The sequence below is a fragment of the Tachypleus tridentatus genome, chromosome 7, assembly GCF_004210375.1.
Source record: "Tachypleus tridentatus isolate NWPU-2018 chromosome 7, ASM421037v1, whole genome shotgun sequence".
NCBI lineage: Eukaryota > Metazoa > Arthropoda > Merostomata > Xiphosura > Limulidae > Tachypleus > Tachypleus tridentatus.
This window is the reverse complement of record NC_134831.1, coordinates 173714815-173854939: the sequence shown is the minus strand read 5'-3', so window position 1 is coordinate 173854939 and position 140125 is coordinate 173714815. Positions and strand designations below refer to the sequence as shown.

At 32.1% G+C, this 140125-nt stretch overlaps 5 protein-coding genes, 1 long non-coding RNA gene and 1 pseudogene across 10 annotated transcripts; 3 read left to right on the top strand and 4 right to left on the bottom strand.

Moving 5' to 3' along the window:
• Nucleotides 1–6190: 6190 nt before the first annotated feature.
• On the bottom strand, nucleotides 6191–19796 carry LOC143257275 (3-oxoacyl-[acyl-carrier-protein] reductase FabG-like). Of its 2 annotated transcripts, XM_076515712.1 has the most exons (10): nucleotides 19416–19796; nucleotides 19013–19092; nucleotides 17585–17724; nucleotides 13833–13925; nucleotides 12919–13004; nucleotides 11098–11191; nucleotides 10794–10863; nucleotides 9790–9826; nucleotides 7494–7548; nucleotides 6191–6522 (listed from the first exon to the last, which is right to left on the bottom strand). In XM_076515712.1, the coding sequence occupies exons 2-10, from the start codon at nucleotides 19068–19070 to the stop codon at nucleotides 6367–6369; spliced, it is 789 nt and encodes a 262-aa protein (XP_076371827.1). In that variant the 5' UTR covers nucleotides 19071–19092; nucleotides 19416–19796; the 3' UTR covers nucleotides 6191–6366. The 2 variants fall into 2 exon arrangements, with proteins under 2 accessions (XP_076371827.1, XP_076371828.1); XM_076515713.1 differs by lacking the exon at nucleotides 19416–19796 and having other exon boundaries at nucleotides 19013–19159.
• A 19018-nt stretch (nucleotides 19797–38814) lies between these two features.
• Nucleotides 38815–48628, bottom strand: LOC143257874 (3-oxoacyl-[acyl-carrier-protein] reductase FabG-like; annotated as a pseudogene). The gene is made up of 9 exons (XR_013032009.1): nucleotides 48619–48628; nucleotides 47891–48030; nucleotides 47267–47359; nucleotides 45663–45749; nucleotides 43892–43985; nucleotides 43456–43525; nucleotides 42443–42479; nucleotides 40122–40203; nucleotides 38815–39185 (listed from the first exon to the last, which is right to left on the bottom strand). The product of XR_013032009.1 is annotated as a 3-oxoacyl-[acyl-carrier-protein] reductase FabG-like (transcript).
• A 12177-nt stretch (nucleotides 48629–60805) lies between these two features.
• On the top strand, nucleotides 60806–66706 carry LOC143257273 (uncharacterized). Its single transcript, XR_013031759.1, has 3 exons — nucleotides 60806–60961; nucleotides 65817–65885; nucleotides 66059–66706. It is a non-coding gene; the product is annotated as an uncharacterized LOC143257273 (long non-coding RNA).
• A 4241-nt stretch (nucleotides 66707–70947) lies between these two features.
• Nucleotides 70948–84055, top strand: LOC143257268 (3-oxoacyl-[acyl-carrier-protein] reductase FabG-like). Its single transcript, XM_076515705.1, has 10 exons — nucleotides 70948–71221; nucleotides 71532–71611; nucleotides 72866–73005; nucleotides 74642–74734; nucleotides 75351–75436; nucleotides 79897–79990; nucleotides 80222–80291; nucleotides 81272–81308; nucleotides 82639–82693; nucleotides 83849–84055. The coding sequence occupies exons 2-10, from the start codon at nucleotides 71554–71556 to the stop codon at nucleotides 83999–84001; spliced, it is 786 nt and encodes a 261-aa protein (XP_076371820.1). The 5' UTR covers nucleotides 70948–71221; nucleotides 71532–71553; the 3' UTR covers nucleotides 84002–84055.
• A 5302-nt stretch (nucleotides 84056–89357) lies between these two features.
• On the bottom strand, nucleotides 89358–101873 carry LOC143257269 (putative oxidoreductase TM_0325). Of its 2 annotated transcripts, none has more exons than XM_076515706.1 (7): nucleotides 101550–101873; nucleotides 101152–101231; nucleotides 99811–99950; nucleotides 98379–98471; nucleotides 97479–97564; nucleotides 93912–93966; nucleotides 89358–92925 (listed from the first exon to the last, which is right to left on the bottom strand). In XM_076515706.1, exons 2-7 carry the CDS (start codon nucleotides 101207–101209, stop codon nucleotides 92770–92772), a joined length of 588 nt encoding a protein of 195 aa, XP_076371821.1. In that variant the 5' UTR covers nucleotides 101210–101231; nucleotides 101550–101873; the 3' UTR covers nucleotides 89358–92769. The 2 variants fall into 2 exon arrangements, with proteins under 2 accessions (XP_076371821.1, XP_076371822.1); XM_076515707.1 differs by lacking the exon at nucleotides 101550–101873 and adding an exon at nucleotides 101443–101545.
• A 9189-nt stretch (nucleotides 101874–111062) lies between these two features.
• On the bottom strand, nucleotides 111063–130610 carry LOC143257270 (putative oxidoreductase Lin0452). Of its 2 annotated transcripts, none has more exons than XM_076515708.1 (4): nucleotides 130388–130604; nucleotides 129995–130074; nucleotides 128254–128393; nucleotides 111063–111599 (listed from the first exon to the last, which is right to left on the bottom strand). In XM_076515708.1, the coding sequence occupies exons 2-4, from the start codon at nucleotides 130050–130052 to the stop codon at nucleotides 111510–111512; spliced, it is 288 nt and encodes a 95-aa protein (XP_076371823.1). In that variant the 5' UTR covers nucleotides 130053–130074; nucleotides 130388–130604; the 3' UTR covers nucleotides 111063–111509. The 2 variants fall into 2 exon arrangements, with proteins under 2 accessions (XP_076371823.1, XP_076371824.1); XM_076515709.1 differs by lacking the exon at nucleotides 111063–111599 and adding an exon at nucleotides 126357–126873 and having other exon boundaries at nucleotides 130388–130610.
• Nucleotides 130611–133826: 3216 nt separating this feature from the next.
• Nucleotides 133827–134426, top strand: LOC143257873 (zinc finger BED domain-containing protein 5-like). Its single transcript, XM_076516900.1, has one exon. The coding sequence runs from the start codon at nucleotides 133827–133829 to the stop codon at nucleotides 134424–134426; it is 600 nt and encodes a 199-aa protein (XP_076373015.1).
• Nucleotides 134427–140125: the final 5699 nt, after the last annotated feature.

Genomic DNA, 140125 nt, shown 5'->3' with positions numbered 1-140125 from the left:
TCACCGAAGTTTTCTTTCAAATACATTTATATATCACATTACTTCGTGTAGAATAATAGACTTACCAGGAATTAATGGGCATCTGAACGTTTGTAGATCTCTTTCTCTTAACAATCAGACAAACTGCTGTTTGCTGATTCGTTAATCAGGCAAGCTTCTAGTTACTGATTGGTTGGTTAGGTCTATCCTAGAATGTGTGTCTTTTTTTGTAACTTTCTGTTCAATTTGCAACCTTTACAAAGTACGTGAATGATAAAAGATTACTTTAAACTTTTTTATTATGGAATATAAACTGCACAATAGTTACAATTACAGCGTTTTTGCCAGATTAACCTGGCACCCTAAGATATAACAACTGTATGTAGTTAGCTGGTGATCAAGTTAACACGAAAAGCTGGCGAATAGATACATTAGTGTCAAATAATAAGTTTAAAGATCAACTTGCAAAAATTAACTAAAGCATTTTCAAACACTTCAAAACAGTCATTGCTTTTTGTAAATGGTAGATGTATGTGACGAGAAAGCTGGTGTATTTTTATACGATCAAATATTTGTTATTAACTTCAATAATCAATCTTTATATATTATTACTTAAAAATACGATATTATGCTCACAAATTAAAATATTTATTTTAATAGTACTTTTTTAAATACGGGATTTATAGAATAAAAGAAAATAATTTTTATCATACATTTATAAGTCAATTTGTTTTAGGCCTAAAATTAATTAAACCTTTTTCAATTTGTTTACGTTTTCTGCTATTTTTTTCATACTTAATACTACCAATAAATAAATTTATAATATTTTTTAAAACTGAAATACAGACTTTCTAAAAATTTCCTAAGCTTTCAACATGTTGTTCTACCAAATGTTATCATAATTAAATTTACATCTACCTGTTGTGTACGTGTATGTGTATTTTCAATTCAGATAAAAACTGAGTATTATTATGATATATAATGTAATTAAAAATATGTGAATTACGTTAAATATCCTTTGAAAATTGTTAATAACAAATCTTTAAATAATTCTATTTAAAAATACACGTTCTTATGTATATATAGGTGATGTTTATCTAACTGTTTAAAAAAAATGAAATCATGTACTCTTTAAAAACAATGCATCAATGACAGATCTTGAGAACGAACAAGTGGCACCGGTATGGCCAGGTTGTTAGGTCGTTTGAGTCGTAATCAGAGGATCGCAGGTTCGAGTCCCCGTCATACTAAACATGATCGCAGTGTGACATTATGATGTGATAGTCAATCTTACTATTCGTTATTAAAAAGTGTAGACCACGACTTAGCGATGGATGGTGATGACTAGCTGCTTTTCTTCTTGTCTTACACTTTACATTAGGGGCAGCTGGCGCAGATAGCCCACATGTAGCTTTGCGCGGAATTCAAAACAACCAAAGAAATAAATAAGCGATCCCCTTGAACCTGTATAGCGATGCTGAAGATCTCGCAAGCTGAAATAGTAACGGTGTGTTAGTGAATAACAGTAACTATGATTTTGTAACGTCATCATTGTGTATCTAAATGTTTCAGATGAAGTTATGTGATTTTTATTAGCAGATAAGTTATATGGCAACAAAAACTGTCTGTCACAGATAAGGTGGATTTGTTTTAGGGACTACATGTAAATATATTACTAGATCTTCCAATGTATATATTTAATATTAAGTTATCGGACTTAAACTTCTACAATAGATGCCTCTCAATAATTATTATTAATCGATATTTATTTATACATGCACTCAAAATTAATTGTAATCTTTATTCTATCAATTCAGAGTTAGTTTGTCCGTTAATTCTGAAAGTAGCAATGGTCATTAAAAATAATAAGGCTGGGAGGGTATCTGAACCTGTAATATAGAGAGTAAGGGTCACGATTATGATTACGTAACATAACTTACAACAAAATTATCAGAATTCTAGATTTCAGTTTTTAAACAAATAAAACAGAAACCAGTTTTGTGTTGTTAGCTCCTTCTCATGACTGTATAAGGCTATAAGCAATTACATTTCATTAATACAAGATTCAAAAGTGACACTTAGTGTTTTATTTCGGTATTGTTTCCATAAAGAAAAAACAATCAGGACATCTGCTGATGTACCTGAGCACGTGTGCCAAGTTTAGTCACTCTGGCATTTCAATGAGGTACGAACTTGGCGTTCTCGGATTCTGAAGGGTACAAGCAACATAGAATGTGATACCATATTCAAGCTCAACGACCCTTAAAACCTACTCGAAGACAGACATCGTATCTGATTCACTTCCTGAGGTCGTCTTACTGCCCCGATGACAATCCCCACCTCGCACGGATAAGGACGCCACGTACCAAAATTGTTCGTGCAGGTTCTTGAGCTGTCACCCACACAAAGGACGCAATAAGCTTTTAAACTCACAATGTTAAAATGAAGGGTTTAATTCCATCTGTGGCCAAAAGACAAATAGTTTATTGTGTAGTTTTTGCGGTTAAAAGATTATCAAAAAAGAAACAACAATAAAAACCTCACAACCAATTTGGAACTACGAGGGAAAAGTTAAACGTAATGTGCTGCTCTCTAGTGGCATTCAAATGAAACATTTATTGGAATTACTTATCACTATTCTTAAAGCTATTTCCAATAACTTATTAACTATATTGTCTGGACCGTATTCAATGTGGATGCTACCATCTTTATCTTTGGGCGCTTAATCACATTCTAAGAATGAGGTATTATGATGGGTTGGAACGTTTCCCACTACAGAACTTCACAAGATCGTATATGCTTTAACAGTTATTTACTATTAAAATCCAGTTATTATTTTTTTCATATTACATTTGCACTATTTTAATTTTGACATGTAACTTTGTTTCAACAAATAACAGTAGAACCAAGTACTGAAACGGAGGGAAAAAGTATAATAAACATTGATGGACACTGATGGTTTAGCGATAAGTGTGAAGTCTGATAACAAAACGGACACAATACAGAGAGTTCATTTTGTACCTTTAGGTTTAATAACAAATTAACAAGCTAAACAAATTTCTCATATACACCCAATTTTTACATTAGTTTATTTCTTATTTAATAATTGTATTATTTTTTACTTTAAGTTTTAGTCTATTCTTCCAATAATGAGTTAAAATTAAAGTTATTTTGATTCGATTTAAAGGTACTTGGATTTCACTTTCTAATTTGTCAACAAAGTCTAGCTGTATAAAGATATCATTATATTAACTGACATATTAATAATGTTATTTTCTCTTCCTTCCCACTTCAAGTTTTTCATGTTTGTCAAAATGGCCGAATGTAAAGTGTGTACTGTCCAACCAGCAGATCCTAACGTGTGATTATGAAAATTCTGTTGACTGTAAGTCTTCTCCTCTCTTCTTCTATAAGAACAAAGACCTTGTGAAAGTACATTTTGAAAATCCTTATACAGATAATCCAATAATTTATCCATTCCAACCAAAACTCCCTGACTGCCGTTTTCCGCCAAAACATCCCAAGTATCCAATCCTCGCCAGAACATTCTGGCTATCCAAGGTATTCCTTATGGGACCCATAAGGTGTCAGCAGCAACGTATCCTACATGGGATCAAGGTCATGTCACCTAGAGACAATAATTATGGTTTCCCATAGAGGATCTTAAACATGCAAGCAACAGATAAGGTATCCCAATTGGAACCCAGGGCATTTCAGCAGCATATCCCATATGGAATCAAAGGTATGTCATCAACATACATCAAGGAATGTCTGGTTGTTAGTATCCAATCATAAATTGATGGTAAAAAGAGATAACTTTAGGTATCGTAAGTCTTATCGATGATCACTTAAACTAAGTTTGGTGTGGTTGTCGTTATACGTCAAGTCACACAATGGACTATCGGCACCAGGCCTATAGCGAAAATCAAACAGATTTATTGATGAGTTACCAGGGTAAAACGTACTTTAGTAATTGATCAAATATTAAAATAGGTCAAATGTCCCATCAACATGGGGTCCAGAATTTCATTGTAGCTGGTGTTTTGTATTACACCTGGCCAGACCAGATGAATCATGGAAAATGCAGGTTAACAGGTTAGTTAGACAGAATGTACTTTAGATACTAGTGGTTAATATTGTAAATACAATTGCATTATCTAAGAAACAGTGTTCTAATTACAATTGTAGTATCTGTACTATGGTGTTTAAATACAATTGTAGTTTTTGTACTATATCATTGAGAGGAATCACTAAATATGTGGATGCCCCAGATTATTAATTGTAGCAATAAACAGAAAAAAATGCCGTACAAATAAATATGTTTTTCAAAGTAATGATGTTTGGAAAGTTACAACATTTGAGGGAAACATATCGAGAAATGTGTTGCTCTGTGAATAATTTGAAAGTGCAGTACAAGCGAACATTTGTTTTTAAAGTACAATGATTATTGACACAACAACGATATTTTAAGTAAACTGACTACACCAATGGTCAAATAAATACAGAAGCATCGCTTAGGACATTACTTCAGGGAAACACACCGAAGGATTTCAGTTTTGTGTTTAAACTGAACAAATAGATGCTCTCAGAGAAAATCGAGAAAATGTCTTATGAATGTTGAACTAAATCAGCAGATGTCAGCGAACCTGTAAGGAGATATAGAAACTTAGATGTTGAACCTGAAGACCTTGATTAATGAGACAATGCTATAATCGGACCATTGTTCTCGGCTGGAGGAGAAAATACTTCACATGTTTTGAGAAGAGGTCATGTGGTCAGTTAAATTCCACGTCCGTGTTGAAAAGAGAATTAATAATTACCTGGAGGACGTAGGAGTTCGTAAACAAAATTTAACAGTTTAATGGTGTGTCGGTAAGAGTTTTTTCACGAAAGAAACTTAGAGTAAGAGTAAACAGTAAACAAATAGTAAAAAATAGTAAACTGTTTCTTTGAGTGAGCCGATAATCACCCTTTTACTGATATAAAAGGGCTGGTAAAATAAGACCAGTGAGACAGTTAGCTACTCATCTAAGTACTCCCAACAGCTGAGTATCTCAATCAGAATCTCAATGGAAGAAAAATATGTCTTCATACCCAAGCTCTAGGTTAGTGTTATTAATGTTATTATTCTTTAACACCAGTCACCATGGTAATAGAAGTAACTAACGATCTATAATTAACCTTAGTATATTAAACTGTATATGTGTGTGCAGTGTAAAATGTTTGAAAGTATAAATAAAGTGTTTTTATTGAACGTACTGGATTCGAGTCTCTTTTGTTTGAACGGTAAACACTTGAGTTAGTGCCTATGAGTTCCATTCGTCATGACATCCTAACTTAAAAACAAATTTTGCACCCGACAGCGGGTAGTATTAGTTGAAGCTCCAACGGCGAAAAAGATTCAACCCACTCATTCTGCCAGCAGGTCATTCGGTTACCCCGTCACGTGACAATTGTAAATACAGTTGTAGAGTCTGTATTAAAAAATTTCAAGTACAATTATAGTGCTGTAATATGGAGTTTCTATTCTATAGAACTATAAGTAAGATTCAAGTGTCTCCAATACAGAGTTCCAAGTACAATTATAGTGTCAATTCTATAAATCCATAATTACGATTGAAGTCTGTAATATGAATTTGTAAATACGATTGTAGTGTTTGTATTATAGGGCTACAAATACGATTAAAGTGTATGTAGCATTGAGTTCCAAGTACAATTACAGTACCGTTCTATAGAACTATAAACGCGATCCAAATGTCTGTAATATAAGGTTGTAAATACAAATATATTGTCTTTTCTCCAGAACTATAAATACACTACAGTTGTATCGAAAGGTAACGTTCCATATATTGTGAACGCAGTCAAATGACACTGTTGAACTAGAGTTATCTAGATATACAGGCCAGCATTTGATTGTTCACTCGCGTGGAAATTGTTCAGAATATAACTGTTTCAAACACGTTCAAGTTTTTCAAATGATCCATAAAACTATTGACTCCCCATTAGACACGCTGCAATGAATGTAAAATTTCTGTGTCAGAAAAAACTGTTTTAGTAAGCGAGCATTTGTGACTGAAATTGATATAGAATTGATGTCATCTAGCTGATGTAGAATTTAATACAAAAACTATGTAAACAATATTATGTTTGGTTTCTTTTGTTCTTAACGACCATTTTATTCAAAATTAATAAGTAGAGTCTGAACGGAATAAATTAGTAATGTTTTATTTAAAGCAATAAAATGTATTACACCAAAAAGAAAGATCAGAACAGTCAACCAATAGACTTAGATCAGTTAAATCACCACCTTAACTACCATCACAGAAATAAATAACATACGGAATAAATTAGTGACTCAGGTTTTACTGTTGTAGAAGAAAAACAAACTTATTTATAAGAGACAGTTTTAGCGCCATCTATCACAAGGGTTTCTCCTGTTATGTACGAAGCTTCGTAAGAAGCGAGAAAAGCGATTGCATTGGCGACCTCTTGCGGTTGTCCTATGCGACCAAGCGGATATGACTCGGCTGCTTCTTTCTTAACCTGTAACATACAGATTTAAAAATATTTAGTTGCATTTGACGTTAAAGTTCAGTGTTAAAAAGAGAAAAATAAGTGTATATATATAAATTGTACTTACATTTACATTTATAAGTTATTCGACTAAACCGAATGGATGAGAGAAACCTCTGGCATAGAGTTCAAAATTATGGTAAGTGTGTATTCGGTGTAAGGTTTAAAAAATATCCCCAGTTAGTCTTTATTCTGGTTTGATTTTCGGTATTTCAATGATTGCAGGTTTTACGAATTCATTAAAATTTATTACTTAAACAAAACTACTTTTGCCATATAATATTCAGTATTAAATTCTTAAATGTATTATAAACCAGTATGATTGTTATCAGTATGATAGAAACACACACACTATCTAACAGGGCTCTGAGATTAGATAAACAAACAAATAAACTTGAAACTGAACAATTAATTACTGTAAATAAATAAAAACGACATTTCCAGCACCTTATAATGACCATGAAAAAATAAATTAGTTTTATGATATGTGTTTATCATAACCCCACATGTACCGACACGATCAACATTAACAAGCACATCCTTCTATACTGTTCATATAAAAAGCAGTCCCACGGTGGCGCAGTGGTAAGACTTCGCATTCAAAACCCAAAAACCATCAGTTTGATTTCTCTTGATGAAGACTGAAAATAGCCAGATGTGACATTGTTGTAATAAAACACACACATGAACCGAATAGCTTACAAATCCATTACTTTGTTGGTCAGGACGTTCCTATTAACATTTGGGTTACAAACAATAGTAAACAGAAATAACGCCAATATTCCAAAAAATACCAACAGTTTATGCTGGATTTCACACTATATAACTACATTTAATTAACAAGAGTGACCAGTATTTTCTATAAATCTACTGACTTTTTCTAACTTTAAATAACTCGTATTATAGTTATATATCAACAAACTGATACACTTTTCACATACTTCCTTTATGTCTGATCCAATAGTTGAGAATATATTTGTTTCAATAAATCCGGGACTGCAAAATAAAAATAAGCACAGAGCATTAGCATGTAAAATATTTAAAACATTTTTTTTTACAAACTTTAACTGCTGAGTGACACCAACCAAATTATTCTATTCTTTCTAAATTCTCACAGATTTGAAACATTATACGTTCGACGTGTTAGAAATACGAAGAAAATTAAATAATAAATAAATAAATATAAAAACTAATAACAGAAATCAAACTAAATAGAAATATAGATATTCTATTAAAAATCATTTATAAATAGAGTGAGAAATACATGTATAGTCTTAAGTGTGACACCGGGAATAGCCTGTGTCAAACAAGAATTGCCAGAGGATTGACAGAAGGTGCTGTTAACGTGTTATCTACCTGTCCTCCTTCAACTCCAGTCTGTAACTACAAATATAGAGACGTTGATCTAAGAAAACCTGTTGTGTGTCCTTACGTTAAATTCCCAAGAAACTTCTCTATTGCTTGAAAATTTCATTCTCCAAACTTCCTATAATTCTATTTCTAAAATAACAAAGTGTGTTTCAACAGGGAGGTGGAACTCAGAACCTGAATGGTATCTTATGCAACAGGTCAAGCTAAATAGCCAGGTATAACACTAACAGTGCTGAACTACTGGCAATAGAAAGTCACATAACCATCAGCACACGTTAACACAAAAGCTTTGTTGAATCTTAGATATATAAAACGGAATTTACTGCTGCTATGTCACTCTGACAGTGCAGAATGTGTTGAACAACATTACGTCTGGAACCTTAGAACTTCCCGAAAGCAAATAACAGAAGAACTTATAACTCAAACAATACAGATTATCTGATATCCTGTCTCATCGATAATTGTAATTTTGTTCAGTTGTGATTAAGGTATACCAGAATTTCCACTTTTTAAAACTTAACAGGAGATAGGGAACTTCTCAAAATAATTGATCTTTTACAGTTCTGAAAAACCTCAAAATTCTCTCTTGTCAACTGTCTTGAGATGATAAAAAATAGATAAAAACTGGATAACTGTATTTTCTACAAGTTTAGCGTAAAACTACAGAAACAGCTACCTCCATTAACCGTACTTAATTTTGAGTTGATAAACAAATTATGAGCACCCACTGCCAACTTTGGCTAAATATTGTAGGATCATCCATGAGTGTGAACCCTAATCCTTGAGGTCAGAGATGGGGAGTATAAGAGACTTGGGAAGGCTTAGCTTCCACATGTTTTGCTTCAAAAAATATTATACAGTATAAAAGACGTACTCGTCCTAGGCGTCCGGCGCAGCGAAGTGGCTAAGGCACTCGACTCAAAATCTAAAGGTCACGCGTTCGAATCTCTATTACACCAAACGTGCTCGCCCTTTTAGGCGTGGGTGCGTTATATTCCACTATTCCTTGGTAAGAGTGGCCCAAAAGTTGACGGTGGGTAATGATGCCTTTCCCCCTATTCCAAAACTTACGCGTTATGCCTTCGCGTAGCTTTGCGTGAAATTCAAAAACCAAACCAAACTCATCCCCAATGACGGAAAGAGTTTATGTCAGTCTAACAATTTAAATTATTTCATGAACTTTAGTAAAGTTAATTGTGTTAATTCTTGGTTTCACTCAGAGTCAAAGCTCTACCATCCACCACAAAATTTAATTCCTGAGTATTTCATTCATGTTTGGCCTGGCATGGCCGAGCGCGTAAGGCGTGCGACACGTAATCCGCGCTAAACATGCTCGCCCTCCCAGCCGTGGGGGCGTTATAATGTGACGGTCAATCCCACTATTCGCTGGTAAAAGAGTAGCCCAAGAGTTGGCGATGGGTGGTGATGACTAGCTGCCTTCCCTCTAGTCTTACACTGCTAAATTAGGGACGGCTAGCACAGATAGCCCTCGAGTAGCTTTGTGCGAAATTCCAAAACAAACAAACAAATTCATTCATGTTTAGAGTCTCTCAACAATAACATACAATAAATAAATCAACATTTATATTATTTAAATAACGTTTAGTTTTGAATTATATGTATATTTATATGATAAATAAAATCACATGTATGTATATATATATATATATATCAAAACGTGACGTGACAGGCACCATGTATCGCAATATGTATGTGATATGTGACAGGAGAGGAAAACCAAAACAAAATACTCGCCAAATTAATGTATCCACCACAGGAGGTTAACTGATAAAACAAAATAAAAATTAATATGTATCTAAAACATATTTCTGAATATAGGTTATGAACACATAAAAACACACTTACTTTACTGAGTTCACTCTGATTTCTTTGGGAGCAAGATCTGGCAAAATAAGAAATTTTTAAAGACAGTCAAACCGGTGATGAATATCTATTTCTCTGGTTTACGTTTCATTGCTTTTGATATAAACACTGGTACCAGCTTTTAATTTTTTTAAAACGATCATCGAAAAACGTTTTCTACAGGTGTGAAATTATATTAAGACAAAAACAGATCAAAAAGTAATAAATAATCGATATTATTTTAAAGAATATTCACTCTCATTTCAGTTAATCATAAATAACCTAGGTAACGTGTATAGTGATTATACAGTGTATTGACAGAACACCAGTAAATTCTATTTAGAATAATCTGTTACACTTTTAAATCGATGTAGTAATATTACACTTGCATATTAACATTGGAGGACGGTTACTATTGCTCAATGGGCAAAACAGAATTTTTATGAACTCTTTAAACTAATACTGAAAGAAAGACTTAGTTAAGTTTGACATTTCTCAGTCAGTTACCAAGCTAATACTAACAAGAACCTTAAAGATTGAAGTTAGAATTTACGTATTTTATAATAAAACTAAATATAAAATACAAATAAAAATCATCTTAAGAAAATACATATTGAATTGTGTGTTATTCTATAAAAATTAGTTATTTTATTTTTAAGCTTAAAGTTATGCCATAGAAACTAGTCGTGTTGTTAACTCCTTCTGACGAACGTTTTAGTAATTATATTTGATTAATCTAGGATTCAAAAGTGTCACTATGGGTTTAAATTCGGTATACTTCTATCAGTAACCATTTCTAGGAGGAAACCTACTGGTCAAAAGTGATGATGAAACAGAGGTGGCTGTAAATAACTTAATCACTCACACAAGAGAATTTGCTGTTTACGATGTGCAAATAAACAAAACCTTACTTCAAAAAACATAACTTATAATTGATAAACAGTCCCAATTGTTTTACATAAAATTGTGTTTGTTCTTCAAAATGTATGTGCTTGTTAAAAACTTACCTAATGCCACACTTCTGGTAAATTGATCTAAAGCGCCTTTCGAAATGGTATAGGAGAGAGCTCCTACATACTAGAAAAAAAAATATTAAATAATTTGATTAGAAATCAGATCTAGACAACGAAATAATTACTGTTATTATCGAAAACTATAAGTAAATCATAGGATAAAAATTAACGTGATATTAGAGGTAAAACTAGATAAATTACAAACTGAGAATTAATAAAAAATTTCGTTTCATTATTAAATTTTAATCAAATCAAATTTTACAATTTTTCACTGGCTCTTCCATATTAGACTACTTACTCCCTTTTGGCCGAGAACGCTTGAAACGTTGACAATTGAACCTTTACTTTCAATCAGGTGAGGAACAGCTAGCATCGTCAAATGGTATACAGCACTTGGAAGTCACAGAAGAAAAATATTTTGAATGTTTTTAAACTAACGATCACAGCAATAGATGGAGAGACTATCAAAACTAAACTGGTTTCGGTTGCACATCTTTAGTGAATATATATTTATATTTTAAATTTATTTCCCAACTGTTTCAGAACGATCATGTAGAGTTTTCCGGCGCTTCCCATGAATGAAAATTGTCTCTATATGAATATAAATTACAAGTTACTAGAATTTCATTTGCAAATGCGTTTTATTTCTAACGTACTTCACAATTACTCGATATTTCATATCCACTAATTCTCCATTTTACTTTAAAAAGATTTAATAGCAAATTATAACGTAACGTAGAATTTTTTTTATTTTAATATCAAAAACAATATTCTAATGTATGAATCCAATAAACTAGAGCTTGAAACTTTAAGAATCTAGACTTACAACATTTTCCTTATATCTGTATTCAACATATGTATAAAGTTCTTTTATTGTGTACATTTGAAATTCAAAATGTTTGCGTTTGTTTGTTGCTTGCTTTTTGTTTCTCCGTTGCGTTCTAAACGCAAGTCACACTTCTCACACGCGAATGTGCGCAAAAATACAGTTTTAAGTTGATATACACGTTTATCGTCTGCGACACAAACAGGTCATTTTCTACCGTTAACATATATACAGCATGAATAATTTCTCTGCAGACTTACCATTTCCTCTAAGTTTTGCTTAACATTTAATTACAGGCTTATTTATTTACTAATGACTATCTATACATTCAACTTATACAGAGAAGAAATATATGCAGAATTAGAATGTCGTGAGGGAAAAAGAAAACAACAGGCCTAATGCATAAAGTAAAATAGCGTTGTCTACCATAAAATACATTATGCAAAAATAAAAAGGTTTACATTATTATACTTGTTATGTAAATTGAGATTAAAATCATGGGAACCAATGTATTTTATTCTATTTTTCGTCCTCTGGATAGCTTGATCATAAAGTGAGTACTGTATCAAACTCATAGACACATATTAAATTTATATTAAAGGAAATTGAACATACCATTAAATACATATTTTTGTTTAAAATTTTAATATTCGTAGAAGGATGACGGGAAATGAGAGAAACAGAAGTAGGCTTATCCTGTTCACAAGAACGGGTACTAACACGTGTACCAGATAATCTAAATATTCTCCACAAGGGCCTGTTTATTCTTGCCAGTGAAGAAAAACCAAAAAAATTCTTCATAAGAAAGCTCTGATTTAAAACAGTTTCGTAGTTTACTTTCAAAAATCAAACCTAAAGTTTTGTTTTCATAAGTTCACAAAAAATATTTTTCTACCTTTTGAAATATGGAACGGGGAAACAGAGAGAGTGAGTGTTGTTGTTTTCAGAAAGCTCGGTAACACCGAGTAACACAACTGGTTTTTGTATAAATCTATTACGTGTCTAAATTATTTTCCTTATTCTTCCTATATAACTATTATGTACGTCCCAGTGACATAGCGGTATTTCTACGGACTTACAGCCTTAGAAACCGGGTTTCGATACCCCTGATGGCCAGAAAACAGATAGCCTTTTGTACTTAATTAGAAACAAATACTACTATATATATACAGTATTGATTACAGATTGTATACCCACACAGTCCTCTTGATTGTCTACATATATACATGTGTGTGTATTATGTGTATATTTTAATTACTTCTCCACGAAACTACTAGTTGCTAGCTTCGTTACCGAACATTGGTTTTCCAAACCAAATCTAGTGTTGCCAAAGAACCATCTTCAGCTGAGTCCAGTACTACTATTCCAGCGTTGTTAACCTGAAGAAAAAACAAAACATTTCTAATGTTCCTACTTTCCTCTTATATTCCTATCAATTTCAATCTTTTCGATTCAAAAAATAAAAGGTGTGTGATATGTTAACTGTTATCACGGAATTTTAGACATTTGGCCTCTAGTGCTTGGTCAGCTGTTAGGGTTAGGATCGAAACTTCTGATGCTGATTGAGTTTCTTATCAGGCAACAGGCGCTGTGATAATCTCTTTATTTTGAGGTAATTTCTCTTTTCTCCCTACCTCTTACTTTTAATGAGTACAGATTGTGATTATATATCGTGATCTGTGACCACATCCAGGTTGGAATATCTGATCCTTCTATGTCACTTCAATTAAAGAGCAGTGTTTTACAAGTACAGATTAATTCTAAGGAAGACTACATCACAAAATGTGTCCTAGGTGATTAAAATACGAAAAGCGTTTCATCTCTCCAAAGAACGATTTTCTTCTTAGTATTTAACTGTATTGTTAAACCTAATTAAGACTTGAGTACAGTAGTATGACACTGGCTGTTCTAGGATGATTTGTAATTTACTCGAACATAAATTTAATACACAAAAATGTAACCATAGGCTAAATAAAATACTTTCGTTAAATTTTTTTCCAGTTTACTTACTCAGGTTCTTTACTTGGAGTGCTAAGACTTTTATGTTCCTTTTAAAAGGGGGGCCTGTCAGGTTAAACTTTGGCCACAAATAATAATGAAATATTAGCCTTCAAATGTTTAAAAATTAGACTCAAAACGAAAGAAAAATTAATTATGTTATAGAAGTAATATGATAAATCTATATTTTTTGTAATAAATAAACTCACTAAAATATCCAGTCTTCCGTAGGTATCAATTGTTGACTTCATAATCCGTTCTATATCTGATTCTATGGTTAAATCACCGACGATACACAAAGGCTGAAATACAAAAGAAAGTGAACATTTTAAGTTAAAAAACAGGAATCAAAATACTGAGTTATGTGTATCACAGTAAACTGTTGTATGATGTTATTTGTTACTACAGCGTGTGTTGTATTAAAATGTAGTAAGTTATAGAAAGAGAAACATATTAAAATATTTCAAATAAAACAGATTTGTTTTGAAGCTAGGTATTAACTACAGGTATTAGAAATATCTGTATACATTAGGCTATATTACTAAAGGGTTAATAAAATACAATAAAACTCTGATAATAAATGAATGTTTAAGGAATAAAAAAAATATGGTGAGTTTCAAGATTATTTATCAACAAAATACTAAAGAAATCAAAATATTTTAACTTTTGAAACCATTGTGACTTTAAAGAAACATTGTTGACATGACGTTTTGTTAAAGTTAAAATAAATGTTTGAAATATAAAAACTTCACGAACGTGACAAAGCCACCCCAGTTATCTCAAAGATAATGCCCGAGAGTTTATAACATGATTAATCGAGTTTCGATACCATTGTGTAATTTTATTTTTAACAACAAAAAACATTAGGTGGATGGATAGCATCTGCTATTTGCATCGGCCATGACACACCATATATGGTAATAGTAATGAAAATTCTTTCACGCACGTACAAATCTACAACTTTCTGTTTTTCTTTTTTTTTTTTGCATTATAAGTAAGCTTAACAACACCAACAGAATTTGGAAACTGTTCACATAAAATAAACATCTGATAAACTCCTCTGTAGAAATATGTTCCTTGTGTTTTCAAGCTCAGTACAGTGTATTTTGTTGTTAGTATAATTATGATTTCAATATAACTTATCACATTCCAATTACATTTGATTACGTTCCAATCATAATTAATTGATTTAATTGTGATGTATCACGATTAACATATGATTTATTATATATTACTTATCATCTATTAACTTTTAATTGCAATCTGTTACATTATGGTTATAATTGAGCATTTTAATTATTATGTATTACGTATTAATTTTAATCTATTACGTTTTAATTACTATGAAACTAGTTAACTAACCACGTTTCACTAGAGGTGGCCGTTTGTGAATCAAATATTTGGAACTTTCAGTTATTTCATTTCTCTGTTCACAAGTATTTGTTTGTGTGTTGGTAAACATATATTCTGTGTTGAAACAAGTTAAGTATATTTACAAGAATACATTATAGAACCACGATGTGAGAATACTTCCATGTGTTTTCTTCACAGACTCAGAACAATACCAGAGTTGTAACAACTACATATTTCTTATTTATTTCTTTTTCTTCAAAACTAAAGGTCAAAATGTGTCAGTATTTCTCATTAGTAGAAGAAAAAACGACATTTACTCTCCTAATACCTCTAAAGATTTTAAAAATTTAATCAATGTTTCGCCTGTGTGGCTTCATCAGGTTTAATATGTTCGAATATTAAACGTTGGATAAAATGAATATAAATATATATCTGGAGAATGAACATAGTTTTTTTCTGATTTTTATCTAAGCATTTCTTTTGTATTCAATACTTTTATGTTATATCATGTTTCGTCAAACCTTTAGATAATAAGGTGAAATTGTTTCACACTTTTTAGCAGATTTTGCCAAATTTTCTTGGTTTCTTCCAGTCAAAGCTAGCTTCGCTCCTAGGCGTGAGAACAACACGGCAGTGGCTCTACCTATCCCTGAACTAGAACCTAATTTTAGATATCCACTTAAGTATCTCAATTTGTAGTTGAAGAAAACGTTTATAGCTTTAAACAAACATGTAAAGAATGAACACTTAGTTTATCAGTATTAATATGAATGTTGTTTATTTTAATTTATACTCATCAAAAAAAGAAACGCAAAAAGATATTTTTGTTATTTTAAAGAAAAATATATGTAATAATGTTATAAGCTCAGAGTATGTGATGTTACACGTGTTAAGGCACTGATTGTCAGACCAAAATGACAATAAAAGTTGTGCACTTTGAAAAACATCGGATCTTTCGCCAAAACGCATTCGTGTCCAATAAATTTGTTTGAGAGATCTGCATGTTCTGCAAGTGCAACATGTGCAAAATCCCTATAAAAGTGACGGGTTATCGGTTTCCATAGCTCAGTGTTAAGCCACCGACACGCAATACAGTTACGCCAAGACTGACTAAAGCACAACGCAACAACACTATTGGTCGTTTGGAAGCAGGCGAATCTCGATCAGATGTTGCCAGAGCTGTGAATGTTCACCCAAGCACCATCACAAGGCTATGGAATCGTCATCAACAACATGGATCAACTTGTGACCGTCCACGATCTAGCAGCCCTCGTGTGACCACGCCCGCACAAGATCGCTACATCCGGTTACGTCACCTTCGGGACAAAACCACCACTGCGACGTCTATTGCCTTAACCATACCAGGGCTGCGTAGGATTTCCGATCAGACCGGACGCAACCGTCGACGAGATTCTTAGGCCCCATGTGCAACCCATCATGGTGAACGTCAACGACTTTTTTCAACATGACAACGACCGTCCTCACACAGCCCGATTCACCACTGTCTTATTGAGACACCACAACATCAACGTTCTTCCACGGCCCTCCAGATCACCAGATGTAAACCCCATCGAACATCTTTGGGACGAGTTGGACCGACGTCTGCGACGGCGACAACCTCAACCGCAGACTCTACCTCAGCTTGCAGCAGCTTTGCAGGCTGAGTGGACAGCCATTCCACAGGATGTGATTTGTCATCTCATTGCTTCTATGGGCAGGAGATGCCAAGCAGTTATTGATGCTCACGGGGGGCATACTCGTTATTGACGTTGAGTGACAATAAACTTCAAATAGTGAGCGTGGACTTCACCTTTGCAGACTTTGGATGTTCACCAGTGAATGTGCAAAGTTTCACACATGTCATACAGAACTACCGGAATAAACTTCTTAACAATATGTCTCAAATTGTGCCTTTTGCGTTTGTTTTTTTGAAGAGTATATTTTATTAAACGTTTATTTTATTACTTGTGTACAGCCCCTCACAAACGACAAGATAGGTAAAACCACCCCAACCCCACAGGTAACCTTAACATCACTTGTCATATCTTACTGAAATAAATACATTTTGTGAATCAAATAATTGAAACTTTTTGTTATTTGATTTCATTGTTTGCTGGTATTTGTTTATGTGTTGGTAAACAAATATTCTGGGTTGAAACAAGTAAAGTATATTTGAAATAATACATTATAGAACCATGATGTGAGAATACTTCCATGTGTTTTCTTCACAAACCAAGAACAATACCAACCAGAGTTGTAACAATTATATATTTCTTATTTATTTCTTTTGTTTCTTAATTAAAGGTAAAAATGTGTCAAAATTTCTCATTGGTGGAAGAAAAAACGATATTTACACTCCTAATAACTCTATAGGTTTTAAAAATTTAACCAATGTTTCGCCAGTGTGGCTTCAGCATGTTTATTATGTTCGAATATTAAAAGTTGGATAAAATGAGCATAAATATATATCTGGAGTGTAAACATAATTTTTTTCTAATTTTTTATTTAAACATTTCTTATGTGTTAAAAACTTCTATATTACATCGTATTCTGTCTAAATTAAGTTTTTGTACTAAACACTTCTATGATATGTTATGTTTCGTCAAACCTTTAGATTATAAGGTGAAACTGCTTCACATTCTTCAGCAGATTTTGTCAAATTTTCTTGGTTCCTTCCAGTCAAAGCTAGCCTCGCTCCCAGGCGTGAGAACAACACAGCAGTGGCTCTACCTATCCCTGAACTAGCACCTAAATATTTAGATATCCACTTGAGTATCTTAATTTGCAGAAGAAGAAAGAGTTTATAGCTTTTAAACAAACATGTAAAGAATGGAAACTTAATTCATCAATATTAATAAAAATGTCGTTTATTTTAATTTATTGTATTAAACATTTATTTTATTACTAGTGCACAGCCCGTGACAAACGACGAGGTAGGTAAGACCACTTCAACCCCACAGTTTGCCTTTACCTTACATTTCATAAGTTACTGAAATAAATACATTTTGTGAAATATACCTTGGCCAATAAAGAGCTAGTAAAGTGTAATCGATGCAGTGAAACGTTAGTAAATACAGTTATGAGCCAATCAGAATTAAGATAATTTATGAAACGAATTCGTAACGTATTCATTAATAATAAAGCAAAATCTATAAACAACAAAAATGGAAAAATATTTCTTAATTTAAAATTTCTAGGCTTGGTGATCCAGACTACATCATCACTTTAAGCTTAACGCTCACTATACTTAAATGGTTTCACGACACCATCACCCTCTCATAGACCTCTTGCATCCACGTCACTAAAATCATAAAAAGCACCCCATAATTGAACTATTCTATTTGAATAAATGCATTTTAGGTTTTATGAATTCTTTTATTTCAAGAACTCATGGGAGAGTTGACATTACACACACACACACTGGTTTTTGTATGAGTTAAATGACGAACAGTAAAATTTGATTATATTAATAAATCTGTGATTAACGTAACCTGCTGGTCCAGCTTTTGCTCAAAAACTTCGTGAAGTGGTCATTGATCAAATCAGCTACAACATTAGCTGATTTGTAGCCATTAAAATGTAATGAAACATTCGTTTCTTATACAACACAAATTAATAAAATAACCTGATAAAACACTAAATATAGTAAAAACACATTAGTATGGAGGTGCCCGGGTCGTTTACCAGGAACACGTTTATTCAGACTAAAACTGTCCAAATGTAACGTTTTCATAAACCATACGTATATACCAGTTACCATTTTATCATAACGACAATTTAAATTTATATTTCCAGTTACAAATATTTGTGTACAAAATGTGTAACGTTTAGATATTGTTTGTTATACATGAAGGGAAATATTTTTTTACAGTATTTCACAAATACAACAATGTGAAATAAAAACATATTTAATACGCTTATTATAAAATAGTTTTGATTGTTTGATAATGGATAGAGAAATAGGTATCAGATGTACAGTTCGAAAGGTAACGGTAAGAGGATATACAACATGTTTTTATTGTATAATTTTACATACCTGTGATTATCGCCACCTTCTGGTGAAGTTTCTTATCTGTAGATATAGAGGTTGCCATCCTATATGTTTATACAAGTAATCTGGAAACAAACAGCAACATACAATTTATTCTCAGGCCCCAACAACGTATTGCTACGTTTTAAAAATGTTAGTTTGAGAAAATAAAACAACAACAAAAACACCACACAGCTTTAATTATATTGTGCTAAATATAAATAACCTTCAAACAATAACACAAGTCTAATGCCTCTGGCGAGAGAGAAAAACACAATAAACAAATTATATATTCTTACATATATATACAATATTTTAACAAAAAAATTAAACTTTGTTCATTTCACTGAAGTTTTTTTTCCAAATACATTTATATATCACATTACTTCATGCAGAATAATAGACTTACCAGGAATTAGTTGACTTCAGACTGTTTGAAGATCTCTTTCCTTTACTGTCAGACAAACTGTTGATTGCTGATTCGTTAATTAGGCAAGCTTCGAGTTACTGATTGGTTGGTTAGGTTCGTCCTGCAATGCAACGGAAACTTTCCGTTCAATATACAACATTCACAAACCACGTGACTGATAAAAGATGACTTTAAACGTTTTTATCATGGAATATAAACTGTACAATAGTTACAATTATAAAGTTTTTACCAGATTAACCTGGCACCCTGAGACACAACAACTATATGTAATTAGCTGGTGATAGAAATAACACGAAATACTGGCGGGTGGATCCATTAGTATTCAATAATAAATAATTTTTAAGTTTATATAGCGGGGTACTTCTTTTAATTATTTAAAGTTTGTACATTACATTAACAGGATATTATGCAAGGGCTTGATTCTGCTCTGGGAGATCGACATGCAAGATTTAATTGAAAAAAATTCAACATTTCTACTCAGTCAGTGGTTATATATGACAGTCTTCTCGTCTACCAGAAAAGTTAGCTTTCACTAATCACTTGACTTATTTCCAGTACATAAGTAGGTCAACCTGAAAAAATTAACTAAAACATTTCAAACACTTCTACACAGTCAGTGGTTGTTGTATATGGTAGCTTTCTGGTCACATACAACTACCAGCAAAGCTTGGTTACCGTACTTAACTTCAGTTTAATAACTAAACATCTGCTACAGATACTATAAAAATACATCAGATGCATCTTATTAATTTTAATAATCAACTTTTATATATTATTACTTTAAAAATACTACATTATGCTCTCAAGTTAATATATTTATTGGAATTGTACTTTTTTAAATACGGGATTTCTAGAATAATACAAAAGAATTCTAATCGCACACACTGAAATTTCTAAGTCAATTTATTTTAGGCCTAACATAAAATACGCCTTTATCAATCTGTGTACGTTTTCTGCCCTAGTTTAATTAGGGCTAATCGTTCGTAATACTTGTGATAAATAAATTGATTATGTTAGTTTAAAACGGAAAGATAGAGTTTAAAGAAACAATTGATAAGCTGTTGTGTGTGCGCATGCGTATTTTCAATTCAAATAAAAACTGAGTATTATTATGATAGATTATATAATTTAATTGAAAATATTGAATTACGTTAAACATCCTTTAAAATTTTTGATAACAAACATTCAAATAATTCTATTTAAAATACACGTTGTTATATATTTATAAGTGATGTTCATGTAACTATTAAATAAATGAAATCATATGCTCATTAATAAGAATGCATCAGTAACAGATCGTGAGAGCGAACCAACTATTCAGCCATGGCCAGGTACTTGGTACGTTCGCTCGTAATTGGAGAGTCGCGGGTTTGAGCATCCGCCATACGAAACATGATCGCCGTGTTGGCGTTATAATGTGATAGTCGATTTCACTATTCGTTGGTAAAAGAGTAGATCAGAAGTTGGTGGTTGGTGATGATGACTTATTGCTTTCCCTCAAGTCTCACTGTAAATTAGGGACAACTAGCGTAGATGGCCCTAGTGTTTACAGAAAATGAAGTATTGGAATTTAACATACTATGGTTGAAGTAAAATCGTTTTAATAATTGGAACATTTAGAAACATAATATATATGTATTATTTCTGTAGAATAACTTGTTAGTCAGATATTGCATATGAACATTAATATACTAACAAAAAACAAATAATACTATTGTCTATCGAGTGTACTTAACTTCACAGAACTTTAAATATAGTCGTCACTTTCAGCTTCATATGAACGTACCTTATATTTACAAAACATATACAAAATTATTGTATAACGGAGATTCCTAAGAGGAGAGACATGTTAAAAAACGTTCCTGTTTATACTAATCACAAGAAACGCTCTCAAGGTCATAATAAGAGTTACTAAAACGTCTTTAGAGAGACCGAATTCAGATTGTTAACGACAGACTGACGTCATCACAGCATAAGAGAAACTTCGGCGAATGTTTACATTATCATGTACAAAACTGCCAAGATAAAAAAAGTTGGGACATTGATGTAGTATCTGTTTCAAAAGTGTGAGTATGGATACAAGTGAGAAGGCTGCTAATTTGCCGACTTTATCTGCAACCAATGAGCCACTGGTTTTGTTTCTGTACTTTAGTGTTGCCAAACAATCAAAAAAATGACCAATTAAGTGTCAGAACTACTTGCAGGTAAATGTGTTTACTATTTGGAACATTATAATAATACCAGGAAGTGTTTTTTTTTAAATTTTTCTTTGAAGATCGAAAATCAGTTGTCACGACCTCAAAGCCAGTTCTTGATGAGCTCGAAGATCGTTCTTCCTGAGCTTAAATGAGTCACAACCATCACTAGATGAATCTCTGAATCTCTTTGTAAGTAACATATTGCCATGGTTGTTAATATCAGATAACATAGTTGAGTTATACAGTGTAATGAATAAGGGATGTTATGGAAAGTATTCTTAATGAACGTTTTGCTATTTATACTAAATGAATTTAGAGTTAATTAGTTTAATCAAGGTATTCAGATATTGATTGTAACATATAATATTTTGACAGAATATGAAAAAGTGCTTTATGTGAAATTTAGTCATGGTGTCAGATTCTTTACTGTAACAGTAAATTCCTTAAGTTAGTGCTTGTGTGCTCTACTCATCACTGCATTCCTCAATTAAATTAAAGTGTGTCTTGTGGAATTAGTTAAAACTCCAATGGCTAAGCCTTCCCGGTTGGCCTGTCTGTTATATTGTGGTGTTTTAAAGTCATTTTCAGTTTACAGTTTATTAACCTAAACTAATTTGTGTATGTAAATTATGGTTATTATTAAGAATTTATCAATTTTAATAATTAACAACTTAATTATTATGTTACAAATCTCCTTTTCACCAAATGTAAAATTGAAATTATAATCTGTAGCATTAGGAACAAACGTATTTCATGGTTCATCGCACCCTTAAAATATTTTTTTCTTTTATACTTTGTGTCTACAATCTTTCTATGGTGTGATGTCACTTGTTATCTAATAATTTAAATTTGGCTCCATAAAACATTTCCTGGCGATACTTCGGTTATTCTGAAATTCTGACACTGTTACACTGAGGGAAGTCAATGAACTTCATATCACTGCAGTATTATATAAAAGACGTCAAAGTTGTATTCAGCAAATTATGTTATTGAATAGTCAATGTATATTTAAAGCATCATTTGGTATATGGTAACCATTGTGGAATATCAATAATAAAGTACTGCAGAGATATATCATATAACTGTTTGAGTTCTGAAACAAAATAAAACAATAGATAATGTAAACCTATAACAATTACAGTTAAGTAGATGAAAGTGTTATTCTTCCTCAGTTCCATGTGTAGAACAGACAACAGTTAATCTGAGATACACTTTTCACGTTCTTCCTTTGTTTCTAATCCAACAGTTGAATAGATGTTGGTTTCTATAGTTGCAGGACTGTAAAATAAAAATCAGTTGAAAATAGAAAGACATATTTACAGGTAACATATTTAAAGTATTATTTACGGATAATATTTTATCACAAGTTACATCTTTTACGGTACGTAAGAATATTTTTAGAACAGGTGTGACTATACACAAGTGTAATAGCTGTAATTTTTAATAAAGTAAACTTGTATCAAAACTAGTATTTACTAAACGTAACTGTTGGTGACATCAGTTTGGATGGCTGTTTTTTTTGAATTAATGAGCTATCTGTGCTGTACTCACCATGGGCATCGAAACCCGGTTTTTAACGGTGTGAGCCCCCAGACACGTCACAGTGTTACTGGGGAGCAGATGACATCAACCAAAGTATTCGATTCTATTCAAATTCACACACGTTTCAAACGACACTTCATATTAAAAACAATTATTACCACAATGAATAAAATTTGCAACTAATGCTTCTGGTTAAAGTGAAAATAGATTTGGATATCCAATTGGTTTGTGCTTTATAGAAAAGTTAAGAGATTAATGTATATTTTATATAAGGGACCGGTAGCAGTCTAAGATAGTTTGTCCAGAGAGTAAATTTTGGGGCCTTGGATGTGCTTTAAGTGTGACAGTCAAATTCAAGTATTCGGTCACACAAGACTTACCATATTATTGATAGTGGACGCTGTTAAAAACATCTCATTAGTGTATGAACGGAAATGCACAGACTTGACTGAAAGTATATAATAGCAAACGTCACCACCAAGGCTATTCTCGAACCTGTGACCTGTAAAAAGGCATCGACTGCTACTATATAACGTGCCCATAGCTGATAGTGTAGAATGTGTTAAAAAGCACAGTCTCGAACCTTAGACCTACCCAAAAGTAAGTAATAAGGTAACCAATAATCCACTAACGACCATCAATTCATATTCATTGAAACAATACAGATTAACCAATATCTTATCTCGTTGATAATCATAGTTTGTTCAATTATCGATAATATAGATTAATTTTACTTTTTGTTGGTTCAACAAGAAATAGGTAACTAATCAAAACAAGTGTTCTTTTCCTGTTCTAAAAGATTCTGGAAATAGCTCAAAATTCTTACTGATTAACTAATATACGATCACTAACTCTTGCGTGATCAAATTTTCACTGATCATCTCTCTTCAGATAAAAAAATCAAAACTTCGTTACATTGTTTTACAATTTTAGCGGAAAACTACACAAGCAGGAAATAGTAAACAGAACCCTCCGCCTACTCTTGTGATTGTACCATCACTACAACTGTGAATTTAAGATTCACCAACAGAGTAGGCTAAACATTAGGCTACGGCCAGCCTTAAATAAAAACATATCAAAATATCACATGCACCAAAAACGTTCCTACGAATATCGATTATACAGAAGGAAAGAAAGAACAACCTTACTTTACGGAGTTTACTCTGACATGCTTGGGACCAGCAAGGTCTGAAAACGATAAAAAGATAAAAATTGAAAATAGAGAGAGGATTTTATTGTAACAGTACCAATGTTTAAAAAAAAACAAACTGTAAATTTGTTTTATTTAATGTTTACATTAAACCCTCTATCAACAATAAGTTACTTTCTCGGATTATTAATAAATAAATAAAAATCATTGTGTGTGTGTGTGCGTGTAGTTACACCAAGACAAAATAGTTCAGAAAGGAATACATAGTAATTATTTTAAAGAATACTTACTGTTACGATTTAGTAAAGATGACTGACATAACCTTGTTAATAATAGAACTATATTTTTTGTAACGGAGGTATAGAGTAAGCTGTAGTTTCACTTACAATACAATATAGTGAAATTACGCAAGAATGTTTACTGTAGTGGAGGGTTACTGCAGTGAATCGGAAAAATTCTATGTTTTGAAACTGTGTTCACTGATACATTCAATTACTAATTAACTAACTAACTCTCTCTCACTTTTTTTAAAGACAATTCGTTTCACTGTGCGTCACATGTCATCACGACGTTATGCCCAAAACTCCCTCCAGACTACATTTTGGATTACTTCACCTAAAGATAAAGAATAATCTATTCAACATCAGAAGTATTTACCATTCCATGATATAAAACGTCAGTTGTTGATATTTTCCATCCTCATCTCTCTGGGATGTAAAACGATAAAAGATCAAAGACATAAGAATAAAATGTAAAAATAATTATGTTTATATTTTTATTAGTTTTTAATTAATATATTTTGAGATAAAAAATTTATTAAAATATATTAGCATTATTACAAATATATTTGTATTATCATGTCGTTTGTCACTAAATGGTGTTAACATACGATAAAAGATTAGTTTTATACTCCAAACACAAACACAAATAGTCTTAATATCATAACATGCCTGTAGTGACATTCCTGTTTGAGAAACTGGTTTATTTTTTGAAGCAAGACTATTCTTTTAAAATAAGTACAATCTAAAACAAAAATGTTTATATTTGAATAAGAATATAAAATTTAAAAGTGAAAATTCATTATAGCAATCTCGAAATTAATCTATAATATTTTTAATAAAGTTCTATGCATACAAAGATGTAGTGAATGTAAAATATTTTCATTGGAAGAGATTAACAATTTTATGTTGTATGACATGAATTTACAAATATAATTATCTGAAACTATTTATGTTTTTATTAAGTATCAAATAAAAAACATTTTCATGATATACAATAAAAGTATTAGTTAAGACTATAAAAATATTTGATCGTTAACCACGTGTCCACTCAGTTTTAATGTTGTCGAACAAAACTTTGAATCTCTTATTAACACTTGTTTGTCTTTTTTATTTCTCTATGTACATGTATTTGCTTTTTTTTTATTAAACATTTTTTTCGAGTTGAAACCAGTTACGTATATATCAAACAATGGGCAAATCTTGGAAATAGAACAAGGTATCTACCTATTTATTCTCTCTCATAATATCTATTAAATGTCAAACTAGGACACACCCACAAGTGCCCTTCTCAATAACATCTCCATCCTGGTTACAACAGTTCCAATTTATTTGAACATAATTTACTTCAGTTAAAAACCAATATGGCATAATTTAAAAATTAGTACATATCAGTAACTTTTATTTAAACATTTCTTATGTGTTAGATATTTTTATGTTATATAATGTTTGGTCAAACCTTTAGATTATGTATTAAATACTTCTACGCTATATAATGTTTGGGCAAACCTTTATATTATGTATTAAATACTTTTATGTTATATAATTTTTGGTCAAACCTTTAGATTATGTGTTAAACACTTCTGTGTTATATAATGTTTGGTCAAACCTTTAGATTATGTATTAAATACTTTTATGTTATATAATGTTTGGTCAAACATTTAGAATATCAGGTGAAAGTGCTTCACATTCTAAAGCACATTTTTTCAAATTTTTCTAGTTTCTTCCAGTCAAAGCAAACCTCGCTCCCGGGAGTGAAAACACCACGGCAGTGACTATACCTGTCCCTAAACTTGAACCTAAATTATTAGATATCCATTAATATATGTAAACTTATAGAAGAAGAAATTATATCACAGTTATAATAAATGAAGAAATATAAATAAGATGTTGTTTATTTTACTTTAAATTTATCGTATCAGAGGTTTATATTGTTAAAACAAATAATCAAAACTAATAACATTTCACCGACCTGTGATTAACGCCACCTTCTGGTACAGTTTTTCTCTTGATATCGTGAAGTAGCCATCGATGAAATTATCTGCATCAAGAAGCTATATTTAATGTCTCTTCTTTTTATTTTCTAAAGTTAGTAAACTACAATATAAACAGGTGTGTTATGTAACACATACAAAGTACAACTAAACCAATATTTATTGTTGAAAACTTTCGACACCGACATTCAAGATTTGCTGATGTGTTTTAGATTACTGGGAATTTTATTGATACATTGATTTAAAATCAAGATAGAAAACTGTACAAAAAACTACCGTTATCTTCTGCATATGTAAAGTAGCAAAATATATGTCTATTTATCACACACTGTATCTTGTGGGGATAAAATTATATATTAAAATGCCTTATTTTCACGAAGATGTTACAAGAGTGTTATTTATTTTTTAATTCTTAAAAGTTCATATCGATATAAACATCAATTTGTAGGTTTTTAATCAATCTGATAAAACCTGAGAAGGAATTCACGAAAGAAGCGAGACTTTCTCCTTTGACTGACTGTAAGAAATATTTCGAAAATAGGGAAATAAAAGGTAAAAACATATAAAGAAAGAAATCTTACTTAGTACAGTTTTACAGTTTCTGTACAACTACATTACTGTGTAAAACTATTGGGACAACAGAATGTATTATCATTTTAATGTGATTAATTATTCCATACCATTACAGAATGTAAATTTCAACATTATAGTAACGCTTCACTGACCCGTGTTAACAACTGAATGAGACAGAGTGAGAAAACTTATTATTTATTAGAATTCCCATATACTTGTACCAAGGATATGTCATAAGAGTTCTGCTTGAATGACCATACTAATGAAATTTAAGGTCTGGAATAACTTTCATGGTACCTTATCCAGTGTCTTAACTACATACAAAGAAGCTAGCAAGGAACGTATGGTAAATGTAGATACTAGAAAAAATCAGTTTAATAGCACTCCACAAATAAGTTAAAAACAATCTTTAACAAAATATTTTAAGTTTTCTAGTGACGCCACGTTCCACAAAATGTAGATAATTGTCACCACAGACCAAGAAATTGTCACTAGAGCTAAGATTCCTTTTAAAAGCTATACATGATGCAGGTTGGACATTCTGACAAATTTCTGTAGACTTGAAATGTTCCCCAAACACTGTCAAGTGTAACCTAGATCGTGAGACCAAGACAGGTAAATATGAAAATATAAAAGGAAGAGACAGAACACCTAAACTCAATGATACTGATGTTAAATATCTTCTTCATTGAACTATCTGGACAAAACGGAAACTGTCACTGATTTCAAGCATGAGATAAACAACATTGTAGTAAAAGACAGAAACGTGTCCAGATCTACAGTATCAAGAAGACTTAATAAGAATGAAATATTTGGTTATGCAGCAACTGAAAACCTTCACTTATATCTCCAAATATGAACTGAAATTTGCTGAAAAGTCTCAAACGTGGACTGTTGATGTTTGAAAAAGACTGTTATGAATAGATGATAAATGAAGCGTTATTTCTGAAGAAACTTTATAGTAACACATTAGAGACACTTCAAGTGAAATCACAAAAAACACTTTGATTAAATATGTTACAACAATACCTGAAAGACAGTTTACAGTTATTAAAGCAAAAGTAGGCAACACAAATATTAACTGTTTGCTCAACTAAACAACTTCCATTAAGTTTCTGTTGTACTAATTATAAAGATTAATATAATTTTTGATGTTTCATCTGTGATAAAGACTCATGTCCTTCAGTTCATCATTTAAAATATACTTCTAACCCTATCAGTGAAAAATACAGTAAGGAGCATTATAAAGTGCTTAAATTTATTATTCATTTCACGTAGTTGTGTGAAGTTTATTATATTTTAAGTGCACTATTGATACACTTCACTTTTTTACTGAAAGAATTATGTGATTTAGTTTCACATACAAAGAAAATAACCTATAAGCTTATGAGAAGGTTCTTCCATTGTTCTTTGAAAAAAGACTGAAATGGAATTATTGACTTTGTCCTGACACTTTTGTACAATATTGTAAAGGAACATTTTTTTATGAAAGGAAACTGCGTGCATATTTTTTGAAACACTAAAATTACTTCGTACTTCACACTGAGACCTTTGACCTTTGTTTCCTGGATGTGATGCGAGAAGGCTACTGCCCTAATTCAAAGATTATAATATCAAGTTTCAACATATTTGTTGTATTATTTAAAACAAATATTCAATTATTAAATTATTTTAAAACATAGCACGATGTAACATAATGTTGTCCCATTTTTTAGATTTGTAAAATCTAAATATTTCTACATAAATGGTTGTCCCCTGCTTGTACAGTGATAAAATTAGAGGTTCGATCCCCATCGGTGGACTCAGCAGAAAGGCCGATGTGGCTTTGGTAAAGGAAACACACACACAAACATAAATGGTTTAAAATAACGAGACGGTCACAAACACACACAAACACAAAACGTTTTCCACACTGAAACAAAAAGATATATAAGCTGGATCACAATTTGTTAATGTTTCATCTTTTAATTATTAAATTACGTTTAGGAAACATATAGTGACATGACACGTTCACTGACGCAAATAAACTGAAAACTTATTTTGGTTCAATTTCCACGTGTAAGAACAGAGGGAGTCAACTATTCATATCCACTCTCCGCCAACTCTTGGGCTGTTCTTTTACCAGCCTTCACGGCTGGACGGGCGAGCACATTTGGCGTGACTGAAATTCTAATCAGTAACTCTCAGATTACAAGTTGAGCGCCCTAACCACCAGACGGTGACGGTCCTTTTTGTATATCATGATAAGATCCGTGATAGTAATATACACAATAATATTTTCATTTGGTGAAACACATATACAATATCTACTCATTCTTTCATTGTGTCTCGCGCCAAACATGCTCGCTCTTTCATCCCACTATTCGTTGGTAAAAGAGTAGCCCAAGATTTGGCTTTGGGTGGTGATGACTAGCTGCCTTCCCTCTAGTCTTACACTGCTAAATTAGGGACGGCTAGCACAGATAGCCCTCGAGTAGCTTTGTGCGAAATTCCAAAACACACCAAAAGAAAATCATTGTGTCTTGTTAAGATAAAGATTTAAGTGTATACGTTTCCAAACTTTATATACCTATTGTATACATAAAGAAAACAATAACACGATGCAATAATCAACAAATTATCTAAACAGTTTATTTTACCAGTAGTGTTATACATCATTACATGTGAACCAGGATATTTAAAACAACAAGAATAGTACACTATAAATATTTCATACATATATATATGTTATAGTGTCAGGGCTAATTACTTTAAGACACAGAAAATTGTCGAAAACACATATTGTAACATACACCAAAGGTACGCATCTTGAACTAGATTTCCCAAATAAACATAATATCAGTATGATCTCTATTGTACGAATTCATACACAAAGATGATACATAACTACTTTTAATCTGTTGAAATACTTCTCCAAAAATGTATGAAGGACTGTTGTCTGCATGACAATCAATCAGTATAACACCAAGGAGGAGATACTAATTGGTAGTGATAAACACCAAGAGCCAGTGATAAACAGGAACCACTTGATTTTAGACCCTCTCTCCAAGAAAAACATAAAGCAGTTGAATTACTAAATACATTAGACAGAGTTTATCATTATGATCAGTTAAACAGATTAATCTTGTAAGACCTAGAAAGTAAAATAAATAAAGATTACCCAACCATAAGTGAACAGGGTTTTGAATGTATGGATAACTAGTGACATTAAGGGTAAATAAATAAGAATTTGTAAAAGCAGAAAGCGACAAGCCTATCTTCAAATGTATAAAGATGAAATACTAAAAGAAATATCTCTTTTGTGTCTGATACAAAACATAGTGATGCAATATTGTTTAATCAATATAAAGACTTTCCAAATGGAAAGAAAAAGATTCGGACAGTAATAAAATATGAGTGTTCAAAGTTTTACAGTCACAAATGAGAAATTTTTAAAGCAGAATGACGCTTGAAATTCAGGATAAGTTTGTCTTTATAAAGCTAAAACCTGCAAAATTATGTTTAAATAGTGACTGATTTCTGATCAATATTCCAGGCATTTGTTTAACTTGTTATATAAACAACATCAGACAATCGTTTACCTTGTCACTTAAATAATATCGGACACTCGTAATGCACGCATTACGGATATTAGTTCGATTTCTTATACAAGCCATATCGGAAATTGGTTCAAATAGTTATACAAACCACGACAAGCGTTGGTTCAACTTGTTTTATTAAGCATATCAACTTATACAAACAACATGATATATTGATTCAATTTCTTATATAAACCACGTAAGACATTGGTTTAACAGGTTATATAAACCACGCCAGGCATTGGTTCAACTTGTTATATAACCCTCGTCAGACAATGGTTCAAATTATTATATAAACAACATCAAACGTTGGTTCAACATATACAAACTACATAAGACATTGATTACCTTGGTATATAAACCACAACGTGCATTGGTTGAACGTGGTTTATAAACTACACCACGAATTGGTTCAACTCTTCATATAAGCTATGTCGGATATTGGTTCAAATTCTCATATAAAACACACCAGAACTGGTTCCACCTATAAAACAAACTACATAAGACACTGGCTCAACATAAAAATCAACGTCTAAGCTTGTCATCTGGTAAAACACCAAAACAATTAAATGATGTAACTGTAACCGTCACACTTTTAGTACGTTATATTTTAAATTAATAATTAAAAACAAACAAATATTATTTTCTAGGTATCAGCGAAATTACTTGAATGTGTACAACTGTGAAATTATGTTTTCACTTAATAACTTATAAAATTGTAAATATTCATCCAACACCAAGAAAGATGTAGTTATGTGTTTTATCCAGTGTCTTAGGGCTGCTGGCATGTCTAACAACACAGAAAATGACCTAAAAATGTTTAATATACAGCTTCAGTGATTATTATTTAATTAGGATATATCTGTATGTAATCGTGTTATTTATGAGATAACAGCCTATCAATGTGAAAAAGTTCAGATGTTAATGTCTCGCATCGTGAACGACACATCAGCAACTAGTGATAAACTTTTAATCACATTTTTATAAAGCCAAAGAAGTCAACGTTTTAACTCTAAAAACTATGGTTAGATCATCCAGACTCCAAGTAATTAATTTTAATGAATCAAAGTATTGCTTAAGAAAAACTATTATTCTATTCAAACATTTCTTTTACCTATGATAATACAAATAAATATAAATACTATAAAAATTTTAACTAATCAGGTTTTTTTAGAAAAATATATCTTTGATGGGTCATCCTGTTGGTCAATTTGTGTTTTAATGCATAATGAAACGTTTTAATATTATCTGTAACTGTCGAATTGAAAAGTGTATCGTCCGAAACAACTGTGTAAGTTTCCTAACCTTAAACCATCTTGTTGTTTTATCGCGTGTGACAAGACATACGTGTTGAACAGGATTGTATCAAACTATTGTGACTTAACTTATTATGTGACCTGTCGTAATAACCTTTTGCTGCAACTGGTGTGTTGTATTTGAAAAATAGTTATTACTAGTTTCTCTTCTATTCTCACGGTGAATAAATACACCAAAGAAAACAATGCTGATTCATCATTCTTGTGTTTTGCCTTCCCTCGTTTTTCTCGTGTTATATTGGGTTGTTATGACACATATTTATGACTTATTTACAAACGCTCTCAAAAACACCACCTCCCTTTGTGGGCTTGACAGAAAACGATAAAACTACACAGTTTCAAACTTCTTGGGTAAAACGAAACCTTGAACTTGTCCGGTTTCAACAAGAGGGAGAGTAAAACAGGTTACTATACTATTAATCTCCCACTTTGGTAAAGTTAGGGTTTTTGTGATATTAAAAGTATTTTCCCCAGAAACCACCAGGTCCGCCCTTACTTCTTTTATCCTCTCTTTGTGTTAGATATTCTATTTAAAATATCTTCTCAAAATGGCACCTCAACATTTTCGAGACGTAAAAACAGAATCACACCGCGTGTTCCAAGTCGTGAGTGAGGTCGTTTTAAGTTATGATAAATTATATTTAATTAATGCAGTGTTTGAGTAATAAATAGCAGCAAATTAAAAATTATTCCTTGTAAATTCATGTTTTAATTTTTTTTAACTGACCAAATAAAGGTAATTACTAAATAAATCTACCAGTCTTTTAGACATCCCTACACCCAACATTTTCGAATATATTCCTCTGCCTCAACAACATTTATTAAGTTATGGAAGCAAAAAGAGATGAGAGACAATGGTAACTAACGAGATACTGTTGTTAGTTTGAAGTGTACTACACACGATACAGTGCTAATAGTTCAACTCTGTATCTTAGATAGTGGACCACTCGCCTAACGATAACGAATCCGAGCCGAAGAAATAATAATAAAAAAACTTAAATTACCAAAAGATAAACTGAAGTCAAACTAGTATTCATTCTGAACTCTACAATCACGCATTAGGGTCGGCCTCGTGTCTAAGAAGAGGAATTATATGGTACTTTGGGTTATCACAAAGTACCTTACTAGCAGGTCTTAACTGACTGTAAACTGAGCGCAACTAATTAATCAGCATATTCTCTGCTAACTCTCCAGTTTTGAAGGCCCGGCATGGCCAGGTGGTTAATGTACTTGACTCACAATCGGAGTGTCGCGGGTTCGAATCCCCGCGGCTCACCGAGTCTGTTCGCCCTTGCAGCCGTCGGAGAGTTGTTATATGCCAGTCAATACTCGTACTCCTCCCATCTACCCAAAAAGTAGGCTTAAAACGGCTCTCGAGAAGTGGGAACCTTTTCACGTGATGAACTGAAGTATTTTTGGAACATGAATAAAGAGACTGTGTTTTCATCCGATCCTTTAACAATTGGCAGCATTTCACTCTTGATATGTATTTAATTAATTGTCCACGTCTGGTCGTGAGATATTATAATACAAGTAAGAAAACAATAAAGAAATTAGAAATAATTAAAATGTTCTTAACAATTATAAAATAAAACGTAAAGCAATAAAGTGTTCTTTATGTTGTATATACAAACTTTAAACGATTGTTGTTTTCGATACAGTAGAACTGAAGGTAATAAATGAGTGGAATAGAATTATGAGATAAGATACTTAGTTAATACTTACTGTAAGTAACTAGTGAAAAATGTCGGAGACTAATTTAACTGTTTCTTAGTACAGACCACAGAGATCAGTAGTAACTATGTCTCATGGCTCTCAGTAGAGATGGGTGATAGTGACCCTGCATTTTGAAAGTGTTCAAGAAATACAGCTGACACAAAACAAAAGAAGACGGGGTCTTTCCCATAATCCAGGTATGATTAAGTTAATACACTTTGTAACTTAGCGCCTTATATCTTCGGTTCCTGGGTCCTCAGTTCGGCAAGTATTGTGTTCAGAACAGCTTTTCGCAATTAGATCACCACAAAACACCCCATATTGCACCAAACTTGTAAGGACAAGCTCTCAGAGCGTTAAAGAAATATATTATACATATCAGGAACTGTAAAATAACGTATGGCTATTCAAATACTCGACACCATTAGAGTACGTTTACTGTCTGTCACCCAGTCCACCTATATGAAATAGAATATCATATCTGACACATTCCTTCTTTTGGTATTCACTACAAGTTGTTCTGTTTATTTCTTTTAACTCAGACCGTTTTTGTACTAATTGTGTGCTAACATAAGTTATTCCATACCATGCACGTCATGGAAACATATCCCACTTTTTAACCTTTATTTAAAAATTATGCAAACGTTCACAGTAGTATCTTAATAATTTACTTCATGTTATGTTATAAGAACTTACAAGACATTTCTTCATTATTATAAGATATATGAGGCTATAAATAATTTTGTTAGTTATCTGATACATTTTTTAGGTCGAGTATTTAACTGAATAGACGGCAACTGCCTGTTGTAGATATTTTAACACGCCTATACATCAAATGTTTTAAGACTAAGCCTAATAATAATATTGTTCATTAAACTAACTATAGATTTGTGTGATAATAGAAATAAGAACTAGTGATATAATAAAGCAAATAGCTTAGATGTTTAACAGATAAAGTTACAAACAACAATGAAATATTAAAATAAAACTGACTGTACAAGTATGTAAATAAGGCCTAAAGCAGGATATAGGAGACTGAACTGTAGAACAACTTTGTTAATTTACCACCATTTTAAAATTAAATCACTAGTTTAGAAATAATTATATTCTTAGCGAACCACCAAATGGATAGCATTTTATGTCAATTACCAGAAAATTAAAGTTTCAGTTTCGGCTTTTCCTTCTTGTTATTTTTTCAGTGTAAAGCTATACAATAGGCTATCTGAGCATCGTCTACTGACTTCATGGTTACGTAATTTAGCGTATTTCACAGGTAAAAAAGACGACACTGACACGTTACGACGCTTTGCAATGTTCATTTTGATAATTACAGAGTATGTAATGTAATTTCGCTTTTTTTACTTGAGTTATATAAATGCTCATCTAAAGTAATATTTTATTTTTAAGAAGAGTTACATAACTTTTCTTAATAAAAAATTGATGAAACGTATCTAATGATTTTTTAAAATATGTTATAGGATTATTATCTGTTTTCAGTAAAAGCTGGGTGTATCAAAACATTTCTTTGTTTACTTTCATGGCTTTGGACTTGTGTAACTTTAAAAATGATAAAATATATGTAATCATTTTTCTATTCGAAGCAAAAGCTAAAATCATATTTTAATAGTGCAAGAATAATATTTTATTAGCCATTCACTTATTTATAAGTATAAAACACAGAAGAAGAAATGTATTTTTTTCGGAAGTAGAAAAACAAAAACAACAATACTCTACTTTTCTTCATCATGTTTTTACCTGAGTGTTTTAAAACAAACAAATGATACAAAATAATTTTGTTAACAGACAATTTGTTTCTTTGAAATTCGCGCAAAGATACACGAGGGCTATATACACTAGCCGTCCGTAATTTAGCAGTGTAAGACTAGAGGGAAGGCAATTTGTCATAATCACCCACCGCCAACTTTTGAAATACTCTTTTACTGACGAATAATAGGATATACCATCCATTATAACGTCCCCATGTCTGAAAGGGCGAGCATGTTCGGTGTGTTTGGGATTGGAACCCGCGATTTTTAGATTACGAATCGACCACCTTAATCTACCTGGTCATGCCGGCCTAACAAACAGTAACTGTGCCAGTGTTGAAATTTTCGACCTATAGTCGTGTATTTATTTTTAATGTTGCAGTTAAATATAAGTCGGGATAATAGTAAATGTTAAATTTTTGCTTATTCCACAAAATTGTTTTGTGAGCAGAAAAGCCAAATATATAACCATGCTAAAAATTAGCCGTTTAATAATACTGATATAAATAATAATATAGGATTTTTATTTTTTAAAGAAGTTCCTTAGACAACTGATGGAATACGGACAGTATTTAATAAATGCAGTTTTCATCTGTGTCTTTTATTTTAGGTCAAGCGATGGGATTACGAAGATGTAATCTCAGGTGGTAGTGGTAGGCAACGTGAAAGTTCGCAAACAGTTTGGCAAAATGGTGGTGAATGGAAGCACGGGAGGGCAAAATTTTCAAAAATAAGCTTCAAGTGCTCCCACCAGCTTTACATGCCTGGTTACTGATGTAGAAATTCATTGCAAGATAAATCTACAGAAATTATTAATAAAATTGAATATGATGTAAACAATCACAGACTTTGTTATTAAGTAAAAAGTTACACAATGAGCTAACTGTGCTCTGTCCACTAAGGGTATTGTAATCCCAGTTTTAGTATTATAATCTATTACATTTAGAGCTGGGCCACTGGGAGCATCGCTTATGTAATCTTAATTTTAAACAATAAAAATTCACACAATTTAATTCAAACCGTCAGTAATAATTCGTTCTGTCAATTTCAAACCGTCGATTATTACCGATAGTGTTGAAACTCTCAAAAAACCTTGAACTGTATCAGAATTTTGATTGTTTTAGGAGTGAATAAATTTTATGTTAAAAATCATTCTATTTGTACCTGAAGTATTTCTGAAAAGCTTCACGAGAGCATTTTGCCTGACAAAGCAAAGTTTAAGTTTCTAAGCTACTAAGGGTAAGAGAAAGTTTCACGTAAGGATGTCTTTAATTTCGTAATACGACTCAAAGCAAACACACCGTTATTATTTGTATCCTTCAATCACTCCTATAGATAACCTCTGAAGAAGTGGTGTTGTTTCCATAAAGAAAAACAATAAGGACACCTGATGAGGTACCGGAGCACATGATCGAAATTTAGTACCTCTGGCGTTTGAGTGATGTACGGAAATGGCGTTCTCGGATCCTGAAGGGTACACGCAACATTAAAAGAGATACCATATTCTAGGACAATGATCCTTAAAACCTACTCGTAGACATACATCATGTCTGGTTGACCTTCTGGGATCGTCTTAATGCACCATGACACTCCTCCCCACATCACATAGATAACGACGTTCCAAAATTGTTCGTGCAGGTTCTAGAGCTGTTCCCAACACAGTGAGAGCAATAACATTCTAGACTCACATCGTAAAAATTAAGGGAACTTCGGGGGAAGTTAGACTTAAACTCCTGACTTCTAGTGAGAGCGAAATGAAACTGTTTGTGAAATATTTCAACAAAGACATGAAAAATATGTTATATTGTTAAACTTTCTCACTTTGGTTCTGAATTGTTTTACGTTTCAAGACACTGGTTTATATTTTGTGATCTAGTTTCCTTGCAGGGGTGTTTATTTACAAAGTACGAAAGGAGAAGTAAATTAACTGTTCACAGAAAAACCCCATAAAAACATATAACGAAAAAATATTTAAAACAACAAGATAGAAACAGAGAGATAAAACTTTGTTTGGTTTATTTTCTAGCTCTACAACAACAGAATGGTTGTATATTTTTCAGCGGGAATCTGCTGATGTGGCTGTCTGTACTGTTGTCACCATAGGAATCGAGTCCTGGATTTTACTGTTATAACACTTCAGACTGAACCTTCATTAACATGGTCATAAAACTATTGAAGTGAATATTTGTTAGAAATTAAGAAAAATTATAGTTCCTTATATTCTAAATATAAGAACGATTTACTTGTAATACTTTAACATTTGGAATAACGAAATTGCTGAATGTAGAGGGCAGCAAAGTATCAGAAGCATAGTGTGAGTATCACAGATTTGATATGTTAAACAAAAGAAGGGATGTGTGGTTGTTGGTTTTCAATCATAAATTAATGGTAAAAGGAGATAACTTTAAGTTCCGTATGTCTTATTTCCTATCACTTAAGATAACACAGCATTACATTCACCACTATACTGGTACAGATGTGTAGATGGATTCATATGTACAGAACAAACACTTCATTTTTTCAATTACATTAACTCTATACACCCCTACATTAACATTACATGTGAACAGGAAGAAAACAATCAAATATCATTTCTTAACCTCAAAATTACAAGAACTGATGCACAATTTAAAATAAATTGACTGAAAAATCACTCATACTGGACTATACATTCCTTGGGACTCAGCAAATGAAACAAAACAAAAACGCAACATACAAAGAAATCAAATAAACACAGCCATAAAACTATGCTCACCAGATAAAATTAACGACGAATTAGACAAAATAAAACAATACTTCATCAACATCAATAACTTTCCTCCACAAACCATAGAAAACACCATACGCACGCACCTAAACAAAAAGCAACTAACAAAAGTAAATATATCTCACGAATTAAAAAATCACGAAACCATATGCTGCTGCATACCATATATTCCCGACATCAACAGACAAATAACCAGCATTTGGCAAAAACTAGCGACAAAATATGACATTCCAGTTAATAGTAAATTTATTCAAAAACCAGGCAGAAAACTAAGGTCTATACTATGTAAAAACTACACTCGCAAACACAACACCAACATTATTTCGATGTCAGAAAAAACTGTTTTCGTAAGCAAGTATTTGTGACTGAAATTGGTCTAGAATATAATACTTTGGTTGACGCTATCGAGCCGATTTACCATTTAATATAAAAATTATATAAACAATATTATATTTGGTTTCTTTTGTTCTTAATGACCATTTTATTCAAATTTAATCGCTAGAGGCTGAATGGAATGAATTAGTAATGTTTTATTTAAAGCAAAAAAATGTATTACTTCAAAAATAAAAACTATTGTTAGAAAGATCAGAACAGTCAACCAATAGACTTAGATCAGTTAAATCACCACCTTAACTACCATCACACAAATAAAGAACAAACGGAATAAATTAGTAACTTAGGTTTTATTGTTGTAGAAGAAAAACAAAAAACAAACTTATTCGTAACAGACAGTTTTAGCGCCATCTATCACAAGGGTTTCTCCGGTTATAAACGACGCTTCGTTTGAAGCGAGAAAAGCGATTGCAATGGCGACCTCTTGTGGTTGTCCTATGCGATCAAGCGGATATGACTGGGCTGCTTTTTCCATTGTCTGTAATATATAGATTTAAAGATATTTATTTGTATGTAACGTTAAGTTTCAATGTTATCAATGAAATGTAAGTGTATATATAAATCCTACTTACATATACATTTATAACTTATTCAACTAAACCAAACACATCAGAGACTTCAGCCATAGAGTTTAAAATTATGTTAAGAGTTTATCTGGTGTAAGGTCTAAAATAAATATTCCCGGTCAGTTTTTATTCTGGTTTGATTTTCGGAACTTCAATGACTGTTGTAGGTTTTACGAATTCATGAAAATGTAATACTCCAACAAATATATTTATATCATGTTATATGCAATATTAATATTTTAAATGAATTATAAACCAGTATGATTGTTATCAGTATGGTAGAAACTCGCCTGCTATCTAACAGGGCTCTGAGATCAGGAAAAACTTGAAACTGAACAATTAATTCTTGTAAGTAAATAAAAACATTTTTAATACCTTTGGATAACCATGCTGAAATAATATAGGATTATGAAATGTATTGTGTTTATTGTAACCCCACATATACGGTCACGATTAACAGTAAAATGTACATTTTTGTACACTGTTTATGGATGAAACAGCCTCACGGTAGGACAGTGGTAAGTCTTCGGATTTACAGCCCAAAAACCATCGGCTCGATTCCTTTTGATGAAGACTGAAGATAGCACAGATGTGCCATAATTGTAAGAAAACGCACTCATGAACCGAACAGCTGACGGATCAATAACTTTGTTGGTTAGGAGGTTCTTAAAAACATTTGGGTTCCAAAGAGTAGTAAACAGAAATAATACGAATGTTCTAACAAATACCAATAATTTATGTTGGACATCAAACTATATCTTTGATTTTAATTAACAAGAGTGACCAGTATTTTCTATAAATCTAGTGACGTTTTCTAACTTTAAATAAATCGTATTATAGTTATATACCAACAAACTGATACACTTTCCACATACTTCATCTGTGTCTAATCCAATAGTTGACAATATATTTCTTTCAATAAATCCAGGACTGCAAAAGAAAAATAAATAGAGAGCATTAGTAAGCAAAATATTTGAAATATTACTTGCAAAATTTAACTGAGTGAAAAAAAAACCAAACTATTCTATTCTTTATAAATTCTCACACATTAAGAACATTTTACGTTCAACTTGTTAGAAATACGAAGAATAAAAATAAAACTAACAAGAAAAACTAAACTGAATAAAAATATAAATATTAAATTATCGTTTATAAATAGAGTAAGAAATACATGTAAAGTCTTGAGTGTGACACCGGGAATCGCCCATGTCACACATTAATTACCAGAGGATTGAAAGAGGGCGCTGTTAATGTGTTACTTAGCTGTCCTCTTTCAAGTCCATTCTTTTACTACAAATATAGAGAGGATCATGCTCAGAAACCCTTTCATGTGTGTTTACTTGAAATTCCTTAGAAATCTGTATAAGAATTGAGAATTTCATTCTGCGAACTTCCTATATTTCTCTCATTTGACGACCGTTTCCAAAAATATAAAGTGTATTTTTTATAAAGAAGTGGAACTCACAACCTCAAGGCCCGGCATGGCCTAGCGCGTAAGGCGTGCGACTCGTAATCCGAGGGTCGCGGGTTCGTGCCCGCGTCGCGCTAAACATGCTCGCCCTCCCAGCCGTGGGGGTGTATAATGTGACGATCAATCCCACTATTCGTTGGTAAAAGAGTAGCCCAAGAGTTGGCGGTGGGTGGTGATGACTAGTTGCCTTCCCTCTAGTCTTACACTGCTAAATTAGGGACGGCTAGCACAGATAGCCCTCGAGTAGCTTTGTGCGAAATTCCCAAACAAACAAACAAACAAACAAACAACCTCAATGGTATCTTCTGCATCAGATCAGCCTAACTGGCCAGATAAAACACTTCTAGTGTTGACCTACTGGCTAATAGAAAGTCACATAGCAAGTAGTACACATCATCCCAAGGACTTAATAGAATCTTTGATTTGTAAAACGGGTTGAGTGCTACATCGTCACGGGTCCATAGCTGATAGTGCAGAACGTGTTAACCAGCATCACATCTCGAACGTTAGATCTTTCCGACAGTAATTAACAGGGTAACTAATAATTCATACAATACAGATAACTAATATCTTATCTTGTTTGTAATTAATCGTACTTTTGTTCAGTTGGGATTACAGTACTACAGAATTTGTGAAGCATTCATAAAATACGTTAATTTAAACTTTTGTTAATTTATCAGGAGATGGGTATCTCCTCAAAATTATTGTATCGTTTTCGGATCTGGAAACAGATCAAAATTCTCACTGATCAACTGTCTTCAGATAATAAACACATAGATCAAAACTGGATGACTATTTTTTTACAAATTTAGCATCAAACTAAACTTACAGCTCTACAAAACTTCATTAGCTATACATAATTTTGAACTCGTAAACTGATCAACAACGCCCACCGCCAACACTTGGGTAACTATAGTAGGATCATCTATGACTGCCAATCATAAACACTGAGGTCAGTGATGGCAAGTGCAAGAGACTTGAGAAGGCACAGCTTCCCCAAATAGGAGAAGAAAGATATGTCTTTCCTGAATGCCCAAAGAGCACTTCCCCTTCTTACTGTGTATAAACAAAGAGCTCTTAAAACTCAAACATTCTTTATGGAGCACAATTTTAAACAATCAAAAATATTATACAGTGAAATAAAATGTACCCTTTTCAAGTGATGGGAATAGTTTAATTCAGTCTAACAATTTAAATTATTTCATGAACTTTTGAAAAGTTAGTTGTGTTACATTCTTGGTAACATTCAGAGTCAAAGCTCTAAGCTACGTATACCATCCACCACAAAAAGCAATTTCTGAGTATTTCATTCATGTTAAGAGTCACTCAACAATAACATACAGTAAATCTACATTTATATTATTTAAGTAACGTAAAGTTTTGAAATGTAAATGACAGTGTGATTAGTTTCTGTTCTCCAGTTATTATAAAAGTGAATGTTGAGGTTTGCCTACGTGCACAGCTATTCAAATAGAACACAGAAGATCGCTGTGATAAATACCATCGTTCGCAACATGTATATGATATCTGACATAATAGGATACCAAAACAAAATACTCACCGCCTATACCGCAGATTCACAGTGCGAATACGACAAACAATAATTGAGCCTAGTTTTAAATGAATCAAAATAAAAATTAATATATATTCAAAACACTTTTCTGAATATAGGTTATGAACACATAAAAACACACTTACTTTACTGAGTTCACTCTGATTTGTTCGGGAGCAAGGTCTGGAAAAATAAGAAAATTTCTAAAGACAAATCCAACGGGTAATAAATATCTGTTTCTCTGGTTTACGTTACCCTGCCTTTAACATAAACACTGGTACCAGCTTTTTAAACTTTTATGTGAAACGAACATCGAGAAAAGTTTTCAAAGGGTGTAATTATATTTAGACCAAAAAATAGCTCAAAAAGTAATAAATAATCGATATTATTTCAAGGAATATTCACTCTTATTTTAGCAAATAATAAATAACGTAGATAACGTTTATAGTGATTACACAGTGTATTGACAATACACCAGTAAATTCTATTTAGAATAATCTGTTACACTTAAATCGATGAAGTAATATTTGACACGTATATTGATGTTAGAAGACAGTTACTATCGCTCAATGGGCAAAACAGAATTTTTGCGAACGCTTTAAACTGATACTGAAAGAAAGCATTAGTTGAGTTTGACATTTCTTCAGTCAGTCGTCAGGCTTACACTAACAACAACCTAAAAGACTGAAGATAGAATTCACGTATTCTGTAATAAAATTGAAAATAAAGTTCCAATAAAAATTATCTTCAGAAAATGTAAACTGAAATGTGTGTTATTCCATATAATCAATTCGTTTATATTACACTTAAGATTTTAATTAATTGAATGTGCTATTGAAACTAGTGGTATTGTTAACTCCTTTTAACGAACGTTTAACGGATTATACTTCATTAATCGAAGATTCAAAACTGTTACTTAGGGTTAATTTCGGTAAACTTGTATAAATAATAATTTGCACGTGGAAATATAATGATCAATATTCACGATGAAATATAAGTTAATCACTCAGATGAATAAATCCATATCTTACGATGTAAATGAACAAATAAACAAAACCTTACTTTAAAATATAAAACTTAAAATTTATGAACAGTCCCAGATGTTTTTATATAAAACTATGTTCGTTTCTCAATATTTATGATTTCTTAACAAACTCACCTAATGCCACACTTCTGGTAAACTGATCTAAAGCGCCTTTTGACATGGAATTGGACAGGGTTCTTGCACACTACAAAAATTGATAAAATTGTTATAATATGAAAACTACAAATATGCCATGTTTTGCTTTAGAAACTACAATAGAGTTAACTAAATCTGTCAAGCAATTTTAATTAAGTTTAACATCATTCATGTTTATATAGGATTACGACCAAACTTGTCGCTAACATTGAAAGTTCAAAAATATTTTATGATTAAAAACTCGCCATAAAAAGGACTGTGATAAAAATTACGGGATAAATTAACATGACATTAGAAAGTGAAACAAAACAAATTACACCCTGAAAAGTAATAAAAAATATATCATTTCGTACCACGTTACAATCAAACCAAAATCTGTAATTTTTCACTGGCTCTTCCATATTAGACTACTTACTCCCCTTTTGCTGAGAACGCTTGAAACGTTGACAATTGAACCTTTACTTTCAATCAGGTGAGGGACAGCTAGCATCGTCATATGGTACACAAAACTTGGTAAACATAGAAAAAAAATACTTAGAATGTTTTTAAACTAATCATTAAAGCAACAGATGACGTCACTATCAAAACCAATATGGCGTTAGGTTGCATATCTCTACAGAATATTTTTATTACCAAACTATTTTACAACGGTCCTGGAAAATTTCGAAGCGTTTCTCCTTATCGAAAATTGCTTATAAATTACTAATTACTATCCATATCCACTAATTCTACAGTTTATTTTAGGTAGATTTAATGTCGAATTATAACGTAAGATACACATTGCTTTATTTTAACAGAAAAAAACAATATTCAAATACATGAAAAGTAACGAAATTTGTTCACAACAAACTAGAGGTTGAATATTTTAAAATTCAGCCTTACAATATTTTTCTTATCTCTACATATAATATATGTATAAAGTTCTTTCATTATGTACATATAATACTCCAAGTCTCTGTGTTTACTTGTTTGATTCATTGTTCTTTTCATGTATTTTCTGAGCATGTTACATTTCTCACATGTGATGGTGCGCAAACAACAATTTTATGTTGATATAAGCATCTATCGTCTGCTACCCGAAGCAGTAATTTTATCGTTAACATATATATAACACGAATAAATTCTTTGCTGACTTGGACTTTTTTGGTAAGTTTGAGTTAATATTTAATTACAGGCCAATTTAGTTAAATCTATTAACTATACAGCTACTAATGCAACATATAATTAATTCAAACACAGAAGAGATATTTACAGAATAAGTATGTTTGGGAAAAACAAACAGTGAAGCTAACTTATGTAATTAATAATGTCTGCCATAAAACATACCATATGAAAGAGAAAAATGTTTACATAATAATAAGTATTATGTAAAATGAGATTAAAATCAAGTCAACTAATATATATTATTTTATATTTTTTCTTCCGGATTTTGTTCTTGATACATTATAAAGTAAATATTTCATTTTGTTTATAGCATATTTCATTCATTAATTTCAAAATGTGAATGTGGGATTGCATTCATAAACATATATCAAATTAACATTAAAGCAAATTGAACATAATATTAAATAAATATTTACGTTTGAAATTTTAGTATTTCTGGAGGGATGAGAGGGGATGGGGGAATAAAACTAGGCTTATCCTGTTTACTAAAACAGACACTCATACGTGTACAATATAATCAAAATATTATCCATAAGAGTCTATTTATCTTTACTAGTAAAGAAAAAATGAAAATCATCGTCTGTGAGGTAGCCATGATTTAAAACAGGTTCATGGTTTATTTTCATAATCAACGCTAAGTTTTTCATAAATAAACAAAATATTTTTCTACCTATCGAAATATGGAACGGGAAAACAGACAAAGTAAGGTGTTTTTTTGTTTCCGAAAACTCTGCAACACTGAGTAACACAGCTAGTTTTTATTTAATGTACAATGTGCTTAAATTATTTTCTTTGTTTTTTTATACAAGTACAATATACCGTTTAGTGGCATAGAAGTGTGCCTACAGAATTACAACACTAGAAACTGGGGTTTTAAACCTGGGATGATTAGAAAACATATCGTTTTTGTGCTTAACTACAAACAAATTCTACTATTTGCATACAGTATTGAATACAAGTAGTAAATACACACAGTCCTCTACTTATTTCTGAATATAACTACTAGATGTTAGCTTCGTTACCGAACATTGGTTTTCCACACCAAATCTAGTGTCCCTAAAGAACCATTTTGAGCTGAGTTCCAGTGCTACTATTCCAGCATTATTAACCTAATACAAAAACAACACACTTTAATGTTCAAACTTTCCTCTTAAATTCCTATTATTTTGACCTTTACGAATTAAAAAGTAAAGACATGTAAAATGCTAACTGTGTCACACAACTTTAGACATTTTGGTTTCTAATGCTTTGCTAGCTATTAGGGTTATAACTGAAACTTCTGAAGCTGATTAAGTTTGTTACTAGGCAACACGCTCTGTGATGATCTCTTCACATGAGGTAATTTCTATTTTCTCCCAACCTCTCACTTTTAGCGAGTACAGATCGTTATTATATATCTATATCTAAGTACCAATTACCATCATCTCTAATAACTAAGGAAGGAATGTCAGATCCATCTGTGTCACTTCAATTAAAAAGAAGTGATTTACAAGTACAGATGAATTTCAGGGAATATTACATTACAGAATGTGTCCTTATTCCTGTTTAATATATTAAATTATGAAAAGATTTTCATCTCTTCAAAGAACGGACTTTTTTCACATTTAACTGTATCGGTAAACAAAAGATGCTTAGAGTACAGTTGTAAAACACTGGCTATTCTAGAACGATTTACGATTTACACTTTGTGTGACAGAGGAAACCCAAGAACGTCTTGGTACTTTGAACGTTAAGTAGGAATCCACCTTTAAACTCAGAAAAGTAACAGGAAGGTTCTACAAAACATAACCAAAGTGAAGGAAAAGCAGTTGGTATTGTGTCATAGAATTAGGCCGTCACATTGGACAATGTATGTGTTCAGTGAAGAAACTCTAACGAAACTTACGTGATGGTTATTATTTATAAATAAAACTACCAACTTTACATATAATACAATATATAATTAGAAAAGTAGGACATTAACTCGTACTTAAATATAACACATAAAAAAACTGGTAAACAAAGACTAAGTATAAATACTTTATTTGAAAACTGTACTACTTTTGTAAAATAATGGGTCCGACAGGCTTAAACTTTGACTTTAATAGTAACACCATGTCACACAATTTTTTTATTTTTTATTTCTGGGCAGAAACTGTTATTTCCCAATTATTTATGCTTAAAGTAGATGGAAAAAATCTATTTTTCTCTTCAAACTTTATTTTTGTGACCTAGGAGCATGATTGGATACTATATTTGGGGCTGATACGTGAAAGTGATTTAAATTAAAGTCGCAAATCTCAATAAAACTACTTACTTCTAAACACTTTTGTTCATTTTTGTATAACTTTAGTATAAATACATGTAAATCTTGAATCATACGTTGTTTTACATATAAAATAGGTTAATTTCTAAATTTCATTATCCAGGTCACAAAAGCAAAGTTTGAAGGAAATAATGGCCATTTTCTGTACTTTTACAACACAAGTAATTACGAAATAACACATACTATCCAGGAACAAAATTTGTGTTACATTGTGCAATGGAACGCTTGCCTTCAAATTTGTAAGTGTAGTACTAAAAAGGAAAGAAAAATCGTTATAGACGTAATGTGTTAATCTATATTTTTTCTAATAACTAAACTCACCAGAATATCCAGTCTTCCGTAGGTGTCAATTGTTGGCTTCATAATTTGTTCAATATCTGATCCTATAGTTAAATCACCGACGATACACAAAGGCTGAAATACAAAAGAAAGTAAACATTTTAAGTTAGAAAAGATTAAAAGTAATACTGAGCTTTGTGTTTCAAAATAAATTGTTGTCTTAAATTTCTGTATGATGTGACTTGTGTGACTGAGGAAACCCAAGGACATTATTTCGTACTGAAATTATATATAACAGAGCTATATAATAGCAATAGAATTTTACCGCTTGTGTTGTCATATTAAAATGCAGTAAGTTATGAAAACTAAATCAGGAATTAAAAGTATTTCAAATAAATCCGATTTGTTTTGAAGCTAAGAATAAACTTACACAATGGTTGTCGTTTTTTTCTGGTATTTTATGAAAACATTTCTAATGTTTTGAAAACTTCTATGCTATATCAGGTTTGGTCAAACCTTTAGATTATGTGTTAAATACTTCTATGGTATCTTGTGTTTGATCAAACATTTATATTATGCATTAAATACTTCTATGTTATATAATGTTTAGTCAAACCATTAGATTATGTATTAAATACTTCTATGTTATGTCAGGTTTGGTCAAACAATTAGATTATAAGGTGAAACTGTTTCACATTCTAAAGCAGATTTTGCCAAATTTTCTTGGTTCCTTCCAGTCAACGCTAGTTTAGCTCCTTGGCGTGAGAACAGTACGGCAGTGGCTCTACCTATCCCTGAACTAGCACCTAAATGTTTAGATATCCACTTAAGTATCTTAATTTCTAGTTGTAGAAAAAATACATAGCTTTTAAACAAACAGGTAAACAATGAACGCTTTGTTTATCAACATTACAGAAATAGGTATCATATGTACAGTTAGAGTGGTAACGGTAAGAGGACACACAACATGTTTTTATTATATAATTTTACATACCTGTGATTATCGCCACCTTCTGGTCAAGTTTTTATCTGTAGATGTAGAGGTTGCCATCCTATATATTTATACAAGTAATCTGGAAACAAACAGCAACATACAATTTTATTCTCAGGCCTCAACAACTTATGGCTCCGTTTTAAAAATGTTAGTTTGAGAAAATAAAACAACAACAAAAACAACACACAGCTTTAATTATATTGTGTTAAATATGAATAACCTTCAAACAATAACACAAGTCTAATACCTTAAGCGAGAGAGAAAAACACAATAAACAAATTATATATTCTTACATAAATAGAATATTTTTATGAGAAATTTAAACTTTGTTCATTTCACCGAAAATTTCTTTCAAATACATTTATATATCACATTACTTCATGCAGAATAATAGACTTACCAGGAATCATTTGACTCCCAACTGTTTGTAGATCACCTTTTCAGTCAGACAAACAACTGGTTGCTGATTCGTTAATCAGGAAAGCTTCTAGTTACTGATTGGTTGGTTAGGTTCATCCTAGAATGTTAGTCTGTTTTTGTTACTTTCTTTTCTACCTGCAACATTCACAAACCACGTGACTAATAAGAGATGACTTTACACTATTTTATTATGGAATATAAAGTGTAGAATAGTTACAATTGCTGTGTTTTAACCAAGTTAAGCTGGCACCCTAAGATATATGTACTTAGCTGGTGATCGAAAATAACATGAAAAACTGGCAAAGGATACATTCGTATAAAATAATAAATAATTTTTAAATTTTACGTAACAGGGTACTTTTTTTAATTATATAACTGTTTTAATATTAATTATTAATGGTTCAATAATGTGATTTTAGTTAACTCTGTAAATTAATATTTCTTTTTCACCAGTGTAAACTAATCAGGTGTCGATAGTTTGTAAGTTACACCAGCAGGATATTATGCATCTTCACCTAAAGTGAACTCGGGCATGATTCTGATCTGAGAGCTAGACACGCAAGATTTAATTGAAAAAAAAAGTTCAATACTTCTACACAGTCTGTGGTAACATGTGACAGTTTTCTGGTCTACCAATAAAGTTTGCCTTCCGTAATCACGTGATTTGTTTCCAGGTGTAGAACAAAAAATAACAGTACATAGATAGATCAACCTGCAAAAATTAACTGAAAGATTTTCAAACACTTCTACACAGTCAATGGTTGTTGTACATAGTAGGCTTTCTTGTTAAATACATCTACCAGCAAAGCTAGGTTATGATAATAATACGCAACTTTAGTTTAATAAATAAACAACTTGTACAGGAAGCTGGCTATGATTCTATGAAAATACATGAGGTACTTATTACTTTCAATGATCAATATTATATATTATTACATAAAAATACTACATTATGCTTTTAAGTTAATATATTTATTGCAATAGTACTTCTTTAAATACGGGATTTCTAGAATAATACAAAAGAATTCTACTCGCATACACCGAAATTTACAGGTCAATTTGTTTTAGGACTTACATTAATTAAGCCTTTATCAATCTATGTACATTTTTGCGCTTGTTTAACTAGGGCTAAACTCTATCGTACGTAATACTACCAATAAATTAATTGTTTATGTTATTTTAACGCCGAAAGACATTCTTTCTAAAAAATTAATGAGCTTTTAACATGTTGTTCTACCAAATGTCTATGAAAAGTAAATTTACGTGTATATTTTCAGTTCAGATAAAAACTGAGTATTATTATAATAGATTATATAATTTAATTAAAAATACTAAATTATGTTAAATATCCTTTAAAAATTATTGATAACGAACCTTTGAATAATTCTATTTAAAAATACACGTTTTATATATAGATAAGTGATGTTCATGTAACTATTTTAAAAAATGAAATCATATAATCTTTAGTAACAATGCATCAGCGTCAGATCTTGAGAGCGAACCAACGATTCAGGCTTGGCCAAGTGGTTAGGGCTTTTGAGTCGTAAGTGGAGGGTCGCGAGTTCAAGCCTTCGCCATACTAAACATGACCGCCGTGTTTGCGTTATGATGTGATGGTCAATCTCATTATTCGTTGGTATAAAGAGTAGACCAGGAGTTTGCGGTTGGTGGTGATACTTGTTGGCCAATGTTTACATAATCATGTACAAAACTGCGAAAAAAGAAAGTAAGTCGGATCTTTGATGTGGAGTCTATTTCAAAAGTGTGAGTATGAATACAAGTGAGAAGGCTGCCAATTTACTGCTTTACCCCTACTCTTTGCTAAATTCGGGACGATTAACGCAGATAGCTCTAGTGTATTTTTGCGTGAAATTCAAAAATCAAACCAAACCAAACCTATCCCCAGTGAGGAGAAGAAAGATCTGGAAAAATAAGAAATTTTTAAAGACAATCCAACCGGTGATAAATATCTATTTCTCTGGTTTACGTTATACTACTTTTAATATAAAAATTGTATACAACTTATTCATTTTTTATATGAAACGATCATCATAAAACGTTTTCTTACGGTTTATAATTATATTAAGACAAAAATTAGGTAAAAATTAATAAATAATCGAGATCATTTTGAGAAATATTCACTCCTATTTTCTAAATAATAAATAAACTAGATAACATTTACAATGATTATACAGTGTATTGATAATACACTAAAAAATACCATTTAGAATAATCTGTTACACTTAAATCGATGTATATTAACGTTGGTGAACGGTTACTATCGCTCAATGAGGAAGACAGATTTTTTACGAACTCTTTAAACTAATACTGAAAGAAAGCATTAGTTGAGTTTGACATTGTTTCAGTCAGTTATCAAGCTTACACTAACAAGAATCTTAAAGATTGAAGTTAAAATTCACGTATTATGTAATAAAATTAAATATAAAGTACTAATAAAAATCATCTTGAGAAAATGCAGACTAAAGTGTGTCTCATTGTATAAAATTAGTTAATGTATTTTTAGGCTTAAGGTTATGGTATAGAAACTAGTGGTGTTGTTAACTCCGTCTGACGAACGTTTAAAAAATTATATTTGATTAATCTAGGATTCAAAAGTGTCACTTTTAATGTTTCTAAGCTGACGATTACAGAAATAGATGAAGGGACTATCAAAACTAAAGTTGTTTCGGTTGCACATCTCTAGATAATATATATTTATATTTTAATTTATTTCCGAACTATTTCACAACGATCCTGTAGAGTTTCCCAGCGCTTCCCATCGACGAAAATAGTCTCTAGATGTATGCAAATTACAAGCGAATATAATTTTATTTTCAAATGCGTTTTATTTTTGAATTACTTCAAAACTACTCGATATTTCATATCCACTAATTCTACATTTTACATTAAAAAGATTTAATAGCAAATTATAACGTAACGTAAACATTTCTTTATTTTAATATCAAAAACAATATTCCAAATTTAATAACAATAAACTAGAGCTTCAAACTTCCAGAAGCTAGTCTTACAACATTTTCCTTATATCTATATTTAATTAATGTATAAAGTTCATTTATTGGGTACATTTGAAACTCAAAAATTTGCGTTTGTTTGTTGCTTGCTTTTTGTTTCTCCGCTGTGTTCTATACGCAAGTCACAATTCTCACAGGCAAAAGTGCGCAAAAACACAATTTCAAGTTGATGTGCACGTCTATCGTCTGCTACCCGTAAAGGTAATTTTTTTACCATTAACATATATACGGCATGAATAATTTCTATGCAGAGTTGTCACTCTTTGTAAGTTTTTTAATTACAGACCAATTTATTTACAAATGATTATATATACATTCAACTCATACAGAGAAGAAATATATGCAGAATTAGAATGTCGTGAAGGAAGAAGGAAACAATAGGCTTAATGTATAAAATAAAATAGAGGTGTCTACCATAAAATACATTATGTAAAAATAAGAATGTTTACATTATCATACTTTTATGATAAAATTAAGTGAACCAATGTATTTTTTCTAATTTTTTTCCTCTGGATGGTTAGATACTGGAAGTTGATTTTTCTTATGATATATTAAAGTGAAATATCACACTTTCTTTGTTGTGTGTTTCATACATGAATATCATAAAGTGAGTACGGTAATACATTCATATAAACATATTAAATTTACATTAAAGCAAATTGAACATACTGTTAAATAAATATATACGTGTAAAAGTTTAGTATTCGTGGAAGGATGAGGGGGAATAGGAGAAACAGATGTAGGCTTATCCTGTTCTCCAGAACGGGTACTCACATGCGTGCAACATTATTCATAAGAAAGCCCCGATTTAAAACAGGTTCATTGTTTATATTCAAAAATGAAACCTAAAGTTTTGTTTTCATTAGTTCACAAATTATTTTTCGAAATATGGAACGGGGAAACAGAGAGCAAATGTTGTTGATTTTTCTCAAAAAGCTCGGTAACACCAAGCAACACAGCTAGTTTTTGTATAAATCTATTATGTATGTAAATTATTTTCCTTTTTCTTTCAGTTTTATTACGATGTTTCTTCATGTGACATAGCGGTATTTCTATGGAGTTACAACGGTATAAACCAGGTTTCAGTACCCGTGATGGCCAGAAAACAGATAACCTTTTGTACTAAATCAGAAACAAATACTACTATGTTTGTGTAGTATTGATTACAAATTGTATATACACACAGTCCTCTCCTTGTTTGTCTACCTATATATATGTGTATTGTGTGTATATTTTAATTACTTCTCTACATAACTACTAGATGTCAGCATCGTTACCGAACATTAGTTTTACACACCAAATCTAATGTCGCCGAAGAACCATCTTTAGCTGAGTCCCGTGCTGTTATTCCGGCATTGTTAACCTGACGAAGAACAAAACATTTTTAATGTTCCTACTTTCCTCTTATATTCCTATTAATCTGAATCATTTCGATTCAAAAATAAAAGGCGTGTAAAATGTTAAATGTATCACGAATTTTAGGCATTTTGATTTCTAGTGCTTTGCCAGCTGTTAGGGTTAGGACCGAAACTACTGATGCTGATTGAGTTTGTTACTAGACAACACACGCTGTGATGATCTATTCATTTGAAGTAATTTCTCTTTTCTTTGTGCCTCTTACTTTTAGTAAGTACAGATTATGATTATATATCGTGATCTGTAACCACATTCAGGTTGGAATCTCTGATCGTTCTGTGTCACTTCTATTAAAGAGCAGTTATTTACAAGTATAGATTAATTTTAAGAAAAACTACATTACAAAATGTGTCCCAGATGATTAAACTACAAAAAGCGTTTTATCTTTCCAGAGAACGATTTTTTTTACAGTATTTAACTTGATAGTTAAAGCTGAAGAAGGCTTGAATACAATTGTAAACACTGGCTATTGTTCGTGATATGTAATTTACTGGGACGTAAATATAATAAAGAAAAAAATGTAATCATAGGCTAAGTAAAATAGTTTGGTTAAAAATTTTACCAGTTCACTTACTTTACTAGGAGTGCTAAGCCTTTTATGTTCCTGTTAAACGATGGGTCTGCCAGGTTGAAACGTTGACCAGAAATAATAATGGAACATTAGCCTTCAAATGTTTAAGAATTGGACTAAAAATAAAAGAAAAATTAATTATGGTATAGACGTAATGTGTTACTCTGTACATTTTGTAATAACTAAACTCACTAAAATATCCAATCTTCCGTAGGTATCAATTGTTGACTTTATAATCCGTTCAATATCTGATTCTATGGTAAAATCACCGACGATACATAAAGACTGAAATACAAAATAAAGTGAACGTTTCAAGTTAAAAAACAGGAATTACGTTCTATTTATAATTAATTGATTTAATTTTAATGTATCACGATTAACATATGAATTATTATATATTACTTATCATTTATCAACTTTTAATTGTTACATTTTAGTTATAATTGAGTATTTTAATTATTATGTATCACTTATTAATTATAATTTATCAAGTTTTATTTACTATGAAACTTGTTTACTAACCACGTTTTTCTGGAGTTAGACGTTTGTGAATCAAGTATTTGGAACTTTTAGTTATTTGATTTCTCTGTTTGCACGTATTTCTTTGTGCATTCATGAACAATTATTATCAGTTGAGAAAAGTATCTTTCAGAGAATACATAATACAACGGAGATGTAAGGATACTTCAATGTATTTTCTTCACAGACCCACAACAGTACCAAAACAATTTATGTATGAACATATTTTAGTTCGATGAAAAACTAATATGTCGTCTTTCGTAAAAAAAAATTATATTTACAGTATTTGTTACTTAAGCATTTCCTGCCTTACGTATTTACTGAAGGGATTTACACATTTTGATAACAAGTTTATAAAAACTACCAACCACACTCGAAATATCTCTGTAGATTTTTTATAAATCAACCAAAGTTCCGCCTTTATAATTTCATCAGGTTCAATATGTTCGATTATTAAACGTTGGATAAAATGAATGTCAATATATACACTGCAGGCCAAACTCTTAAAGCCAATGAACATAAAGAAAAAAATGTGAATTTGCGTTGTTACAATCAACCACTTATTTTAGTAGAGCTTCGAAAGATGAAAATAAGAAAAGGGAAAATAAAAATAAAAAGCTTTTTAGCATTTAATAGGGAAAATGTGAACAATATGAAATTAGCCTAAATACTAGCTGATCAAAAGTATAAGACCATACTGAAACGAAGCGTTAATCGGTAGACACGTCACGAAATGTAGTCATTTGTCAACATCTTCCACTGACATCACCTGCGTTACATTGGGTAAAATCATGGCAAAGGCTAAAAAGTTGACATAGTTTAAGCCCGCCAGAATTGTCGAGCCGCAACAGCAAGGTCTCTCTCAACGTGCTATCGCTGGTAAGATTAAGCGTAGTAAAACTGCTGTTGCAGATTTCTTAAACGACCCAGAGGGATACAGAATGAGAATTTCAAATGGTCGGCTCAAGAAAATTTCGACCGTGTTGAGCAGGAGGAATCGACAGGCTGTCCGGCAAGACACAATCAATCGTTGAACCTGATTAAGGCCCTTACAGACGCAGAATGCAGCTCAAGAACAATAAGACAGTATCTACAAAAGAAAGGCTTTAAAAACCGTAAACGTCTTCAAAGGCCACGCCTCCTTCCACACCAGGAAACAGCTCAGTTAAACTTTGCTGAGAAGCTTCAAACATGGGACGTAGAAAGGTGGAAGAAAGTTTTGTTCTCTGATGAGCAAAATTTAACCTGGATGGTCTTCATGGTATCCAATGTTACTGGCACGATAAGGATATCCCACCGAAGACGTTTTCGACACGACACAGTGGAGGAGGTTCCATCATAATCTGGGGTGCTTTATCCTTCCATGGAACAATGGAGCTTCAGGTTATACAGGGGCGTCAAACAACAGCTGGCTATATTGGCATGTTGAAGAGACCATCGTTATTGACTGAAGAACCTCGCTTGTGTGGAAATGACTGGATCTTTCAACAGGACAACGCTGCAACCTACAATGCACGCAAGATAAAAAACGTTTTCATGACGAATAACGTGATATTTTGGACCATCCAGCATGTTCGCCCGAACTGACCCCCATTGAAATGTTTGGGAGTGGATAGTAAGGGAAGTCTATAGAAATGGACGTCAATTCCAAACAGTGCATGATCTTCGTGAAGCCATCTTCATCACTTGGAATAACATTCCAGCCAGCCTTCTACAAACGCTAACACCAACCATGTCAAAGCGAATGTTTGAAGTTATTCGCAATGACGGCCGTGCAACTCAATACTGAGACCTCGTTGGGCATTTCCTACCCTGTTTAGAACTTTTTGGTATGGTTTAAACTTTTAAACTTTGACCAGCTGGTATTTAGACTAATTTCATAGTGTTCACATTTTCCCTATTAAAATGCTAAAGCAGTTTTTTTTTTTATTTTCCTTTTCCTTATTTTCATCTTTCGAAGCTCTACTCAAATAAGTAATTGAGTCTAACAATGCATATTTTGCCTTTATGTTCATTGGCCTTAAGATTTTGGCCAGCAGTGTATTTGGGTGAAAACATACTTTTTCTATTTTTTTTCTTCAAACAATTCTTATGTAATAAGTACTTCTATGTTACATAGTGTTATGTGTAAATTGAGTTTTTGTATTAAATATTTCTATGTTATATAATGTTCTGTCAAACCTTTAGATTATAAGGTGAAACTGCTTCACATTCTTCAGCAGATTTTGCCAAATTTTCTTGGTTCCTTCTGGTAAAAGCTAGCTTCGATCCTAGGCGTGAGAAAAACACGGCAGTGGCTCTACCTATCGCTGAACTAGCACCTAAATGTTTAGATATCCACTTGAGTATCTTAATTTGCAGAAGAAGAAAGAGTTTATAGCTTTTAAACAAACATGTAAACAATGAACACTTCGTTCATCAATATTAATATTAATTTTGTTTATTTTAATTTGTTATATTAAACGTTTATTTTATTACTAGTGCACAGCCCATCAGAAACGACGAGGTAGGTCAATCCACCCCAACCTCACAGCTTACCTTAACCTTACATTTCATAACTTACTGAAATGAATACATTTTATGAAATGAAGCTTGACCAATAACGAGTTAGTAAAGTGTAATCGAGGTAGTCAAACGTTGGTAAATTTATTTGTGAGCCAATCAGAATTAAGCTCACTTGTGAAATGAATTCGTAACGGATTTATTAATAATTGGCCTGGCATGGCCAAGCGCGTAAGGCGTGCGACTCGTAATCCGAGGGTCGCGGGTTCGCGCCCGCGTCGCGCTAACATGCGCGCCCTCCCAGCTGTGAGGGCGTATAATGTGACGGTCAATCCCACTATTCGTTAGTAAAAGAGACGCCCAAAAGGTGGCGGTTGGTGGTGATGACTAGCTGCCTTCCCTCTAGTCTTACACTGCTAAATTAGGGACGGCTAGCACAGATAGCCCTCGAGTAGCTTTGTGCCAAATTCCAAAACAAACAAACCTAACAAACAAAGTAATGGATCCGTAAGCTATTCGGTTCATGTATGTGTTTTATTACAACAATGTCACATCTGGCTATCTTCAATCTTCATCAAGAGGAATCAAACTGATGGTTTTTGGGTTTTGAATGCGAACACTTACAACTGCCCCACCGTGGGACTGTTTTCAATATGAATAGTTTAGAAGAATGTACTTTTTAATGTTGATCGTGTCGGAATATGTGGGGCTATGATAAATACAACACATTTCATAAAACGAAATAATTTTTCCATGGTCATCATAAGATGTTGGAAATGTTGTTTTTATTTATTTACAGTAATTAATTGTTCAGTTTCAAGTTTATTTATTTCTTTATATAATCCCAGAGCTCTGTTTGATAGCGTGTGTGTTTCTACCATACTGATAACAATCACACTGATTTACAATTTATTTAAAATTTTAATACTGAATATAACATGGCAAAAATACATCTGTTTGAGTAAGAAATTTTAATAAATTCGTAAATCATACAACAATCATTGAAGTTTCAAAAATAAAACCGGAATAAGAACTAACCGGCGACATTTATTTTAAACCTAACATCAAATAAACACTTACAATACTTTTCAACTGCATGCCAGAAGTTTTTCTGATCCATTCGGTTTAGTTGAATAAGTTATAAATATAAATGTAAGTACAATTTATATATACACTTACTTTTCACTTTTTAACATTGAAACTTAACGTTACATGCAACTAAATATCTTTAAATCTGTCTAATACAGGTTATGAATGAAGCAACCCAGTCATATCCGCTTGGAAGTGGAAGAAAACCGAAAGAGGTCGCAAATGCAATTGCTTTTCTCGCTTCTGACGAAGCTTTGTTTATAACCGGAGAAACCCTTGTGATAGATGTCGCTAAAACTGTCTCTTAACAATAAGTTTGTTTTTGTTTTTTTTCTACAACAGTAAAACCTAAGTTACTAATTTATTCCGTTTGTTCTTTATTTGTGTGATGGTAGTTAAGGTGGTGATTTAACTGATCTAAGTCTATTAGTTGACTGTTCTGATCTTTCTAACATTTGTTTTTATTTTTGAAGTAATATTTTTTTTTTAAATAAACATTACTAATTCATTCCGTTCAGCCTCTAGTTATTAATTTGGAATAAAATGGTCGTTTAGAACAAAGTAAAAAAAACGTAATATTTTTTATAGATTTTTTTACCAAAAGGTAAATTAGCTAGGTGACATCAACGAAAGTATTATATTCTAGATCGAATTCCGTCACAAATGTTCGCTTACCAAAACAGATCTTACATGGAAATACTACTTTTGTTGAATCATGTCTAATGGGGGTCGATGTTTTTATAGATCTTTTGAAAAAACATGAACGTGTTTGAAACAGTTATATTCTGAACAATTTGTGTCACACAAATATCGTCAGTTCTAGCCATTGAGAAACACCACACCAACATTATTTATAAAATACAATGTGATAACTGCCACGACTTCTATATTGAAGAAACATGAACGTGTTTGAAACAGTTATATTCTGCGTGTTTTTGAAAGATTAAGAAAACGACAATTCAAAAAAGGGAAGATTTTTCAAAAAAATGAGAGAGAAGCCTGTAAAAATATGAATCAGACAGAGACGCTAAACATGTATTTTGTTTTTATCACTAGACCTATTCCAAACATATTACTTCTACATTATCAGAGAGTTGCCATATGTTGCTGAATATATAGAGGGATCGAAATTGTTTCATTTTATACGTGAATCTACATAAACATTGTTATTCTACACCTGGGAACAAATCACGTGATAAGTAAAAGCTAATTGTCCGTCTCGTAAATGTTTTCTCTATAGAACTCTAAATGTCGAAATGTTTTGACAACTGTTTCCTATCATGTAACAATGAAGGAGTTCCTTTGTATTGGTTTATTTTGGGCTTGAGTTGTTGTATAAGTGAGACTACTTTAATTTTGCGTTTATATTTATTTCTTTATTTAATGTTTGGGTGTTTTCTATGGTTATGTTGTGGTTATTTAATTTGCAATGTTAGGAAACGTGTGAAAATGACTTTTTGTGTTCTTTAAATCTGGTTTCCATTTTTCTACTTGTTTCTCTAATATAGAAGTCGTGGAAGTTATCACAATCTATTTTATAAATAATGTTGGTGTGGTGTTTGTCAGTGTAGTTTTTACATAGTGTAGACCTTAGTTTTGTGCTTGGATATTGAATAAATTTCGTATTAACTAGAATGTCATATTTTGTCACTAATTTTTGCCAAATGTTGGATATTTTTATCCTGATGTAGGGAATATATGGTGTGCAGCCGTATATGGTTTCGTTATTTTTTTAAATCATGGGTTATATTTACTTTTGTTAGTTGATTTCTGTCTAAGTGTGTGCGTATAATGTTTTATACAGTTTGTGGAGAAAACTTATTGATGTTGATGAAGTATTGTTTTATTTTCTCTAATTCGTTGTTAATTTTATCTGGTAAGCATAGTTTTATGGCTGTGTTTATTTGGTTTTTTAGTATGTTGAGTTTTTGTTTTGTTTCATGTGTTGAGTCCAAAGGAATGATTTGCAAAGTATGGGTAGTTGGATTCCTGTTTTACACTGTATATCGGTCATTGTAATTTTGAGGTTAAGAAATGATATTTGATTTCTTTCTTCCTGTTCACATGTAAAGTTAACGTAGGGATGTATAGAGTTAATGGGATTGAAAAAATAAAGTGTGTGTTCTGTAGATGTGAATCCCTCTACACATCTGTACCAGTATAGTGGTGAATGTAATGCTGTGTTATCTTAAGTGATAGGAAATAAGACATACGGAACTTAAAGTTATCTCTTTTTACCATTAATTTATGATTGGATACTAACAACCACACATCCCTTCTTTTGTTTAACATATCAAATCTGTGATACTCACAGTGTGCTTCTGATACTTTGCTGCCCTCTACATTCAGCAATTTCGTTATTCCAAATGTTAAAGTATTACAAGTAAATCGTTCTTATATTTAGAATATAAGGAATTATAATTTTCTTAATTTCTAACAAATATTCACTTCAATAGTTTTATGACCATCTTAATGAAGGCTCAGCCTGAAGTGTTATAACAGTAAAATTCAGGACTCGATTCCTATGGTGACAAAAGTACAGACAGCCACATCAGCAGATTTCCGCTTGAAAATAAGCAAGTATTCTGTTGTTGTAGAGCAAGAAAAATAAACCAAACAAAGTTTTATCTCTCTGTTTCTATCTTCTTTGTTTTAAATATTTTACCGTTATATGTTTTTATGGGGTTTTTCTGTGAGCAGTTAATTTTTTCTCCTTTCATACTTTGCAAATAAACACCCCTGCAAGGAAACTAGATCACAAAATATAAAATAGTGTCTTGAAACGTAAAGCAATTCAGAACCAAAGGGAGAAAGTTTAACAGTATAACATACTTTTCTTGTCTTTGTTGAAATATTTTACAAACTGTTTTATTTCGCTCTCACTAGATGTCAGGAGTTTGAGTCTAACTTGCCCCGAAGTTCCATAGTTGTTTGTTAGGTTTTTGTTCTTGTTATTTTGTTGTTGTTGTTTTGTTTTTAACTGCAAAACTACACAATGAACTATTTGTCTTCTGGCCACAGATGGAATCAAACCCTTGAATTTTACGATGTGAGTCGAGAACCTTATCGTTTTCACTGTGTGGGGAACAGCTCGAGAACCTGCACGAACAATTTTAAAACGTCCTTGTCTATGCGATGTGCGGAGGAGTGTCATGGGTGATTAAGACGATCCCAGAAGGTGAACCAGACATGATGTATGTTTACGAGTATGTTTTAAGAATCATTGTCCTAGAATATGGTATCTCGTTTAATGTTACTTGTTAGAAGAAATAAATAGAACAACTTGTAGTGAATACCAAAAGAAGGAATTTCTCAGATATGATATTCTGTTTCTTGTAAGCACGTGCACTGGGTGACAGCCAGTAAACGTACTCAAATGGTGTCGAGTATTTGAATAGCCATACGTTATTTTTCAGTCCCTGATAAGTATAATATATTTCTCTAACGCTCTGAGAGCTTGTCCTTACAAGTTTGGTGCAATGGGGTATTTTGTGGTGATCTAATTGCGTAAAGCTGTTCTGAACACGATACTTGACGTTCTGAGGACCCAGAAACCGAAGATATAAGGCGCTAAGTTATAAAGTGTATTAATTTAATCATACCTGGATTATCGGAAAGACCTCGTCCCCTTATGTTTTGTACCAGATGTATTTCTTGACCACTTGCAAAAAGCAGGGTCACTATCCCCCGTCTCTACTGAGAGCCTTGAGACATAGTTATTTCTGTTCTCTGTGGTCTGTACTAAGAATCAGTTAAATTACTCTCCGACATTTTTCACTAGTTACTTACAGTAAGTATTATCTAAGTATCCTTATCTTATAATTCTATTCCACTAATTTATTACCTTCAGTTCCACTGCATATATAACAACAATCGTTTAAAGTTTGTATATACAATATAAACAACACTTTATTGCTTTACGTTTTATTTTATAATTTTTAAGAACATTTTAATTATTTCTAATTTCTTTATTGTTTTCTTACTTGTATTATCATATCTCACTACCAGACGTGGACAATTAATTAAATACATATCAAGAGTGAAATGCTTCCAATTGTTAAAGGATCGGATGAAAACACAGTCTCTTAATTCATGTTCCAAAAATACTTTAGTTCATCACGTGATAAGGTTCCCAATTCTCGAAAGCAGTTTTAAGCCTACTTTTTTGGGTGGATGGGGGGAGTACGAGCTCCTACTTTATTAATGTAATTTAATTGATAGAGTATTAAATTTTCGCTTTGCAACTATTGAAGCATTTGATACCAAACAAATTATCTGAAGTTATTGTCCTTTATGTTGTATTAATTTTAAATACATTATTTTCTTGACCCTGATTTTAACCCGGATCTTCTCTACAACTGAGCGTTTGTTATTAAATCACTTTCCAACAACGATTTCAATCCTTCAATGAAATTAAAAGAGTGATTAGATAAGACACGTATAAAACCAACCTTATCTTTCTCTTACTATAGACAATGTGATTTTGTTGTTACTTCTCTAAAGTTTGAGTACTTAACAGAAATGGTGGACGTGATGGAAATTTCGCACAAAGTTACACGAAAGACATTAGCGTTATGCATCCTCAAAGTAGCAGTCTAAGGCTAGAGGGAAGGCAATTCTTGAGCTACTCTTTTTCCCAACAAATAGTTGTATTGACTGGCATATAACAACTCTCCCAAGGCTGCAAGGGCCAACAGACTCGGTGAGCCGCGGGGATTCTAACCCGCGACACTCCGATTGCGAGTCGAGTACATTAACCACCTGGCCATGCCGGGCCTTCAAAACTAGAGAGTTAGCAGATAGTATATTGTTTAATTAATTGCGCTTAGTTAACAGTTAGTTAAGACCTGCTAGTAAGGTACTTTGTGATAACCCAAAGTACCATATAATTCCTCTTCTTAGACACGAGGCCGACCCTCATGCGTCATCTTACGAGTTGAGAATAAATACTAGTTTGACTCAGGTTTCTCTTTTGGTAATTTCAATTTTTTCATTATTATTTTTCGGATCGGATTCGCTGTCGTTAGGCGAGTGGTCCACTGTCTGAGATACAGGGTTGAACTATTAGCACTGTCTCGTGTAGTACACTTCAAACTAACAACAGTATCTCGTTAGTTACCATTGTCTCTCATCTCTTTTTGCTTCCATGACTTAATAAATGTTGTTGAGGCAGAGGAATATATTCGAAAATGTGGGATGTAGGGTTATCTAAAAGACTGATATATTTCTTTAGTAATTACCTTTATTAGGTCAGTTAAAAATTGAAGCAACAGTTTGTAAGGAACAATTTTTAATTTTATACAAATTTTGCTACTATTCTTTAGTGAAACATCGTATTAATTAAACATAATTTATCATAATATAATACGACCTCACTTACGACTTGGAACACACGGTATGATTCTGTTTTTACTTCTCGAAAATGTTGAGGTGCCTTTTCGAGAAGATAGTTTAAATAAATAATATAACATGTTTACACTTGACATTTTAATCTTGGAAATAGTGCAGTAACCTTCTCGAATTACATCCGGCCAGCAAAGGTCAAAGGTCTCAGTGTGAAATACGAAGTAATTTTAGTGTTTCAAAAATGTACTCGCAGTTTCCTTTCATTAAAAATGTTCCTTCAGAATGTTGAGCTAAAGTGTTAGGACAAAGTCAATAATTATATTTCAGTCTTTTTTCAAAGAACAATGGAAGAACCTTCACATAAGGTTATGGGTTATTTTGTCTGTATGTGACATTAAATCACATAATTATTTGAGTAAAAAAGTTAAGTGTATCAATAGTGCACGTAAACTAAAATAAACTTCACACAACTACTTGTAATGAATATTAAATTTACGCACGTTATAATGTTCCTGACTGTATTTTGCACTGATATATAAAAGTATATTTTAAATGATGAACTGAAGGACATGAGTCTTTATCACAGATGTAACATCAACATTCTATTAATCTTTATAATTAGTACAAAAGAAAGTTAGTGGAAGTGTTTGAGTTGAGCAAACAGTTAATACTTTGTGTGGCCTACTTTTGTTTTAATTACTGCAAACAGTCTTTCAGGCATTGTTGTAACATGTGTAATCAAAGTGTTCTTTGTGATTTTACTTGAAGTGTCTGTAACCCATTGCTATAAAGTTTCTCTTGAAGTAACGTTTGATTTTTCTAACTATTTATCAACCAAATCCCAGACTTTCTCAGTTTGGTTGTGATCCGGACTCTATGAGGGTCATTGCATAATTTTAATGACTTCAACATCTTCTTTTTTATCTAAATAATTTCTGCATAGATTGGATGCGTATTTGGGTCATTATCTTCTTGGTATTATAATCCATTACAAATAATATTCAAATCAAGATGGATCAGTATCTGATTGTACTTCGTATTATAATCCATTACAAATAACATTCAAACTATGATGGATCAGTATATGATTGTACTTGGTATTATAATCCATTACAAATAACATTCAAACAATGATGGATCGGTATCTTATTGTACTTGTGGTAGTATATTATTCTATTTATTTTGTTATCTCAGCAGTAAAACACCATCAAACCACCACACTGTCTCACCACGCTTCACGGTAGGTGTTATGTATTAAGATAAGTTTATTTCACCTTTCTTACGTTAGACATACAACCAACGCTTTAAATGAAATATTTCAAATTTCGACTCACTTTTCCAGACCATAACACTCGAGTTTGCACTTTTCAGAAGTGAAGGTTTTTAACTGCTACACAACCAAATATTTCATTCTCGTTGAGTGTTCTTGATACTGTAGATCTGGACAGTTTTCTGTCTTTTACTACATGGTTGTTTATCTCATGCTTGAGATCAGTGACAGTCTCCGTTCTGTCCAGATAGTTCAATGAAGAAGATATTTAACATCAGTATCATTGAGTTTAGGTGTGCTGTCTCTTCCTTTTCTGTTTTCATATTTACCTGTGTTGGTCTCACGATCTATGTTGTACTTGCCAGTGTTTAGGGAATATTTCAAGTCTGCAGCAGTTGGTCAGAATGTCCAACCTGCATCATGTAAAGATTTTAAAAGGAATCTCTGCTCTAGTGACAATTATCTACATTTTGTGGTCCGTGGTGTGACTAGAAAACTTAATATATAGTGTTAAAGATTGTTGGTGGAGTGATATTAGATTGATTTATTCTAGTACCTACATTTACCATATGTTCCTTGCTAGCTTTTTTCTATGTAGTTAAGACACTGAATAAGGTACCATGAAAGTTATTCCAGACCTTAAATTCCATTAGTATGTTCTTTCAAGCTGAACTCTTATGACATATTCTTGGTACAAGTGTATAGGAATTCTAAAGAATAATAAGTTTTCTCACTTTGTCTCATTCAGTTGTTAACAAGGATCAGTGAAACATTACTAGAATGTTGAAATTTACATTCTGTAATGGAATAGAAGAATTACCCACATTAAAATGACAATATATTATGTTGTTCTAACAGTTTTACGCAGTACTGTTGTTATACAGAACAACAGCAAAACTGTACTGAGTAAGATTTCTCTCTTTATACGTTTTTACCTTTTATGTCCATATTTTTGAAATATATCTTACAGTCAGTCAAAGGAGAAAGTCTCGCTTCTTTCGTGAATTCCTTCTCAGGTTTTTATCAGATTGATTAAAAACCTACAAATTGATGTTTATATCGATATGAAATTTTAAGAATTAAAAAATAAATAACACTCTTTAACATCTTGAAAATAAGGCGTTTTGATATATAATTTTATACCCACGAGATACAGTGTGTGATAAATAGACATTTTACTATTGTACAAATGCAGAAGATAATTGCAGTTTTTCGTGCAGTTTTCTATTTTGTTTTAAAATCAATGTTTTAATAAAATTTCCAGTAATCTAAAACACATCAAGAAATCTTGAATGTCGGTGTTGCAAGTTTTCAATAAATATTGGTTTTGCTGTATCTTGTATGTGTTATATAATATAACACACCTGTTTATATTGTAGTTTACTCACTTTAGAAAAAAAAAAAGACACATTAAATATAGCTTCTTGATGTAGATAATTTCATCGATGGCTACTTCACGACATCAAGAGAAAAACTGAACCAGAAAGTGGCGTTAATCACAGGTGGGTGAAATGTAATTAGTTTTGATTATTTGTTTTAACAATATAAACCTTTGATATGATAAATTTAAAATAAAATAATCAACATCTTATTTTTATTTTTCCATTCATTATAACTTTGAAATAATTGCTTCTTTTGTAAATTTACATACGTTAATGGATATCTAATAATTTAGGTCCACCTTTTGGGAAAGGTAGAGCCACTGCCGTGGTGTTTTCACTCCCGGGAGCGCGGCTAGCTTTGACTGGAAGAAACTATAAAAATTTGACAAAATCTTGTTTAGAATGTGAAGCACTTTCACCTTATATTCTAAAGATTTGAGAAAACATTATATAACATAGAAGTATTTAATACATAATCTGAAGGTTTGAGCAAACATTATATAACACAAAAATATCTAACACATAAAAAATGTTTAAATAATAGTTGCTGATAATGTACTAATTTATAAATTATGCCATATTGGTTTTTAACTGCAGGAAAATGTGTTGATGCAAGTTGTAACTGTTGTAAATAGAATGGAGATAGTATTGAGAAGGGCACTTGTGGGTGTGTTTTAGTTTGACTTTTAATTGACATTGTGAGAGAGAATAAATTGGCATATACCTAGTTCTGTTTCCAAGATTCGTCCATTCTTTGATATATACGTAACTGGTTTCAACTTGAAAAGTATGTTTACTAAACAAAACGAAAATATACATGTACATAAAGAAATAAAAGAGAGAAACAAGTGTTACTTAGAGTTTCAAAGTTTTGTTCGACAACCTGAAAATTGAGTGGGCATATGGTTAACGTTCAAATATTTTTTATAGTCTTAACTAATAAATTCATTTTATTTCATGCAAATGTTTATTTCTTTCTTTGATACTTAATAAAAACACAAATAATTTTCGCTAAATCTCTATATTTGTAAATTCACGTCATATAACATAAAATCATTAACCTCTTCTAATGAAAATATTAAACTTACACTTTTTATTTTTTATTTTTTACGTTTAATCTGTGTACAACATGGTTCCATTTACGTTATACTTTCTATTTCCTTATAAAAATGGACTTTGTATCCTTAGAAACTAAGTAAAATTTAATGAATAAAAGTTTAAAGCAGTAATATTGTAACAAATATATTTATTTACTATTTTACATAAACCTACACATACATTTAATGAGATATTCTTAACAGCGTTCACTATCAATAATTTGGTAAATCTTGTGTGACTGAATACTTCAATTTGACTGTCACACTTAAAGCACATCCAAGGCCACAAAGATTCACTCTCTGGACAAACTATCTCAGACTGCTCCTGGTCCCTTATATAAAATACACATTAATCTCTTAACTCATCTATAAAGCACAACCAATAGGATATCCAAATGTATTTTCACTTTAATCTGAAGTATTAGTTGCAATTTTTATTCACCATGGTACTAACAGTTTTTTAATATGAAGTGTCGTTTGAAACATATGTGAATTTGAATACAATCGAATAATTTCATTGATGTCATCTGCTCCCCAGTGACACAATGACGTGCTGGAGCTCACACCACTAAAACCCGTGTTTCGATGTCCATGGTGGGTAGAGCACAAATAGCTAATTAATTCCAAACAACCAGCCATTCAAACTGATGTCACTAACAGTTACGTATTGTAACTCAAATAGTTATATGATAAATAAGTCTATATCTCTACAATACTTTATTATAGTCATCCTACAATGGTTACTATATACCAAATAATCCTTTGAATAAAAATTGACTATTAAATATCTTTATTTGCTGAATGTAACTTTTACGTCTTTTATATAATACTGCAGTGATATGAAGTTCATTGACTTCCCTCAGTGTAACAGTGTCAGAACCTCAGAATAACCGAAGTATCGTCAGGAAATGTTTTATGGAGCCAAATTTAAATTATTAGATAACAAGTGACATCACACCATAGAAAGATTGTAGACACAAAGTACAAAAGACAAAATAATTTAAAGGGTGCAATTAACCATCAAATACGTTCGTCCCTTATGTTACAGATAACATTTTCAGTTTTACATTTTGGGAAAAGGAGATCTGTAATATGATAATTAAGTTTTTAATAATTAAAATTGATAAATTCTTAATAATAACCATAACTCACTTACACATTTAGTTTAGGTAAATAAATTGTAAACTGAAAATGACTTACAAACCATAATGTAACAGACAGGCCGACCGGGAAGGCTTAGTCATTGGAGTTTCAACTAATTCCACGAGACACACTTTAATCTAATTGAGGAATGCAGTGGCGAGTAGAGCACACAAGCATTAACTCAAGGAATTTACTGTTACAGTAAAAAACCTGACTACATGACTAATTTTGACATAAAGCACTTTTTCACATTCTGTCAAAATATTATATGTTACAATCAATATCTGAATACCTTGATTAAACTCACTAACTCTAAATTCATTTAGTATAAATAGCAAAACGTTCATCAAGAATACTTTCCATAACATCCCTTATTCATTACACTGTATAACTCAACTATGTTATCTGATATTAACAACCATGGCAATATGTTACTTACAAAGAGATTCAGAGATTCATCTAGTGATGGTTGTGACTCATTTAAGCTCAGGAAGAACGATCTTCGAGCTCATCAAGAACTGGCTTTGAGGTCGTGACAACTGATTTTCGATCTTCAAACAGTAATTTTCATACAAACACTTTCTGGTATTATTATAATGTTCCAAATAGTAAACACATTTACCTGCAAGTAGTTCTGACACTTAATTGGTCATTCTTTTCTTCATTGTTTTTAAACACTAAAGTACAAAACTACTGCCTCATTGGTTGCAGATAAACTCGAAAAACTGTCAGTCTTCTCACTTGTATTTATACTCACACTTTTGAAATAGAAACTACATCAATGCCCCAACTTTTTTATCTTCGCAGTTTTGTACATGATAATGTAAACATTCGCCGAAGCTTCTCTGATGCTGTGATGACGTCAGTCTGTCGTTAACGATCTGAATTCGGTCTCTGAAGAAGTTTTAGTAACTCTTATTATGACCTTGAGAGAGTTTCTTGTTGTTAGTATAAATAGGAACGTTTCGCAACATGTCTCTTTTCTTAAGAAATCTCCGTTATACAATCATTATTTATTTTTTTGTGAATGTAAGTCACACGTGTCCTTAATACTAATAATTGATCAATACTTGACACATTTGAAATGTCGCAAAATGCTTCAATAAACATTATATAGGCTGTTTCATAAATCAGGTAAATTATACAATGATCTTTAATAAACACAAGACATAACGAACACTTCCATTACTGTTTAAAGTCTAAATAAAGATTTAAATTATTAATTAACCATACAACGTACTTCGGTATTCGGTCGTAATTATATTTATTATATCTATGGTGTCAAAGTAGTATTTCCACTTTAAAAACAAATCTTATCTAACGCTATTAATATAGTCACTAAGTAAATGGGTAAATCAGTACATGTATGTATATATTGGTAAGGAACGTTCATCCGAAGCTGAAAGTGACGACTGCATATAAAGTTCTGAAACGAAAAGTACACTCGATAGACAATAGTATTATTTGTTTTTGTTGGTCTATTAATATATATATATATATATATATGAGCTATCTGACTAACAAGTTATTCTGCAGAAATAATACATATATATTATGTTTCTAAATGTTCTAGTTATTAAAACGATTTTACTTCAATCTTAGTATGTTAAATTCCAATACTTCATTTTTTGTGAACACGACGGCCATCTGCGCTAGTTGTCTCTAATTTACAGTGTGAGACTTGAGGGAAAGCAGCAAGTCATCACCACCAACCGCCAACTTCTGGTCTACTCTTTTTACCAAAAATAGTGTGACTGACCATCACATCATAACGCCAACACGGCGATCATGTTTCGTATGGCGGAGGCTCAAACCCGCGACTCTCCGATTACGACTCGAAAGTAATCAGTACCTGGCCATGCCTAACCGCTGGTTTGCTCTCAAGATCTGTCACTGAAGCATTCTTATTAATGAGTATATGATTCATTTATTGAAATAGTTACATGAACATCACTTATAAATATATAACAACGTTTGTTTTTAAATAGAATTATTTAAAGGTTCGTTATCAATAATTTTTAAAGGATATTTAACGCAATTTAATATTTTTAATTAAATTATATATTCTATCATATTAATAATAGCTTATCAAATTTTTTCAAACTCTGTCTTTCCGTTTTAAAATAACATAATCAATTTATTTATCACTAGTATTACATACGATAAAGTTTCACCCTAATTAAACAAACGTAAAAAACGTACACAGATTGATAAAGGTTTAATTGATGTTAGGCCTGTAACAATTTGACTTATAAATTTCGGTGTGAGCGATTATAATTATTTTGTATTATTCTTGAAATACCGTATTTAAACAAGTACTATTCCAATAAATATATTAACTTAAGAGCATAATCTAGTATTTTTAAAGTAATAATATATAAAGATTGATTATTAAAATTAATAACGTGTATCTGATGTATTTTTATAAGATCACAGCCTGCTTCTTGTACAAGATGATTATTTATTAAAATAAAGTTACGTTTTATAACCTAACTTTGCTGGTAGATGTATTTCACAAGAAAGCCTACCATATACAACAACCACTGACTGTGTAGAAGTGTTTGAAATGTTTCAGTTAATTTTTGCAGGTTGATCTATCTGTGTACTGTTATTCTACACCTGGAAACAAATCACGTGATTAGTGAAAGCTAACTTTTCTGGTAGACCAGAAAACTGCCAAATAAACCACTGACTGTGTAGAAGTGTTGAACTTTTTTCATTTAAATCTTGCATGTCGGTCTCCAAGAGCAGAATCAAGCCTATGTTCACTTTACGTGAAGATACATAATCTCCTGGTGGTGTAACGTACAAACTTTAAATAATTAAAGGAAGTGTCCTGTTACGTAAGACCTTAAAAATGATTTATTAATAAATACTAATGGATCCATCTGCTAGTTTTTCGTGTTGTTTTGATCACCAGCTAACCACACATTGTTGTTACATTCGAGGATGCAAGGTGAATCTGGTAAAAACGTTGTAATTATAACTATTGTACACTTTATCATTTTTATGTCACAAGTCATTTTTATCAGTCATGTGGTTTGTGAATGTGATAGATAGAACGGAAGGTTACCAAAAAAGATAAATATTGTAGGATGAACCTAACCAACCAATCAGAAGCAAGAAGCTTGCCTGATTAACTTCTCAGCATCCAGCAGTTTGTCTTATTGCAACGGGAAGGTGATCTGCAAACAGTTGGAAGTTAACTAATTCCTGGTAAGTCTACTATTCTGCATGAAGTAATGTGATATATAAATGTATTTGAAAGAAAACTTCGGTGAAATGAACAAAGTAAAAATATTCTATTTATGTAAGAATATATAATTTGTTTATTGTGTTTTTTTATCTTGCTATAGGCATTAGACTTGTGTTATTGTTTGAAGGTTATTTATATTTAACACAATATAATTAAAGCTGTGTGGTGTTTTTGTTGTTGTTTTATTCTCTAAACTCAATAGCATTTTTAAAACGGAGCCATACGTTGTTAGGACCTGAGAATAAATTGTATGTTGCTGTTTGTTTCTAGATTACTTATATAAACATATAGGATGACAACATCTATATCTACAGATAAAAAACTTGACCAGAAGGTGGCGATAATCACAGGTAAATAATAAAATTATATAATAAACACATGTTGTATGTCCTTTTACCGTTACCATTCTAACAGTACATCTGATACCTATTTCTGTATCAATTATCAATCGATCAGTAGTATTATATAATAAACGTATTAAATATGTTTTTATTTCACATTGTTGTATTTGTGAAATACTGTTGAAAAATATTTCCCTTCATGTATAACAAACAATCTCGTTTGGATGACAGGAAACAATATCTAAACGTTACACATTTGTACATAAACGTTTGTTACTGGAAATAATAAATTTAAAACGTCGTTATGATAAAATGGTAACTGGTATATTCTTATGGTTTATGAACAAACGTCACATTTGGAAAATTTTTATTTGAATAAACGTGTTCCTGGTAAACGACTCGGGCATCTCTATACCAATGTGTGTTTACTATTTATAGTGCCTTATCAGTTTATTTTATTAATTTCTATTAGATAAGAAACGAATGTTTCACTACATTTTAATGACTACATATCAGCTAATGTTGTAGCTGATTTTAGGAATAAACAAATTTATTGTTTATCATTTAAGTTATGCAAAAGCCACTGTGTGTGTGTGTGTGTAATGTCACCTCTCGTATATGACTTATTGAAACAAAAGGATTCATGAAAACTAAAACGCATTTATTCAAATAAAATAGTTCGATAATGGTTTGCTTTTTATGATTTTAGTGACGTAGGTGCAAGAGGTCTATGAGGGGGTGATGGTGTCGTGAAACCTTTTAAGTATAATGAGTGTCAAGCTTAAAGTGATGATGTAGCCTGGATCACCTAGCCTAGAAATTTTAAATTATGAAATATTTTTTCCATTTTTGCTGTTTATAGATTTCGCTTTATTGTTAATGAATATGTAACGAATTTGTTTCATAAATGTTCTTAATTCTGTTTGGCTCACAAATAAATTTACCAACGTTTGACTGCATCGATTACACTTTACTAGCTCTTTATTGGTCAAGGTTTATTTCACAAAATGTATTTATTTCATTAAGTTATGAAATGCAAGGTTAAGGTAATTTGTGGGGTTGAGGTGGTTTTGCCTACCTCGTCGTTTGTCATGGGCTGTACTCTAATAATAAAATTAACGTTTAATACAAAAAATGAAAATAAACAACATTCGTATTAATATTGATGAACTAAGTGTTCATTCTTTACATGTTTGTCTAAAAGCTATAGACTCTTTCTTCTTCTGCAAATTAAGATACTTAAGTGTATATCTAAACATTTAGGTGCTAGTTCAGGGATAGGTAGAGCCACTGCCGTGTTTTTCTCACGCCTAGGAGCGAAGCTAGCTTTGACTGGAAGGAACCAAGAAAATTTGGCAAAATCTGCTGAAGAATGTGAAGCAGTTTCACCTTATAATCTAAAGGTTTGACGAAACATGATATAACATAGAAGTATTTAGTACAAAAACTCAATTTAGAAACAACACTATGTAACATAGAAGTATTTAATGCAAAAGAAATGCTTAGATAAAAATCAGAAAAATATATGTTCACTCTTCAGATATACATTTATATTCATTTTATACAAATTTTAATATTCGACAATATTAAACTTGCTGAAGCCACACAGGCGAAACATTGGTTAATTTTTAAAAATCTATGGAGTTATTAGGAGAGTAAATGTCGTTTTTTCTTCTACTAATGAGAAATTCTGACACATTTTGACCTTTAGTTGAGAAGAAAAGAAATAAATAAGAAATATGTAGTTGTTACAACTCTGGTATTATTCTGGGTCTGTGAAAAACACATGGAAGTATTCTCACATCATGGTTCTATAATGTATTCTTTCAAATATACTTAACTTGTTTCAACCCAGAATATATGTTTACCAACACACAAACAAATACTTGTAAACAGAGAAATCAAATAACTAAAAGTTCCAAATATTTGTATCACAAACGTCTAATTCTAGTGAAACGTGGTTGGTAAATACGGTTCATGGTGATTAAAACGTAATAGATTATAATTAGTATGTAATACATAATAATTAAAATACTCAATTATAACTATAATGTGACAGATTACAATTAAAAGTTAATAAATGATAAGTAATATATAATAAATCATATGTTAATCGTGATACATTAAAATTAAATCAATTAATTATAATTAGAACGTAATCAAATATAATTGGAATGTGATAAGTTATAATGAAATCATAATTATACTAACAACAAAATATATTCTACTAAGCTTGATAACACAAGGAACATATTTCTGCAGAGGAGTTTATCAGATGTTTATTTTATGTGAACAGTTTCCAAATTCTGTTGGTGTTGGTAAGCTTACATATAATGCAAAAAAATGAAAATCAGAGAGTTGTAGATTTGAACATGCGTGAAAGAAGTTTCATTACTATTACCATATATGGTGTGTCATGGCCGATGCAGGTAGCAGATACAATCCATCCACCTCATGTTTTTTGTTGTTGTTGTTGTTAAACACAAGATTATACAATGGTATCGAAACTCGATTATTAACGTTATAAACTCTCGGACATTACCGCTCAGGTAACTGGGGTAGCTATGTCACGTTAGTGAAGTTTTTACATTTAAAACATTTGTTTTAACTTCAACAAAACGTGATTGAACGTGACGCCATCAATGTTTTTTTAACGTCACAATGGTTTCAGGAGTGAAAATATTTTGATTTATTTAGTATTTTATCAACAAATAATCTTAAAAGTCACCATATTTTTTTATTCCTTAAACATTCATTTATTATCAGAGTTTTATTGTATTTTATTAACCCCCCAGTAATATAGCCGTATGTCTACAGATATTTTTAACACCAGTAGTTTTTGCCTATCTTCAAAACAAATCTGTTTCATTTTAAAAATTTTAACTTTTCTCTCATGTTATAACTTGCTACATTTTAATAAAACACACGCTGTAGAAATATATAACATCATACAATAGTTTAATTCAACAGTTTACTGTGATAAACAAAGTTTTATTCGTGTTTTCTTACTTGAAATATTCACTTTCTTTTGTATTTCAGCCTTTGTGTATCGTCGGTGATTTAACCATAGAATCAGATATTGAACGTATTATGAAGGCAACAATTGATACCTTCGGAAGACTGGATATTTTGGTGAGTTTAGTTGTTACAGAAAATATAGATTTAACACATTACTTATATACCATAAATATTCTTTTTTCGTTCTGAGTCTAATTCTTAAATATTTGAAGGCTAGTGTTCCATTATTATTTGTTGTCAAAGTTTAAACCTAGAAGGCCAACCTTTTAAGAGAAGTATAAAAGGCTTAACACTCCAAGTTTAAGAAAGTAAACTGGTAAAAGTTTTAACTGAAGTATTTTACTTAGCCTATGATTACATTTTTTATGAATTATATTTATGTCCGAGTAAATCATCCTGTAGCCAGTGTTGTACTAAAGCCTTCTCTGGAATTAACGATATAGTTAATTACAAAAAAAAAGGTTCTCTTGCTAAAAGTAAGATGTAGAAAGAAAAGAGAAATTTCTTCAAATAAAGAGATTATCATAGCACGTGTTGTCTAGTAACAAACTCAATCAGAATTTTCCATCCTAACCCTAACAGCTGGCAAAGCACTAGAAAATAAAATGTCTAAAATTCCGTGATACACTTAGCATTTTACACGCTCTTTATTTTTGAATCGAAAAGATTCAAATTAATATGAATATAAGATGAAAGTAGGAACATTAAAGACGTCTTGTTTTTTCTTCAGGTTAACAATGCTGGAATAGTAGTACAGGACTCAGCTGAGGATGGTTCTTTGGCTACACTAGATTTGGTTTGGAAAACCAATGTTCGGTAAAAAAGCTAACATCTAGTAGTTATATAAAGAAATAAAGAAAATATACAACACACACATATATATATATATTAAGACAAACACATGTATATATGTAGACAATCAAGAGGACTGTGTGTTTATACAATTTGTACTCAGTACTGTATACACGTAGTAGTATTTGTTTCTATTTAAGTACAAAAGGCTATCTGTTTTTTGGCTATCACGGGTATCGAAACCCGTTTTCTAGGGTTGTAAGTCCGTAAAAATACCGCTATGTCACTGGAAGGTATATAATAGTTTGATAGGAAGAATAAGACGAATAATTTACGCACATAGTAGATTTATACAAAAACTAGCTGTGTTACTTGAAGCTGCCAATCTTTTCGAGAAAAACAACACCTCCTCTTCCTGTTTCCCCGTTCCATATTACGATAAATATTTTGTGAACTAATTAAAACAAAACTTTCGGTTTCATTTTTGAATATAAACAATGAACCTGTTTTAAATCGGGGCTTTCTTATGAACAATGTTTTTGGTTTTTTTAACTGGCTAGGATAAATAGGCCCTTATGGGAAATCTTTAGATTATGTTGCACGCATGTGAGTACCCGTTCTGGAGAACAGGTAAGCCTACATTTGTTTCTCCTATTCCCCGTCATTCTTCCACGAATACTAAAATTTTACACGTATATATTTATTGAACAGTATGTTCAATGTGCTTTAATGTAAATTTAATATGTTTATATGAATGTGTTACCGTACTCACTTTATGATATTCATGTATGAAACACACTACAAACAAAGTGTGATATTTCACTTTATAATATGTCATAAGAAAAATCAACTTCCAGTATCTAACCATCCAGAGGAAAAAAATTAGAAAAAATACATTGGTTCACTTAATTTTATCATAAAAAGTATGATAATGTAAACCTTTTTATTTTTACGTAATGTATTTTATGGTAGACAGCGCTATTTTATTTTATACATTAGGCCTATTCTTTTCTTTTTCCCTCACGACATTTTAATTCTGCATATATTTTTTCTCTGTATGAGTTAAATGTATAGATAATCATTAGTAAATAAATAGACCTGTAATTAAGTGTTAACTAAAACTTACAAAAAGTGACAACTCTGTATAGAAATTATTCATGCATGTTATGTTATTGGTAAACAAATTACCTGTTCGGGTAGCAGCCGATAGACGTGTATATCAACTTAAAATTGTTTTTTGCGCACTTTCGCGTGTGAGAAGTGTGACTTGCGTATAGAACGCATTGGAGAAACAAAAAACCAAGCAACAAACAAACACAGATATTTTGAATTTTAAATGCATACAATAAAAGAACTTTATACATACACTGCCGGCCAAAATTTTAAATCCAATGAACATAAAGAAAAAATATGCATTTTGCGTTGTTAGAATCAACCACTTATTTCAGTAGAGCGTCGAAAGATGAAAATAAGAAAAGGGAAAATAAAAATAAAATTTTTAGCATTTAATAGGGAAAATGTGAACACTATGAAATTAGCCTAAATACTAGTTGGTCAAAAGTTTAATACCATACTGAAACGAAGCGTTAATCGGTAAACACGTAACGCAATTTAGTCATTTGTGTTCAAGTGTCAGTGTTGTCAACATCTCCCACTGACATCTCCTACGTTACATTGGTTACAAACATGGGAAAGGCTAAAAAGTTGACAGAGTTTGAGTGTGGCAGAATTGTCGTGCTGCAAAAGCTAGTGAAATTGGGAGTAGTAAAACTGCTGTTGCAAAATTCTTAAAAGACCCTGAGGTATACAGAATGAGAATTTGAATTGGTCGGCCCAAGAAAATTTCGTTTGCGTTGAGCAGAAGAATTCGACGGGTTGTCCGGCAACACACCAGCCGATCGTCGAATCTGATTAAGGCCCTTACGGACGCAGAATGCAGCACAAAAACAATAAGACGGCAATAAGAGGCCACGCGTCATTCCACACCATGAAACAGCTCGGTTAAACTTTGCTGAGAAGCACAAAACATGGGACGTAGAAAAGTGGAAGAAAAGAGAAAAAATATATCCTGGACTGTCCAGCTGGCTTTCAACGTTACTGGCACGACAAGAATATTCTACCGGAGACATTTTCTACACAAACAGTGGAGTAGGTTCCATCATGATCTGAAGTGCTTTCTTCTTCCATGGAATAATAGAGCTTCAGGTTATACAGGAGCGTCAAACAACAGCTGGCTACATTTGCATGCTGGAGAGAGCATCCTATTGACTGAAGGCCCTCATTTGTGTGGAAATGACTGGATCTTTCAGCAATATAATGTTGCAATCCACAATGCTTGCAGGAAAGAGGACTATTTCAATGCGAATGACTCTTTTGGACCATCCGGTATGTTCCCCCAAACTGAACCCCATTGAAAATGTTTAGGGGTGGATGGCAAGGGAAGTCTATAGAAATGGACGTCTATTTCAAACAGTGCATGATCTTCGTAAAGCCATCTTCATCACTTGGAATAACATTCCAACCAGCCTTCTAAAAACGCTTATATCGACCCTGTCAAAGCGAATGTTTGAAGTTATTCGCAATGATGGCCGTGCAACTCACTATTAAGACCACTTGTTGGGGTTGTTACTCTGTTTAAGACTTCTTTTTGGTATGGTCTTAAACTTTTGACCAGCTAGTATTTAGGCTAATTTCATGGTGTTTACATTTTCCCTATTAAACGCGAAAAAGTTTTTATTTTTATTTTCCCTTTTGTTATTTTTATCATTCGAAGCTCAACTCAAATAAGTGGTTGAGTCTAACAACGCAAAATGCATATTTTTTCTTTATGTTCATTGGCCTTAAGATTTTGGCCAGCAGTGTATGTTGAATAAGTATTGTAAGACTCGCTTCTGGAAGTTTTAAGCTCTAATGTTTTGTGATTTAATTTCGTTACGATTCGTATATTGGAATATTGTTTTCGATATTAAAACAAAGAAACGTGTACGTTACGTTAGAATTCGCTATTAGATCTTTTTAAAGTGAAATGTAGAATTACTGTATATGAAATATCAAGTAGTTTCAAAGTACTTGAAAAATGAAACGTATTTCAAAATGAAATTCTAGTAACTTGTAATTTATATTCATATAGAGACAAATTTCATTCATGGGAAGCGATGGAAAACTCTACAGGATCATTGTGAAACAGTTCAGAAATAAATTTAAAATATATTTATATATACTCTTCAAAAAAAGAAACGCAAAAGGCAAAATATGAAACAAATTGTTAACAAGTTTATTCCGGGTAGTTCTGTATGACATGTGTGACACTTTGCACATTTACTGCTGAACATCCAAAGTCTGCAAAGACGAAGTCCACGCTCACTAGGTGAAGTTTAACGTCACTCAACGTCAATAACGAGTATGCCTCCCGTGAGCATCAATAACTGCTTGGCATCTCATGCCCATGGAAGCGATGAGATGACGAAACACATCCTGTGGAATGGCTGTCCACTCAGCCTGCAAAGCTGCTGCAAGCTGAGGTAGAGTCTGCGGTTGAGGTTGTCGCCGTCGCAGACGTTGGTCCAAATCGTTCCAAAGATGTTCGATGGGGTTTAAATCTGGTGATCTGAAGGGCCAGGGAAGAACGTTGATGTTGTGGTGTCTCAAGAAGACAGTGGTTAGTCGGGCTGTGTAAGAACGGGCGTTGTCATGTTGAAAAACGTCGTTGACGTTCACCATGATGGGTTGCACATGGGGCCTAAGAATCTCGTAGACGGTTGCGTACGGTCTGATCGGAAATTTTACGCAGTATGATTGAGGCAGTAGACGTCGCAATGGTGGTCCTATCCCGAAGGGACGTAACCGGATGTTGCGATCTTGTGCGGGCATGGTCACACGAGGTCTGCCAGATCGTGGACGGTCACGAGTTGATCCATGTTGTTGGTGACGATTCCATAGCCTTGTGATGGTGCTTGGGTGGACATTCACAGCTCTGGCAACATCTGATCGAGATTCGCCTGCTTCCATGTGACCAATGGCGTTGTTGCGTTGTGTTTCACTCAGTCTTGGCGTAACTGTAGTGCGTGTCGGTGGTTTAACACTGAGCTGGGAAACCGTGAACCTGTCACTTTTATAGGGAGTTTGCACATGTTACACTTGCAGAACATGCAGATCTCTCAAACAAATTTATTGGACACGCATGCGTTTTGGCGAAAAATCCGATGTTTTCCTTCGTTTTCAAAGTGCACAACTTTTATTGTCATTTTGGTCTGACAATCAGTGCCTTAACACGTGTAACATCACATACTCTGAGCTTGTAACGTTATTACATATATTTCTCTTTAAAATAACAAAAATATCCCTTTTGCGTTTCTTGTTTTGAAGAGTATATATTCTGTCGAGATATGAAACCGAAACCAGTTTAGTTTTGATAGTCTCGCCATCTATTGCTATGATCGTTAGTTTAAAAACATTCAAAATATTTTTCTTCTTTGACTTCCAAGTGCTGTGTACCATTTGACGATGCTAGCTGTTCCTCACCTGATTGAAAGTAAAGGTTCGATTGTCAACGTTTCAAGCGTTCTCGGCCAAAGGGGAGTGAGTAGTCTAATATGGAAGAGCCAGTGAAAATTGTAGAATTTGATTTGATTAGAATTTAATAATACAGTGAAAATTTTCTTAATTTTCAATAGTAATTTATCTCTTTTCACTTTCTAATATCACTTTAAGTTTTGTCCTATAATTTACTTTTAGTTTCCGATAATAAAAGTGATTATTTTGTTCTCTAGATCTAATTTATAATCAAATTTTTTATCGATTTTTTTCAAGCATGTCGGAGATCTCTCCTATACCATTTCGAAAGGCGCTTTAGATCAGTTTACCAGAAGTGTGGCATTAGGTAAGTTTTTAACAAGTACGTAAGTCTCGAAGACGAAATACAATTTTATATAAAAACATCTGGTACTGTTTAGTAATTATAAGTTATTTTTTGAAGTAAAGTTTTATATATTTGCACATCGTAAACAACAAATTCTCTTGTCTGAGTGATTAAGTTATGTACAGTCCCCTTTGTTTCACCATCAATTTTGACCAGTAGGTTTCAACCTAGAAATGGTTACTGATACAAGTATACAGAAATTAGACCTAAAGTGACACTTTTGAACCCCAGATTATTCAAATATAATTTCTTAAACGTTCGTAAGAGGGAGCTAACAACACAACTAGTTTTTATAGCATATTTAATTAATTAAAATCTTAAGCGTTAAATGAACGAATAGATTGTATGGAATAACACACACTTCAGTCTGTAGTTTTTATTGATTTCTATTAGTCCTTTATCTTTAATTTTATTATAGAATACGTAAATTTTAACTTCAATCTTTAAGGTTATTGTTAGTTTAATCTTCACAACTTACTGAAGAAATGTCAAACTCAACTAATGATTTCTTTCAGTATTAGTTTGAAGAATACATATAAATTATGTTTCACATGTTGAGCGATAGTAACCGTCCTCCAACGTTAATATACGAATGTAATTTTACTACATCGATTTAAAAGAGTAACAGATTATTCTAAATAGAATTTACTGGTGTATTGTCAATACACTGTATAATCACTATAAACGTTACCTACCTTATTTATTATTTACTAAAATAAGAGTGAATATTCTTTAAAATATTCTGGATTATTTATTACTTTTTCACCTATTTTTGTTCTAATTATAATTGCACCCTTTGAAAACTTTTCTCCATGATCGTTTCATATAAAAAATTTGAAAAGCTGGTACCAGTGTTTATGTTAAAAGCAGGGTAACGTAAACCAGAGAAATAGATATTCATCACCGGTTTGACTGTCTTTAAAAATTTATTGTTTTTCCAGATCTTGCTCCCAAACAAATAAGAGTGAACTCAGTAAAGTAAGTGTGTTTTTATGTGTTCAAAACCTGTGTTCAGGAAAGTGTTTCGGGTATATATCAATTTTTAATTTGATATATTTAAAACTGGATTTAATTCATTCTTTAACGCATTAGCACTGTGAATGTGAAGTATGGACTGAGAGGATACTTTTAGTTACTCATTCTGTCTCATATCATATACATATTGCAATACATGGTGTTTGTCACGTGTCGGTTTGAAATATATATATATATACATTGTTATATATATATATATTTAGCATTTTAGTTATTATATATCATATATATTTATATCCATTTAAAAACTTTACGTTTCTTAAATAATATAAATGTAGATTTATTGTATGTTATTGTTGAGTGGCTCTTAACATGAATGAAATTCTCAGGAACTACTTTTCATGGTGGATGGTATAAGTAGCTTAGAGCTTTGACTCTGAGTGAAACCAAGAATATAACACAATTAACCTTTCTAAAGTTCATGAAATAATTTAAATTGTTAGACTGACTTAAACTCTTCCTGTCACTGCAGACAGGTTTGGTTCGGTTTTTGAATTTCACGCAAGGCTATATGCGTAAGTCGTCCCAAATTTAGCAGAGTAGTACTAGGGGAAGGCAGCAAGTCATCATCACCCACCACCAACTATGGGGCCATTCTTTTACTAAGAAATAGAAGAATATAACGCACCCACGGCTAAAAGGGCAAGCACCTTTGATGTGACAGAGATTCGAACCCGTGAAATTTAGAGTCGAGTGCCTTAATCACCAAGCTATGCCAGACGCCTGGGACGAGTACTTCTTTTATACTGTATAATATTTCTTTGATTTGTTAAAAATTACACTTCACAAAGGGTGTTTTATTCCTTTTTCCACAACATGTGTTAAAGAAGGTGAGGAAGGTACTCTTTATGAATTCAGAGTAAAGATACCTCTCTTCATATATTTGTGGGAGTTAAGCCTTCCAAAGTCTCTTATATTTCTCATCACTGACCTCAAAGTTCATGGTTCACAGTCATAGATGATCCTACAATATTTATTCAAGAGATTGCAGTAGGTGCTGAAGATTTGTCTATCAGTTCAAAATTAATTAAGACTGAGGCGGTCATTTAGTTGTTTACCTATTTTTTATTATCTGAAGACAGTTGATCAAAGACAATTTTGAGTTTCTTTTCAGAGCTGTAAAATAACAATTATTTTGAGGAGTTTTCTATCTCCTGTGGATTTTAAAAAGTAGAAACTAACGTTTGGTTGGTGTCACCCAGCTGTTAAAGTTTGTAAGATATATTTTAAATATTTTACATGCTAATGCTCTCTGCTTATTTTTATTTTGCAGTCCTGGTTTTATTGAAACAAATATATTCTCAACTATTGGATTAGACATAAAGGAAGTACGTGAAAATTTTTTTTATATATAACTACAGTCCGATTTATTTAAAGTAAGATTCACAGAAAATACTGTACAAGAATGTTAATTAAAATGAAAGACATAGTGTGATGTTTAACATAAACTATTGGTATTTGTTAGAATATTAGAGTTATTTCAGTTTACTATTGTTTGTAATCCAAATGTTACTAGGAACCTCCTAACCAACGAAGTAATGGTGTTATTTCTGTTTACTATTGTTTGTAACCCAAATATTACTGCGACCTTCCTAACCAACAAAGTAATGATGCTATTTCTGTATACTATTGTTTGCAACCCAAATATTACTACGACCTTCCTAACCAACAAAGTAATGGTGTTATTTCTGTTTGCTATTGTTTGTAACCCAAATGTTACTAGGAACCTCCTGACCAACAAAGTAATGGATCCGTAAGCTATTCGGTTCATGAGTATGTTTTCTTACAATTATGTCACATCTGGCTATCTTCAGTCTTCGTGAAGAGGAATCGAACTAATAGTTTTTGGGTTTTGAATGCGAAGACTTACCACTGCCCCACCGTGGGAATGTTTTTTATATGAACAGTGTACAAGAATGTGCTTTTTAATGTTGATCGTGTGTGTATATCTGGGGTTATGATAAACACAGTACATTTCATAAAACTAAAGTATTTCTCCATTGTTATCATAAGGTGTTGGAAAATGTTGTTTTTATTTATTTACAGTAATTATTTGTTCAGTTTCAAGGTTATTTGTTTCTTTATCTAATTTCAGAGACCCGTTAGATAGCGTGTGTGTTTCTACCATACTGATAACAATCATACTGGTTTATAATTCATTAAAAATTTTAAAGCTGATTATAACATGGCATTTATTTGTTTGATGAGAAATTTTAATTAATTCGAAAAACCTACAACATTCATTGAAGTTCTGAAAATCAAACCAGAATAAAAACTGACCAGGGATATTTATTTTAAACCTTAAACCAGATACACACTTACCATAATTTTGAACTCTGTGCCAGAAGATTCTCTGATGCATTCGGTTTAGGTGTATAAGTTATAAATATATATGTAAGTAAAATTCATATATACACTTATCTTTCACTTTTTCAAATTTCATGTTAAATGCAACTAACTATTTTTAAATGTCCATATTACAGGTTAAGAAAGAAGCAGCCCAGTCATATCCACTTGGTCGCATAGGACAACCGCAAGAGGTCGCCAATGCAATCGCTTTTCTCGCTTCTTACGAAGCTTCGTTTATAACCGGAGAAACCCTGGTGGTAGACGGCGCTAAAACTGTCTCTTACTAACAAGTTTGTTTTCTGTTTTTCTACTGCAACAATAAAACCTAAGTTGCTAATTTATTCCGTATGTTCTTTATTTGTGTGATGGTAGTTAAGGTGGTGATTTAACTGATCTAAGAGTATTGGTTGACTGTTCTGATTTTTCTAGCATTTGTTTTTATTTTTGAAGTAATACACTTTATTGGTTTAAATAAAACATTACAAAATCATTTTTTTCAGCCTCTAGTTATTAATTTTGAATAAAATGGTCATTAAAAACAAAAGAAACCAAATATAATATTGTTTATAGAATTTTTTATATTAAATGGTGCATCAGCTAGGTGACATCAACCAAAGTATTCTATTCTAGATTAATTTCAGCCACAAATGTTCGCTTACAAAAACAGTTTTTTTCTGACACAGAAATACTACATTCATTGCAGCGTGTCTAATGGGGAGTCAATAGTTTTATAGGTCATTTGAAAAACTTGAACGTGTTTGAAACAGTTATATTCTGAACAATTTCCACGCCAGTGAACAATCAAATGCTGGCCTGTATTCCCGGATAACAATCTAGTTCAACTGTGTGATTTAGCTTCGTTCAAAATATATAAAACGTTACCTTTCGATACAATTTTTGTGTGTTTACAGTTCTGGAGACAAGACACGATAATTGTATTTACAGCTCTATATTACAGACACGTGAATCGTATTTATAGTACTATAGAACGGTACTGTAATTGTACTTAGAACTCAATACTACATACACTTGAATCGTATTTATAGCGCTATAGTACAAACACTACAATCGTATTTACAGCGCTATAGTACAAACACTACAATCGTGTTTACAAATTCATATTACAGACTTCAATGGTAATTATGGATCTATAGAATAGACACTGCAATTTTATTTGGAACTTTGTATTGCAGAGAGTTGAATCGTACTTATAGTTCCAAAGAATAGACTCTACAATTGTATTTATAACTCTATGTTACAGACACTTCAATCGTATTTATAGCTGTATTGTAGAAACACTTAAATTGTATTCACAACTCCATATTACAGACACTACAATTGAATTTAGAATTGTCACGTGATGAGATCATCGACTGACCTACGGGTAGAACGAGTGGGTTGAATCTGTTTAGCTGTTGGGGCTTTGAGTAACACTATCCGCTGTCGGGTGCAAAATTTGTTTTTAAGTGAGGATGTTGTGACGAATGGAACTCATAGGAATTCAAGTCTTTACTGTTCAAACAAAAGAGACTCGAACCCAGGACGTCCAATAAAAACACTATTTATACTTTCAAACATTTTACACAACACACATATATACAGTCTAACATGCTAAGGTTTATTATAGATCGTTAGTTACTTCTATTACCACGGTGACTGGTGTTAAGGAATAATGGTATTAATAACACTAACCAAGAGCTTGGGTATGAAGACATCTTTTTCTTTTGTTGAGTAAAGTATTTCCTCTACCATCCGAGAACAATGGTCCGATTATAGCGTCGTCTTATTAATCGAGGTCATCATGTTTAACATACAAGTATCTATATTTCCTAACAGGCTCGCTGACGTCTGCTGATTTAGTTCAACATTCATGAGACATTTCCTCGATTTTAGTTTGTTGTTTCGGTAACCAGCTATAACTCTGAGAGCATCAATTTGTTGTATTTAAACACATAACTCAAATCGTTCGGTGTGTTCCTCTGAAGTATTGCCCTAAGTGATACTTTTGTATTTATTTGACCATTGGTATGGTCAGTTTGCTTAAAATATCGTTGTTCTCTCAATGATCATTGTTGTTTTGAAAAATGTTCGCTTGTACTGCACTTTCAGATTACTCGCAGAGCAACACGTTTCTCGATATGTTTCCCTCAAATGTTGTAACTTTCTAAACATTATTACTTTGAAAAACATATTTATTTGTACGGCATTTTTCTCTGTTTATTGCTGTAATTAATAATGTGGGGCATCCACATATTTAGCGTTGACTCTCAATGATATAATACAAAAACTACAATTGTATTTAAACACCATAATACACATACAACAATTGTAATTGGAACACTGTAATATAGATAATGCAATTGTAATTACCGTATTAACCACTAGTATCCACACTACTTTCTATCTAACTAACCTGTTAACCAGTATTGTCCATGGTTCATCTGATCTTGTCAGGTTTTATACAAAACACCAGCTACAATGAAATTTCTGGACCACATGTTGATGTAACATTTGACCTATTTTAATATTTGACCAATTATTAAAGTACGTTTTAGCATGGTGACTAATCAATAAATCTGTAGTTGGATAACGCTTATATTCAAGGTTCGATTCTCGCTATAGGCCTAGCGCAGATAATCCATTGTGTAACACACCAAACTTACTTTAAATGATCATCGATAGGACATACGATACATAAAGTTATCTCTTTTTACCATCAATTTATGATTGGACACTAACAACCAGACATACCTTCTTTCGTTTTACTAATTAAATTTGTGATTATAAGACTAATTACAGTGTGCTGCTCATGCTGTGCTGCCCTCTACGTTCAGAAATTTAAAATATTAAAATTCCATCGTTCTTGTATTTAGAATATAAGGCATTTGATTTTTTTCTGAATTTCTAACAAATATTTATTTCAATAGTTTTTATGACCATGTTAATGATTGTTAAGCGATAAGCCTGAAAAGTTATAATACTGATATTCAGGACTCGATTCCGCTGGTGAAAACAGTGCAGATAGCCACATCAGCAGATTCCCGCTTAAAAATAAACAAGCACTCTGTTGTTGTAGAGCAAGGAAAATAAACCAAACGAAGATTTGTGTCTCTGTCTCTGTTTTTTTGTAATATTTTCCCGTTATGTGTTTTTATGGGTTTTTCTGTAAGCAGTTAATTTATTTCTCATTTCGTGTTTTGTAAGTAAACACCTTTGCAATGAAACTAGATCATAAAATTTAAACCAGTGTTTTGAAACATAAAACAATTCAGAACCAAAGTAAGAACATTTAGTAATATTACATATTTTTCGTGACTTTCTTAAAATATTTATCAAACTCTTTCATTTGTTTGACACTAGATAGCTGGACATTAGAACTAACTTTTCCCTCGTAGCTCCAGACTTGGTTGTCAGGTTTTCTTTGTTGTTGTTTCTTTTTTGAAAATCTTTTAATCCCGTCCTCAATGGCTCTGCTGCATGTCTTCGGATTTACAATGTTAAAAACCTGGTTTTGATACATATAATGGGCATAGCACAGATAGCCCATTGGGTAGCTTTGTGCTTAATTCAAAACAACAACAACAACATTTTAACCGCAAAGCTACACAATGAACTATTTGTCTTTTGGCCACAGATGGAATCAAACCCTTCATTTTAACAATGTGAGTTTAAAAGCTTATTGCTTCCTCTGTGTGGGTAACAGCTATAGAACCTGCACTAACAATTTTGGCACGTGGCGTCCTTATCTATGCGATGTGGGGATTGTCATGGGGCTGTAACACGACCCCAGGAAGTCAACCACATATGTTCTTGGTCTACAACTAGGTTTTAAGGGTCGTTGAGCTCGAATATGGTATCACATTTTATGTTGTTTGTACCCTTCAGAATCCGAGGACGCCATGTTCGTACTTCATTGAAACGCCAGAGGGTCTAAACTTGGCACACGTGCTCAAGTACATCAGCAGGTGTCCTAATTGTTTTTCTTTATGGAAACAATACCGAAATGAGACCCTAAGTGTCACTTTTGAATCTTGTATTAATGAAATGTAATTCCCTGTGCAGTAATAAGAAGGAGCTAACAACACAAAACTAATTTCTGTTTTATTTATTTAAAAACTGAAATCTAGAATTAAGCGAACAGATGTTTTGAAAGAAAACATCAGTGAAAGAAAAGATCAGTGAGAATCTGATCACACAAGAGTTAGTGATCGTATATTAGTTGATCAGTAAGAATTTTGAGCTATTTTCAGAATCTTCCAGAACAGGAAAAGAACACTTGTTTTGATTAGTTACCTATTTCTTGTTGAACCAACAAAAAGGTAAAATCGATACTTCATAAAGTTTGGATTATTTTTATCCTAATTGAACAAAACTATGATTATCAACGAGATAGGATATTGGTTAATCTGTGTTGTTTGAATGAATATGAATACATGGGTGTGAGCGGATTATTGGTTACCGTGTTAGTTACTGTTGGATAAGTCTAACGTTGGAGACAGTGTGCTGCTTAACTTGTTCCACACTATGAGCTTTGGGCGCGTTATACAGTTGCAGACAATCGCTTTTTACAGGTCATAGGTTCGAAAAAAGCCTTTGTGGTGACGTTTGCTATTACGCATATACTTTCCTGACGGTTGTCTATATAATATAATTTAACTTTTTATTTACTAACTTGTGTTTATCCTGTTTATTACGACCTTAATTCACTTACGTGGTAATGTTACAAGATCACTTATTTTAAATACAAAGTACCCAACATAAATTAGTGGCATTGGTTACAATATTAGTTTTATTTCTGTTTTCTTTTATTTGTGAGTCAAAGGTCACTAGAATCCTTATATCCGACAAAGTAATAGATCCCTAAGTGAACAATTTATACATATAAAAATGGTTTTAAAGTAATGTTGACCATGTAGATTTGTCTATGGTTATGATAAACACGCTGCAAAGAATACCTGAGCAGTCCTCTGGTGGTACAATGGTAGTTTATGAACTTACAACTCAAAAATCAGGCGTTCGATTCCCGAAATAACAGTACTGATCAATTACGTCATTCCGGGCATGTGACATGCTGTTTTGTGTTCATGCTTGTAAATGCGCTTATGAAGCCTCGTTGTGATATTCTTCTAAAGACAAATAGATGTCGTTTTAAAATTAAAGTGATTCTAATATTAATAAAATTCATATGAAAGTTTACATTTAATAACACGTTTAACATATTCTTAAAACTTATAAAATCTTTTTAATATTTTCATATTATAAAACCGTTAGAAAAATAATTTAAAATTAATTATTTTTAAAATTTACACCAAGTACTTAATGTAATAGACGTACGTTAGAAAACAAAGGAATGTGGATCAACGTCGGACACCAGGACCATGCAGAAAGAGATCTATAACAACTCTTGCATTAGGTGTAGTCAGTAAAACGAGGCCTCCAATAACATATGAAAATTCACAAACTCAGGTTAGTGACGAAAGCCATCTATATGCACCACGAACACAAAGATGTAATCCCATGTCAGATCTTTCTCTGCTTCCATTTTATTAACAAGATTATAAATGTTTCTGTATGAATTAAAGATACTCACGTTAGGTCCCTTAAAGGGTTCTGTTTCAAGAGTAAATCACACACAACTTAAGAGTAACAACCATTTGTATTTATTGCTTTAAACGTTCATATGTGATGCTGTTCTGTATCCGACAGAATGCACAATTTTTCTTGCGATTCATTGCATGTGCACATTTTGCTAACGTCACAACAATACACTACTGTACAGCAGTGTCAATGGTTAAAACAGGTGACCCCTCCATATTAATAATTGATATGATTATATATATTTATATCATATTTATATTTATATCATTATATTATATTTATATCATATCTATATTTATATGTAATATCTATATACAAATAAATATGTTATATTTATATACAAAACTTATTTTTAACTTTCAAACATAACACATTAGTAACTGGACTTCTCAAAATGTATATATTATAGACAATGAAAGATATAGCTCGTAAGTATCCTCTTGGTCGTGGGGGGACAACCAGAAGAGGTCGCCACTGCCATCACTTTTCTCGCTTCAAGTGAGGCTTCCTTTATCAGTGGAGAAACCCTGGTGATAGATGTCGCTAAACTCGTCTCTTGCAAATTTTTTTTTCTGCAGTAATAAACGTTTTCCAGGAAATAAATCGTTATTTAATAATTTATTCTGTTTAATCTGTTGTTATATGTCGTTTAAAATATTTACATTCAGATCGTTACAAATAGTTACTGTCAAAGAGGTTTTTAAAATGATTCTTCACGAGCTTACTTAAACCTATAGTTCAGTACTAGCAAATTATACTTCCTGTGTTGTTTTAACCTGTTTCGTCCTATATATTGTCATTTCTAATAATCGATTTGATGATAGTTGATGTAGTGTTTTAACTCATCTAAGCCTCGTGGTTGACTGTAATCTGTAAGTTACAATTAAACTTACTGCAATTTTATTCAATTTATCTAAGCTTAATTGCTGTCTGTTCTACCCATGGAACTGAACAACAATAACACTTCTATCTACTTAACTATTAACTACTTAACTATTATATTTAACGCAATATAATTATAGCTGTGTGGTGTTTTTGTTGTTGTTTTGTTTTCTCAAACTAACATTTTTTAAAACAGAGCCATACGTTGTTGGGATCTGTGAATAAAATTGTATGTTGCTGTTTGTTTCCAGATTACTTGTATAACAAATAGGATGGCAACCTCTATATCTACGGATAAGAAATTTGACCAGAAGGCGGCGATAATCAAAGGTATATAATAAAAACACGTTGTATGTACAATTACGTATTAAATATGTTTTTATTTCACATACTGTGAAATATTTCGAAATACTGTGAAAAAAATATTTTCCTTCGTGTGAAACAATCAACCTCGTTTGGATAATGCGAAACAATATCTAAGCGTTACACATTTTGTACAAACGTTTGTGACCGGCAATAATAAATTTAAAATGTAATTCTCTCTCTTTTGATACTTGAAACTCAGAGTTAAATACTTCCATCAGTGATTGGTGTCAAAAAATATTTAAGTATACTCACCCCCCAAACTTTTTTGTTTGGTAATGCAAAACTGATTTCTGTATTTAGTACCTACAATTAACTCAGTTATGGAACTACAAAATTTTGAGAGTTGGAAACATGTTCAAGAGAATTATTTTTAGAATATTGTTTCCTAGCTGCAAATTTATACACGATAGATACTAAACTCTCCACAGAACAGACATTTAATACCTCACAGCACTTTTGAAGTGTTTGTACCTTTGAACAAAACTATCCCTGCATTAGAGTACACACCTCCCACCAAAGATAAGGGACATATTCTCTATACGCAGTACTCCCCTTAAGTACTTTACATATACCAAAAGCTTATCCTTGACGAGGCAAGAAAGAGATACACCAGACAAGGGGTGGATGGGTCTATGAAGAAATTAGCATCTTAAATACATTTTCAGGGAAGGAAAACAATAGCTTCAGAACAAAGTACTCATTTTTCTACATGGAAGATAGCTGGAAATGGTGGAGGTACCATGTAATAATTAAAAAGCTCTTAGAGGCAAGCGTAACTCTGTAGAAAACATACTTCTTGCCTAGTGCAAGTGGTACTATAGAAAGGTTAAAAGGACTTCTTTGCATGGCGCTAGAGTATTGAGAAGACTGTGAACTCTCCTGTATATCCCACCCAGTTGGTCATAATCACAGAGAAAGGTAAATTCATTATCGTAGAGGGCAGATTAAAGTAAGCTTCTGGGTAGATACCTTTGCCCTACTTCTGATAAAAGAGTGCATTTCACTTGATCTGATACGTATAAAGTTACACTAACCCAAAGAGAATTCTCAATATATCCACCAAACAAGTTGTTTGGTGCTGCAAAAATAAAGGATCTCCTATTTCACCTGAAAAATTAAGAGGGAAGAATTTATGGACCCAGTAAGAATAATCTCACTCTCACTGACCAGTCATCACAATGTACAACCCAAGTTCAAAGGTAATATTAAGAGTGCAAGACTGCTTCCTGTACATGTAGCATGATGAGAAGGGTATTTATCTGAAAAGCTAGAGCCACATCTATCAAAACCCAAAACAATATTTTTTCAAACCTGGTGGTGCTTTAAATACTATACACATACATATACCACTCAGTCAAAATGTTTCATCTACAGAGCATCAATGCCAGATGCAAAAATAATATGAAGTGCCAAACATATAGGAGATGACATTGAAAAGACAAAGGATACCATCTCCAAAGAAGAAGGACAAAAGTCAAAAGAGTTCTTAAAATAGACATAGAGGTGTTGCATGGTTGGAAAAGTGATATTGATTGCCATTACAAGTAAGGTAACAGCATGTTCCCCATATAGAACAAAGAAGACAACTGTTGTCTGAACAATCATATAGGGAAGAAGAAATACTGAAATACATCAGATGTCACCTAGCTCATGTAGAATTTAACATAAAAATTCTATAAACAATATTATACTTGGTTTCTTTTATACTTAATGACCATTTCATTCAAAATTAATAACTAGAGGCTGAACGGAATGAATTAGTAATGTTTTATTTAAAGCAAAAAAATGTATTACACCAAAAAGAAAGATCAGAACAGTCAACCAATAGACTTAGATCAGTTAAATCACCACCTTAACTACCATCACACAAATAAAGAACATACGGAATAAATTAGTAACTTAGGTTTTATTGTTGTAGAAGAAAAACAAAAAGCAAACTTATCAGTAAGAGACAGTTTTAATATGAAAAATACAAAAAAAATCAAAATGAAAATCAAAAAGAAGAAAAAAATACAGAAAATATATTTAAAAAAAAAGAAGAAATAATTAAAGGAAAAAAAACTTTTCTTATGCGTTCATGCATGGACTGGCCCAAAGCTATTATATAACAAATCCCTGAACGACAGACGCTTTCAACGTTCGGGAGTTAAAAAGAGGTCCAATGTACCTGACCCTCCTGGGTATTTAACATCAATACTCAAATACCCACTCAGCGAGACTCGACAGTTTTAGCGCCATCTATCACCATAGTTTCCCCGGTTACAAACGAAGCTTCGTCAGAAGCGAGAAAAGCGATTGCATTTGCGACCTCTTGCGGTTGTCCCCCACGACCAAGCGGATATGACTGGGTTGCTTCTTTCATAACCTGTAATATGTAGATTTAAAGATATTTAGTTGCATCTAACGTTAGTTTTCAAAGTTAAAAAGTGAAAGAAAGTGTATATATAAATTGAACTTTCATATATGTTCATCACTTATTCAACTAAACCGAATAGTTCATTGAAACTTCTGGCATGCAGTTGCAAATTATAGTGTGTATTTGATGTTAGGTTTAAAATAAATATCCCCAGTAAGTTTTATTCTGGTTTGATTTTCGGTATTTCAATGACTGTTGTAGGTTTTACGAATTCATTAAAATTTATTACTCAAACAAAAGTATTTTTGCCATTCAGTATTAAATTTTAAATGTATTATAAACCAGTATGATTGTTATCAGTATGATAGAAACACACACACTATCTAACAGGGCACTGAGATTAGACAAACAAACAAATAAACTTGAAACTGAACAATTAATTACTGTAAATAAATAAAAACAACATTTCCAACACCTTATGATGACCATGGAAAAATAATTTAGTTTTATGAAATGTGTTGTGTTTATCATAACCTCACATATTCCGACACGATCAACATTAAAAAGCACTTCCTTCTATACTGTTCATATAAAAAACAGACCCACGGTAGGACAGTGGTAAGTATTCGCATTCAAAACCCAAAAACCATCAGTGTGATTCCTCTTGATGAAGACTGAAGATAGCCAGATGTGACATTGTTGTAATAAAACACACACATGAACCGAATAGCTTACAGATTCATTACTTTGTTGGTCAGGAGGTTCCTAGTAACATTTGGGTTACAAACAATAGCAAACAGAAATAACACCAATACTGTAACAAATACCAATAATTTATGTTGGATGTCACATCATATCTTTGATTTTAATTTTTTTGATTTTGAATTTAATTTAAAAAAATGTACAGTATTTTCTATGAATCTACTGACTTTTTCTAACTGTAAATAAATCGTATTATAGTTATGTGCCAATAAACTGATACACTTTTCACGTACTTCCTTTGCGTCTAATCCAACAGTTGAAAATATATTTGTTTCAATAACTCCAGGACTGCAAAATAAAAATAAGCAGAGAGCGTTAGTATGTAAAATATTTAAAACGTTTTTTACAAACTTTAACAGCTGGGTAACTCCAACCAAAGTATTCTATTCTTTATAAATTCTGACAGATTTCAAACATTTTACGTTCAACGTATTAGAAATACGAAGAAAATAAATTAAAACCAATAACAGAAATCAAACTAAATATAAATACAGATATCCTATTAAATTATCATTTATAAATAGAGTGAGTAATACATGTATAGTCTTGAGTGTGACAACGGGAATAGCATATGTCACACAAGAATTACCAAAGAATTGACAGAGGGCGCTGTTAACGTGTAGCCCAGCTGTCCTCTTTCTACTCCAGTCTGTAACTACAAATATAGAGACGGTCATGCTTAGAAAACCTACTGTGTGTCTTTACGTTAAATTCCAAAGAAACTTCTTGATTGCTTGAAAATTTTATTTTCCAAACTTCCTATACTTCTATTTCCAAAAATACAAAGTGTATTTTAACAGGGAGGTAGAACTCGCAACTTGATTGGTATCTTATGCAACAGGCCAAGCTAAATAGCCAGGTATAACAGTAATAGTTTTGAACTACTGGCAATAGAAAGTCACATAACCATCAGCACACGTTACCACAAAAGCTTTGTTGAATCTGATACGTAAAACGGAATTGACTGATGCTATGTCACTCTGATAGTGCAGAACGTGTTGAACAACATTACGTCTGGAACCTTACACCTTCCCGAAAGTAAATAACAGAAGAACTTATAACTCAAACAACACAGATTATCTAATATCTTATCTCATTGATAATCGTAATTTTGTTCAGTTGTTATTAAGGTATACCAGAATTTATGAAGCATCCATAAAATACGTTAATTTCTACTTTTTAAAACTTAACAGGAGATAGATAACTTCTCCAAATAATTTTTCTTTTACAGATCTGTAAAAACTCAACATTCTCTCTTATAAACTATATTCAGATGATAAAAAATAGATAAAAACTGGGTAACTGTATTTTTTACAAGTTTAGCGTAAAACTACAGTAACACCTAACTGCATAAGCTGTACTTAATATTGAGCTGATAGACAAATCATGAGCACCCTCTGCCAACTCTTGGCTAAATATTGTAGGATCATCCATGACTGTGAACCACAAGCTTTGAGGTCAGAGATGGGAAATATAAGAGACTCGAGAAGGCTTAGCTTCCACAAATATATGAAGAGAGGTATCTTTACTCTGAATTCACAAAGGGTACCTATCTCACCTTCTTTAACACATGTTGTGGATAAAGGAATAAAACACCCATTGTAAAGTGTAATTTTTTGCTCGCTCTTTTAGCCGTGGGTGCGTTATATTCTTCTATTTCTTAGTAAAAGAATGGCCCAAAAGTTGGCGGTGGGTGATGAAGACTTGCTGCCTTTCTACTAGTTCTACTCTCATTAGTTAGGGACGACTGACGCGTATAGCCCTGGTGTAGCTTTGCGTTAAATTCAAAAACCAAACGAAACCTGTCCCCAGTGACGGAAAGAGTTTATGTCAGTCTTACAATTTAAATTATTTCATGAACTTTAGAAAGGTTAATTGTGTTACATTCTTGGTTTCACTGAGAGTCTTAGCTCTAAGCTACTTATACCATCCACCACAAAAAGTAATTCCTGAGTTTTTCATTCATGTTTAGTCTCTCAACAATAACATACAGTAAATCTAGATTTATATTATTTAAGTAAAGTCACGTTTTGAAATATATATATATATGATCAATAAAATCACATGTATGTTTTTATATATTTTTATCAAAACGTGACGCGAGAGGCACCATGTATCGCAATATGTATATGATATGTGACAGGATAGGAAAACCAAAACAAAATACTCGCCAAATTAACGTAGCCATCACAGGAGATTAACTAATAAAACAAAATAAAAATTAATATGCATCCAAAACACATTTCTGAATATTGGTTATGAACACATAAAAACACAACTACTGTACTGAGTTCACTCTGATTTGTTTGTATCTATATTTAATATATGTATAAAGTTCATTTATTTTGTACATTTGTAACTCAAAATATTTCTGTTTGTTTGTTGCTTGCTTTTCGTTTCTCCGCTGCGTTCAATACGCAAGTCACACTTCTCACACGCAAATGTGACCAAAAACACAATTTTAAGTTGATATACTCGTCTATCGTCTGTTACCCAAACAGGCCATTTTTTTACCATTAACATATATACAGTATGAATAATTTCTATGCAGAGTTATCATTTGTTGTAAGTTTTAGTTAACATTTAATTACAGGTCTATTTATTTATAAATGATTATCTACACATTCAACTCATGTAGAGAAGAAATATATGCAGAGTTAGAATGTCGCGAGGGAAAAAAGAAAACAATAGTTTTATGTATAAAATAAAATAGCGCTGTCAACCAAAAAATACATTATTTAAAAATAGAAAGGTTTACATTATCATACTTATTATGTAAAATGAGAAATATATTTTATTCTACTTTATTTTCTTCTGGATGGTTAGATACTGGAAGTTGATTTTTGTTTTGATATATTATAAAGTGAAGCCCCCCAGTGGCACAGTGGTATGTCTGCGGACTTACACACTAAAAACCGGGTTTCGATACCCGTGGTGGGCACAGCACACATAGCCCATTGAGTAGCTTTGTGCTTAATTCTAAACAAACAAACAAACAAATATAAAGTGAAATATTATACTTTGTTTGTTGTGTGTTTCATTCATGAATATCATAAAGTGAGTACGGTATCACATTCATATAATCATATTAAATTTACATTAAAGGAAATTGAACATTCTGTTAAATACATATTTACATTTAAAATTTTAATATTCGTGGAAGGATGACGGGGAATGGGAGAAACAGAAGTAGGCTTATTCTGTTCACCAGAACGGGTACTAACACGTGTACCAGATAATTTAAATATTCTTCATAAGGGCCTATTTATTCTTCCCATGACGAAAAACCAAAAACATTATTCATAAGAAAGCCCTGCTTTACAACAGGTTCGTAGTTTACTTTCAAAAACCAAACATAAAGTTTTGTTTCCATGAGTTCACAAAATATTTGCTCTACCTTTCGAAATATGGAACGGGGAAACAGAGAAAGTAAGTGTTGTTGTTTTTTTTTTCAAAAAGCTGGGTAACATCGAGTAACACAGTTAGTTTTTGTATAAATCTATTACGTGTGTAAATTATTTTCCTTATTCTTCCTATATAACTGCTATATACCTTCCGGTGACATAGCGGTATTTCTACGGACTTACAGCCTTAGAAACCGGGTTTCGATACCCGTGATGGCCAGAAAACAGATAGCCTTTTGTACTTAATTAGAAACAAATACTACTATATATATACAGTATTGATTACAGATTGTATACCCAAGTGTCCTCTTGATTGTCTACATATATACATGTGTGTGTATTATGTGTATATTTTAATTACTTCTCCACAGAACTACTAGTTGCTAGCTTCGTTACCGAACATTGGTTTTCCACACCAAATCTAGTGTCGCCAAAGAACCATCTTCAGCTGAGTCCAACGCTGCTATTCCAGCATTGTTAACCTGAAGGAAAAAACAAAACATTTTTAATGTTCCCACTTTCCTCTTATATTCCTATCAATTTGAATCTTTTCGATTCAAGAATAAAAGGCGTGTAAAACGTAAAGTGTTTCACGGAATTTTAGACATTTTGGTATCTAGAGCTTTGGCAGCTGTTAGGGTTAGGACCGAAACTTCTGATGCTGATTGAGTTTCTTATCAGGCAACAGGCGCTGTGATAATCTCTTTTGAGGTAATTTCTCTTTTCTCCCTACCTCTTACTTTTAATGAGTACAGATTGTGATTATATATCGTGATCTGTGACCAGATCCAGATGGAATCTCTGATTGTACTGTTTCACTTCAGTTGTAGAGCAATGATTTACAAGTACAGATTAATTTTAAGAAACTCTACATCACAGAATGTGTCCTAGTTGATTCAAATACCAAAAGCGTTTCATCTTTCCAAAGAATGATTTTTTTAGTATTTAACTGTATTATTAACCCGAGAGAATGCTTGAGTACAATAGTAAAACACTGGCTATTCTTGAATGATATGTAATTTACTCGGACGTAAATATAATACATGAAAAAAATGTAACCATAGGCTAAGTAAAATATTAGGTTAAAATTTTTACCAGTTTACTTTCTTTACTAGGAGTGCTAAACCTTTTATATTCCTCTTGAAAGGTGGGCCTGCCAGGTTTAATCTTTGACCACAAATAATAATGGAACATTAGCCTTCAAATGTTTAAGAATTGTACTAAAAATGAAAGAAAAATTAATTATGGTACAGACGTAATGTGTTAATCTATATTTTCTGTAGTAACTGAACTTACCAAAATATCCAGTCTTCCGTAGGTATCAATTGTTGACTTCGTAATACGTTCAATATCTGATTTTATGGTTAAATCACCGACGATACACAAAGACTGAAATACAAAATAAAGTTAGAAAACACGAATAAAAATACTAAGTTGTGTGTATCACAGTAAACTGTTGAATTAAACTGTTGTATGATGTTATTTGTTACTACACCGTGTGTTGTATTAAAATGTAGTAAGTTATAAAAAGAGAAAAAAGTTAAAATATTTCAAATATTTATTATTTATATTTATTTATTAATAAAACAGATTTGTTTTGAAGATAGGCATAAACTACTGGTATTAAAAATATCTGTATACATACGGCTATGTTACTGGGGGAGTTTTAATAAAATATAATAAAACTCTGGTAATAAATGAATGTTTGAGGGAGAAATAAAAAATATGGCGAGTTTCAAGATTATTTATTAATAAAATAGTAAAGAAATCAAAATATTTTCACTCCTGAAATCATTGTGACGTTAAAGAAACATTGTTGACGTCACGTTGTTTCATGTTTTGTTGGAGTTAAAACAAATGTTTTACATGTAAAAACTTCACTAACGTGACAAGGCTACCCCAGTTATCTGAGCGGTAATTTCCGAGAGTTTATAACGTTAATAATTGAGTTTCGATACAGTATATTTTGTTGTTAATATAATTATGATTTCATTACAACACATTCCAATTATATTTGATTACGTTCTAATTATAATTAATTGATTTAATTTTAATGTGTCACGATTAACATATGATTTATTACATGTTACTTGTCATTTATTAACTTTGAATTGCAACCTATTACATTCTAGTTAAAATTGAGTATTTTAATTATAATGTATTACGTACTTATTATAATCTATTACGTTTTAATTACTATGAAAATCGTTTACTAACCACGTTTCACAAGAGTTAGACGTTTGTGAATCAAATATTTGGAACTTTTAGCTATTTGACTTCTCTGTTTACAAATATTTGTTTGTGTGTTGGTAAACATATATTCTGGGTTGAAACAAGTTAAGTATATTTACAAAAATACATTATAGAACCATGATATGAGAATACTTCCATGTGTTTTCTTCACAGACTCAGAACAATACCAGAGTTGTGACAACTATATCTTTCTTATTTATTTCTTTTTCTTCTCAACTAAAGGTCAAAATGTGTCAGAATTTCTCATTAGTAGAAGAAAAAACGACATTTACTCTCCTAATATCACTATAGCTTTTCAAAAATTAACCAAGGTTTCGCCTGTGTGGCTTCAGCAGGTTTAATATGTTCGAATATTAAACTTTGGATAAAATTAATATAAATGTATATCTGGAGAGTGAACATATTTTTTTCTGATTTTTATTTTAGCATTTCTTTTGTATTAAATACTTCTATGTTATATCATGTTTCGTCAAACCTTTAGATTATAAGGTGAAACTGCTTCACATTCTACAGCAGATTTTGCCAAATTTTCTTGGTTCCTTCCAGTCAAAGCTAGCTTCGCTCCCACGCGTGAGAACAACACGGCAATGGCTCTACCTATCCCTGAACTTGCACCTAAGTGTTTAGATATCCACGTAAGTATCTTGTAGAAGAAGAAAGAGTTTATAGCTTTAAACAAACATGTAAAGAATGAACACTTAGTTCATCAGTATTAATATGAATGTTGTTTATTTTAATTTATTGTATTAAATGTTTATTTTATTACTAGTGTACAGCCCGTCACAAACGACGAGGTAGGTAAAACCACCCCAACCTCACAGTTAATCTTAACATCACATGTCATACCTTACTGAAATAAACACATTTTATGAAATAAAGCTTGACCAATAAAGAGCTAGTAAAGTGTTATCGATACAGTCAAAGTTAGTGAATTTATTTATGATCCAATCAGAATTAAGACCACTTATAAAACGAATTCGTAACATATTCATTAATAATAAAGCAAAATGTAAAAACAACAAAACTGGAAAAATATGTGTTAATTTCTTAATTTAAAATCTATAGTCTAGGTGATCCACACTCACTATGCTTAAAAGGTTTTACGACACCATCATCCCCTCATAGACCTCTTGCACCCACATCACTTAAATCATATAAAGCAAACAATAATCGAAATGGTTTTTGTATGAGTTAAATGAGGAAAAGTAAAAGTTGATTATACTGATTAACCTGTGATTAACGCCACCTGCTGGTCCAGCTTTTGCTCAAAACCTCGTGAAGTAGTCATTGATCAAATCAGCTATAACATTAGATAATTTGTCGTCATTAAAATTTAGTGAAACATTCGTTTCTTATATAATACAAATTAATAAAATAAACTGATGAGGCACTAAATATAGTAAAAACACATTAGTATAGAGGTGCCCGAGTCGTTTACCAGAAATAAGTTTATTCAGAATGAAACTGTCCAAATGTAACGTTTTCCATATACCATATGTATATACCAGTTACCATTTTATCATAACGACAATTTAAGTTTATTATTTCAAGTAAGAAACGTTAGTGTATAAAATATGTAACGTTTAGATATTGTTTCCTGTCATCCAAACGAGATTGTTTGAAAAAATAAAGGAAAATATTTTTTCAACAATATTGCACAAATACAACAATGTGAAATAAAAACATATTTAATTGGTTTATTATAAAATAGTTTTAATTGTCTGATAATGGATACAGAAATAGGTATCAGATCTACAGTTAGAATGGTAACGGTAAGAGGACATACAACATGTGTTTATTATATAATTTTACATACCTGTGATTATCGCCACCTTCTGGTCAAGTTTCTTATCTGTAGATATAGATATTGTCATCCTATATGTTTATACAAGCAATCTAGAGAGAAACAGCAACATACAATTTTATTCTCTAAACCCAACAACGTATGGCTTGGTTTTAAAAATGTTAGTTTGAGAAAACAAATCAACAACAAAAACACCACAAGCTTTAATTATATTGCGTTAAATATAAATAATCTTCAAACAATAACACAAGTTTAATGCCAAAAGCAAGAGAAAAAACACAATAAAAACGTATATATTCGTACATAAATAAAATATTTTTATGAGAAATATAAGCTTCGTTCAGTCCACCGAAGTTTTCTTTGAAACATTTTTATATGTCACATTACTTCATGCAGAATAGTAGACTTACCAGGAATTATTGGACTTCAGACTGTTTGAAGATCACCTTCGCTTCACAGTCAGACAAACAACTGGTTGCTGATTCGTTAATCAGGGAAGCTTCTAGTTACTGATTGGTTGGTTAGGTTCGTCCTGCAATGTTAGTCTTTTTCGGAAATTTTCCGTTCTATATATAACATTCACAAACCACGTGACTAATAAATGACTAAACGTTTGTATTATAGAATATAAAGTGTACAATAGTTACAATTACAACGTTTTTACCAGATTAACCTGGCACCCTGAGATACACCAACTATATCTACTTAGCTGGTGATCGAAATAACACGAAAAACTGGCGGATGGATACATTAATATTTTATGATAAATAATTTTTAAGTTTTACGTAACAGGGAACTTCCTTTAATTATTTAACTGTTTTGATAGTAATTATCAATATGGTTTTGTGATTTCACCTAAATCTGTAAATTAATATTTCTTTTTCACCAGTGTAAACTAATCAGGTGTCGATAGTTTGTAAGTTACACCACCAGGATATTATGCACTTTCACCGAAAGTGAACATGGGCTTGATTCTGCTCTGGGAGATCGACATGCAAGATTTAACTGAAAAAAGTTCAACACTTGTATACAGTAAGTGGTTACATACGACAGTCTTCTGGTCTACCAGAAAAGTTAGCTTTCACTAATCACGTGTCTTGTTTCCAGATGTAGAATAACAAACAGTACACAGATCAAAAAATTAACTAAAACATTTCAAACACTTCTACACAGTCAGTGGGTGTTGTGTATGGTAGCTTTCTGGTCACATACATCTACCAGCAAAGCTTTGTTTTCGTACGTAACTTCAGTTTAATGAATAAACATCTGCTACAGGAAGCAGGATGCGATACTATAAATATACATCAGATGCATGTTATTAATTTTAATAATCAATCTTTATATATTATTACTTTAAAAATACTACATTATGCTCTTAAGTTAATATATTTATTGGAATAGTACTTGTTTAAATACGGTATTTCAAGAATAATACAAAATAATTATAATCGCTCACACCGAAATTTATAAGTCAATTTGTTACAGGCCTAACATCAATTAAACCTTTATCAATCTGTGTACGTTTTTTACGTTTGTTTAATTAGGGCGAAACTTTATCGTATGTAATCCTAGTGACAAATAAATTGATTATGTTATTTTAAAACGGAAAGACAGAGTTTGAAAAAATTTGATAAGCTATTATTAATATGATAGAATATATAATTTAATTAAAAATATTAAATTGCGTTAAATATCCTTTAAAAATTATTGATAACGAACCTTTAAATAATTATATTTAAAATACACGTTGTTATATATTTGTAAGTTATGTTCATGTAACTATTTCAATAAATGAAATCATATACTCATTAATAAGAATGCATCAGTAACAGATCGCGAGAGCGAACCAACGGATCAGGCATGGCCAGGTACTTAGAACGTTTGCTCGTAATAGGAGAGTCGCGGGTTTGAGCCTCCACCATACGAAAAATGACCGCCGTGTTGGCGTTATAATGTGATAGTCGATTTCACTATTTGTTGGTAAAAAGAGTAGACCAGAAGTTGGTGGTTGATGATGATGACTTGCTTCTTTCCCTCAAGTCTCACACTGTAAATTAGGGACAACTAGCGTAGGTGGACTTCGTGTCCACAGAAAATGAAGTATTGGAATTTAACATACTAAGATTGAAGTAAAATCGTTTTAATAACTAGAACATTTAAAAACATAATATATATGTATTATTTCTGTAGAATAACTTGTTAGTCAGATATTGCATACATATATTAATATACTAACAAAAACAAATGATACTATTGTCTATCGAGTGTACTTAACTTCCCAGAACTTTAAATATAGTCGTCATTTTCAGCTTCGTATGAACGTACCTTAACAATATATACAAACATATATTGATTTACATATTTACTTAGTGTTTAGACTGTTGGTGTTAAATAAGATTTGTTTTTTAAGTGGAAATACTACTTTGACACCATAGATATGATAAATATAATTACGACTGAATAAACCAATAGTGATATGTCGTATGGTTAATTAATAATTTAAATATTTATTTAGGCTTTAAACAGTAATTGGAAGTGTTAGTTATGTCTTGTGTTTATTAAGTATCTCTGCTTAATTTACCTGATTTATTAAAGAATCTATAAAATGTTTATTGAAGCATTTTGTGGCTTTTCGAATGTTTCAAGTATTGAACAATTATTAGTATTCAGGAGAAATGTGACTTACATTAAAAAAAAAATATAAACAATGATTGTATAATGGTGATTTCCAAAGAAAAGAGACATGTTGAGAAACGTTCCTGTTTATGCTCTTCACGATCAACACTCTCAAGGTCATAATAAGGGTTACAAAAGCTTTGTTAGAGAGACCGATAGTTTCTTTGTTTTGGAATTTCGCGTAAAGATACAAAAGAGCTATCGGCGCTAGCCGTCTCTAATTTAGGATTATAAGACTTTTGGGAAGGCAGCTAGTCATCACCGTCCACCGTCAACTCTTGGGCTACTCTTTTACCAACGAAAAGTGGGATTAACCGTCACATTATAACTCCCACACGGATTACGAGTCGAGTGCCTTAACCACCAGGTTTTTTGAAGCATTTTGTGGCTTTTCAAATGTTTCAAGTATTGAACAATTTTTACAATTAAGGAAAAGTGTGATTTATATTCACAAAAATCATAAAAAAATATTACATAGTGGAGATTTCCTAAGAAGAGAGACATATTGATAAACTTTCCTGTTTATACTAACCACAAGTAACGCTCTCAAGTTCGTAATAAGAGTTACTAAAACTTCTTTAGAGAGACTGAACTGAGATTGTTAACGAGAGACTGGTGTCGTCACAGAATGAGAGAAGCTTTGGTGAATGTTTACATTATCATGTACAAAATTGCTAAGAAAGAAAGTAAGTCGGGATTTTGATGTAGTATCTATTTCAAAAGTGTGAGTAGGCTGCCAATTTACTGACTTTATCTGCACCCAATGAGCCACTGGTTTTGTTTTTGTATTTTAGTGTTACAAACAATCAAGAAAAAATGATCAATTAAGTGTCAGAACTACTTGCAGGTAAATGTGTTTACTATTTGGTACATCGTAAGAATACCAGAAAGTGTTTGTATAAATATTCCTGTTTGAAGATCGAAAATCAGTTGTCACGGCTTTAAAGTTAGTTCTCGATGAGCTCGAAGATAGTTCTCCCTGAGCTGAAATGATTCACAACCATCACTAGAAGAATCTCTGAAACTCTTTGTAAGTAATGTATTGCCATTATTGTTAATATCAGATAACATAGTTGAGTTATACAGTTTAATGATAAAGGGATGTTATGGAAAGTATTCTTAATAAACGTTTTGCTATTTATACTAAATGAGTTTAGAGTTTGTTAGTTTAATCAAGGTATTCAGATATTGATTGTAACATATAATATTTTGACAGCATATTAAAAAAGTGCTTTATTTGAAACTTAGTCTTGGAATCAGATTCTTTACTGTAACAGTAAATTCCTTGAGTTAATGGTTGTGTGCTCTACTCGCCACTGCATTTCTCAATTAGATTAAAGTGTGTCTAGTGGAATTAGTTGAAACTCCAAAGGCTGAGCTTGCCCGGTCGGCCTGTCTGTTACATTATGGTGTTTTAAAGTCATTTTCAGTTTACAGTTTATTAACCTAAACTAATTTGTGTATGTGAGTTATGGTTATTATTAAAAATTTATCAATTTTAATTATTAACAACTTAATTATTATGTTACAAATCTCCTTTTCCCCAAGTGTAAAACTGAAAATATAATCTGTAACATAAAGGACTAATGTATTTCATGGTTAATTGCACCATTTAAATTATTTTGTCTTTTGTGCTTTGTGCCTACTATCTTTCTATAATGTGATGTCACTTGTTATCTAATAATTTAAATTTGGCTCCATGAAACATTTCCTGGCGATACTTCGGTTATTCTGAGATTCTGACACTGTTACACTGAGGGAAGTCAATGAACTTCATATCACTGCAGTATTATATAAAAGACGTCAAAGTTGTATTCAGCAAATTATGTTATTGAATAGTCAACGTATATTCAAAGCATCATTTGGTATATAGTAACCATTGTGGAATGTCTGTAATAAAGTACTGAAGAAATATAGACTTACTTATATAACTGTTTGAGTTCTGAAACAAAAGAAAACAATAGATAATGTAAACCTCTAACAATTAAAGTTAAGTAAATGAAAGTGTTATTCTTCCTCAGTTCTGTAAAATAAAAATCAGTAAAAAAATAAAAAGACACATTAAAATGTAAAATATTTAAAGTATTATTTACGGATAATATTTTATCACAAGTTACATCTTTTATGGTAAGTAAGAATATTTTTAGAACAGGTGTGACTATATAAACTTATATCAAAACTGGTATTCACAAAACGTCACTGTTGGTGACATCAGTTTGGATGGCTGTTTGTTTGAAATTAATGAGCTCTCTGTGCTCTACCTACCATGGGCATCGAATCCCAGTTTTTAACGGTGTGAGCCCCCAGACACGTCACTGTGTCACAGAGAGCAGATGATGTCAATCAAAGTATTCGATTCTATTCAAATTCACACAGGTTTCAAACGACACATCATATTAAAAACTAATATTATCACAGTGAATAAAAGTTGCAACTAATACTTCAGATTAAAGTGAAAATACATTTGGATATCCTATTGGTTTTTGCTTTATAGATAAGTCAAGAGATTAATGTGTATTTTATATAAGGGACCAGGAGCAGTCTAAGATAGTTTGTCCAGAGAGTGAATTTTTGGGGCCTTGGATGTGATCTAAGCGTGACAGTCAAATTGAAGTATTTGGTCACAAAAGACTTATCAGATGATTGATAGTGGACACTGTTTAGAATATTTCATTAAATGTAAGAACGGTCATGCACAGATTTGTGTAGGTTTACGTGAAATAGTAAATAAAAAATATTTATTACAATATTATTGCTTTAAAATTTTATTCATTAAATTTTACTTACTTTCTAATAGTACAGAGTCCATTTTTATAAGGAAATAGAAACTACAACGTGAATAGAACCATGTTGTACACAGAGGTTAAACGGCCAGGTATAACTGTTTTTAATTTTAAACAAGTGAACAGACGGAAAGTATATAAGTAATAGCAAACGTCACAACAAAGGCTTTTCTCGAACCTATGACCTGTAAAAAGGCATCGACTGCTACTATATAACGTGCCCATAGTTGATAGTGTAGAATGTGCTAAAAAGCATGGTCTTGAATCTTAGATCTATCCAACAGTAACTAACACGGTAACCAACAATCCACTAACGCCCATGAATTTATATAAAATAAAAACATATAAAATATCGCATGTACCTAAAATGTTTATACGAATATGGATTATACAGAAGGAAAGAAAGAACAAACTTACTTTACTCAGTTTACTCTGACATGCTTGGGACCAGCAAGGTCTGAAAACGATGAAAAGACAAAAATTGAAAATAGAGAGAGGATTTTATTGTTACAGTAACAATGTTTTTGAAACAAACAAAACTGTGAATTTGTTTCATTTGATGTTTACATTAAACCCTCTATCAACATTAAGTTACTTTCTCGGATTATTAATAAATAAATAAATAAAAAGCATTGTGTGCCTAGTTACACGAAGACAAAAATAGTACACGAAGAAATCTATCGTAATTGTTTTAAAGAATGTTTACTGTTATGATTTACTAAAGAGGATATAACACCTTGTTAATAATAAAACTATATTTTTGTAGCGGAGGTATAGAGTAAGTTGTTGTTTCACTTACAATATAATGCAGAGAAATTACGCAAGAATATTTACTGTAGTGGAGGGTTACTGCAGTGTTCACTAATACATTCAATTACTCATTAACTAACTTACTATCTCATCCTTTTTTAAACAATATTCGTTTCACTGTGCGTCACATGTCATCACGACGTTATGCCAGAAACTCCCTCTAGACTATACTTTGAATTATTTTACCTAAATATAAAGAACAATCTATTCAACATCAGAAGTATTTACCATTACATGATGTAAAATGTTCGTTGTTTATATTTTCCATCCTCATATTCCTGGGATGTAAAAGGATAAACGATAAAGAAAAAAAATTAAAAATAATTATGTTTATATTTGTATTAGTATTTACTTAATAGATTTTGAGTTTAAGATTGTATTCAAATATATCAGCATTATTATGTTGTTTTGTCGCTAAATTGTGTTACCATACGATAAAAGATTAGTTTTATGCTTCAAACACAAACACATAGTTTTGATATCCTAACATGGCTGTAGTGACATTCCTGTTCGAGAAATTAAAGTCGTGGTTTACATTTCGAAGCCAGTCTATTTTTTTTTAAATAAGTATAATCTAAAACAAAAATATTTATATTGAAATAGGAATACAAAATTTAAAAGTGAAGATTCATTATAACAATCTCGAAATTAATCTATAATATGTTCAATAAAGTTCTGTGCATACTAAATATCTAGTGTAAGTATAATATTTTCATTGGAAGAGAATAACGATTTTATGTTATCTGACGTAAATTTACAAATATATAAATTATTTAAAAATACTTATGTTTTTTAAGTATCAAATAAAATCGTTTTCATGATATACAATAGGTGTCTTAGTTAAGACTATAAAAATATTTCATCGTTAACCATGTGTCCACTCAGTTTTAATGTTTTCGAACAAAACTTTCAAACTCTTACTAACACTTGTTTATCTTTTTTATTTCTCTGTGTACATGCATAGTCGTTTTGTTTATTAAACATTTTTTTTCAAGTTGAAACCATTTACGTATATATCAAAGAATGGACCAATCTTGGAAACAGAACTAGGTATCTGCCTATTTATTCTCTCTCACAATATCAATTAAAAGTCAAACTAGGACACATTCACAAGTGCCCTTCTCAATAATAATTTCCATCCTGGTTACAACAGTCCCAATTTATATAAACATAATTCAGTTAAAAACCAATATGGCATACTTTATAAATTAGTACATTATCAGCAACTACCATTTAGACATTCATGTGTCAGACATTTTTATGTTATATAATGTTTGATCAAGCCTTCAGATAATGTTTTAAATACTTCTATGTGATACAATGTTTGTTCAAACCTTCAGATTATCTATCAAATACTTCTGTTATATAACGTTTGGTCAAACCTTCAGATAATGTATTAAATACTTCTATGTTATATAACGTTTGGTCAAACCTTCAGATAATGTATTAAATACTTCTATGTTGTATAATGTTTGGTCAAACCTTCAGATAATGTATTAAATACTTCTATGTTATATAATGTTTGGTCAAAAACTTATCATTATTCAGAATTCCTATACACTTGTACCAAGGATATGTCGTAAGGGTTCTGCTTGAATGAACATACTAATGGAATTTAAGGTCTGGAATAACTTTCATAGTACCTTATTCAGTGTCTTAACTATATAGAAAGAAGCTAGCAAGGAGCATATGGTAACTGTAAACACTATCAGAAATCAGTTTTATAGGACTCCACAAATAAGTTTGATTAAAAACAATAAAGTTTTCTTGTGACGCCACGTTCCAAAAAAATGGAGAGAATTGTCAGTAGAGCAGATATTCCTTTTAAAAGCTTTACATGATGCAGGTGTGACATTCTGACCAATTGCTGCAGTTTGAAATGTCCCTCACACACTGACAAGTACAACATAGATCGTGAGACCAAGACAGGTAAATATGAAAATAGAAAAGGAAGGGACAGAACACCTAAACTCAATGATACTGATGTTAAATATCTTCTTCACTGAACTATCTGGACAAAACGGAAACTGTCACTGATTTCAAGCATGAGATAAACAACATTGTAGTAAAAGACAGAAACGTGTCCAGATCTACAATATCAAGAAGACTTAATAAGAATGAAATATTTGGTTATGCAGCAACTGAAAACTTTCACTTCGATCTCCAAGTATGAACTGAAATTTGCTAAAAAGTCCCAAACCAGGACTGTTGATGTTTGAAAAAGACTGTTATGAATAGATGATAAATGAAGCGTTACTTCTAAAGAAACTTTATAGTAACACATTAGAGACACTTCAAGTAAAATCCCAAAAAACACTTTGATTAAATATGTTACAAAATACCTGAAAGACTGTTTGCAGAAATTAAAGCAAAAGTGGGCTACACAAAATATTAACTGTTGGCTCAACTCAACACCTCCATTAAGTTTCTCTTGTTATAGTTATAAAGATGAATAAAATTTTTGATGTTAGATCTGTGATAAAGAATCATGCCCTTCAATTCATCATTTGAAATATACTTCTATATATCAGTTAAAAATACAGTCAGGAGCATTATAAAGTGCTTAAATTTATTATTCATTTCAAGTAGTTGTGTGAAGTTTATTTTCTTTTAAGTCCACAAATGATGTACTTTTTACTCAAAGAATTATGTGATTTCGTGTCATATACAAAGAAAATAACGTATAAGCTTATGTGAAGGTTCTTCCATTGTTCTTTGAAAGAAGACTGAAATCTAATTATTGACTTTGTCCTGACACTTTTGTACAATATTGTAAAGGAACACATTTTTATGAAAGGAAATTGCGTGCATATTTTTTGAAACACTAAAATTACTTCGTACTTCACACTGAGACCTTTGACCTTTGTTCCCCGGATGTGATGCGAGAAGGCTAGTGCCCAAATTCAGAGATTATAATATCAAGTTTCAACATATTTGTTACATTATTTAAAACAAATATTCAATTCTTAAATTATTTTAAAACATAGCACGATGTAACATAATGTTGTCCCATTTTATAGGTTTCTAAAATCTAAATATTTCTACATAAATGGTTGTCCCCTGCTTGTACAGCGATAAAATTAGAGGTTCGATTCCCATCGATAGACTCAGCAGAAGGGCAGATGTGGCTTTGGTATAAAAACACACACACAAACATAAATGGTTGAAAATAACGTGACGGTCACACACACACAAACACAAAACGTTTTCCACACTAAAACAAAAATATGTATAAGCTGGATCACAATTTGTTAATGTTTCATCTTTTAATTATTAAATTACGTAAAAGTTTGGTTTGGAAAACATTTAGTGACACCAGACGACTTCTGACGCAACTAAACTGAAAACTTATTTTGGTTCAATTTCAACGTGCAAGAATGGAGGGAAGGCAGCTATTCATAACCACCCACCACCAACTATTGGGCTACTCTTTCACCAACGAATAGTGGATTTGACTGTCACATAATAACACTCTTCCACGGCTGGAGGAGCGAGCATATATGACGTGACTGGAATTCTAACCAGCGACTCTCACATCACGAGTCGAGCGCTCTAACCACCAGACCGTGACGGTCCTTTTCGTACATCATGATAAGATCCGTGATAGTAATATACACAATAATATATTCATTTGGTGAAACACATACACAATATCTACTAATTCTTTTATTGTGTCTTGTTAAGATAAAGATTTAAATATATACGTTTCCAAACTTTATATACCTATTGTATACATAAAGAAAACAATAACACGATGTAATAATCAACAAATTATCTAAACAGTTTTTATAACAGTAATGTTATACATCATTACATGTGAACCAGGATATTTAAAACAACAAGAATAGTACACCATATATATTTGGTATATATATATACAAGACATCAGGGATAATTACATTAAGATAGAAAATTGTCGAAAACACGTACTGTATCATACACCAAAGCTACTCACCTTGAACTAAATTTTTCAAAGAAACATAATATCAGTATGATCTCTACTGTATGACTTTACACACAAAAAGGACACATAACTACTTTTAATCTGTTAAAATACTTCAACTAAAATGTATGAAGGACTGTTGTTTGCTTGACAATCAATCAGTATAACACCAAGGAAGAGATATTAATTGGTAGTGATAAACACCAAGAGCCAGTGATAAACAGGAACCACTTGATCTTAGACCCTCTCTACAAAAAAAAACATAAAGCAGTTGAATTACTAAATACATTAGATAGAGTTTATCATTATGATTTGTTAAACAGATTAATCTTGTAAGATCTAGAAAGTAAAATAAACAAAGATTACCCAACCATAAGTGGACAGGGATATAGAATATATGGATAACTAGTGACATTAAGGGTAAATAAATAAGAATTTGTAAAACCAGAAAGCGATAAGTCTATCTTCAAATGTATAAAGATGAAATACTAGAAGAAATATCCATTTTGTGACTGTTACAAAAGAAGTGATACAATATTGTTTAATTAATATAAGGACTTTCCAAATACAAAGAAAAAGATTTGGACTGTAGCAAAATAGGAGTGTTCAAAGTTTTACAATCATAAATGAGAAATTTTTTAAAGCAGAATGACGTTTGATACTCAGGATACATTTGTCTTTATGAAGCCAAAATCTGCAAAATTATCAATATTTATGTATAAATAGTGACGGATTTCCAATCAATATTCCAGGCATTTGTTATATAAGCCAAATCGGATATTGGTTCAATTTCTTATATAAACCACACCAGGCATTGGTTTAACTTATTGCATAAACAACATCAGACACTCGTTATGCAGACTACTTCGGATATTGGTTTGATTTCTCATATAAGCCATGTCGGAAATTGGTTCAATTTGTTATACAAACCACGTCAGGCGTTGTTCAACTTGTTATATAAACCACATCAGGCGTTGGTTCAACTTATTATACAAACAACATTGGTTCAACTTATTATACAAGCTACACAAGACATTATTTCAACTTGTTATATAAATCATGTCATGTGTTGGTTCAACTTGTTATATAAATCATGTCATGTGTTGGTTCAACTTGTTAAATAAACCAGGTGAGGCATTAGTTCAACTAGTTATATAAACCAAGCCGTGTATTGGTTCAACTTGTTATGTAAAAAAACATCAGACATTGGTCTAAGATTTTCCATAAACCACGTCAGACAATGGTTCAACTTGTTATATACTATTCAAAAAAAGAAACGCAAAAGGCAAAATTTGAGACAAATTGTTAACAAGTTTATTCCGGGTAGTTCTGTATGACATGTGTGAAACTTCACACATTCACTGGTGAACATCCAAAGTCTGCAAAGGCGAAGTCCACGCTCACTAGTTGAAGTTTAACGTCACTCAACGTTAATAACGAGTATGACCCCCGTGAGCATCAATAACTGCTTGGCATCTCCTGCCCATGGAAGCGATGAGATGACGAATCACATCCTGTGGATGGCTGTGCAAAGCTGCTGCAAGCTGAGGTGGAGTCTGCGGTTGAGGTTGTCGCCGTCGCAGACGTCGGTCCAACTCGTCCCAAAGATGTTCGATGGGGTTTAAATCTGGTAATCTGGAGAGCCAGGGAAGAACGTTGATGTTGTGGTGTCTCAAGAAGACAGTGGTGATCGGGCTGTGTGAGGACGGTCGTTGTCATGTTGAAAAACGTCGTTGACGTTCACCATGATGGTTGCCTAAGAATCTCGTCGACGTATCGTTGAGCCGTAAGATTCCCTCGAATGTACAAGAGATCTGTTCTGGCACTGTAGGTTATGGCAGCCCACATCATGACGCTGCCACCACCAAATCTGTCAACGTCCAGCGCACAGTTTGCTGCAAAACGTTCACCTCGGCGACGGTAAACACGGGTCCTTCCATCCTGCTGCGAAGCATAAAACGTGATTCATCGCTGAACCAAACATGCCTCCATCGTCGATGAGGCCATACCCGATGTGCCCGAGTCCACTGCAGCCGTGCTTGACGATGTTGCTGGGTGAGGATGACGCCTCTGACTGGACGTCGAGGTCGGATTCCTGCATCTCGTAGACGGTTGCGTACGGTCTGATGGAAATCCTACGCAGCCCTGGTATGGTTGAGGCAGTAGACGTCGCAGTGGTGGTCCTATCCCAAAGGTGACGTAACCGGATGTAGCGATCTTGTGCGGGCGTGGTCACACGAGGTCTGCCAGATCGTGGACGGTCACGAGTTGATCCATGTTGTTGGTGACGATTCCATAGCCTTGTGATGGTGCTTGGGTGGACATTCACAGCTCTGGCAACATCTGATCGAGATTCGCCTGCTTCCATGTGACCAATGGCCTTGTTGCGTTGTGCTTCAGTCAGTCTTAGCGTAACTGTATTGCGTGTCGGTGGCTTAACACTGAGGTATGGAAACCGAGAACCCGTCACTTTTATAGGGATTTTGCACATGTTGCACATGCAGAACATGCAGATCTCTCAAACAAATTTATTGAACACGAATGCGTTTTGGCAAAAAATCCGATGTTTTCCTCCGTTTTCAAAGTGTACAACTTTTATTGTCATTTTGGTCTGACAATCAGTGCCTTAATACGTGTAACATCACATACTCTGAGCTTGTAACGTTATTACATATATTTCTCTTTAAAATAAAAAAAAAAAACATATCCCTTTTGCTTTTCTTGTTTTGAATAGTATATAAACCATGTCAGACATTGGTTCAACATGTTATATAAACTATGCCAGGCATTGTTTCAACTTGTTATATAAACTTCATCAGACAATGGTTGAAATTATTATATAAACCACCTCTAACCTTGGTTCAGCTTATTATACAAACAACACCAAACGTTGATTAAACTTATACAAACTACATAAGACTTTGGTTTAACTTGGTACATTAACCATACCGTGCATTGGTTGAACTTGGTATATAAACTACACTACGAATTTATTCAAATCTTTATATCAGCTCTATCGGATATTGGTTCAAATTCTTATATAAAACACACCAGAACTGGTTCCACCTATAAAACAAACTACATAAGACACTGGCTCAACCTAAAAATCAACGTCTAAGCTTGTCATCTAATAAAACATCAAAACAATTAAATTATGTAACTGTAACCGTCACACTTTTAGTACGTTATACTTTAAATTAATAATTAAAAACAAACAAATATTATTTTCTAGGTATCAGTGAAATTACTTTAATGTGTACAACTGTGAAATTATGTTTTCACTTAAAAACTTATAAAATTGTAAATATTCATTTAACACCAAGAACGAAATAGTGTCTTAGGGCTGCTTATTCATGGCCTAACAGCTTACCAGTGTAATAAACCTGAGATGTTAATGTCTCGCATCATGAACGATACATCAGGAACTAGTGATAAACATTTAATTTTCCGTTTTATACAAGGAATGCGCAAAATCATATTTTCAAAAAGCCAAAAAAGTCAACTTTTTAACTCTAGGAACTATGGTTAGACCATACAGACTCTAAGTATTTAATTTTAATGAATCAAAGTATTACTTAAGAAAAACTATTATTCTATTCAAACATTTATTTTACTGTATAGTAATACAAATAAATATAAATACTATAAAAATACTTTAACTAATCAGGTTTTTTAAGAAAAATATATCTTTGATGGGTCATTCTATTGGTCAGTTTGTGTTTTAATGCACAATGAGACGATTTCATATTATCTGTAACTGACGAACTGAAAAGTGTATCGTCCGAAACAACTGTGTAAGTTTCCCAACCTAGAACCATCTGGCTGTTTTATCGCGTGTGAGAAAAAATACAAGGTTAACAGGATTGTTTCAAACTCTTGTAACATAAATGCTTCGGTCTGAATATCCTATTCCCGCAACTGGTGTGTTGTATTTAAAAAAACAGTTATTATCATTTTCTCTTCTACTTTCACGGTGAATAAATTCACCAAAGAAAACAATGCTGATTCATCATTCTTGTGTTTTGCTTCCCCTCGTTTTCCTCGTGTTATACTGTGGTTGTTTTGACACATATTTATGACTTATTTACCAACGCTGTCAAAAACACCGCCTCCCTTTGTGGGCTTGACAGGAAATGATAAAACTACACAGTTTCAACCTTGTTGTGTAAAACAAAACCTTGACCCTGACCGGTTACAAGAAGAGGGAGAGTGAAACAGATTACTATACTTTTAACCACCGTCTTGTGTAAAGTTGGGTTTTTGTGATATTAAAAGTGTTTTCTCCAGAAACCACCGGGTCCGCCCTTACTTCTTCTATCCTCCCTTTGTGTTAGGTATTTTATTTAAAATATCTTCTCGAATCACACCGCGTGTTCCAAGTCGTAAGTGAGGTCGTATTAAATCATGATAAAGTATGTTTAATTAATACAGTGTTTCAGCAATGATTATTAACAAAATTTGTAAAAATTAAAAATTGTTTCTTGCAAATTCTTGTTTTAATTTTGTTAAACCGGCATAATAAAGGTAATTGCTAAAGATATATATCAGTCTTTTAGACAAGCCTATATCCTTCATTTTCAAATATATTACTGTGTCTCAACAATATTTACGAATTTATGAAAACAATAAGAGATGAGAAATAAAAGTGAGCTTTACAATGGACTGTCTGAACTTCGTCTGCTGACTTTAGGGTTACGTAAATTAGCGTAATTCACATGTAAAACATTACGACACTTCACACTAACCCAAAATTAAAATAAATATTACAAAGACATGTTGAATAAAACAATAAACATTGATTATTAATAGTTATTAACCGGTATAGAACATAATTTATATTTTCAAATGGAGCTATGTAAACATTACACTTTAATAATTTTCAATGGATATTGAATGTAATTCAATATTTCTAAAATGGAATATATCAGAGTTCAGTTTGATAATCAACGAGTATCTTACGTAATTTCGTCTTTAATTTGGTGTTACTTAAATGTTCATTATTTATAATTAATAATTCAACATCTAAAATAATATTTTATTTTTAACTAGGGTTACATACATTTTTGTTATAGATAATTGATGAAACGTATCTAATGATTTTTTAAAAATATATTATAGTGTTAATATCTGTTTTCAGTACAAGTTGGGTGAGTGAAAACATTTATTTATTTACTTTCATGGCTTTGAACTTATGAAACTTTAAAAATGATATAATAAGTGTAATCATTTTGCTATTCAAAGCAAAAGCTAAAATCATATTTTAATGATGTATGAATAACATTTCATTAGCCATTCACAAAAAATAGAAAAAAAAACGTTTTTTTGTTTTGGAAGTAAACAAATACGAATAAATTAACGATACTAAAACTACACTAGTTTTCTGTATCAAGTTTTATCCTGAGTGTTTTAAAACAAACAAATGATATGAGATAATGTTATTAACAGACAGTTTGTTTGTTTGACTTTCGCGCAAAACTGTACGAGGGCTATATGTGCTCGCCGTTCTGATGTAGCAGTGTAAGGGACTAGAGGGAAGGCCACTCACCCCTAACTCTTGGTTTACTTCTCTTTTACCAACGAATAGTGGGATGAATTGACCATCACATTATAATGCCTCCACGGCTGAAAGGGCGGGAACGTTTGGTGTGAAGGGGAATCGAAACCGAGATCCTTGGATTACGAGTCGCACGTCTTAACCCACCTGGCTGGCGTCCTGTATTTATTTTTAATGTTACAGTTAAATATAAGTCTGGATAGTAGTAAATATTAAGTATTTTCTTATTCTACAAAACTGTCTTGTGAGTGTAAAAATCAAATACATAGCCATGCTAAAAATTAGCCATTTATTAATACTACTATAAATAATAATACAGCATTTTCATTTTGTTTTTTAACAAGTTCTTTAGACAATTGATGAAATTCGGACAGTATTTAATAAACGCAGTACGCTGACATAGAAACTCATTGCAAGGTTAGTCTATAGAAATTATTCTTAAATTCAGTATGATGTAAATTATCACAGATTTCGTTTGTTATTAAGTAAAAAGTTGCACAAAGGCCTAACTGTGCTCAGTCCACCGAGGGTTTCAAAACGCAAGTTTTAATGTTATAATCCATCATATTTAAAGCTGAGCCATCGGCAGAACCATTCATATAATCTTAATTTAAACAATAAAAATACACATTATTTAATTCAAACCGTCAGTAATTATTGTTTCTGTCAATTTTAAACCGTCGATTATTACCAATTGTGTTAAAACTCTAAAAAAAACCTTGAACTGTATCAGAATTTTGAGTGTTTTTCGAATGAATAAATATTGTAATAAATAAATTTCTGTGAAAGTGTGCACGTATGCAATAATGTAAAACTGATGATCACAGAGATGTTATTTCAACATAACCAGTTTCTTTACTTTTGTAATACATAAAGAGAAACAAAAGCGTCACTTTATGATGATTAATGTAATTCAGAATAACGAAATCAATTTTAAAATTTTATCCTAAAAAGCATTCTATTTGTACCTCAAGTATTTCTGAGAAACTTCACGACAGCATTTTGCCTGACAAAGTAAAGTTTAAACTTTCCAAATTTTTTTGTTCATTTATTGGACTTACTTGATAACCATTCTTAAAACTATTTCTAATAATTTATTAACTATACTATCTGCACCGTATTCAATGTGAATGCTGTCATCTTTACTTTCCGGCGCTCAGTCACATGTCGAGTATAAAGTATTTTGGTTGGTTGGAACCTTTCCCACTACAGAACTTCACAAGATCGTATATGCTTTAACAGTTATTTATTATTAAAATCCAGTTGTTATTATTTTTTTCATATTACATTTGCACTATGTTAATTTTGACATGTAATTTTGTTTCATTAAATAACAATAGAACCAAGTACTGAAACGGAGGGAAAAAGTATATTAAATATTGATGAGCACTTATGGTTCAGGGATAAGTGTGTGGTCTCATAACACAGCGGGCAGAATACAGAGAGTTGATCATGTACCTTCAGACTTAACAACAAATAAACAAATTAAACAAAATTTTCTCAGAATATATACCGAATTTCTACATTAGTTTATTTATTATTTTATAATTATATTATTTGTTCTTTAAGTTTTAGTCTATTCTTCCAATAAAGAGTTAAAATTAAAGTTATTTTGTTTCAAATTAAAGGTATTTGGATTTCACTTTCTAGTTTGTCAACAAAGTCGAGCTGTCTAAAGATATCATTATATTAACTTCCATATTACTAATATTATTTTCTGTTCCTTCCCACTTTCAGGTTTTTCATGGTTGCCACAACGGTTCAATGTAAAGTATGTACTGTCCACCGGGTACAGTGTTCAACCAGCAGATCCTGACGTGCGATTATTAAAATTATGTAGACTGTATGTCTTCTCCTTTCTTCTTTCACAAGTACAAAGAACTTGGAAAAGTACATTTTCAAAATCCATATACAAATAATCCAATAATTTATCCATCCCAACCACAACAATCTAACTATCCAGTTCCACCAAAACGCCCTGACTATCCAGTACCATCAAAATAACCTGACTACCAATTACCGCCAGACCAGCCGAAGTATCCAACCCTCGCGGAAACAATCAGGCTATCAAACCGTGACAAAACACACGGGCTGTCCATTCCAACAAGACCACTGAGCCATCCCAGTCCCTTTAGGACATCGAGCTGCCTATCCTTTTAAATACATTTATCAAGGCGAATGTTTAGTAAAAGTGGACATAACACAAAACGTAAATATTATTATGACGTCAGCGGGGCCAAGAGGCTACAAGGTTTCCAGCTACTGCTGTAACGCCTCAAGATTTTTGTACTTTATGAAGTAATTTTTGTTTTATTTCATGTATGTTTACTCCTTCTTACGTTGTTAAAATGTTAGGATTATCTAAACTTATTTGGGTGAAATGTTATTATGGGTGTATTTTCAAACAAGGTGTCAATAACTTTGTAGTTTTGGAACATCGAAATTTTCAACCTAAGTGTCCTGTAGCCGTAATACCTATAGAATAGGGCCTGGCATGGCCTAGCGCGTTAAGGCGTGCGCTTCGCAATCTGAGGGTCGCGGGTTCGCGCCCGAGTCGCGCCAAAGCATGCTCGCCCTCCCAGCCGTGAGGGCGTTATAATGTGACGGTCAATCCCACTATTCGTTGGTAAAAGAGTAGCCCAAGAGTTGGCGGTGGGTGGTGATGACTAGCTGCCTTCCCTCTAGTCTTACACTGCTAAATTAGGGACGGCTAGCACAGATAGCCCTCGAATAGCTTTGTGCGAAATTCCAAAACAGTACAATACAAACCCTATAGAATAATGTGACGTTTGAGAGTGACGTCATTTATCAAAACACGGAGATTTCAATTTTGATATTGTAATGTAAAATTTTATATAAGTTATTTTCATGTGTTAATATGACAATGTATTTGTCTCCTTTATTTGAAAACCAACATAAAGAAAAAATTTAAACGTTTTCCAGATATGTCCAAATTACTTTGCGAGTAAATGGTTTATTTTGTCCCCTTGTAGCACAGCTGTATGTCTACGGACTGTTATGTGTCATACTGTATCCTGGACGAGTCTCCGATTTATTATATTACGTACGTTACTTATTATTATTTCAAATAACCGGAAATTTGAATTTAGAAGTTAATTAAATGATATTATGTATTAAACTTATGATATTTGCCAACAATATTGATACATACAATTTTATTGTTTTAATACAAATATACTTTATTACATACAAAATAAAATTTATAACAACGGTTATTACGAATATTTGCCCCCCAGTGGCTCAGCGGTATGTCTGCAGACTTACAACGCTAAAATCCGGGTATCGATACCCGTGGTGGACAGAGCACAGATAGCCCATTGTATAGCTTTGTGCTTAATTCTATAAATGTTCCTGGGTCAATTCTGTATTTTCCGATTAATAGGCGTTAATCACAATTATGACTTCCGATGCTCACAGAACAATAACTGTAGCTGTCCTATAATAACCTTTGTCCATTACTGATTCTTGGTTAACTGCTTTTATACAAACACCGAGTTCTTGAAGTTTCAACAATGTTCTAGCGCGTTTTCGTAAAAGGAACAGTGGTGATTCTTACACTCAAGAATTTTCTACAGATTTCGAGAACAGGCGAAGCTTGCGTAATATAATCCACATGCAAAAAAAATGCGCTGAAACAAGCGTATATATTAAAATACATCTATCACATCAAATCTGCTCCAGGACTTACAACACTAGAAACCGGTATCGATATCCGTGATGGTTAGAACACAGATATCCCACTATGTGATTAATTAAAAACAAACAAAAAAATCAGTTTAACCTCATCTCGCTGGACGACATAAGTAAGCAAAAAATAAAATTTCAGCAGATGTAACTGTTCTAGCCAAGAACGTCCCACATCTTTACCACCTCTTACTGTCTGCAGCCAGATGCGAAAAGATGGTTGCTCACAAGGGAAAAAACAAGTAAAATCAACAAGAAGTACATGCGTGTTCTCGTATAGCAGAACAGCATCAAGCTGCCTCATGTGTCTACAGAAGAGAATCGAACTCCTGATTTTGCCATTGCAAATTCACCGTTTCACGGGGAGACAAAAGCAGAAAGGAATAATACAATACTTTACATCAATGGGGAACACTATTATCTGCTCAGTTTTCATTTATTTTTTCTTAATCATGTGAGGCCTTTTATAAATGTCAGGCAAGATTATAGAAACTTCAGCTGAAACAACAATACTGTCATTTACATACACATAGTACATTGTTGATTCTTACTTTCTAGAATCTTCGACTTCTTTAGTGAATATGTGGGACTTTCGCCATACGACTTTAACACAGTATAAATTAGATGTTTTTATAAATGCAATACATGGCCAAAGGTATGTGGACACCCTTTCGAATTAGTCGTTCAGCTATTTCAGTCACATCCATTGCTAACAAATGAATAAAATCAAGCATACAACCATACAATCTCTATAGACAAACATTTGCAGTAGAATAGGTCGTACCGAAGAGCTCAGTGACTTTCAACGAGGCACAATCATAGAATGCCACCATTCCAACAAGTCCGTATGTCAAATTTCTGCACTACTAGAGCTGCTACGATCAAATATAATGCTATTATTGTGAAATGGAAACGTGAAGGAGCAACAACAGCTCAGCCACGAAGCGGTAGGCCACTCAAGTTCACAGAATTGGAAAGCTGAAGTGCATAAAAATCGTCTGTCCATAGTTGCAACACTCAGTACTGAGTTCCAAAGTGCCTCTTAAAGCAACATAAGCGCAAAAACTGTTCGTCGGGCGCTTCATGAAATGGGTTTCCGTGATCGAACAGCGGCAACAAAGCCTAAGATCACAGTGCGCAATGCCAAGCGTCGGCTGGAGTGGTGTAAAATACACCGTTATTGGACTCTGGAGCAATGGAAATGCTTTCTCTGAAGTGATGAATCACGCTTCACTATCTGGCATTCTGACGGACGAATCTTGGTTTGGCAAATACTTGGAGAAGACTATCGGCCTGAATGCATAGTGCCAGCTATAAAGTTTTGTAGAGGAGAAATAACGGTCTGGGACTGTTTTTCATGGTTTGGGCTCTTTAGTTCCAATGAAGGGAAACTTTAATTCTACAGCATACATTAATATTCTAGAGAATTGTGTGCTTCCATCTTTGTGGCAACAGTTTGGGGAAGGCCCCTTTTTGTTTCAACATGACAGTGCCACCGTGGTTTGTCGAGGTTGGTAAGAACTTCACTGGTCTGCACAGAGCCTTGATCTCAACCCCATCGAACACCATTGGGATGAATCGGAATGCAGACTGCGAGCCGGGCCTTCTCGACCGACATCAGTGCTTAAACTCACTATGCTCATGTGACTGAATAAGAGCGAATCCCCGCAGCCTTGTTCCAAAATATAGTGAAGATCCTTTCCAGAAGAGGGGAATCTGGTATAGTAGTAAAGGGGAGACTAACTCTATGTGAATGTCCATGATTTTGGAATGAGATGTTCAACAAGTGTGATGGTCAGGTGTTCACATACTTTTGACCATGTTGTGTGTATACTTAACAATCATCGATATTGAAATAAATATATAATAGAAAATCCATCACATACAACAGACAAGGTATTCCTCATGGGACCTCTAACATGTCAGCAACAATATATCCCACATTGGATACAGGTCATGTTAGCTAGACGCAATAATTATGGCTTCCCATACAGGATCCTAAACATGCAACCAACAGAGAAAGTATCCCATATTGGAACCCAGGGCATTTTAGCAGCATACAAAGAAGGTATTCTATATAAAATCAAAGGACTTTGAAACATACGAGGAGTAACTTACTTGAACTTACCACACACGTATCTTAGCATGCCCACTCTTCGTATTTATGGAAAATAATCTGTTATTGTTCTTTCTACAAATTAATATAACAGTGTTATTTTCTTAAGGTTTGCAATCAAATACTACTCTGTCAGTAAATATACTCTTTCTTAGCTACTAAGAGTAAGAGAAAGTCTCACGTAAGGATGACTATAAACATGTAATACAATTTAAAGCAAACACACCACTATTATTAATATCCTCCTATTACTCCTATAGATACCCTCTGAAAGAATGGTGTTGTTTCCACAAAGAAAAACAATTAGGTCACCTAATGGCGTTTGAGCGAGGTACGAACATGGCGTCCTTGGATTCTGAAGGGTACTAGAAACATAAATTGTGATACCATATTCGGGATAAACGACACTTAAAACCTACTCGTAGATCTACATCATGTCTGGTTGACCTACTGGGGTCGTCTACGTGCTCCATGACACTCTCCAGCTGCATAGATAAGGACGCCACGTACAAAAATTGTTAGTGCAGGTTCTAGACCTGTTCCCCACACAGTAAAAGCAATAAGCTTTTAGACTAAAAATGTTAAAATTAGGGGTTTGATTCTATCTGTGACCAGAAGACAAGTATTTCACTGTGTAGTATTGCGGTTAAAAGATTATCAAAAAGAAACAAGTTTGTATGTTTGTTTTTGAATTTCACGCAAAATCACACAAGAGCTATCTGTGTTGGACGTCCCTAATTTTGCAGTGTATGGCTGGAGGGAAGGTATCTAGTCATCACTACCCACCACCAACTCTTGAGCTACTCTTTTACCAACGAATAGTGGGATGGACCGTCACTTTATAATGCCCCCACGCTGAAACAGCGATCATATTTGGTGCGACGGGGATTAGAAACCGCGACCCTCAGATTACGAGTCGAACGTATTAACAGAACCGGCCATGCCGGGTCGTAGAAAAAACCAAAACAAAACAACAAGAACAAAAACTTAACCACCAAGTCTGGAACTGCAAGCGAAAAGTTATACGTAATATTGCTGCTATGTAGTGACAGCCAAATAAGACAGTTTCTGAAATATTTTAACAAAGCCACGAAAAATAGGTTATATTGTTCAACTTTTTTACTTTGGTTCTGAATTGTTTTACGTTTTAAGACACTGGTTTATATTTTATGATCTAGTTTCCTTGCAGGGGTGTTGATTTACAAAGAATGAAAGGAGAAATAAACTAACTGCTTACAGAAAACCCATAAAAACATATAACGGGCCATTCTTAGATAGAAACAGAGATAAATCTTCATTTGAGCTATTTTCCTTGCTCTACAACAACAGAATGCTTGTTTATTTTTAAGCAGAAATTTGCTGATGTGGCTCTCTGCACTGTTATCACCCTAGAAATCGATTCCCGAATGTTAGTGTTATAACCTTTCAGGCTTATCGCTTAGCCACCATTAACATGGTCATAAAACTATTGAAATAAATATTTGTTAAAAGTGCAATTCATTGTATTCTAAATGGAAGAAAGATTAACTTTTAATATTTTAACATTTGGAATAACGAAATTGCTGAACGTAGAGGGCAGCAGAATATGTATAGCACACTGTAATTAGTCTTATGATCACAGATTTGATTTGTAAAACGAAAGAAGGTATGTGTGGTTGTTTATATTTTCCATCGCTTCCCATGGACGAAAATTTTTTATATGAATATAAATTTAAAGTAATTTCATTTTCAAATGCGTTTTATTTCTGAAGTACTTCAAAACTACTTGATAATTCATATCCACAAATTCTACATTTTACTTTAAGAAGTTTTAAGAGCGAATTATAACGTAACGTACACGTTTCTTTATTTTAACCTGTTCAGTGCCGTAGACGAGATAACTCGTCCAAGCCGATGGGTAACACAGTGCCACGGACGAGTTAATTCGTTCTCACTAATATCTAACTTCAACGCTAGATGTCAGCACCATACATGCATTTGACCAACTTACAAATTGTTTCACTTTCGATCAAAATGGCCTAACGGAAACAGTTACAAAATGAAAAAGGATTAGAGTTGTATTGTAGCAGCTGAAATACTTGGCAGTCAACAGGTTAATATCGAAAATAATATTCCAGTATATGAATCGTAACGAAATTAAATAACAATAAACTAGTGCTTGAATATTCTAGAAACTAGTCTTACAACCTTTTCTTATATCTATATTTAATATATGTATAAATGTCTTTTATTGTGTACATTTGAAACTCAAAATATTTCTGTTTGTTTGTTGCTTGCTTTTTGTTTCTCCGCTGCGTTTTATACGCAAGTCACACTTCTCACACTCGAACGTGCGCAAAAACACAATTTTAAATTAATATACACGTCTGTCGTCTGCTACCCGAACAGGTAATTTATTACCGTTAACGTATATACAGCATGAATAATTTCTATGAAGAGTTGTCAGTTTTTGTAAGTTTTAGTTAACATTTAATTACAAACCTATTTATTTACAGAAGACTATCTATACGTTTAACTCATGTAGAAAAAAAAATATACGCAGAATTAGAATGTCGTGAGGAAAAATGAAAGCAATAGGCCTAATGTATGAAATAAAATCATGTTATCTACCACAAAATACATTATTTAAAAATAAAAAGGTTTACACTATCACACTTATTATATAAAATGAGATTAAAATCAAGTGTATTAAATTTACATTAAAGCAAATTGAACATAATATTAAATACATGTTTACGTTTAAAATTTTAATATGCGTGGAAGGATGACGGAGAATGGAAGAAACAGAAGTAGGCTCATCCTGTTCTCCAGAACGGGTACTCACATGCGTGCAACATAATCTAAAGATTTCCCATAAGGGCCTATTTATCCTAGCCAGTTAAAAAACCAAAAAACATTATTCATAAGAAAGCCCTGATTTAAAACAGTTTCGTAGTTTACTTTCAAAAATCAAACCTAAAGTTTTGTTTTCATAAGTTCACAAAAAATATTTTTCTACCTTTCGAAATAAGGAACAGGCAAACAGAGAGAGTAATTGTTGTTTTTCTCTAAAAGCTGGGTAACACCGAGTAACACAACTGGTTTTTGTATAAATCTATTACGTGTGTAATTTATTTTCCTTATTCTTCCTATATAACTACTATGTAATTTCCAGTAACATAGGGGTATTTCAACGGACTAACAACCCTTGTTGTGAACTAATGTATTTTTTTCTACTTTATTTTCCTCTGGATGGTTAGATACGGGAAGTTAATTGTTGTTTTGATATATTATAAAGTGAAATATTGCACTTTGTTTGTAGTGTGTTTCATACATGAATATCAGAAAGTGATTACAGTAACACATTCATAAAAACATATTAAATTTACATTAAAGGAAACTGAACATAATATGAAATACATATTTACGTTTAAAATTTTAATATTGGTGGAAGAATGACGGGGAATGGGAGAAACAGAAGTAGGCTTATCCTGTTCACAAGAACGGGTACTAACACGTGTACCAGATTATCTAAATATTCTCCATAAGGGCCTATTTATTCTTGCTAGTGAAGAAACACCGAAAACACTATTCATAAGAAAGCCCTGATTTAAAACAGGTTCGTACTTTACTTTCAAAAATCAAACCTAAAGTTTTGTTTTCATAAGTTCACAAAAAATATTTTTCTACCTTTCGAAATATGGAACGGGCAAACAGAGAGAGTAAGCGTTGTTGTTTTTCTCTAAAAGCTGGGTAACACTGAGTAACACAACTAGTTTTTGTATAAATCTATTATGTATGTAAATTATTTTCCTTATTCTTCCTATATAACTACTATGTAATTTCCAGTAACATAGGGGTATTTCTACGGACTTATAACCCTAGAAAATGGGTTTCGATATCCGTGATGGCCAGAAATCAGACAGCCTTTTCTGCTTAATTAGAAAGAAATACTACAATGTGTACTGATTACAAACTGTATATACACACAGTCCTCTCTTGTTTGTTTAAATAAATATATGTGTTTGTGTTTTATATTTTCTTTATTTCTCTATAGGACTATTAGATATTAGTTTCGTTACCGAGCATTGGTTTTCCACACCAAACCTAGTGTCGCTAAAGAACCATCTTGAGCTGAGTCCAGTGCTATTATTCCAGCATTGTTAACCTGAAGAAAAAAACAAAACATTTTCGATGTTCCTACTTTCCTCTTATATTTCTATTAATCTGAATCATTTCGATTCAAGAATAAAAGGCGTGTAAAATGTTAACTGTATTACGGAATTTTAGACATTTTGGTTTCTAGAGCTTTGGCAGTTGTTAGGGTTAAGACCGAAACTTCTGATGCTGATTGAGTTTGTTACTAGACAACACGCACTGTGATGATCTCTTCATTTGAGGTAATTTCTCTTTTCTTTCTACCTCTTACTTTTAGTGAGTACAGATTGTGATTATATGTAAAGATCTAGTTAATAATTTCCGTGATCTGTGACCACATCGATTGTTAAGAATCTCTGATCGTTCTGTGTCACTTCAGTTAAAGAGCAGTGATTTACAAGTACCAATGAATTTTAGGGAAGACTACATTACAGAATGTGTCCCAGATAAGTAAAATACAAAAAGGGTTTCATCTTTCCAAAGAACATTTTTTGTTTAGTATTTAACTGTATTGTTAAAGCTTGAGAAGTCTTGAGAATACTAGTGGCTATTCTAGAACGATTTGTAATTTACTCGGACGTAAATTGACTTCACAATCCGTTCAATAGCTGATTAAAGGCTGAAATACAAAAGAAAGTGAACATTTCAACATAGGAAACAGGAATAAAAATACTATGTTGTGTGTATCACAGTAAACTGTCGAAAAAAAAACTTAAATTATTTCAAATATTTATTTTGAAGCTAGATATAAACTACGATTATTAAAAATATCCCTAGACAAACGACTATATTATTGAGTGGTCAACTCCTTCCACGCATTACAAATCTGCAACTCTTCGTTTTTGTTTTTTTATTTTTTCATATGTAAACATCAACATCAACAGAATTTTCTATTTTGTTTCTTAATTAAATGTTAAAATAAGTCAGACTTTCTCATTAGTTTCTACATCCTTGGAACAAAAGTTCCAATTTATATGAACATATTGTACTTCGATGAAAAACTAATATGGCGTCATTTATAAAATACTACATTTACAATACTTGTTATTTAAACATTTCCTACCTGTCCACATTTAAAGTGCATACTGAAGTGATTTACACATTTTGATAAAAAGTTTAGAAAAACTACCTTTACACTCCAAATATCTCTATAGATTTTTATAAATTAAACAATTTTTCGCCTATGTGGCTTCATCAGGTTTAATATGTTCAAATATTAAACTTTGGATAAAATGAATATAAATATATATCTGGAGTGTAAACATAGTTTTTTTCTAATTTTTTTATTTGAACATTTCTTATGTATTAAATACTTCTATGTTACATCGTATTGTGTCTAAATTGAGTTTTTGTATTAAATAAGTCTATGTTATATTATGTTTGGTCAAACCTTTAGATTATAAGGTGAAACTGCTTCACACTCTTCAGCAGATTTTGTCAAATTTTCTTGGTTCCTTCCAGTCAAAGCTAGCTTCGCTCCCAGGCGTGAAAACAACACAGCAGTGGCTCTACCTATCCCTGAACTAGCACCTAAATATTTAACTATCCACTTGAGTATCTTAATTTGTAGAAGAAGAAATAGTTTATAGCTTTAAACAAACACGTAAAGAATGAACACTTAGTTCATCAATATTAATATGAATGTTGTTTATTTTAATTTATTGTATTAAATATTTATTGTATTACTAGTGTACAGCCCGTGACAAACGACGAGGTAGGTAAAACCACCCCAACCCCACAGTTAACCTTAACCTTACATTTCATATCTTGCTGAAATATATACATTTTGTGAAATAAACCTTGACCAATAACGAATTAGTAAAGTGTAATCGAGGCAGTCAAACATTAGTAAATTCACATGTGATCCAATCAGAATTAAGATCATTTATGAAATGAATTCGTAACGTTTTCATTGATAATTATTAGTAAAGATAAGTAAAATTAACTATTTTTAATACTTATAAAATATCCAGTGTGTTTTGTTAAAAGTAAAACATTGATTTATGCAAAAATATATTATTTTCCATTTAGCGAAAGTCTGAAGCGAAAGTCGTATTTTTCTTAAGATGTATGAAAATTCGTAAGACTACATTCAAACAATGGTTCTTATGTTATGTTGCTTAGCAAGAAAAGTATAACCTAATATTATCGTTAGTCTATGTACTGTAAGTATAAAGTGAAACGTATAAACAACAAAACTGGAAAAATAAGTCTTGATTTCTTAATTCAGAATTTCTGTTGATAAGAGAGATTTATTTTAAATAAATATTTTGTGATATAACAAAAATTAGTTTAATTCAGAAACGATTTAAGTTTAAAATTGAATTGATATACTTACTTTCATGTTAAATTTTATTCAGTTATCTCTAGGCTACGTGATCCCACGCTACATCTTCACTGTAAGCTTAATATACCAACACTCACTATACTTATAAGGTTTCACGAGCGCTTGCACCTACGTCACTAAAATCATAAAAAGCGAACAATATTCGAACTATTCTATCTGAATAAATGCATTTTACTTTTTATGAATCCTTTTGTTTCAATAAATCATGCAAGAAATGATATTAAACACACACACACACTGGTTTTTGTATGAGCTAAATGACAAACAATAAAGTTGTTTATTTCTAAAATCAGCTGCAACATTAGCTAATCTGTAGTTATTAAAATGTAGGGAAACATTCGTTTCTTATATAATACAATTTAATAAAGTAAACTGATGAGGCACTGTATATAGTAAAAATACATTAGTATAGAGGTGCCCGGGTTGTTTCCCAGGAACACGTTTAATCAAACTAAAACTGTCCAAATGTAGCGTTTTCATAAACCATACGTATATACCAGTTACCATTTTATCATAACGACAATTTAAATTTATATTTCCAGTTACAAATGTTTGTGTACAAAATGTGTAACGTTTAGATATTGTTTGTTATACATGAAGGGAAATATTTTTTTTACAGTATTTCACAAATACAACAATGTGAAATAAAAACATATTTAATTGGTTTATTATAAAATAGTTTTAATTGTCTGATAATGGATACAGAAATATGTATCAGATCTACAGTTAGAATGGTAACGGTAAGAAGACATACAACATGTTTTAATTATATAATATTAGATACCTCTGATTATCGCCACCTTCTGGTAAAGTTTCTTATCTGTAGGATCAGAGGTTGCCATCCTATATGTTTATACAAGTAATCTGGAAACAAACAGCAACATACAATTTTATTCTCAAACCACAACAACGTATGGCTCCATGTTAAAAATGTTAATTTGAGAAAACAATACAACAACAAAATCACCACACAGCTTCAATTATATTGCGTTAAATATAAGTAACCTTCAAACAATAACACAAGTCTAATGCCTATAGCGAGAGACAAAAACACAATAAACAAATTATATATTCTTACATAAATATAATATTTTTATGAGAAATACTAAGCTTTACCGAATTTTTCTTTTAAATACATTTATATATCACATAACTTCATGCAGAATAACGGACTTACCAGGAATTAGTAGACTTCAGACAGTTTGTAGATCTCTTCCCCCTTTCCAGTCAGACAAACTGCTGGTTGCTGATTCGTTAATCAGGCAATCTTCTAGTTACTAATTGGTTGGTTAGGTTCATCTTACAATGTTTGTATTTTTTTGTAACTTTCCGTTCTATCTACAACATTCACAAACCACGTGACTAATAAAAGATGACTTTAAACTTTTTAATAATGCAATGTAAAGTGTACAATAGTTATAATTACAACGTTTTTACCAGATTAACCTGGCACCATGAAATACTGTAGGTGGTTATCTGATGATCGAAATAACACGAAAAACTGGCGGATGGATCCATCAGAATTCAATAATAAATAATTTTTAAGTTTCACGTAACACGGAACTTCCTTTAATTATTTAACTGTTTTCATATAAATTATTAATGGTTCAATAATGTGATTTCACCTAAATCTGTAAATTAATATTTCTTTTTCATCAGTGCAAACTAATCAGGTGTCGATAGTTTGTAAGTTACACCACCAGGATATGATGTACCTTCACCTAAAGTGAACATGGGCATGATTCTGCCCTAAGAGATCGACATGCAAGAATTAATTGAAAAACGTTCAATAACTCTACACAGTCTGTGGTAACATATGTCTGTTTTATGGTCTACCAATAAAGTTAGCCTTTTGTAATCACGTGATTTGTTCCCTGTTGTAGAATAACAGTACATATATCAACCTGCAAAAATTAACTAAAACATTTCAAACAATCTTACACAGTCAGTGGTTGCTGCACATAGTAGGCTTTCTTGTTAAATACATCTAACAGCAAAGCTAGGTTATAATAATAACATGCAACTTTAGTTTAACAAATAAACAACTTATACAGGAAGCGGGCTATGATTCTATGAAAATTATATATTAAATATTATATATTAAATATTACATAAAAATACTACATTATGCTCTCAGAGTAATATATTTATTGCAATTGTGCTTTTTTAAATACGGGATTTCTAAAATAATACAAAAATAATTCTAATCGCATACACTGAAATTTACAGGTCAAGTTGTTTTAGGACTCACATTAATTAGGCCTTTATCAATCTATGTACATTTTTGCGCTTGTTTAACTAGAGCTAAACTTTATCGTATGTAATACTACCAATAAATAAATTGTTTATGTTATTTTAACGCTGAAAGACATTCTTTTTCGAAAATTAATAAACTTTTAACATGTTGTTCTTCCAAATGTATATGAAAATCTGTGTACGTGTTTTATGATAGCTTAACTGGGGCTAAACATTATCGTACGTGGTACTAGTGATAAATAAATTGATTATGTTATTCTAAAACTGAAAGATAGACTTTTAAGAAACTTTGATAAGCTTTCAACATGTTGTTCCATCAAATATCTATCACAATTAAACTTACATCTACCCTTTGCGTACGTGCATGCATATTTTCAATTCAGATACAAACTGAGTATTATTATGATAGATTATTTAACTTAAACAAAAATATTTAATTACGTTAAATATCCTTTGAAAATTATTGATAACGAACCTTTAAATAATTATATTTATAAATAAACGTTCTTATGTATAGATAGGTGATGTTCATGTCACTATTTAAAAAAAACATTAAATCATATACTCTTAAATAACAATGCATTAGTGAGAGATCTTGAAAGCGAACCAACAGTTCAGGCATGACCAAGTGGTTAATGCGTTCGCGTCGTAATCGGATAGTTGCAGGTTCGAGCCTCCGCCTTACTAAACATGATCGTCCAGTTGGCGTTACGATGTGATGGTCAATCTGATAATTCGATGATAAAAATGAAAGACCAGAAGTTGGTAGTGTGGCGATGAATAGCTGCTTTCCCTCTAGTCTTGCACTGTAAATTAGGGACAGTCAGCACAGATGGCTCTCGTATTGGTTTGCGCGGAATCATTGAAAACAGACGAATGAACAAGCGATCCACAAGTCACAGTTTGTACCTGTATATAGATGCTGAAGATCCAACAGCCTACGATAGTCAGTATGGCATTATCCACTATGATAATAACGGTGTGTTAAGAAATAACAGTAATTATGATTTTCTAACGTAATCGTTGTGTATCTAAATGTTTTAGATGAACTTATGTGACTTTTATTGGCAGGTAAGTCATATGGCAACAGTAACTGTCTGTCAGAGGAAAGGTCGATTTGTTATGAGACTACTTCTAAAAATAATACTAGATCTCTCAATGTATACATTTAATATTGAGTTATCCAACTTAACATTTTACAATAGATGTCTATCAATAATTATTATTAATTGATATTCATATGTTCGTGTACTCAAAATGTAATTGTAATTCCTTATTCTCTTTGTTTAGGGTTAGTTTGCTCGTTATTTTTTAAAGTATCAATGGTCATTAAAAATCGTAGGGCAGGGAAGGGATCTAATCCTGTATATAATGGGTAAGAGTCACGATGAGGGTTACATAACATATATTACAACAAAACTATCAGAAGTCTACAGAAAATGAATTTAACTTACTGAGATTGAATAAAAATCGTTTTAATAACAAGAACCTTTAGAAACATAATACATATGTATTACGTTTGCAGAATAAGTTGTTACTCAGATATTGCATATGTACATTAATATACCAACAAAAACAAATAATACTATTGTCTATCGGATGTACTTTACTTCCCAGAACTTCAAATATAGTCGGCATTTTCAGCTTCATATGAACGTACCTTAACAATATATACAAACATATACTGATTTACATATTTACTTAGTGTCTAGACCAGGTGATCCGCAAGACCGACAGATGTACAATGTGCAATTAATGTAGTATCAATGTGTATCAATATGTAGTATCACATCAATGTAGGTACAGTAGTACACTGTATCAATGTAATTAGTGCATCTTGTCGAGATAACTCGTCGTTCACATCTGAAACCAGCAACCTTCGCTAACGTTAGGGAAGAACTGCGCGCGCACATTTGCAGTCGAGCAGTCCAGTTATGACGACGACCTACGTCATTTAATTGAAACATTTAATGTAGCCAATACTATCCGGCGTGACGCTCTGCTTGTTTACTTCTTGTGTATCAGCTTTATTGTATATTTGAATTTACCTCGAGCTCGCTTAACTAGGAGAGGTACAATAGGAAGGAAGGAACGAACGAGAGCGCGAGGTGGCAGATTACCAAATAAGGTCATCAGTGTTAATCGAAGGTCGGGACTCAGACGTGCGCACGTGACGTCTATGCGAAGTCCGATGGCTCTCTCGAGGACGAGTGCTATCTCGATTTTATGAACTTAGAGAAGAACTAATGTATTTCTTTACAAGCAACAATATTGAATATGTGAAATTTCTGAGTGACGAAAGTTGGTGTTTAAAATTGGCCTACCTATCTGACATCTTCCAGCACCTGAATAATTTGAATATGAGTATGCAAGGGAAAAAGGAGAACATTCTAACTTTGGTAGATAAAATCAATGCGTTCAAAAGGAAATTGATTATTTGGAAAAAGCATGCTTCGCGAGGCAATTGTGAAATGTTTCCCACTTTAGTTCAAAGAACAAATTTAATTGACATTTTGCCATTGATAATTAACCATCTGGAATCTTTAATTAAAGGATTGGATAAATATTTCCCTTCAATATCGCTTGAAGAGTATGATTGGATTAGAAATCCATTTGTTGAATCTTTGAACGTGGATTTCAGTTTGACCGACGAGGAAGAGTTGGCAGGTATTTCAAATGACCGGACACTTAGAATGAAGCACACTGAACTTGATCTGGACTCATTTTGGATTTTAACTGCAAAAGAATATCCATCAATCTCGAATAAGGCTCTGCGCATTCTCCTGCAGTTTTCTACATCATACCTGTGTGAAATAGGATTTTCCACCATGACGAACATTAAAAGTAAGAAAAGAAATAAATTACTAGCACTTGAAGAAGAGATGCGTGTATGTCTTTCTAAAACCAGGCCAAACTATCCAGTTCTGTTCAAAAATCACCAAGGACAAATTTCACATTAATTTGTAATTCTCTTGAATAAACAAATTTAGATAATACTGTATTGTGTTTTTGTGTATATAAACCGTTTTTTATTTCATTGAAAAAATCTTATATATATATATTCATGTACAAGGGGATCCGCAAGAAAAAATGAGCTCCTCGGGGGATCCGCGCCTGCAAAAAGGTTGAAAAGCACTGGTCTAGACTGTTGGTGTTCGATAAGATTTGTTTTTAAAGTAAAAATACCACTTTCACACCATACACATGATAAATACAATTACAACCGAATAAACAAATAGTGATTCGTATATTTAATTAATAAAATAAATCTTTATTTAGACTTTAAACATTAATTGGAAGTGTTAGTTATGTCTTGTGTTTATTAAATATCACTGTATGATTTACCTGATTTATTAAAGAATCTATATAATGTTTATTGAAGCATGTTGCGGCTTTTTTAAATGTTTCAAGTATTGAACAATTATTAGTATTCAGGAGAAATGTGACTTACATTAAAAAATATAAAAAATGATTGTATAATGGAGGTTTCCTAAGAAGAGAGACATGTTGAAAAATGTTCTGTTTATTCTCTTCACGATCAACGCTCTCAAGGTCATAATAAAAGTTACGAAAGCTTTGTCAGAGAGACCGATCGTTTCTTTGTTTTGGAATTTCGCGTAAGATTATTTATAATAATTCTAGTTGTAAACATCCACCAAAAGTACAGTAATAAGTCTACTAGTTTACAACGCTGAAATCAAGAGTTCGATTTTCGTCGGTGTGCTATAAATAAAACACATTGACTCTAGTTGACAAAACACTGTGTTACTTCAGATCCTTTATAATCAATTCCTAATTAAATATCACTTGCCAATTAAAATATTGAACTTAAAAACCCACCTTATACACTAAAATATTCAACCTAAAAAAACAGCCTTGCTACTAAAATGTTAAACCTGAATTTGACAAGCAGAACCAATAGAATTGATCGTTCCTGGTTATGTATGCCTCAAGACCCGAAAGCCCTTTTAGATTTAAAAACCAAATTACCTGCCAAGTTATTTGAGTTAGTGGAGTGGTTATACTCCAATAGCTGTAACCCGAAACTTCTTTTCATCCTAGAAAAAAGGCATTGTTTCAATTATTGGTTTTCTAATAATTTCAAAACGTTATATTGTTAAGATATGGAGTAAAATTGTTAAATTATTATTAAATTGTCATATGTTTGGGAAAGTATCATTATTGGTTCAGAATATTTTGTAGTTACAGATTAGTGTTTAATAAAATATAAAAATAAAGTACAATCTTCGATATTCGTCTATTTAGAAATATTTTTTACAGTTGTAAATCAAGAAGCTTTTCAAACAATATTCATAATCTATTTTTACCTTGTGTTTTTGTTGTTGTCTTGAATTAAGCACAAAGCTACACAATGGGCTATCTGTGCTCTGCCCATTACGGGTATCGAAACCCGATTTTTAGCGTTGTAAGTACGCACACATACCGCTGAGCCACTGGGGGGCACTACGGATTTATAACTCTAAAATCAGAGTTTCGATTCATTTCGGTGGACTCAGCAGATAGCCCGATGTGGCTTTGCTGTAAGAAAACACACAAACACCTTCTTGTTACCAACGTAACGCATTACTGTTAAAGCTAATAATAAATGATATCGCTTTGTAGCATTTAGCAATAATCTTTGTAGATGTAATGAACGCTGAAGTGACTTTCACATTTTGTGTTCGAAGCACAAAAAGTTTAATAGTATAACTTGACTATAATTACATCTGTTTGGAAAGGTCGTGTTTCTGTTCTTGTTAGAAAATACCCCATTTATACAAATACAACCCACATTGTGTTGCTATAGTTAAATGAAATACACAGGTGTATTTTGTTCAAGAAAAAAATACATAAAGAAAAAGGTGAAATAAAGATCTATAAAAGTTTAACCTTTATATACAACAGACACCTGCAAGTGAACCAAGATATTTATACAACATGAACAGTATACTATAAATATTTCATATATATATAAGGCATCAGGGCTAATTACGTTAAGACAGAAAATTGTGAAAAACACATACTGTAACATGTAACCTACTCACTTTGAACTAGATTTTCCAAACAAACATAATATCAGTATGATCTCTCCTGCATCATTTCACACACAAAGATGATACATAACTACTTTTAATCTGTTAAAATACTTCACCAAAAATGTATGAAGAACTGTTGTCTGAATGGCAATCAATCAGTATAACACCAAGGAAGATATACTAATTGGGAGTGATAAACACCAAGAGCCAGTGATAAACAGGAACCACTTTATCTTAGACCCTCTCAACAAGAAAAACATAAAGGAGTTGAATTACTAAATACATTAGATAGAGTTTATCATTGTGATTTGTTATACAGATTAATCTTGTAAGACCTAGAAAGTAAAATGAACAAAGATTACCCAACCATAAGTGGACAGGGGTATAGAATGTATGGATAACGAGTGACATTAAGGGTATATAAATAGGAATTTTTAAAAGCAGAAAGCGATAAGCCTATCTTCAAATGTATAAAGATGAAATACTAGAAGAAATATCTATTTTGTGTCTGATACAAAACATCGTGATGCAATATTGTTTAAATGATATAAAGATTTTCCAAATGGAAAGAAAAAGATTCGGACATTAACAAAATAGGAATGTTCTAAGTTCTACAATCACAAATGAGAAAATTCTTAAAGCAGAATGACGCTTGAAACTCTGGGTACGTTTGTCTTTGTAAAGCTAAAACCTGCAAAATTATCAATATTTATGTATAAATAGTGATTGATTTCTGATCATTATTCCAGGCATTTGTTGAATTTGTTATATAAGCTAAATCGGATATCGGTTCAATTTCTTATATGAAAAACACCAGGCATTGGTTTAACTTGTCATATAAACAACATCGGACACTCGTTATGCACGCCATTTCTGATATTGGTTCGATTTCTTAAATAAGCCACATCGAAAATTGGTTCAATTTGTTATACAAACCACGTCAAGCGTTAGTTCAACTTGTTTTATAAAGCATATCAACGTATACAAACAACATAATACATTGATTCAATTTCTTATATAAACCACGTCAGGCGTTGGTTCAACTTGTTATATAAACCACAGCTGGCTTTTGTTAACCTTGTTACATAAACCACGTCAGGCGTTGGTTAAACTTCTTACATAAACCACGTAAGCGAGTTAGTTCAATTTCTTAAACAAACAAGGTCAGGTGTATGTTCCACTTTTTATATAAACCACATCAGGCATTGGTTGAAATTATTATACAAACCACACGAGACATTAGTTTAACTTGTTACACAAATTACATCACGAGTTGGTTCAACTTCTTAAATAAAACACGCGAGGCATTAGTTCAACTCGTTATATAATCCAAGCCATGTATTGGTTCAACTTGTTATGTAAAAAACATCAGGCATTGGTTTAACATTTTCCATAAACCACGTCAGACATTGGTTTAACATGTTATATAATATACGCCAGGCATTGGTTCAACTTGTTATATAAACCTCGTCAGACTATGGTTCAAATTATTATATGAGTCACATAATATATTGGTTCAGCTTATTATATAAACTACATCAAACGTTGGTTCAACTTATACAAAATACATAAGACATTGGTTTAACTTGGTATATAAACCACACCGTGCATTGGTTGAACTTGGTATATAAACTACACTATGAATTGATTCAAATCTTTATATAAGCTATGTCGGATATTGGTTCAAATTCTTACATAAAACACCCCAGAACAGGTTCCACGTATAAAACAAACTACATAGAACACTGGCTCAACCTAAAAATCAACGTCTAAGCTTGTCATCTGGTAAAACAGCAAAACAATAAAATTATGTAACTGTAACGGTCACACTTTTAGTACGTTACACTTTAAATTAATAATTAAAAACAAACAAATATTATTTTCTAGGTATCAGCGAAATTACTTGAATGTGTACAACTGTGAAATTATGTTTTCACTTAATAACTTATAAAATTGTAAATATTCATCTAACACCAGAAAAATGTAGTTATGTGTTTTATCCAGTGTCTTAGGGTTGCTGGCGTGTCTAATAACACACAAGATGACCTAAAAAGGTGGAAACGTTGGTCTCAGCTTAATTAGTAAGTTTTAATAGACATACCAGCCAGCGTAATTGTTTGTAATTAACTTTTCTTGTCGTTGGAAATAAAAATGTTTAATATTCAGCTTCAGTGATTACTATTTAATTAGGATATATCTGTATGTTATCGTGTTATTCATGACATAACAGCCTACCAATGTGAATAAGTTCAGATGTTAATGTTTCACATCGTGAACGACACATCAGCAACAAATGATAAACTTTTAATTTCCTGTTGCATAGAAAGAATGCGCAAAATCACATTTTTAAAAAGCTATACAAGTCAACTTTTTAACTCTAAAAACTACGGTTAACCTATACAGACCCTAAGTAGTTAATTTTAATGAATCAAAGTATTGCTTAAGAAAACTATTATTCTATTCAAACGTTTCTTTTACCTATGATAATACAAATAAATATAAATACTATAAAAATTCTTTAACTAATAGGGTTTTTTTAAGAAAAATATACCTTTGATGGGTAATTCTATTGGTCAGTTTGTGTTTTAATGCACAATGAGACGATTTCATATTATCTGTGACTGACAAACTGAAAAGTGTAACGTCCGAAACAACTGAATAAGTTTCCTAACCTTAACCATGTGGTTGTTTTATCACGTGTGACAAGAAATACAAGTTAAACAGAATTGTATCAAACTCTTGTGACTTAAGTTATTATGTGACCTGTCGTAATAACATTTTGCTGCAACTGGTCTGTTGTATTTCAGAAATAGTTATTAAAAGTTTCTCTTATATTTTTACAGTGAATAAATACACCAGAGAAAACAATGCTGATTCATCATTCTTGTGTTTTAACTTCCGTCTTTTTTCTCGTGTTATAATGTGGTTGTTATGACACAGAAAACGATAAAACTTCACAGTTTCAAACTTCTTGGGTTAAACGAAATCTTGAACTTGTCCGGTTACATGAGGGAGAGTGAAACAGGTTACTATACTATTAATCTCACACTTTGGTAAAGTTAGGGTTTTTGTGATATTAAAAGTGTTTTCCCCCATAAACCACCGGGTACGCCCGTACTTCTTATATCCTCCCTTTGTGTTAAGTGTTCTATTTAAAATATCTTCTCAAAATGGCACCTCAACAATTTCGAGACCTTAGAACAGAATCACACCGCGTGTTCCAAGACGTAAGAGAGGTAATTTTAAATTATGATAAATCATGTTTAATTAATGTAGTGTTTGAGTAATGACCATTAACAAAGTTTGTAAAAAATTAAAAATTGTTTCTTACAAATTCTTGTTTAAATTAACGATAGCGAATCCGAGCCGATGAAATAATAACAAAAAAAATTGAAATTAACAAAAGAGAAACCTGAGTCAAACTAGTATTCATTTTCAACTCTAAGATGACACATGAGGGTCGGCCTCGTGTCTAACAAGAGGAATTATATGGTACTTTGGGTTATCACAAAGTATCTTACTAGCAGGTCTTAACTAACTGTAAACTGAGCGAAACTAATTAAACAACATGCACTCTGCTAATTCTCCAGTTTTGAAAACCCGGCATGGTCAGGTGGTTAATG

Coding starts and splice junctions, on each gene's coding strand:
- LOC143257270 (XM_076515709.1), bottom strand. CDS start 130,052: ATGGCAACCTCTGATCCTACAGATAAGAAACTTTACCAGAAGGTGGCG. Junction 128,394..129,994: donor GAAGGTGGCGATAATCAGAG/GTATCTAATATT, acceptor TTAAATATTTAG/GTGCTAGTTCAGGGATAGGT. Junction 126,874..128,253: donor TTTCACCTTATAATCTAAAG/GTTTGACCAAAC, acceptor TTTTTTCTTCAG/GTTAACAATGCTGGAATAAT.
- LOC143257275 (XM_076515712.1), bottom strand. CDS start 19,070: ATGGCAACCTCTATATCTACAGATAAGAAACTTCACCAGAAGGTGGCG. Junction 13,926..17,584: donor TTTCACCTTATAATCTAAAG/GTTTGACGAAAC, acceptor TTTGTATTTCAG/CCTTTGTGTATCGTCGGTGA. Junction 11,192..12,918: donor GTTTGGAAAACCAATGTTCG/GTAACGAAGCTA, acceptor GTGACTTCCAAG/TGCTGTATACCATTTGACGA.
- LOC143257268 (XM_076515705.1), top strand. CDS start 71,554: ATGACAACATCTATATCTACAGATAAAAAACTTGACCAGAAGGTGGCG. Junction 71,612..72,865: donor GAAGGTGGCGATAATCACAG/GTAAATAATAAA, acceptor CTAAACATTTAG/GTGCTAGTTCAGGGATAGGT. Junction 81,309..82,638: donor ATAAGAGTGAACTCAGTAAA/GTAAGTGTGTTT, acceptor TTTATTTTGCAG/TCCTGGTTTTATTGAAACAA.
- LOC143257873 (XM_076516900.1), top strand. CDS start 133,827: ATGAGTATGCAAGGGAAAAAGGAGAACATTCTAACTTTGGTAGATAAA.
- LOC143257269 (XM_076515706.1), bottom strand. CDS start 101,209: ATGACAATATCTATATCTACAGATAAGAAACTTGACCAGAAGGTGGCG. Junction 98,472..99,810: donor TTTCACCTTATAATCTAAAG/GTTTGACGAAAC, acceptor TTTGTATTTCAG/TCTTTGTGTATCGTCGGTGA. Junction 97,565..98,378: donor ACGGAAGACTGGATATTTTG/GTAAGTTCAGTT, acceptor TTTTTCCTTCAG/GTTAACAATGCTGGAATAGC.